This window comes from Neolamprologus multifasciatus, chromosome 3, assembly GCF_963576455.1.
Source record: "Neolamprologus multifasciatus chromosome 3, fNeoMul1.2, whole genome shotgun sequence".
NCBI classification, from domain to species: Eukaryota; Metazoa; Chordata; class Actinopteri; order Cichliformes; family Cichlidae; genus Neolamprologus; species Neolamprologus multifasciatus.
In genome coordinates, this window is record NC_140441.1 from 39,199,611 (window position 1) to 39,343,789 (window position 144,179).

At 39.4% G+C, this 144,179-nt stretch overlaps 1 protein-coding gene across 1 annotated transcript; it reads right to left on the reverse strand.

Annotated features, from left to right (window-relative positions):
* Nucleotides 1-33,657: 33,657 nt before the first annotated feature.
* On the reverse strand, nt 33,658-120,857 carry npy2rl (neuropeptide Y receptor Y2, like). The gene is made up of 6 exons (XM_085145263.1): nt 120,136-120,857; nt 82,384-82,626; nt 72,158-72,290; nt 47,962-48,127; nt 40,298-40,451; nt 33,658-39,673 (listed from the first exon to the last, which is right to left on the reverse strand). Exons 2-6 carry the CDS (start codon nt 82,561-82,563, stop codon nt 39,089-39,091), a joined length of 1,218 nt encoding a protein of 405 aa, XP_085001389.1. The 5' UTR covers nt 82,564-82,626; nt 120,136-120,857; the 3' UTR covers nt 33,658-39,088.
* Nucleotides 120,858-144,179: the final 23,322 nt, after the last annotated feature.

The window sequence follows — 144,179 nt, forward strand, 5'->3', positions numbered from 1 at the left end:
TCTTCCTGTTAAAAGGGAGTTTTTCCTTCCCACTGTCGCCAAAGTGCTTGCTCATAGGGGGTCATATGATTGTTGGGTTTTTCTCTGTATCTATGAAGCGCCTTGAGGCGACTTTTGTTGTGATTTGGCGCTATATAAATAAAATTGAATTGAATTGAATTGAATTGAATTCCTTTCAGCTCAAAGGAGTATGACCAGTCTCCCCTGACCTCTGAAAACAACCAGGCATTTTCACCTGGAGAACTGCTGCTCATTGGATGTTTATATTTTATTCATAATTTAATCTTTGTAATAATTTTCTGTAAAACATAGAAAGATTTGTGTGGGGAAAATCCCTTTACATGAGCAGTTTCTCAAATATGAAAAGCAGCATGTCTGTGTGGCGGGGTGTGGCCTGCAGATGCCGTGCAGGGAAGGCGGACGCACCTGCACGGCATCCGCAATCATGCCCCGCTGACTTAAATATTGTACCGAGTTCTGTGTTTGATGTTGTTGTTGGTGATATATATTGCTGGCAGCGGGAGAGCTGCAGCCATTGAGCGTGCTATTACAGCAACCGTGTGTGTGCTAATAAAGTATGCTGCAAAGCATGTTCATGCCATCAGGTCTGCCGTGGTCCTTCACAGTCTGGTACTCACAATCACTCTGATTTCTAAGAAGTTGTTGACATTCGACACTTCAGTATCAACTTCCAAATGCAAAGTGCAGATTGTTCATGGAAATAAATGAGCCAAAATAATTGCTGTCTGCCTTAAAATAAAAGCTGGATGTCATGTCTATTTTCAGCTCGATCAAGGATTATAACCAGCAACCTTCCGGCAATAACTCACAGCGTGTAAAGCTGCCAACGACACTGAGAAATTTGATCGGTTTCTCTCTCAGGAAATGAATCAACGTAATTACAGGCGACAACCAGTCATTTGACCGATCAGTGTGATCATTGCCTGTGTGATTTGCATAATTTTCTGCACTTTGCTAAATTGGTTGAAAATGTTGACAGCTACGATCAAATGCCCGTCTCAACCTCCTACTTCCTTTCAGGCGAGATCAGGCACACTCACTCAATGTCAGTAGATACCAATGGAAAACACCACCACCAGTAGGCAAACATGGGGTTAGTATCTTGCCCAAGGACATTTGGCATTCAGCCAGGAGGCAGCCTGGGATTGAACCACCGAGCTTCTGATTATTGGCTGACCTGCTCTGCCACCTGAGCTACATCCACCGCTTAAGACTCAGAAATTGAGCTATTTAAGTGTAAGCTGCTAGAAGGTTTAAATATCTGAGGCTATACCAGGCCACATTCTTTCCTTTTAGTTTTCCCTAGCAGAGAGTAAAGAGCCTCAATGTAATCAACCGTTGGGATGAGCAACAAGATGGAAGCTAGATGGAAGTTAATCTCTGCTGCAGGTTAAACAGTCACTGGGAAAACTGAAGCCTGAAGAGCAGAACATTTTGGAAATCCACCATCATTTAAGACATATTTTCTGCTACACAAAATCAGTTAATTATTGTACAAGACTGTGTGATTCGGTGAACTTGAATATAATGTTTAAATGGATTAATAGATAGAGAGTACAGCTGTTAGCATTCTTTCTTCTTGGATAAATGAACGATTAGGGTCAGAACAGACGAGTTCTGTCTTCAAAAGCACTAATCACGAATAACAGTAATAAGATGAAAAAGATACGCAGTGTGTGAAACTTTATTTGAGAATGTTATGTAAACTTTTAAGGAGAGCCACTTGAGAGTCATTTTGATCTGGATATATATTAAATATGAAAGCTGCTGTTTAAAAAAATAAGATTTGTTATCCTCCTGAAGATATATGGAAGACATAAAGCAAGAGAAAACAGCTGTAGTGTTATGGCCATTGCTGATTGCCATCGTTGCTGCTGCTGCTGATGATGACAAAGGAGAAATTAAACATCTCTGCCATCTAAACTGAGACACAGCCATGTATCATATGAAAGGCAGATAGAAAGGCAACTCTCACATAATAAAAACGTTAGATACACATAACATTAAATACTAGTGTGGTAGCTCATCAAATGTGTGTTTTGTGCCTAATGGAAAAAGATATCATGGATATTAATTATAAGCTCCAAATTCAATTGAAATATTTTCTGCTACTCTGAGAATAGCTCCCATTGTTTTTGTCCATGTTGTGTCATTTGTCTCACTTTGTGTTGACTTCTATTGCAAAACTATCAAAGTACAAAAACAAACCTACCAAACTTTTGATTATTTTCAAAGCTCAGAAGAAAAAATTTAAAAAAAATGATATTGAATCTCAAGGTTGGCTCATTCCTGAAAATCCTCTGAGACTCATTAATCTGCATCTCAATCTTCATCTGACCGTAAAGTAATTTCTTTTGTTGATTTAAGAGTTTTAATTAAGTCATCCCAATGCCTGTCCTTGTGGTAATTAAGCAGAAGTGTAATAGAGTTTTTACCACTTATTACTTAATTTACATAAGTCTTTGTAATATCTTTTTTTTTAACTGTTTCAAAGTTACAAGCATACAAAAAAGTTAAACTTTGTGAATCTACATCGCTTGCCCAGTGAAGCCTCTCAAACGCACATGATTTAATGGTAATCCATCTAATAGCTATTGATATATTTAAGCGTTAATATTTCATTCTCTACCATGCTTGGTTATGACACCTCTGACAGTGAGTCACTCAGAGAGTTATTCGTTTAAATGTGTGGATTTAAATCTTTCCTAAACCTTTAATTTTAATCTTAGCGTGAAAGTGAAAGTACAGCAAGTGTAAGAAAACACTGACAAATAAAAAACAAACACCGCCCCACCTAACAGAGCAAACAGAGTCTTTTCATATAGCAAGATCTTAGGACATAACATTTTAGTAGTACTTTGTCAAATGTGTCTTTGGGTGTGATATTTTTTCCATGGTCATTATGGTGCAAGTGAAATGAGGCTGCAGAGATGTGAAGGTCAGAGCGCAAAATCACACATTTGTCTGCAGCAGAATCGATGCGTGTGTAGCCGTGGGAGACACGAGTCACGTGTTCCAGCGTGCTGATGGATAGCAGGAAACAGACAGATGACAGCTGATGGCAAAAATAATGCAAAGTCCTGAATTGCTGAAGGGGACAGGTTATTGTGGATTTCTACTGAATTTGTGCCATGGTGGAAGGACAGCTAAAAGTCAGGGGCAGCGAATGGCTGACCTACATGTTGATGTGTCATTAACAGAAGTCAATTTCTCTTTAGCCAGTATGAATTATGCGTATTTATAACTCATTCCAGCAGAGGGAGTTAACAGAGGACTACTAAAGGCTCCAAACAGAAAATGCTTGTTTTTCTTTTGTAGAAACAAGCTATGAATACTGAGTCACATGGAAGCTTGTTAGCAAAATGATCCATATTTACACATGAAATATAAGTAGTGACATTATGAGTCAGGTTTCTGTCCTAATGAGGCACACTGCATTCATAAAATTAATTTTAAAAAAGAGATTGCAGTGGAGATGTCAGTAGAAATTAACGTGTATTCAGTAAATGTTCACATCTCAAATTTGTAATCTATAAACACAATCCAGGCTTTAATTTTGAAATGTTTCCAGTCAGAGAGGCATTTCAGCATAATGGACGTATGTGATCTATAACAATAGGTGACATTAATTATTTAAGCACAGCTGTTTTTTAGTGTCATTAACCTTTATTTTGTCCACAACATTTTAAGTAATAACCCTGATATTAACAAATTGATACACATAAAAGTTAATGAGAACAAATTGGAAATTACCTTCTACTTGGCCTAAATACCAGATAAGTTAGGCAGTTTAGTTGGTAATTAATTGACTTCGTTACCAATCTTAGAACTAATCATGTAACAATGTCTCATAAATTAGAAAAACACATGCCCCGTACAGCTATTCCTAACGGTCTACAGAGACCAAGGTCAGCAGACGAGGCACATGGTAGGCAGAGGTCACCAGCTTTCTGCAGAGTAAATAGCTACAGATCTCGAAACTTCATGTAGCCTTCAGATGAGCCCTAGAACTGTGTGCAGAGAGCTTAGTGGAATGGGTTCCCATGGCCAAGCAGTGCAATTTAAAGTCTTGAATGCAGTGGTGACCCTGGAGCAGCGGAGATATGTTCTCTGAAGGAATGAATAATGCTGCACAGAGTTCTGACCTCAGCGAGATAGACCACTTTTGGGATGAAGTAGAGCGTAGACTGCAAGCCAGTCCTTCTCGTCCAATCCAAGCTCACAAATACCTTCTGGAAAAATGGTCAAAAATTCCCATAAAGACACTCCTAAACCTTATGGAAAGCCTTCCCAGAGGAGCTGGAGCTGTTATAGCTGCTAACATGTTTTACAGCAATCAATAAACAGAGTGGCTTTACATTCAAATTTAAATGTCACAACTACAATCTTACAATGTTCAACACAATAAAAAAAATGCACACGTTACAGTAAGTGCAAGACTAAACCAGTGAGGAGAGGCTTTCCTCACAGTTTAACAGAGTAATTAGAGGTTTCCCACTGAGAGAAGAGATGCAAAGATTGCATCAGCAATCAGACGTCACACTGGGTGAGCTGAGGCGAGCAGATAAACAGACGCAGTGACATGTTTTCTGTTTGCAATGGCAGCAAGCTGAGCATCTTAACCAGGTGTATAATTCACAGGGAATGAGCTTCACCCCCTTATTTCTATTCATTGTCTTATTGATTTTAGTGTCTCCAGCTGTTTTGTTGCCACTCTTTCTGTTTATTCTACTCCCTCTGCGTTTGTACTCGCCAATGTGTCAGTCAGCCAACGAATGTCGTTTTTCTGTTAGCTCTCAGCTAACACAGTGTCATCGTTCAGTCATGCAAACTGTTCAGCCAAAGTGAGACCAATTATTTGGGGTTTTATGTGTATTCCTCTATCTCTGTAAGGAATATTGTGATATTTTTGAGTTGGACAAAAATTAGACATCTTTAGAAAGGACAACTCTGACCGAACAGATTTGGGAAGAATCATATTATAGAAAAATGAAAACTTGTTGTTGTAAAATTTTAACATTTTGGGTAAACGTTTGGCAATTTAAAAGAAAACAGGGAAAATGTGGAAAGTTAACCCTATAATGTATCAAATATTGTATCATATTTGATACATGAGTTTCTGAGACCTCAATCTCATCAACATCAATACTTGCCATAATTTCAAAATGTTATGGACAAAACTCTTTTTTTGGTCTAAAATTAACTTTAACAAAAATGGCCCAAAACGTCCAATATATCAACTATATCATATACAACATGATATATCTCAAAAAAAGTTGTGAATTTTGTTATAGGGTTAATAAGCATCTCAGCTCCCCCAAAAAATCGGAAATTTTTGGCTATTAATTGATGGGTTGGGTCTTACTAGAGATGGCACGATACCACTTTTTTATGTCCGATACCGATACCGATATCATAAATTTGGATATCTGCCGATACCGATATGAATCCGATATAGTGTGTTTTTTAATCAACAAAACGTTTTTTTAATATCTTGCTGCATTTTGTATAAGTTTATACTCAAGTTTAAATAAATAACAACACTAAAGCTATTCTGTTATACCTGTATGTAAAAAATACACTGCGTCCAAAATATGTCATAGTTCAGCAATACTGATCAATCTAATAAAGTTAAACCTGCTCCATCCTCCCTATTCTGGTATTTTAAAGAGTACTTAGAAGAAATTTTAAGCAACCTAACTAATAGGGTTGCAAACTCCTAGCAAAAAAAATAAAAAATAGGGAACCACCCTCCACCTCATGATGCTTAATCGATGTAATCAAATTTCATTTGATGCAGGGGGAAAATGCACAAAAATAAATTATTTTTCAAGAATAATTAAATAGATTCAACATCTTTCTTCAACAGAATTGCAGACTGCACAGATGGTATCTTCCCAAAGGAAAAAGTACTATAGCTTACTAGGGTATATTAGACTTAACAGTTACTATATACAGTAATGGACTTCTATATATTTTACACAAGATTAAAACTTTGGGTGTAAGAGTCAGATAATTATTTATTAAAAACTAGACATTTTAAATGAGAATAAGAAAGAAAAGTATGTCTTTGTGCCCCCTTTTCCCTGTTCATGCCCTGTCGGCCCCCCTGGCTAAACTTTGCTAGATCCGCCCCTGCACAATTACCAGCCGTCAGCTACGTAGAAAAAGATCCTGGTGTAGAAAGTAATATTAAATAAATTCTAACAACAGCTTATCAAGCTTAAACGTGCTGCTGTTGTTTAGCCGCTGGTTTCCTCTTTCTGGTGAGAAGTGGGCCAAAAACTAAGAAGAGAGACGGACTCGCGACAGAAAAGCCGATCAGCTGATCATTAAGCTGTTTCACGATTGAAGCAGCAGGAGAGAGAGAGAGGCAGTCGCTCCAGGTATGGTTGTTAAGCTTAACGTGGGAACGCTTTAGAGACATTCAGAGATGAACTTACACACTTGCTTTACTTCTCTCTGGGAAAACGTCCTCATAGATGAAATGCTGGTTTGCTAGCAAGGCTACAAATACACACAGGGGCTCTATCACGTGATGCACACTGCTGCTACGTGCTACGGTTATGAGCCGAGTTATGCCGCGTAGCAAGTTTTGTGAGGTGCTTTTTTGATATTTAATGGATCGGATTACATTTTTTATTTCTCGCCGATATCCGATCCAGTAATTTGGGTCAGTATCGGACCGATACCGATACGTAATATCGGATCGGTCCATCTCTAGGTCTTACAGAGTTAAAATCATTTGGAAAGTTACTCATGGACGTTATGAAAAAGGGAAACATTATGGATAAATTACAGCTTCAAGAACAAACACATGGACAATGGTAAACTAAGGACAGATGTATAAATTGAAGAAAGAAAGAACATTTCCTAATATTTCTGTAAAGCTAGGGCATTGGAAAATTAATACAATTTGGGCAAAGTGAAGCCGCTTGTGTCACAATGGCCACAGGCCGATAGCTAAACTGGACTCAAACGCAGATAACCAAAACAGAGACGGCTCGTACGTTTTAGAGTGTTTGTTTATTAGGTCAACAGGTGAATTCGTGGCAAAGTGTTGCTAATGGTGTGGCCGTGTGTCAGTGGGGTGAACGGGGAATTGGCAGGTAGCGACGGGAAAGGAGCGGGTGCGTGGATAGTCAGGGTGAACTTGGCTTTGAGGGAGAGGCAGTGAGGATCCAGGTGAGTAGTAGCAAATGGTGGCTGACCTGAGTTCTGCTGTGTCGGAGGTGGTAAGTGGTGGCTGGAGGGCAGGGAGGTGAGGTCCTTTGTATTGCTCCAGAATGCGAGGATAATCTGAGGAGAGCTGAGGTTGAATGCAGTGGCAAAGAAAGTCCTGGAAAACTGTAGCACAGGAAGAGATAAGATAAGATAAAACTTTATTAATCCCTCGGGTGGGTTCCTCTGGGAAATTTGGTTTCCAAAAAAGCACAGCACCGACAGAAGTTACAGAGTTACAGAATATTATATATATATATATATATATACACATATATAAATACAAAGACATACATACATAAAATATACAAAGGGGATAAATAGAATAAATAGGAATACAAATAAAAATAAAAATACAAGTGAATTGCACATTTCAAGTATGGAAGTCTATTGCACCGTTGACTATTAACAAAAAGTATTGCACGGTGAAGTGAAGAGGCACTACAGCTTAGTTGTTCCCCCCTCCTTTGTCCTCCTGTTTCTCCTCCCTCTCCCCTCCAGAGAGGAGTTAAACAGTCCGATGGCGTGTGGGACAAAGGAGTTTTTAAGTCTGTTGGTTCTTGTCTTTGGGAGAAGCAACCTGTCTCTGAACAGACTCTTCTGGTTGTTTACCAGGAAGGAAGGAAGGAAGGAAGCCCCTTAGAGCCAATACCAATGTGTGGTCATTGACAACCTAGCGGTGAAGGAGAGTCTCAGTGGAGCTTAAATCTTCAACCTGATTACCCAGAATCAGCCTCCGGTGTGCAGGACTGCAGGAGGGATGATGGCTCCGCCCAGGGGTGGAGACCAAGGAACTCAGGTGCCTGATGGAACTTTCCAGTCAAACCTCCAGATCCTGACAGCTTGGTAAGAGTGGGCATTTGTGAAAAGTGTCTTTGACTCTCAGCATTTTGGGATATTAAACCATTTTTTAATAAGTGAGGGAAAGTATGATATGTTAAGGCAGTAGTTTTCAACTGTGAAAAGTAAAACATTTCCTTCAGAAATTGTGGGAAATTTGAGCAATTTAGTTGTTGCTGCAAACTGTTAATGCAATTTAGCATTTTTATCACTTTCTACTTGCAGAAACACACATTTTTCACAGATTTGGCAGTAGTATGTGTATCAGTGGCAGCAGGCATGATTCCAGATCCCATCACTGTAATTACAGATGGGCCAACACATTGCTTTTTTGGCAGACTGTATTTTCTTTCTCGCTGAAAGACAAACTTGAGTTGATGAATGGCAGCTGCACACAGAGACACTGAAGGTGATCTGTCAAAGAGACCTCGTTGATGCTAGCGATGAGTGAAAATTGCTGGAAATGTTCGCAGTTAAATTACCTTTGCAAAGCCATTAGAACATTTTTTATCTTACTTGAGGAAAATTAAAATATTCAGTCTTTATAATCAGGGTAAGGGTTTAAGTGTCCTTAAATGTATTTCCACGTCAATTGTTCTGTAGCCGAGGTCAGCCTTTAAGTGCAAGGATTTTTAACAAGCTGCATTCACAGAGTAAAGAATAAGAAATTCAATGCCTCAATAAATGCGTTTGATTTCCTGAGCCTGTCCTCTCAAGGAGAATCGGTTGTTCCAAAAGATTTCTGTACATTTTCAACACCATATTTATATTTCTGAACTCTGAGAAAGTTTTACATGATCATAGCAGCAAATTATGACACATCGACAGGTCTCAAGATCCTCCAAAGGGAGGATGACGGGGTGGGTGGATGGCTCAAGATAATGTTCTTGGACTTCAAAAAAGAAAGAAAAGAAAAGTTAGTATTTTTTTAAGATGACCACAGTCATTGAAAAATCTCAAAGTATGTCTGCCTCAGCCATGATAACAAAAGTCTACTAACCTTAAAAGACCAATAATTCATTCATTTTCATCAGTAGTTTGGAAGTTGTTTTCATTTCATTTGAAATGAAAACAGTCCTGTGTCAGACCATTCAGTCTCATGATTGTGTTGATTAGGGATGGGTACCGGTGTCCGGTGCCATGATGGCACCGGTTCTGACATAAACGGTAGTAACCAGACCGAAAAGCAGCGCACATTTCAGTGCTTCATTTCGGTGCTTTTTTTTTCCTGAGCTGTGATACACTTTGAATTCTAGCCAATCATTATACGTTTCCGAGGATAGTAGGCGGGTCCAGGTACGTACGTTCTTTTAGAGCAGAGCTACAGGTTAAAAACGCCCAAGGCGAAGCGGTCAAAGTCTGGCTGTACTTCACAGCAAAAGATGCAAACTCAGCAGCCTGCAACAAGTGCTTTAAGATGATACTGTGGAAAGGAGGTAACACCTGAAATCCGATGAAACACCTGGCAACGCATAGCGTTTTTTTTTTTTTAAAGCCGAGAAATGTGCCGTATTTAATAGCTTGCTGCGAGACCTCACACCGAGCACATCTACTGCGTGTGTAGCCGTAGCCCTGCCAGTGTAGCAGAAATGATGACGGATGATGATGGCAGCAGCAGCCGTTCTTCTCTGCGTGAGTAACTTAATGTTGTTCGTGTGTAATTTACGTTGAGTAGGCTAACCACGTTATTACATTAATGTATGTAAGGTGAACTAGCAAACATCATCATAGCTACATGCGGCTGTCTTCTTGTTTGATGGCAGATACTCCCTTCACCCTGGCCAAAAAGGCTAAAATGACCAAATAAAAAGTGGGAAACAGTTAAACATGAGAGGTTTTTGGACAAAGTTTGTGTTTTTTCCATTGTTTAAGCACTGCTTCCAGCCAAGAATGATACCATATATGCCCTATAGCTGCAGAAAAGGCTAACATTGTTATCTTTTTACAAAAAAACAGCTGAACATGAGAGGTTTTTGGACCAATTTTGTGTTCTCCATTCTTTAAGCACCGTTTAAGCACCGGCACCGTTTCAAAAGTACCGGTTTGGCACCGGTATCGGATAAAACCTAAACGATACCCATCCCTAGTGTTGATTTACTTTTTAGATACTTTTTTTTCTTTCCTTCACTGACTGTTAGATTTAGAGACTAAGGGTATTAAAGGTTAGGAGGGTTAGGAAATGATTCTAGATTAGAATAAAATAAACTCTGCATTGTAATTATAAATTAGTATAAATTAGTTCATCATTAAAATGTCTTGATGGCAAAATTTCTTCACATTTTATTCATTTTCTTGGTCACTAGAGTAACTGTCTTAAGGACTGACAGGGACAACAACAATTATGATGTCACCCGAGGGGTATATGTCACACAGTGGAAAATTGTGTTTTTATATTTTGTTTTGTATCAGACTGTGTGTTGGTACATAGTGTTGATTTTATTTGCATGATTTTATTGTAATAGTGATATTGCATGTTTGTTTACTGATATTCCTATTGCATGATTTTATCCTCATATTTATAGTGTGTGTTTAGTGTTGATTGGACAATATTCTTTTTATTCCACTGTGGATTAAGCGGACAATTGTAGGCACCTGTGAGGTGGGGGCGTTCCCCGAGGTCGCCTATCAGCTGCCAAACTGACTTAAGGGAGATAGTGAGCGCAAAGACTGGAGGAGAGACACACGAAAAGTGAAGAGCTGGAAACAAAACGTGTGCAAGCCAGCATATGAAAAGAAGGACCTCCGGCCTGACTGTGGGGCGCCATGAGACATTCGACGATCGGCCAGCATAACCCGGCGATCCAGTCCCGACGGACAGAATAGCGACCGTGGGAGGCGATGCGTGAAATCCACAGCAGGGCAGGGGGACGCCTCTGCTTGCATCTGGCGGTGCTACAAGGGAAACGTGTGCAGGTGTGGAGAGTGGCTGGACTGCACGGCCGCGCATCGTCAGGCGAAGATAGGGGCCTCCTCCCTGGTCTTCTGCTGGCAAGATCCCCCATCCCGGGAGAGGAGTTCCTCTCCTGTCTCTTCCAGCTAAGGAACATTTGCCCGCATGTGTGTGGCTGGACTGTGGGAATATAGGACTCTAAGGGGGGAGTTTTTTAGCATATGAAAAACATTCATTTAGCTTTGTTTTTTTTTTTTTTTGTATAGTTATTTCTGCCGGCAGGGTTTTTAGCGGGTTGCAAACACTGTTTTTATTGTATAGCGGGCATTTTAGTTTGTATCTGTGATTCTGGCTGTGTTTGTTTATGAAAATAAATGGTGTGTTTGAAGCCAGCAAAGTTTCTGTGCTCTGAGCGCTGACCCACTCACTCCCCTTTCCCCTTGTATGTATACAGACGTGGTGGTGAAGATTTAGGTCCACCAGTTTAGCGGCTACATATACCGTGAAAGTGGTGACAAAACCTTGAATTCTAATCACAGATAACAGATATCACAATGGTATTCAGCTTTATCTGTTAAACAGTGCCTTTGGCTTCTGGTTTTCAGTGTGCTCACAGAAAAGGGGATATCTGACAAGTCATTTGAACCAAGTGAGAGCTACTTTGAACAGTTCATATGGGTTTTTCATAGTTCTTCCCAGCAGGCAAAAAAGTAATGCTGTTAATATGACAGATGCTCTCAAGTGGTCTGAATACTTGAACTAGAATCATTAGAAAAAAGAGGTGTACTTATGTGTGACTCACATGGCGATATGAAGGTCATAAAGACCTAGACTTCAGAGGATTAAAGGGAGCAAACTCAAATTATGTGGGCTGGCACAGACGGCTGATCTCTGCTTTATGGTCTGACTGAACAAGGCTGAACAGGATGTTTATGAAACACACAAAGAGCATGCCCAAGCCATCACTCACCTAAATAGATGGTTATTTTAACTTGTATTGTGTCTTGTGTATTGTTCAAAATGTTGATCAAATGTTAGAAAGCTGGATTATGCAGTTCATGGTTAATTAACAAATGGTTTTTCTGTCAGGCTCACCATGGCTGGTTTCAAAACAGTGACGGCAAAAGCAAGTGGAATCTTCAAAACAGTCACTTCAGTCACTGATGGATGAGATTCATCCTCCCGCAGTCCCCAATAATTACTACTTCTCCTAGGGTATGTATTTAATGTCTTATAAGTTTGTGCAGTACAGCCAATCACTGGCCAAAAAAACCAAAAAACAAACTTTATTTCTGAATTGTGATGGAGCTGATGTGTCATTTTTTGTTATGTTTTGCTTTTGTTTATTAAATTAATTGAAACATTAATGAAAATGGTGCCTGTATTTTTGACTAATAAACTTTTGAAAAATCAAACTGGTGTGTTTTATTTGTTTTATTCATGGGGAAAGATCAGAGAGAACTAAACAAAGACAAGCAGGGGAAAAATATCTCTCATCCAACCTGTCATATTTTTACATAAACCCCTTGTTAATTCTTTTGTTGTTACTCTCCTTTGAAGGGGATTGCTTCTAATCTGCATCCTGTTATTGCAAACAAACAAATATGCCATTAAAACACTGGTAGCTGTTTAATTAATAGATTTTTTAAAATTCTGTACATAACAAAATTCCTACATCAGCATGCATTGTTGGCTTATTTATGATTGTAGCCTGAGTACAAATTTAAAATGGATAATTATAATTTTACATCATTTTAATCAGGCAAATAAAAAACTGAATTCCTGATTTTATATCCAAATTTAACATTGCACACTGGAGTTGTCTGAGAAGTCAGAAATGAATCAAGCATGATATTCATCAATTCATCCTGCCATCCATTTTTTTTCTGCTTATCGAGGGCAGGGGGTTGTGGGGGCAGCAGCTCATGTCCTCCAGGGGAACGCCAAGGCATCTAAAGGCCAACTGAGCGATATAATTTGTGTTGCTGCTCTTTTCTGGGGCATCCTCCCAGTGGGACATATTTGGGACGCCTCATTAAAAAGACAACCAGGAGGCATCCTTGTCAAATGCACGAACCACCTCAACTGGCTCCTTTCGATGTGGAGGAGCAGCTGCTCTACTCTGAACCCCTCCCGAATGGCTGAACTCCTCACCCTATTTGTAAGGGCCAGCCAGTCAAGCTCATTTTTGTTGCTTATTTGTGATCTTGTTCTTTCGGTAACTACCCAAAGCTCGTGATCATAGGTGAAGGTTGGGACGTAGATCGACCGGTAAATTGAAATTGTTGCTTTTACGCTAAGGTTCTCTCTTCACCACGACAGCAATAATCCATCCATCGCTCTCCCATTCTCCTCACTCATGAACAAGACCACATGATTCTTAAACTTCACTTGAGGCAGGGTCTCATCCTTGATCTAAAGTGGGCGCCCTTTTCTGGCTGAGAACCATGACCTCAGATTTGGAGATGCTGATTCTCATTCACTCAGCTTCACACTCAGCTGTGAACAGCTCCAGTGCGAGCCGGAGACCATCACCTGATGAAGCAAAATTCTGTACATAAATATCATAAACAGAATCGGCAACAAAGTCCAACACCCACCAGGAATGAGTCCAACTTATTGCTGGATATGCAGACCAAGCTCTTGCAACGGTTCTATAAGGACTGAATGGCTCATAGCAATGGGCCAGACGCCCCATACTCCCGAAGCACCTCCCGCAGAGTACTCAGGGGAACACAGTCAAATGCCTTCTACAAGTATAAAAAACACCTGCATGCACAAATATCTTCGAAAGAGTCTGAAACCTCAGTATACACTACCAGTCAAAAGTCTGAACCTTCTCATTTAATGTTTTTTCTTTATTTTTGCTATTTTACTACTTTCTACAGGTCAAGAAGTAAACAAAGCAAAGGGTGGTTATTTTGAAGAATCAAAAATATGTTTTGTTTTGAGTTATTTCACACATTTTTTGTTTACTACAGAATTCTATAGCAACACGTTCTCACTCCCAAAGCGTAACATTTTATGCTAGGTGACAAATCGTCAACATATTACGTTTTCGGCTACCCACCACGTTCCTAAATGACGACCTCGGAAAAATGAGGAAATATGAGAACCATATGGACTCAATCTACACATGTTCGCTCTTTTTCTTCAAATCTCTTAGAAACACGCTATTTAACATCATTAACGTCCTGGTTAACCTCAGGAAAAAGGTTATGGTTAGGGCTAGGGATAAGGTTAGGTTTAGGGCTGGAATACAGGGCTGGAACGTCTATTACCGCTGGAGCGTCATTGCACTGGATTTTGGCCATAACCCGCCGCGTACCATAAGAACGCCGAAGGTCTCCTTTTGCGTTCCTTAGGAACGCCCCGGGACGTGACAAAACGTCGGCATGTTACGCCTCGGGAGTGAGAACGGGCTCGTTTATTCATAGTTTTGGTGCATTCTGTGAGAATCTATAATGTCATGAAAATAAAGAAAAACCAATACATGAGAAGGTGTGTCCAAGCTTTAGTGCATAGCGAGAGAGAGAGAGAGAGAGAGACTGATATAAACAGTTATGTGTTGGAGTAATATTTTAATACATTTTCTAACAAAAATCTAAAATTTATTAGATAAATTTCTGAATCCAGTTTGAGAGCAAAATGATAAAAGAAGGGGTATTTATATTGGAGCTTTCTATTGAACATTCAAAACATAATTCACCACAAACTATGCGATCTACCTGCCTCCTGCATTATGATAAGTAGGTTGGTTGGATCATTGGTTATAAAACTGCAATCTGTTTGTTAAACCTGACATTATTTTTCATTTCCTGATCCAAATATCCCTTCAGGCCCCAAAAGCAAACACTGAGGCTCCACTGAGAGTTAAAAATACTCCCAACTCTTTCAGTGCCAAGAATATGAATAGTGTGGTTGTTTTCCCAAGGGCTACCAAGATTCCATTTCACTTTCTATCTAAAGAAAGAAAGACTGAAATATCTCTGGAAACTAAATATGGAGTACTAAATGCCAACCCCATTTAGAGGGTGAATGGAGTTGGGTTAGTTGATAGATAAAGATGTGCTTTCTTGTGGCAAGCTACAGAGCTAGGGCCGATCTAAACAAATCAGCACAGGGAAAACTCTGTGTGAGGGTCAAATTTTTCTCAGTCAAAGTTGAGACTCTTTTATGTGCAGAGACAAATGCAATCTGTTGGCAGGAAGAAATGCCAAAAATGAGCTACCAATCCATACAATCCATACACAACAGCAGGTTAATTATTAAGGTGTTACCTTCTAATTTGGTTCACTCACTAGAAAAAAGTCCTGATCTCTGAGCTTTATGTCCTCACTGGATTGTTGGTGAGTGATTCTTTTCTGAAGTGTTCAAATATTTGGTGTCTTGGACTTATACTCAGGCTTGCAATGTTTTGATTTTTACTGTTGTTGGACTATTTTGGACATCTGCAAAAGTATATATTCAGTCTCTAATGGATGTGGACGGACACATCCATGAGTGGGCCATTAGTCACCCATACCATGACATACATTTCAAGAGGTTGTTTAAGGATTTTGAAAACCAGAGTTTCTATTTTCTCAGGTGTAATCTTGCACTGTAAATTTAAAAGAAGTTAGCAGAACTCTAAAAAATTCAGTGACTTGGACGAAATGTTTCTCCCAATGAAAATGCTACGTCCAGAGGAACAAAAAAGGTGTTTGAGAGACTCAAATAACAATTCTGGCTTTCGAAAGGCTGACCTGCAGCAACATGTTTCTCCCAAAAAGTTCAGCCATTTCTCTACGTGGTCATATCACTAAATTCATGCCATTTACCTAACAATTATTCCTGTCCTTTTCTTTTTATTAATTCTGAATTCTTCATTAATTCCATCTCCTTAAATTTGAAACATTGCACTTCATCATAATAGCTGAATCAAAAAATAAAATAAAATATAATAAAATACTTCATTATAACCAGGGGTGCACATAAGTGGTCCGCAGGTCCGCATGCGCTTTCAAAATAAAAGACGTGCACCATATTAGAAGTTGCAACATGTGTTTGCGTACATAAGATTTTCTGGAGGAAGACAGACATTTGTTTAGATCTCTTAAAGATGTTGAAGAAGCAAGCTCCTTTAAGCAATTACTTTGGTGTTCCTCCACCTCCAAAGAAATGTCAGAAGGAGTCCGAACCGGAAAAGAAGCGCGTATTCTCGGGAAACCTTAAAAGGCACTGTTTTTGTCCACTACAGTGGGATTTAAGAGTTATAAACAAATGTCTGTCCTCCTTCAGAAAATCTTATGTACGCAAACACACGTGGCAACCTCTTATCTGGTGCGTGTCTTTTATTTTGAAAGCGCCTGCGCACCTGCGAACCACTTACGTGCAACCCTGATTATAACACAATGTCTACAGTTTAAAAACTTAGTCTGTCTCTGCAGTGGCTTCAATAAGTTAGCTGTTAGCCTATTAATTGTTATATAACAGTGCAACCAAATGAGAATTGCTTTGCTGAGATTTCACTAAAATGGCTTAAAATCTAATAAATATTAGAAAAGTTAGTGTGATGCAAACAATGCTGGCAATGGTCAATAGTGATGAATGCAGAGGGACTTTACGGCTGATGGCTCTGCCTTTCAATGAGTGTTCAATCCTGCCCGCTCAAATTTCATAATCAAACAACCTCCGTATTTGACCTCACTAGTGGAGTCTTTATTAAAAGAAAATACATAATACATAATATTTTAAAAAGAAAATTAAATAAAAAGGTAAGTTGACTGTTTTAAAATAATTCAGTTGACGCAGATTTTTTAAATTCTGAAATAAAAATAATTTACTCCAATGAATTTAAGTTATAAATTTTTTTTTATGTCATAAAATGTTTCAAAAAGAAATAAAAGCCACCAAAAAAACAACACACAAAAAAATAATTGTCTTATCTCAGAATTTAAATCAGTCCAGCTGTCATATCAGACTAAAAACTAACACCTTTTGTGTTTGGGAATCCAAACCTTCCAAAGATTATTTAATGATGCTGTATAATTTAAATACGTAAAATAAATAAAATTATTTTTCAAGTAGCAAGTACTTAATATGCAAAATAGCTTAAGTTGATCAAAATAATAAGTTTGACTGTTTTCAAAAATTACATTTGCATTACTTAATTTATTTACTCACTTTGAGCTTTTGGGTTTATAGTGCAGAATTTATATTATTGCCACTACCAAACAAAACTTTCATAAATTTCTGCTTCTAAATAAGGAGTAACATTGACTGCTTCATTGCTAAATCTACATTCTTAAGGACTAGAAATCCACTAGGGTCAAAACAATAAGTTAAATTGACTATAATACGACGTTTTGAGATTTTCTTTTGGGTTTTTTTTAAATTTATTTATTTATTTATAGTTTGATTGTTTGTTTTTTTTGTAATGCTTACCTTGCTTACCTTAACCTGAAAGTTTGGTTAACAGTATATTTATCATTCAACAATGTCTTTGTTAAAACTGAACCCAGCTAACATTTGGACACAGAAACAGTATGGTTAGGTTATTACTTAACTAGTGAAAAGTACAATTGATATAGAGGTCGTGGACGTAGCCACTGAGACATTTGGAACCAGAGCACTGGATGGTTCATACCTTAGGTTGTTGTGCTTTTTGACTTTACTTTGAACTATAATGTGCAAAACAAACATCATGTTGTATTAAATATCACCTGACACTAGTAACTGAGATTGTAAGTAAGTGTTTACTGCAGACATCGATCAATTGAGAATGAAGTTCCTTTTTCCGACTTCCAAAGAGGTCAACCCCTGCTGGCCAATGGAAAAAATACAGATTTAGGGCACTTTTGCGCTGGCTTCTCTTTAACCCAGGAGTTACAATCATGATTTAGATATGACTGATGAACTGACCGGGTTTGAACTGTGCTGTGCACATGGAATAGAAATGTTCTGGTTAGCTCTATATTGGTGCCTGAAGGCTTGATTTTCTTTTCCTCATTAGTTCAATTTAACATGACACATGGCTGATTTTTGTGACGTTCAATGGACTCAACATTTATGAGATAAATTTGCTTATTTGTAATTTGAGATGAAGACAGATTCATAGTGAGATGCTCTTTGTTTCTTGTCAGTAGCTGACATCAGACCAGACATGCTCTGTGAACAGATAAAGGATTTAATGAGATTTTTGTTCTCCACACTCTAATGACCATTTCTGTGAATCGCCACATCGTTCTTTATCATCCTTCACTGTTCGGTTAGAGAAGCACTTATGGAAAATCATTTGCATTATCATAATGTAGACCTTAATACGCCATATCAATCCATGTCAGCAGCCTATAATTCTCTTCCATCCATCTGCTAGCCTCAGTCATTAAGGGTCAATGCCACCGACAATTATCCCATCAACTCAAGACAATAGGGGACATATGGGATGAAATAAGCTATTACTCTCCGTCTCCCCTGTGCAGAGACACCGATCTCTCTCCATCCACTCTCCAATATTTTCTTGTCAGTCATTCTCCATCTCTTCCTCCTCTCTGCTCCCCACAGTTTTCAATCAATACCTCTTCCTCTGTCTGTATTTTCCTCTCACTTTACTTTCCTTACCTATTCTGCTCACTTCTCTCTGTCAATAACCACACGGAGCGAGCTTGTAGGTAAAATTTCACTCCTTTAGGATTTTCTAATTGTTGGACATTGTAACACAAAGCTCAAAACGGAAGAGCAAACATATCCAGGTTGTTCTGCCAAATAATAAAGAAAAAGACTGGATGCTGACATGCCTAAGAGTAAACACCGTGGCTAGAAGACAAAGGTTAAAGCGCCTTTATAGTCTTAATCCACTGAAAACACATTACAGAACAAACTACATTTGTCTCTTCATACGTTCAATAATATAGAGACATATTAAGATGTTTGTGTTCTGTGGTGTCCAAGCTACATGAAAGTATCTGTAGCTTATAAATAAACAGTGTTGGGAAGGTTACTTTTAAAATGTATTCCATTACAGATTACAGAATACATGCCCCAAAATGTATTCTGTAACGTATTCCGTTACGTTACTCAATGAGAGTAACGTATTCTGAATACTTTGGATTACTTAATATATTATCATGCTGTTTACAACTACATGAATGTACTATTGCTGTGATTTATTACTGTTACTGAAGGTCCGCGGCTCCGAACCGTAGTAAAGGGACCTCTGGCTAATACGGTGGGTTCTGTGTCGGGCTCGTAGCCGAAAACTAGCTTTACTTTGTTGTCTGGGTCAACTTTGCTAGCGAGAGACAGAGAGAGGCGTTGAAAGGCTGCTCCAACGGAACTTATTGTTTTTGGAGGAAAACACGAACACGGTGTACAGTCGAGTCTTAATAGCTTACTTACAACTGGGCTCGTCAGGCACTCTTCTTGGCTGCAGTGGTTATTATTATATTTACATGCTTCCAGCTCCCGTTTTTGCTCGATGACAGCTCGTACTTTTCCTTTTTCTCCCTCCCTCGCTCACAGACACATAACGGGTACAGCAGTCCATTCTCCCTGCAGCACGGACTACACTGCCTATAATGCTACATCCTTTAGAGCTATACCTGTAGCATTCTGCCTGTTAGCTTAGCACAACAACAACAACAGGCGCTCTCTCACCAGGAAAGACGCAGAGAGAGAGAGAGAGAGCGTCGCCTTGTAACCATGGCAACCGCAACGCTGCCGCCTGGAACAACAGAACGTAGCTGTCAAACAAAACCTTGTCGCTACCCGATCCGTACCGGAAACCCGATCGGTACCCCGCATGCGCAAATCCTACGTCACTTCCTCTCTTTGCCAACATTGCGACATTCAATATATTTGAATGATACGGTTAGCGCCCAGTTAGCTCTTAGCATTTCTCAGCAGCTCTGCCTCCTTTTTGACTACCGGAACATTTAAACAATGGATAATCTGTTTACAAACAAATTCATGCTTTTCTCCTCAACAGAGAACGTTCCCGATTGAACAACAGCGCCGTAAAATAAGAAGAATGGCGCCTAATTACAGAGTTAATAATATAGACTTTGTAATATGTCACGTGTAGATTCATCAGCCAGATTAAGTGTTTACTGACAATTGACAGTGTAAGCGGACATCATCATCACTATTCCAATCAATCTTCTCCACACAGACAAGCATAAACACACTCGACTATCACTAAATCAAATTTAACACATGTTTGTAATGACGCTAATTCAGTTTACAATAGGGTTCATTCGCTTGGTCAGTAGGTGGCAGTATGCTCATACACTGGGGAGTAAACTGCCATTAAACAAACAGAAGAAGAAGAAAACCCCTGCACATGCGCGTTACGGATCGGGTAGACCCGATTTGTACGGTCCGACTTTGCACATGCGCAGTAAGGATTGGGGAGTCCCAATCCGTAACTGTTTTTTTATTTTTCGTTTTTGTCTACATTGTACTGAAATGCTTCATTATTGCAAACATTTTAAGATATACTTATTATTCTTAACATCTTAACAGATACTCTGACCCATAACTATCGTAAAACGCTACGACCGGAAGTAGACACCTTTCGCGCATGCGGTACCGTTCGGGTTTCCGGTACGGATTGGGGAGTGACAAACCAAACAGTCCTGACCCGTGACAATATGAAACAGGAAAGTACCGCCGTGTAATCCATTTATTTCAACAAAGTAACTGTATTCTAAATACCACCTTTTTAAACGGTAACTGTAACGGAATACAGTTACTCATATTTTGTATTTTAAATACGTAACGGCGGTACATGTATTCCGTTACTCCCCAACACTGTAAATAAATAATAAATAAATACAATTTTATTTATATAGCACCTTTCAAGATAAAATCACAAAGTGCTTTACAGAGGCAGAAAACAGACATTAAAATCTAAAACAAAACAAAATCAACCAAAAGCGAGTTTAAACAGATAGGTTTTTAATTGCTTTTTAAAAGACATGACTGAGTCCACAGATCTCAAACTCAAATGGAGCGAGTTCCAGAGTCTGGGAGCCACTGATCCAAATGCTCTGTCACCTTTTGTTTTTAACCTTGTATGCGGGACAGCCAGCAACCCCTGGTCACAAGACCTCAGGGACCTGCTGGGGTGATAGGAAAGACGAAGATCCCTTAAGTAAGTTGGAGCTACACCGTGCAGGGCCCTATAAGTCATGATTATGATCTTAAATTGGACCCTGAACTTGACAGGGAGCCAATGCAGTTGAATCAGCAGGGGAGTGGCATGGGAGTATTTGTGATGCTTTGTCAGAAGCCTAGCAGCAGCATTCTGAACACCCTGCAGTCATTCCAGGAAGGCATTACTTAAGCAAGTATACAAGGAATTACAATAGTCTAAGCGAAATGAAACAAAAGCATGAATAATCATTTCCAATTCGGAACGTGACACAATGGGACTCAGCTTAGCAATATTTCTTAAATGGTAAAAACAAGAGCGAACCAAAGATTTAACGTGTGTGTCCAACGTCAAAGATATGTGATGTTTATATCTGCCCAGGAACTGCAGATGGAAATAAGCTATTATCTAAATGTGCTACAAAGCAACTCTGCTCTAATGAACAGAGGACATTACAACTGTTGGTGTGCTTTGATGTTGTTTTGGCTTGTCATGAATGTTCTCATCTTTGTAATGTTTTTAAGGACAGTGACTGTCCACGGATCTCTGGTGCCTTAGCATTGGGGATACATGCTTCAACCTTAGGGATACACCAGGCACTGTTGACCAGATCCTGTCAGGGTGCTGGGTCAGTGGCCCAGCATTTTGAGTGTTTTTTCCTTTTTTTATTTGTTTTTTGCTGTATTAGAGAAATGTTAAGTTCTAGTGCAGGGGTGTCAAACTCAAATACGCAGTGGGCCAAAATTCAAAACTGGAACAAGGTCGCGGGCTAACATTAATATTTATTGAAAAAAAATCTTCCTCCAGATTTAAGAATGAATCTCTTCTTATGGACTCAAACAAGTTTTGCTGAAAAACTGAATATGGGACAAGCAAAGCTTAATACTAAACAATATATATATTAGCTGTATAATACCAGTAGGCCAGCTCTAATAATAATTTGGTATGGCTTCACGGGCCAAATGTAATTAGGCTGCGGGCCAAATTTGGCCCGCAGGCCTTAGTTTGACACCTATGTTCTAGTGTTTACTTTTAGTATGTCTTAGTCAGGTTTTAGTTTTATCCATCATCCATGGTTCCCTGTTTATGTGTCATTCCCTGTTTTCTGTGTAAGTCTATCTTGTCCTCTGTGTATGTCTCGCCTCATCCCCCTTGTGATTTACATATTCCCTATTTTCATTCCATATTACATATTTAGCTTAAATGTCTTCTAATTGGCATCTATGACTGTGTTTGAGCTCCCTACTTCTTCTTTTTGAAACTGCTGTTTTTCTTTTTGTATAAATATCCTATGAGGAACATTCAGATCAGATAAATGTGACTGAACATCAGTGTCACTGATATTTATGATGGTCAGCTGGACTTCTTGCCCCATTGGCGTCCATTAAAAAAATAGATCTAGATGATATTTTTAGCAACACATTGTAGAATTGTATCTGCTGTTACAACATCTGCCCCTGATCCTGAGTCAACATGGGGACCCATGGTCTACGTTTTCTAAGCTAAATGTTGTTGGAAGGTTCTTGTCCTCAAAAGCCCTTCTATGTCATTTGAACAATTTTACAAAATCTACAATTTTCTTTTGTCCATTGTAACAAGCTATTTTATGTCTTCCAGAAACATCTGATTTCTCATAACCAAAATAATCCAAGGTATAGAGAGCAGTGTTTTGCAGGTGAGATATTTATTTTAAATAATAAATACATATAGTGTCCAGAAATTCTACTTCAACTAAGAATAAGCTAGGGCGATGTCGGATTTTTAAATTTTCCATCTTTCAGATGTCCTTCTTGGAATTTCTAACAACAGAAGGTTTGCTTGCAATTTTACTGTTGTTTCTTGAATAATCCTTTCACCAGTTAGTGTTACGGTTTGGAGGAGGACTCAAGCGCAGGACTCCGGTTCTGATGCTCGCAAGAAGGGTTTATTTACTTGTACTCGGCGCTGAAAAGCTTAGAAATATGGTATCTAACCAGATTCTTACTCTGGATGGCCTCCAGTAACACTGTGAGGAACCTTGGAGTCATTTTTGACCAGGATATGTCCTTCAACGCACATATTAAACAAATATGTAAGACTGCGTTCTTCCATTTGCGCAACATCTCTAAAATTAGAAATATCCTGTCTCAGAGTGACGCTGAAAAACTAGTTCATGCATTTATTACTTCCAGGCTGGACTACTGCAATTCATTATTATCAGGATGTCCAAAAAACTCGCTGAAAAGCCTTCAGTTAATCCAAAATGCTGCAGCAAGAGTACTGACAGGGACTAGAAAGAGAGAGCATATTTCTCCTGTTTTGGCTTCCCTTCATTGGCTTCCTGTTAAATCCAGAATTGAAATCCTGCCCCTCACATACAAGGTCTTAATAATCAGGCCCCATCTTATCTTAATGGCCTTGTGGTACCATATCACCCTATTAGAGCACTTTGCTCTCGCTCTGCAGGCCTACTTGTTGTTCCTAGAGTATTTAAAAGTAGAATGGGAGGGAGAGCCTTCAGTTTTCAGGCCCCTCTTCTGTGGAACCAGCTTCCAGTTTGGATTCAGGAGACAGACACTATCTCTACTTTTAAGATTAGGCTTAAAACTTTCCTTTTTGCTAAAGCATATAGTTAGGGCTGGACCAGGTGACCCTGAACCCTTAGTTATGCCCCAATAGATGTAGGCTGCCGGGGGATTCCCATGATGCATTGAGTTTTTCCTTTCCAGTCACCTTTCTCACTCACTATGTGTTAATAGACCTCTCTGTATTGAATCATATCTGTTATTAATCTCTGTCTCTCTTCCACAGCATGTCTTTTATCTTGTCCTCCTTCTCTCGCCCCAACCGGTCGCAGCAGATGGCCCCGCCCCTCCCTAAGCCTGGTTCTGCCGGAGGTTTCTTCCTGTTAAAAGGGAGTTTTTCCTTCCCACTGTCGCCAAAGTGCTTGCTCATAGGGGGTCATATGATTGTTGGGTTTTTCTCTGTATCTATGAAGCGCCTTGAGGCGACTTTTGTTGTGATTTGGCGCTATATAAATAAAATTGAATTGAATTGAATTGAATTCACCAGGTGTATATACAAGAATGTGCGGGGGGGGGGGGGGGGGGGGTGCTATATACAGCTGAGTGGGGGGAGAAAGGGTCTCCAGGGAAGTCCAGGGGAAAGCACGCGTTCTTCAGATTATCCACTCACACGATCACAGGCTCACACTCCGACACTGCCACACGGGAATCACACGGGGGAAAATCCAGGAAGCTCTGTAGACAGGGAGACAGGGTTAAGTACGACGCACAAAGGAAAACACTCTTAACTAAACTTGCTGTAGCTTGACTTCACTAACGCGTGGTAGACAACGATCCAGCGACGAACAGCAGTCACCCCCTGGCTTAAATGCTGCTCCCCTTAATGAGACCCAGGTGTCTCGTCTCCCGAGGGCGTGGGCCGAGGGCGTGAACCCACAGTGAGTTCCGCCCCGGCGAGAGAGAAGAGGAAGAGAGAGAGAAACAAAGAGTGCTGATCAGCGTGCAGCTGATCCGCCTGGCCGTGACAAGTTAGAACATAAATGTAATTAAACGTGATCTCTTGAGAACCGGATAATTATGTCCACATGTTGCCATAATGCAAAGGATGTGGGTGTGAATCAGCTTGCCATCTCAGACATTAGATGCAAACAAATGTGCTCTTCTTGGGGAACGTAACTTTTCAACATAATCTCACGTTGTTCTACCACCACATTTCTTCACTGCACTGCATGCTCTTGTAACCTCAAACCTGCCTGTTAAACATACTTTGAAAAATGCAGCATGATTGTCTTTTACTTTTCAGTTATCTGAGAAGGTATTTAATTTTTCAGTTTTAAATGTTTTGACATAAGTGTTCTTCAACCTTGTTTTTGTTTGCTTTGTTGGCTGTAGTTTGCAATTAGATTAATATTATAACGGGAAAACATTTCCTTCATGTTAAAACAAGCTGCTGCCTCTTTATTTATCTCATGTTCAAGCTGGAAGACGAATGAAAGTTCTTCACAATTAGAACCATAGAGACCCATGTATTTCCACTTAGAACTAATTAGTATCTGCTTAGAGTAAATAGGTCAGAGTAGATATAGAACTGCAACTCAGAAAACCCTCTTTGTCCCACACAACTGTAAACTTGCCATAACTGCCAAGCCTAAACTATTATAATTTACAAAAATATAAACAAACAAAACAAAACCTTCAGAAAGATTGAAGGTCAAATTTTAGATGAAGTAAATGTGTTTAAAAAATTGTGTAGGATCTGTAGGAATCCTGCTGGAATGGGCAAATTATGTTTTAACAGTTATCATTTTGCTTTATGGGTAAAAAGATGGTAAATGAGATGAGTTTGGAAAAACTTGGAAAAAGTTTATCTGAACAAAAGCCACTTTTTTTTCTTGTCAACAGCTAATTAAAAATAAATCCGCCATGTCTTTAATTTTGAGTTCACACAGCACACAAACCCCATTTTCATGGGTTAAAGTCCTGTGTTTCATCTTTAGCCACACTTACTCGACTATAGGAAGAGCTGCACTTCAGTATCCCCACAAACTTGCAAAGCTATGGCATGGCGATCTTAGATTAATATTAACATGGCGTATATGATACATTGCCAACACAAGGACATCAACTACGCGCATTGTTGACCATATGGTGTAATCACTAATTGTGCCCACAGCCAGTCTATGGAGAGTATGTTCATTTTATAGTAATCCAACTTCCCTTAAATTGGCCACAACTATTTTGGTGAGAAGATCTTAAAATGGAATTGTATCTACTGCCTCTCCCCCTTTCATTGAAAACATGTCAAAACTTTTACCCAGTGGACTTAGATTTTTAAACTTTGGCTACAACGGGGCCCATTAGCTCTGGACACCCTCCAAAGCACCTCTCTATAAACTTTGCAGAAGAAACTAATACTTTCTCAACATCAGCAACTATCAAACAGCAAGACTGAATATTGTTACATGAAATATTCGATAAGTTGTGTAAAAAACAACAACAACAAAATGCCGCAGAGTAAATGTGCTCTGTGGGAGTGCTTTTGTTGTGCACTCATATCCAGACGAAATGGGTGAGTGAGTGTGACAGTATAACAGAGATTGAGAGAGGAGTTCAGATACTCCATCTCAGCTTGTGCTAATGGAGAGGGATCGAAGAGAAAAAGTGAAGGCCACTCAGATCTGAAAATTTAAGCTCAGTGTGCTGACAATGGGAGAAGTGGTTGCGGTGCACAGTTGGTCACAGTACAAGGCAACCTTACTGTGAGAATCGTGTTGGAGGACCCTTGTTACAATTTCCTGTAAGATCTCTAGCAGAAAAAAAATGAGGCTGGCGGGTTTTAGAGTGCTACTACAAATGTACAAGCCATTAATAATGTCTTCTGCTGCTATTAAATGGTGATGATGTGGTGATGGATGCTGAGCTTTTATTGTCTTTTTAAAAAAAATGTTTGAAAGGTAGACTGCATAGGGACCTGAAGAGTGGAAGTGCCTCAAAGCAGCATTATTTTCAGTATCCAGCAGAGCACAGCCTATGTGGTTGCAAAAATAAGTCAAATCTTTTAGGTGTCTGTGGTAAAACAACCTTGCTGCTCACTTGATCTATGACCTCAGTAAACATTTTGCTGAAGAGTTAATTATTTTAACTGTTAGTTTTCAGTCTTTATGAATACAGAATGATGCTAATTTTGTAAATGATGGTCTCAATAATCAAAAGGTGTCATGGTGCTGGGTCGTTGACCCAGCGTTTTGTGTTTTATGATTATTTTCCTCTGTTCTAGTTATTCTGATTTTGGTATTCTGTGTCCTCCCCCCTCGTGTCCGGTTCGTGTTCTAGATTTCCTGTTTTATTCTGAAGGTCTCTGTCTGTTGTCATTGTGTTCAGCTTGTGTCCTCCAGTCGTCGGCTGTATCCCAATTCAGGGTCTGCAGCCTTAAAGTACGCAGCCTCAACGATCCTCAAGGGCCGCGTACTTAAAGACTGCTAAGGCCGGAAGTGCGAGGCTTGTGAAATGGGACGGTCTAGCCTCCGTTGCGCTGCACAGGTTGCCTAGCAACCATGATACTAACAGCTGGAAACGTTTCATACAGCTTTGTTTGACAGAAATGAAGGAGAACATCTTTTGTTCATTTGTTTGTTTGTTTCTACATGAGCTTTGATCATTCTCTGATTAAGGTCAGCTGTTGAACGGCGTATATTTTAAAGTAAAGGCTTTAAAACCAAGTTAGTACAAACGTCACTAATGTCACATAACTTTGCCGACATGTGGCCAACAGTAATGTTTTCATGTTCTTCGTTATTAAACATTTGCACATAAATAAGTGACATAATATTCAGTACTTACTTAAAGTTTACTCTTCGGGTGCCCCTCATCCGCCGTTTTTTTCCGGCAAAATTATCCACACCCACCGCCACGCTATGCATTCTGGGATATGTTGGGCCACGAAGTCTACACCGCCACGTCCTTAAAATTCAGGGAAATTAAGGACGCATTTGAAGGCCGCATTTCGAGCAGCCTTCGAATTGGGACAGGCTTCGTCGCGTTGCGGTGACGTAATTGGCCTTAAAATGCGGCCTTTAAGGCTGCAGATCCTGAATTGGGATAATTCAATTCGATTCAATTCAATTTTATTTATATAGCGCCAAATCACAACAAATGTCGCCTCAAGGCGCTTCATAGATACAGAGAAAAGCCCAACAATCATATGACCCCCTATGAGCAAGCACTTTGGCGACAGTGGGAAGGAAAAACTCCCTTTTAACAGGAAGAAACCTCCGGCAGAACCAGGCTCAGGGAGGGGCGGCCATCTGCTGCGACATGCTGTGGAAGAGAGACAGAGATTAATAACAGATATGATTCAATACAGAGAGGTCTGTTAATACATAGTGAGTGAGAAAGGTGACTGGAAAGGAAAAACTCAATGCATCATGGGAATCCCCCGGCAGCCTACGTCTATTGCAGCATAACTAAGGGAGGATTCAGGGTCACCTGGTCCAGCCCTAACTATATGCTTTAGCAAAAAGGAAGGTTTTAAGCCTAATCTTAAAAGTAGAGAGAGTGTCTGTCTCCCGAATCCAAACTGGAAGCTGGTTCCACAGAAGAGGGGCCTGAAAACTGAAGGCTCTCCCTCCCATTCTACTTTTAAATACTCTAGGAACAACAAGTAGGCCTGCAGAGTGGGAGCGAAGTGCTCTAATAGGGTAATATGGTACTACAAGGTCATTAAGATAAGATGGGGCCTGATTATTTAAGACCTTGTATGTGAGGAGCAGGATTTTGAATTCAATTCTGGATTTAACAGGAAGCCAATGAAGGGAAGCCAAAACAGGAGAAATATGCTCTCTCTTTCTAGTCCCTGTCAGTACTCTTGCTGCAGCATTTTGGATTAACTGAAGGCTTTTCAGTGAGTTTTTTGGACATCCTGATAATAATGAATTGCAGTAGTCCAGCCTGGAAGTAATAAATGCATGAACTAGTTTTCAGCGTCACTCTGAGACAGGATATTTCTAATTTTAGAGATGTTGCGCAAATGGAAGAACGCAGTCTTACATATTTGTTTAATAATACAGCCATCATGTGTATTCAGATCAGCTGTTCTTCCCTCCTGTGTGTGATTACCCGATTACCGTGTGTGTATATAGAGTGGGTGTCGGTCTATGTTCGTCGTCGGCTCGTCTGCGTTCTATGGTGTTTCGTTCCTGTCTCTGCGTCTCTCTGCCCTGCACCCCTTTGGTATGCTCTCAGGTTTGTTATTTAGTTCTCCCAGTTTAGGTTTCTTCAGTTATTTGTCATGCCTCACTGCTTGCTTGCCACTATCCCACCTTGTAAATAAACGTCACACTCTTCATCAGTCAGTTGCCTGCATTTTGGGTCCTTTTCATTCCACTACACGACTGCTGCCCCAGCCGTGACAAAAAGTACGATAAAGGTGGTGAGAGAGTATGTTTTAGGCCAGGTTACTTGTAGATGTAGCTATACTGAATGATATCAACATTAGAAAGAAGGAACATGACGAGGTGGAGAAATACCAAGGGCTGAGACAAGAACTCTAGAAGATGTAGAGGGTGAAGGTAACAGTTGTCCCAGTGGTAATCAGAGCACTCGGTGCATAACCCTGTATTTGTGCACCTAAAAGGAAATTAACAAAATATTGTTTCACATTTTATTACTGAAGCTGTAATAGTAATACACCATCAGAGAATATCTATAAAGTTGTTTTTTGGGATTTTAAAAAAAAAACTTTATTTGAGCCACTATATTTGGATGGGATTTATTGCTTTTAATAATGCAGTTATTTAATCCAGTCCAGAGCATTTATCATTATGGTTTCATCTCCTCCCTTAAAAATTAAAGACAAAATTCAGCTTTTGCATGTAAATGGAGGAAAACGTTTGTGCCAGTCTGATAGGCAAATGCCATTACTCTGAATTCATCATTTGGCAAGCTTGAGGGTCCAATTTCAATCTGCTCCTTCTACCCTTCCAATCTGTGATGAGTGTATTTCCATGAGGAATTACACTTGAGGTTGCTGAAGTGTCTAAAAGGCTAAAAAAAAGAAAGAAAAAACAACCCTGAAAGCTTTGGGAAACCATCAGTGTTCTGTGACAGAAAATGGAAATAATCAGCATCCCTGGCATTGATACTACTATCAGATCTATTCATAGATGTATCAAGAGCGCATCCATCATTTATTGGCAAATGGGTTTGCTCCATTTCAGCTTCAGTCACCCATAAATAGATACACACAATTTCGCCTTATTGTTAAGGAAGTCCTAAAATAGTAATGCAGAGCTTTTTGTAAGTGCTGGACTTTCCTCTATATTGGAGTTACAAAAATGGTGCTGAACCTTGAACAAGTATGATTAGTAGTAGTAACAATTTTGGATGGCTTTTATTGGGTACCCCTTGCAAGTACCAGGTTGTATTCCCTTTTCTTTGTGGCACAGATTACCGGTCATGGCAGATGGATGCTCTCCTGGTTCTCTGGAACAAAACTGAATTCAATTAAACAGATTTTTACAAAGGGCTGGAAACATTCCTCAATTTTTTTCACAATAGCATTACACTGTACCTGCACATCAATGATGTGAATCTCCTGTTCCAACACATTCCTAAAGGTGCTACACTAAATTGAGATCTGGCGACTGTTGGGACCATTTGAGTACCAGTAAATTCATTGTCATGCTCAAGCAACCCATTTGAGATGATCTGAGCGTTATGACATGTTGAGCTTATCCTGCTGGAAACAGCCATAAGGAAACGGGCACATTGTGGTCATAAAAGGATGGACAATACTCAGATAGACTGTGATAAATGCAAAATTACTAGTAAAGGCCCAACATGTGCTAAGAAAATATTCCACACACCATTACACCACCACCCACGTTGATACAAATCTGGATGGATCCATGCTTTCATATTGTTAGTGCCAAATTTTGACGCTGCCATGACTGTTGCAGCTGAAATTGAAACTAATTAGTCCAGGCATGTTTCTTTTTCTTCCTCCATTGTCTTCTATTGTTTAACTTTGGTGAGCCTTTATGAAATGTAAAGAACAGTGTTGGTCAAGTTACTTGAAAAAAGTAATCAGTAACGAATTACTGATTACTTCCCCCCAAAAGTAATCCCATTACTTTACTGATTACTTATTTTCAAAAGTAATTAATTACTTAGTTACTTAGTTACTTTTTAAAAACACAATTTACAATAGCTGAATAGGTGATAAAGCGATAGATCTTTTAGCCCAATTCTACTTTTTCTACATAATCCATCATACAAAATGTAATCAAATGGAAAAGTTTCTTTTTAAAACTTGTTTTATTAGTTAATCTTTTAACTTTATGCATCAATAATTATATGCAACATTCTCTGACTGGAAGAAATTTGTTTAACATTTAAACCTATTTTCTGCACATAATATAAAATATTTTTTTGTGTGTTTACACTCAGTCTTTCAAATAGATGCAAGTAAAACACAGCAGAAAACAAATAAAATCAAAGACTAGCGGTCCTGTTGCTCTATTTTCACCTGTAAAGCAGGAGTTGGGTAGGCGGAGGTTTACCCTGGTGCAGGTGTGCCGCAGCAGTCAGTTGAAGAATCCGCGAGTTTCTCTGTGAATTTCCCATTACGTCGTAGCGCACTCGGTGCTTGCTCAGAAGTTTAGGGGTTTTTTTTCGCTGTAAAAAGAAGTTTTCTTCCCACGCACAACGGACACTAATGTCTTTGTCACTTTTTATGGAATCAAACTCATCAAAGTAAGGTCAGTACTTCCACGCTTTAAACGCTGCACGCTTATACTCTCTCCCGCACTCGATATATTATCCATTGTTGATCTGCACACAGCTGTTGTCACGAACGTCGCACTTGCTTACGTCATTGTCATGAGACATTCTCACAAAAAAATCACGGTTTTAGTAACGCAGTAATGCAGCGTTCCTACAGGAAAGTAACGGTAATCTAATTACCGTTTTTGCAATAGTAATCCCTTACTTTACTCGTTACTTGAAAAAAGTAATCGGATTACACGTTACTGCCCATCTCTGGTAAAGAAGAAGGGGCTTGGATTATCTCAGAAAATAAATGCAGTTTATGAACAATTTTTGGTACTTGTTTGTTCGAGGTTGCAAGATAACCTTGGAGATATAAAAAATTCTACTTTTGATGTATGTAAGTTCCAGTTTTTAGTTATAAAAGGACACAGACACACAGAAGGAGTCCAGAGGCACGTTTGTGCTTGAGAATAGTACATCTGTTGTTGGACACTGTTAAAGGCCAACAGTTTGTGCTTGGTTACAGTCGTTCACACAGTCAATATTTACACAGAGTTATAGAATATACAACATTACAGCCATGTTACAAAGCAGTTTACATTCATATTTGATAAAGGTCAAGCAGCATCTGTGGCCTTCTGTCACAAACTGGCACAATATAACCTGTAAGGAGCTAAATATCTGTTCAACTCTTTTCTTATAAGACAAGCAAACAAACAAACAGAAAAGACAGCCCATTTAATCACCAGAAGCATTTAAAGCAGAGGTTTATGAAAGTATTTCATTTTTAATTTGTTTAAATTTAACCTTTGAAACTCAGTGAAAGGGAAAAGTCATATAATTAATTTTTTTTTAAAGCAGTCCAAAAGAAAAATATTTTTCCCCAAGATAACAGTTAATGGAACAATAATGTTGGTAAAAAAAAAAAAAAAACACATTGAAGAAGTAAACCATGACTCCCGTGGTGAATTTTGTTTGAAGACATTATGTTCTAACAGAAAACTCCCTATTGGCAGGTTAAATCTATTCGTCTTATTTTTGGATTCATTTCAAAGGAATTTTTAAGCTATGGTACCATGGTATTTGCCACATCTACAGTTTTTTCCACTGATGTTTTTATTGTATTTTTTCATAGAAACAGTTGTGGAGACTTTGGACCATTTGAAAAACTAATAGACAGTGTTTAGAATTCATATGAGTCAAAAGACATACATCACATGAATTGAGAACTCTGAAGAAAATGGAAAGAATTGGAAACAATTGGCCCATCTCCTTTTGTATCTTTCTAGCAACGTTAATAACATCCAGGCTTACCTTTATTAAGATACTCTGTTTGGTCTTAGTTGGTCATTTGAGGAAGATAAATCAGAGTCCAATGCTGTAGCAGAAGAGTTCTTAGTGGACATGTAACTTTATTGGTCTAGACGCTGTTGTGGAATAACTAAGAGTTTTAAGAAATTTCATGAAGTTGTTGCAACAGTGATATCCTGCTAAATTACCACGCTCAAGTTCTGTGAACCCTTCAGAACAACTGATGAATGTTTTTAAAGGCAGACTGCATGGCTAGGTGCTTGCTTTTATACATATGTGAGCAATGGGACTGAATGAAACAGCTGATTTCATTGGGTAATGATGTAGGGGCAAGTTTTATTATTCTTCAGTTCATCTTTTAATGTTGTGTACTGGGAAATAAAGACAGATGCCCCTGTTTTGCTAAGGTATCAGAATAGGCCCAAGCTAGACCATGACACTGACCTGGAAATGTGTGTTTAGGTTCTCGATCATCCAAGTAATGCTAATCTTATGAGCTTAAATAAAGAATGCAGCTTAAAGAAGTCCAATTGCCTTCATTTTTCAAGATTCTAAGGTCTGAACTGAATAAGCAAAAGACAGATAGATGGCTAGATGGATGAGATATAGCTACATTTGTGGAATTTAAAAAATGTCTAGCTATAATTGGAAGATTTATATTGGGAGGATGCATAAGTCCATGTAAAATCTTCAGAAAATGATGCTTATTTCCTAATGGAATATACTGGTTAGCCATTTGTTTAAAATTTTCAACATGCTGAGTAATATATTGGAATCAGTGGGAGTTTCTTAGCTTTTCAATATATTTAACATTGTGAGGGTGTTGTTTAAACCCAACCTTTTAAAATGCCTCCAAAGGAGCGGTAAAGGTTGGTTGAAAATTTGAATAATGTGTTAACTTGAAAGTTACAATTACCAAACTTACAAAAATGAATACAATCACTGAGTTGTAAAAAGTGATTTATGGCTGCTTTTCTTCTTTTTGCGTTCCCTCTGCCTTACATATCAGTGCAACCCTAAAAGTATTCTGATAATAATAAATGCAAATTCTCTGTTCATAACCTTACCCAGTACAGTTTCCCAGTGGATTGCTCTGAGGATAATTTATTTTGTTGGGAAAACTGTAATTGAGCATTACTTTGGATCTTATGATGAAATGTAGTTGCATTTAGCCAATTGTTAGCACATGTTCTTACATATGTTGTTGAAAAACAAAACTAAGTGGACATAACTGAAACTTATTTCAGGCATCTAACCAAATGCCTCCTTGAAAAACACCCAATGACATTGAGATGAGGGAGCAGTTCACCAAAACAAAGATGTTTCGGGGTAGCACTCTGTGGACAAGAGTGGATGTTGATGTTTACACATAGCTCATTTGGGGATCTGGGGAATCTGAGCAAACCATGTATCTTCAACCTACCCTTCTGAAGCGCTTTATATGTCCGCGTAAGTATAATAGCAATGAAAATTCATCCCAACGACTTTAAGTCAGACCTCTGTCATTTAAATAAAGCACATTATGGTTAAAAATTGCTACTGTTTACAAAAATAATTCAATAATTCAGGTCAGGTTTTGTTAGTTTTGACACATAATTTTGCAGGCATAATTTTTTTGTATTTGCGTCTAAGCACTTAGACTTATCAAAATAAAACTGACATTTTTCATATACTTTTTGTCCATTTCTAGCTGCTTAATGCATGCATTCATAGGAGGAAAAGAGACAGACGAGGAGCTGAAACGAGGACAGAGAGAAATCGGTTCAGTGGGATGGAACAGAGGGATTGTGGGATTGCTGGTCGGGTGAAGCAGTGATGCAGCTCAGAGAGAAAGGATCCTCTAATCGAAGGATTTAAAGAGGCATAGATGTCAGGAACACCAAGACTCAGCCCCCCCCCCCCCCCCCCCCCCCCCCAAAAAAAAGAAGGAGCTTATCTGCAGTTTTTGAAACAGAATGAAATAGTGTCTACTTTTGATTAGTTTTCTTTCACATCTCTATCTCTGATATGTATTCACCTTGTGCAGGTCGTTTTTCAATCAGCCAGCTGCACCAAATTGGTATGTTGATGAAGCTCCTGCCAGGGGAAACCTAAGAGTTGGAATTACAATTGGGCAATTAAATTTTAGACTCTTAAAGAAACAACCGTTGGTAATAACAATTTGAACTAAGGAACTAATTAGTTCATAATTAACAGAAAATTAAGAGCAAACATTATGTGTGGAAACATACGAAATGTTGATATTACTTGTGGGAAATATTCCTACCTTCCAAAAATAGTAAGTTTAGCCTTTTATTTATGTTACTTAACCCAGACCAGAAACACATTGATTCTTTTCTACAACAAGCTCTCAAGGCACATAGTGGGATATCTAAGGGCAAGAGAAAAGGGATAGTGCAAGACTGGATCAGCATGAGGGATGTGCTCATTATGCTTATTTATGCTTATTCATTATTTAGACATATCTTACTAACACTAAGCCCACCATATTAGGTCAACAGAAGCAGACCACCTGATTTGAATGTTGTCAATATAACAGGTGGCCATTATAAGTTGTCATATGTATTGCCAGTAGTTGATTTCCCATTGAGAATACAAAGCATGCATGGTTACGGGATGTTTTTTTTAACTTAAACTTGGTAGTAGTTGGTAGGTGGTTTGGATTGGGGTCACATCACGTTCACACCATAAATGAACCGCTAAGGAGTTCTTTTGAAACCGTACTAAGTTAAAGTTTTCAACTCCATAAGTTAATTGCGAAGATTTTTTTTACTAAACCTTACCAAGAAGTTTAAAGGTTTTAACTTGTTTCAAAAGGTGCAACCTTTATGGTAAAGGTGTGCGGTCTACATTCCCGTAGAAACTGTGCTTCAAGTCCTGCTTTTCATAATTTCCTTACTACTTGGGAAGTGCTGAGTGTACACAGACAAGCTAGCATCTTCTGTGCAAACCACAGATAACCATTGTAATTTGCTAGGAACCAATGCCAAATGAGTTTTTTTGATGGAACACCAAATACATACATCAGGGAACCCAAATTTTTCCCATGTGACCCCAAGGGGGGCTCATCCAAAGGACTGTCTGATTGAGGCCCAAAGATATTTTTAACTACCTGCTCTTCCCAACTGTTTCATCTTGCTGGAGGAACTTCCTTTCTATTCCTATGGAATAGGTCTTTGAAGGAAGGCACTGAAGCAGTTGACTGAATGAAGAGAAGATTTTTAACCATTAAAGTATATTATTTTAATCATGTTCAATTATATTTCAATTGTTTTGGAAAAAACACCCTGCTACTTTCTACCTGGATAGAAGACAAATATGTCAGAAATAGATGGATGGTTACCAGATTCTGTGGAACTTTTGAACAACAACAGTTGAGTTTTAGGGAACTTAGCTGTGTGACCTGAATGGATGCCAGTACATAAGGAGCAGAGAGAGGAAACAGGGCCGACTGCAGTAAACAATTTGTTTGGCAGTTTGGTGGGTCAAAGGAAGTCGAGTGGGACAAAGCATTGCAAGCAGTTCACTGGCATTTGGATGAAAGGACATTATCATTGCAGTCCATTCATTTTCTGACTTTATTGCGTATGCTTCTGCCCTTGGTTTTAATCAGTTGCAATTCTTTTTAGCTCATTTTGACTCCAGCAATGACAATTGTGTTGAACACTCTTTTGAAATCATGATGATTTTTTTCATGATTTTCCATGTGTTTGTTTGAACAGATGTTTAGAAAAAGCAATCTATTGCAGCTTAACTGGGTTCACTTAAGTGAAATTTTATTTATATTCCACCAGTGGAACCACAGTCTTCTCAAGATGCTCATTTTAAGCATGGAATATTAAAGACCACCACCAGCAGACCAAGCTGTGGGTCTCCATTTTCCAACAATTTCCAGGTGGCTGAGATCAGTGTTTACTTCCAGTCAGACTGAAAACCAATGCTTGAAATGTTCAATGTAAAAAGATGTGGATTAGTTGTTCCTAGGATTTGGGAATTCTTGGGTTTAACCCTATTTAGGAAGGCCTGAACAAAGGTTAATGTTGTTGGAGCCTTTTGAATTACAGTGAACTCAGTCTGCTGACAGCTCTGGATATTTTGGCTCTATGATGAATCGCAAGGACAGGTCAGGTGCTTGTTGATAGCATAGAGGCATAATGTCTATCTAGGGAGTTGATGCAGGATTGGGTAGGCCAGCCTCTGCCTCTTGGAATGATGTAGCCCTATTCCCAATGGTGCAGTAACACCAAACTCAAGGTGAATTGTGACCTCACAAACAAAAGCTAGAGTGTAATGGAGTGCTAGAAAGAAGTTACTGTAACATCAGTAAGTAAGATATCAGGAGGTTCTATGACTTTGCTCACTTAAAGCCCATTTTATGTTTTGTCTTCATATAAAAGAGAAGTTGAATCATTTAGCTCTGGTTTGTCCTTCATCAGGCTAATCCAGAGTCTATGGGGCAATCTCAGCTGTAAGGCTTTCAAATTTGTAATTTGAATTTAATTTGAAAACTTTTTTAAATGTACAGATGTGGTACCTCTTGGTGAGGTTTCATGTGACTTTATGGTGAACACAGCATTACATTTAGCCTAAGCCACCATTTGGTTGAAGTTTTGTAGTTTTGTTTGGTTGGAATCCAAAGCTACATAATCTAAGTAGATACAGGGTAAATTTGGTAAATGATTTCAATTTTCATTTCCAGAAGCTTCCATCTTTTTTAATGTCTGTGGACTGGAACTCATCCCAGATGGCATGACTTCAAGGTCTAGCTAGAGTCTGCAAAGGAGGACTTTGTGAGAACAGAAAGACAGGGAGGGTTCAGTTAGCTGATTTGTGCACAGAAATGTGAATTAATAGACTGCTAGTCATGACTCACAGACTGCCGTAAGACTGTGTTTGGAAGGGTTGACAAGATTTCTCACAAAACATTCAGTGGCGCTATGAACTCAGGAATCAAAATCATATTTTAAGAGTATAAGTGACAAGATGAGCTTCTTTTAAAAAGGAAATTCTTGGTGGAGGGCAAACGTAGTGCCCTAAATCCATGTAAAAGTCTATGAATAAACTATTCACTTGTGGAAGTTATTTGGAATTCAAAGCATCCATTAAAGTTATTGAAAAATGGCATATCTACCTAATGAGTTTTGCTTTAATGTAGCTAATCATACTTTAATGATATTTCTTCCATCTGTAATTGAGTTTCAATAAAAAGACTTGGTAGACTGAGCAAAGATGAATAAAATAAGATTAATATTAGAAGCGTAAAATAACGACCTGGTCTTTGTGTCTGTGTAACTGGAAAACTTGCAATGTGATAAATTTACGGCTTCAGTAAGGTGCTAAAGTGATCAAAGAAAAGGAAGTAAATCACTCAAGTTTTCATTTTATTCAAACATTCGTGTGTTAGCTTGAAAGTAGGGATCCTTTCTCTGATGTTTCTTTCTAAATTGGATACAGTTCATTTGAAATACCTTTGTTTTTTACGTTGCCTCATTATCCCACATTTAACTCTTGTCTTTTTGTCCTACTGATCCCTTTATCACAGTTCGGCCCTTGTCTCCGATTCCCTTGCTCTCTATTCTCCGCCAATTAAAAAAAAAAAAAAAGAACAACAAAGCATCTCACTTCTAATATGAATAATTTGACCACATCTACTTCTTGCGCACCTCTGTGTTTTCTATTTTGCACTCCTCCAATCTGGCTTATTTCCAGATAATCCACAGCAAATGCACATTTTTCACAACAGTGTCTGAAATTTCTCAAGCTTGCATCATGCATCCAAATTGTATTCCCCCCCAGCTTTTCTTTTAATCGATTTAACAGTGGCCTAGAAATTCACAAGCTTTCTGTAAGAGCACATTTGTAAGCCACTGTAAATTATATTTTTGAGTTACATGTTTCATCTGTGGATTGAAGATGGAGAAAAAGCCCTGTGCTGACTAGATTTTAAAGTCCATTTCTTTTGGTCATTTTTTATTTTTTGTCCATAAAAATGTGCCTACTTAATCTGTTCTCCATACAGGCCTGCCCGCTTTTTTTAAGTGTCACAGATCCTTCAAACACAATTTCACCCTCAAAGCACGTCTTTACAGTGTGGAAATTTTCCATCACAGCAAGGTCATGTCCTCAGAAAGATGCAGTTTCAGTTGTTTAAGAAGACTTTGAGTCATTCAGCAGCTCTTCATCGTTTCTACTGTCATTCTTCCTCTTCTAATCCCCAATCATCCCCGCCTTCTCCTCTATATTTGGTCTCTTTAATCCCTCCCATTGGCTCCCTCTCACTCGTGCCGTTTCTATTTTCTCACACATCTTTAGGTCTTCTTTTCTTCTGTCTCCATGTGCAATATTCTTTTCCTTCCTTTCTCTTCCATGTCTTCCTCTCCTCCATCCCTCCTCGGCATCTCACACATCAGTGGCGTTGAGGCATGTAGACACCACATCCTGCGTTTCAAGGACTATCTTCTTCGCCCTTCTGCCTCCCCCTCCTGCCCCTCCCCCAGCGGGGTGAATGCTGTCCAGTCGGCCGCCCCTTTCCCTCTCGCCGCCACTGCGACATTTAAAGACAGCGAGAAAGGCAGCGCGGTAGTTGCGGTTCATCCAGCCGTAAAGTAGCGGGTTTGCAAAGGTGGAGCACATGGCAATCACGTGGAAGACGGTGTAGAGCAGGCGGAAGTCCCGCATGTCCAGCACCGCGCTGTCAATATCGGTGGCCAGCTGGAAGGCGTGGAAGGGAAGCCAGCTCACGGCAAACACCACCACCATGGTCACCAGCATCTTGGTGGTTTTGCGGCGCCGGCGGTGGCGTTCGGAGGCGACGCTGCTGTTGACACCACTCTCTGCTGGACTGACATGACCACGCAATTTGGACCAGATGCGGGCGTAGGCAAAGGAGATGATGGACAGGGGGAGGAAATACTGCAGGATAAGCATGGAGATGCTGTAGATGGTGCCATCTGTGTTTGTCCCGGGCCATTTCTCCATACATGCCTATGACAGAGGACAGAATGGGATGTTTGGTTGAGTTTAGTCTGTGTTACATGAAGGTACACTTTAAATACCATGGTTAATATCCCACAGGTCACTGGATTTAATGTTAGCCACATGGTTAAAAAGGCAAGAAGAAGATGCTAGAAGATGTTACACTACATTACAGTTTTTCTGCGCAACGTTTTTTTTTCTTTTCCCTTTGGGTATTCCCAATAGATGAGAAGTCCATACAAAATGGCAAGACAATGTTTGCTCCAATCCAAAGGTAATCAAGATTATGTGATATATGATCAAAAGCTTTAGAAAAGTTACTAAAAAAAAGGATTTTTTCCATTGGATTCTTTTGGCGACTAGATCAGAATTTTGACATAGTTTACATTTGATTGCAGTGACCGGAGAGGCTGGGATTATGAACAACAGGAATAAGGAGGGAAACAAGAGTTTGGAGAGGAACGGATGTAAGGAAAGAAGAAAAGAAGGATGAGATGAAAGAGGAGGCAACGTGAGGGATGTGAGCAGCACCAGGAAGATCAAAGGGAAAGAATGAGGAGGGAAGTGAGGGGACCGATCTGTACAAACATTTGATTCAGAAACATGGTGTTGTAGGTGTGTGACTGCATATACCTGTATGGTATGTCCGGGCTCCAGTGTGAAAGAGCCGTACTCTCTGAAGATGGCAAGAGGGCTAGCCAGGATGGCACTCAGCACCCATGTCAATGCTATCACTGTAAAACACACGTCCTTACGCATCCTGGTCTCCAGGTGGTACACGATACACCTGAAATGCAAATTGGTGCATACCAAATATTTATATAAACTTGAAGTGTTCACATGAGGCGCACTTTATCGTTTTGTCAGGTCAGGACACAGAAAACCACTGATATTATATCAGTTTCCTGATTTTTAGATAGCATTAGTTATTACCAGGAAGTTTTGTCACACTTTATTCAGAAAACTTTAATTTTCAGGGGGAACATTTGTAGCTATTTTTTACAAGTTTTTAAAATCTGACAGTAACCTTCTGCATTCAAAAGTTGATCAATTCTCACAATATCCCCAGCACAGCAGCCCCAAACGACGACAGAGTCTCCGATGTATTTTACAGATGGCTGTAGACACTGACTGCTGCTCCTAACCTCCTCTGTTTTATAAAGATGATTTGAACCAAATCAAATCAAATCAATTTATTTATATAGCACTATTCACAGGATAAAAACCACAAAGTTCTTCACAGTAATATAAAACAGAAATACATTAAATACATTAATAATAAAACACAGCACAAATCTAATTAAAGGCAAATCTAAATAAATGAGTCTTAAGTTGCTTTTTAAAAGAATAAATACAATCAAGGCAACGTAATAATGTAGGGAGAGCATTCCACAACCTGGGGGCCACCGCTCTAAAAGATCTATCTCCTCTGGTCTTAAAACGAGTTCGTGGGACTACCAACAGCCTTTGATTAGAAGATCTCAGGCTGCGAGAGGGAGCGTGGGGTTCTAAAAGATCAGAAATGTAAGCAGGGGCATCACAATTCAAAGCTTTAAAAGTCAGTACCAAGATTTTGAAATGAATTCTAAAATGTACTGGAAGCCAGTGTAATGAACGTAACACTGGTGTAATGTGCTCTCTTTTCCGTGTCTTAGTTAAAAGCCTGGAGACTAACTGGAGACGGTCAAGATTCCTTTTGCTCAAACAAAGAAAAAGGCTGTTACAATAATCTAAGCGAGAAGAAATAAAATTATGAATAACCATTTCTAACTCAGACTTAGACAGCAAAGTTCGCAGTTTGGAGATGTTTCTTAGCTGAAAAAGGCAGTTCCTAATTAACTGGCGAGAGTGTTGTTCTAGGGACATGGCAGAATCAAACATCACACCAAGGTACCTGAGGCTCAGGTGAACAGATGAGCCAAGAGAACCAAGATGCTGTTTGATTAGAGATATCTGGTTGTCGGGGGCAATAATTAATGTTTCTGACTTCTCAGAGTTCAACTGTAAGTAGTTGTCACCAAGCCACTGTTCAATGGAAGCTAAACATTTAATTAAAGAGGACAGTTTATGGACCAAAAGCTTCAAATTCAGAATCATCACTCCATGAGACCTGTTGCCAGTAATTTTCAGTCATTTTTTTATGTAATTTGGCATACCTCAGCTTTGTTCTTTCCCTTTTTCCCTTCCTCACAATAAACGAACAGTAGATGGATCAGCTGAAAGGCCAAATGGATCTCTCAGGCCTTTTGTCAGGTCTTTGGTGGATTTTCCCCATTTCTGAATTAATCAGTACATTTACACAAACCTTTCATGGATTGAAGGACCATGAAAAGAGGCCACAATAAATTGATTAGAAATATAAAAGATGGATTTAATCGCACCATAATGTCACCCATTAGTCAGTAAAGTCTCATTTTGAAGCTGGCCAAAGTGCAAAACCCAAGATAGAAAATTATGCAGCGACACTGCTCAGATAGAACGACGTCATCGTATAGCAATAAACACTTTTTGTGTGGTTGACACACGGGTTGGGGACACCGGTCCATGTCCCCAACCCCCGGGACATGGACCGGTACGGGTCCTTGAGTCGTTTGGTACCGGGCCACGGGAGTCGAGACTCGGGTGTGAAATTTATGGTTTTCAGGGTTTTTATCGTTATGTTTTTGATCTTCTTTATCGTTAACTCGGTTTCCCTGGGTCTTTTCCCGTGTGTTAAAAATATATATATTTTTTTGGTACCGGTTCTATTTTGTTGTATTTATCCGCGACACCTTAAAGACCGGTCCCTGAAAATATTGTCGGACATAAACCGGTCCGTGGCGCAACAGAGGTTGGGGACCGCTGATATTAGAGGACACTTAAAATGAAACCCCACAAAAGTGAGCATATATGTGAGTTTCGAAGTCATGCTGACTGTAATGTACAATCTGCGTAAACAAAGATGACAAAAAAAATTCTCAGCAGGCTCATCTAGCAAGTAGCTAAAACACGCAACACCAACCCTAAACTGGGTGCATTGTTTGTGCAGTTTTTTTGTAGGCCAAGATCAAGTCCTTCTTTACAGACAGAATCAAAGCTGCAAATCTTTCAGTTTGTGGTCAAATCAGCAACACTCATGAACATAAAAAACACCCAACAAGCCAGCAGTGAAGGCCACTCACCAATTAATGTAAGCCGCATTGCAAAAAACTCATATTTCCAACTGTGTTTGTTTTGCTGGTTACAACTGAGGCTCTTTTCTAATCTGCTGAATATGGAGAAGAAACTCTTAACACTTAAGAAAAAACTTGAGGATAAAAAAATGAAACTCATTACTCTGACGCTCAAGTTTCTTGATCAAGCCTGCAGTGAGCACAGTGGTTTCACATACTCAGCACAAGTCTAATGGGTCTCTGTGGTGATTTTGGCAGCCATCTGTTTATTGCTGCCCAGATTAAATTAAAAAAAAAAAAATCTGGTAAAACTTATTTTAGCTTTTACAATCCCCGCTGATAGAGAAAACAAAAACAGGGTGTAACATGAAATCATTATGGATGAAGTTTACAGCTGAGGCATCCTGACACTGATGTTTTGTTTGGGCTTTGTGCTTTGGCACATTCAGCATGAAACATAATGAAAGTTACATTAAAGCACATCACATTTAATTAAGTTTAATTAAATAATGCTGAAGCACAGCGCATAAACTCAGAAATTTATCTTTGAACAATACTACATTAATTTACAAGGTGAGTTAGTTTTAACTAAAGAAGGACGCCAGAAACATTTGTACTTTTAGCAAATTTAACACCATTATTCATACAACCTTTAAATAAAGTTGGTCTAGTTGGTCACCATCCACCATGTAGAGGAAACGTTTTCTTTAACCCTTTAAGACCTACCATAGAACCAAGTCCGCCAGAGTTATCTTTATATTTTTACATTTCAAGTTGCTCCCAAGTATACATCAATACAACCATTATAGCCCAAACTTTAATATTATGTATGCATTAAGTCTATAATAACTACATTAATTGCAACAAACTGAAATAAACTACAAAAAATTAAAAATCGTTTTTTGTTTTTGTTTGTTTTTTTTGTTTTTTTTACATATATTTGTAGTTAAAGAAATTAAAGAGGTTTGTCCCTCAAAACTGTAAATACAAAAAAGTTGCACAAAATAGTTTCTAACAACAGGAAATTTATTTTGAGTGTCTTCATAGTTTTATTTTGAGATACACCAATTTTTATATACTGCTGGAAAAACGAAAATAAATATTATACTGCAAATTTGCAAAAAACCCCAAAAAAACAGCATTTGCATCAAAATAAACTATTTCCAGCAGTGCAATTTGAGTTCTAAGCATCCCAGAAACTATTCAGACAAGCATGAAGTCAAGCATGAAACACCAGTACAGGCTTATAAGGTCCCGAAGGTAAAAAAAAAAAAGACTACATTTTCTGCGAAAAATAACGTCACTTCCGGTTTCGGCCAGGTGATGGTGGACATGCTATAGTTCGCGCTGACGTCTATTCCAACATAGGAAGTGTTACAAACAGCTGATCGGATCGGCAAAGCGTGTTTCTGGAATATTATCTTTTTGTTGCTGCAAATGCTTTTTATGCAGTTTTTGCAAAGCTATATGTGGAAGGAAACTGTGACTTAGGACAAGCTGATGGCATAAAATGTTAAGTACAACTCCTCCGGTTTCATATGCAAAAGGATTATTGTGCTAGCTTACGTGGTTGCAGTGCTACCGGAATTTAAAAATAGTTACGCAAAACTGAGTGTACCCGCTCCGACCGGTTTTGAAGGGTTATGGTAGCTATTTCCTGACATATGTATACATATTGTTACTGAGGTGGAGGCTCATAGTCAAAGTTTGAAATAATGAGGTCAGAGTATGTACAAGTACTCCCTTATATGGTCATCTTAAGCGCACAAGGGGGCAGCCAATCACAGGTAACCTGGCTTTAAGCAAACTAGTCTTGTTTCGTACAGAAGATGAACTGAGGAGCTGCTAAGAGCTGCCAGGCCAAGTGTTTGATAAATCATGTAAAGCTACTCTTGCAGCTTGAATCTTTGCTAACAGGACCATAGGGCTGTAGCAGTAGAGCATTGTTTTAAAGCAATATCATATTCAAATCAGAAGAGTGGACACTAAAGTGTATCAAACAAGTCTGTAGACCGACTAAATGAGGTTGATTTGACTCTCTTGATGTTTTCTCAAAAAAACAAAACAAAACAAAAAAAACAACAAAGTGCACAGATGCTTGGATCTTGAAAAGTAATCTTTTGTAAATTTGTTTGTCAGGAACCATCTGCCCAAAAACAAATAAGCAAAGGAAAGTCTGCTTTACATGCAGAGGACAGATTCGTTCGTCTGTTTGCAATCTTTGGACAGGTGGGGAAGAGAAAATAAGCATAATGGCCTGTAGCCTGTAGATACTGATGACAGCCACAGGAACATCCTAACATGTGTATACATATACACCACCACGTATAGCAAGATTGGTGCCACAGTTGCTCTTAATTAACAAGTGTTGGCCATTACCAAAAATAAATAAATCTATATTATAGTTTTATATGTCTGTAATGGTTTATCCACCAGTGCATGCAAGCAACATTTCAGTGCTTAACTCTTTACAGCCAATGATTTCATGGTTCGGGGTTTAAAGAGTTAAAAGCCAGTCTGCAGGCTCACAGAGGTTAAAATGAATAATCTCTTGTTCATTCTAAAGTCACTGCATCAATGCACTTAACACCTACACTCCAACTGCCAAAACAGCAGGCAACCAAAGTCTAGTTGTCCCGCCAGCGGTGCAGTGGCGGCATGACAGAGTCAGAGAATCGTCACTGTAATCCTCTTTTCTCAGGGCCAGGTGTATTACGGTGGAAATGGATTTTAGATTTGTCATTAATATGACGTCAGCTCACAGCAAGAAGGTGGAAATCTGCAGGGGAGCACAAACTGATTTCATTTTCACAAAAGATCTGAGAAACGTCATGTAGAAAACAGGAAATGTGAAGTTAATTGATTACGATGGCCATCAGAGCATGGTAATCTAGCTGTATCCTTTCCCTGAGAATAAGGGGCAGTCAGCGTGCAACAATAATAATCTCCAGCTACATACGTCTGTATATATAGAGTATTGGTGGGGTTATTTCATTTCCACCCCATTCACTTCTGAACGTTACCTCCAAATGAGGTGTATCTCGCTGTGGATGTTATATAACTTTTCATTCACGGGGATGATACTGCACTCTGTTTCAACCATTTGAAATGTAGTTCAGAGTGATTAAAAACAACAGCCCAAGATTTTCTAATTGGCAGTAAACCCAAAGTGCAAAGAATGTTATTAATTTTGAGGATACTTAGTCATAAAGTACATTGATGTTCTTTGTTAAGTTTGACAGGTTTTATTTCTGTTTGCAGTATTTTATAAGGATTTAAATTCTTTTTGTGCTTGAAAACATTTGTTTCCAAAAGATTCCAAATTTCTTCTCTGCAAGTATTGAAAAGAACCTTTTGACAAACATAAGAAAGCAACGGAAGAGCTGCTTTTGCCGAGCTGTGGATGAACTCCAACTCTTTGTTCTGTGCTGCAGCCTTGGTGAGTTCTGCGTAGGATTACATGAACCAGTTCTCATTGTTCAGGGTCTCGTTGGAGTGGCCCTCCAGTTCACAGAAGATGAACTCTGCAAGAGAACAAAGACCGCCTTCGCAGCTGCAGTCCAGGACGGTGGAGTTGGAGTTCATCTGAACATGCGAAGCAGCTGAAGAAAACTGAATCTCCAAGATAAGGAAGTAATCTGGACAATGGGGAAAACAGGAACACGGTGCCATTCTAACACATGAAAAAGAATGGCTTAAATGAGGCATCAAACCTACTTGTGTGGAGGTGGATCTACTGACTAACCCAGGGGTCATCAACCTTTAACACCCAAAGAGCCATTTGGACGCGATTTCCACGCAAAAGAAAACACTGGGAGCCGCAAATACTTTTTGACATCTAAAATGAAGATAACACTGCATATATTGGGTTTTTTTTTTACCTTTATGCTTTGTGTGAACAACTAAGGCATGTTGCTTAAATCCATGAAGTGTTACAGAGAAAATTACATTTTACTTATGTAATTAACACATTTTGAACTCTTAAAGAAATCTAACGAAAGGAAAGACACCCAGCTGAACTAAAATGATCCAGCAAACAACACTGTTGTGAGCCGCCACCCTTATATCGCCTTTGGGCTTTTGGAGCCTTGACCTGACTTTTAAAAAAAATAATTGGAAAAAAAGCACTATGCTGCTAAAAAAAAAAAGAAAAATAGATATTTGCAAAATTCAGCCTAAATATGTATTTTACCTGGTTAATGTGTGTGGCGGGACGTGGTATGCAGTGCTGCTGCAGGAGAGGCGGACGCACCTGAGCATCATGCAAACATCGTCGGGTCTGCCGTGATATGTTTACAATGGGACTTCTGCTCCTGAACCTCTGCGCACAGCATCTGCAAATCGGGGCTGTACGAAGTCACTTTCATCTTTACGCAGGACTGTAAGCTGTCATCTGTGAGGCATGAGCGGTGTTTGTTTTTAACATAGTTCACGGTGGAGCTGCTGACATAATGTGGATCCGAAGATCCATAATTCGCTTACCTGGGGTTGAAAGTCTCGATAAATGCACGGCGTTTCGGCGGGTATATCGGCTTCCGCAAGTGTGACGCTTATTTTGAACGATTAAAAAAAATAATAGAATATAATTTTATTTTTATATTTCAATATGACAATAATCTTCCAATTTAGAACTACAAGTTAAAAAAAAGAGCTAACATAAATAAAATACACTTCAGCTAATTACTTAAAAATATATTTATTTTTATTTTCCCAAACCACGCAGAGCCGCACTAAAAGGACAAAAGAGCCGCATGCGGCTCTGGAGCCGCAGGTTGCCGACCCCTGGACTAACCAGTACCAGTACTATGAATACCTATGGACTTTATGGATACCTACAGTACAGTAGGTATCCATAAAGTCAAACGAAGCATATAAGTATAGATTGAAAATCTGTTTACTGTCATGTCAGACCATACAAAGTAGAAAAAAAACTCTCTTTGACTTCTTCCTTTTGTTTGATGTACTTGCCTGTTTCCAACATTATGAACTGTCATCAATTGTCCACAGATACCCAAACCACAGATAATAGTGATATAAACACAATTAGAATCCAATGTGCTCGTCTCTGGTTATGAAGCAGGTGAAACAGGTAGCTCACCAGGAAGATCGCGAACACAGATTACATGTTCTTTAAGTGTCACTCACCTGTGGCGGTCCAGTGCGATGACGTTGAGCGTCACAGTGGAGACATGCACAGTGAGCCCCTGGGCGTAGGGCAGCAGGAAGCATAGGGTGCTACCGAATTTCCACTCACCCTGCAGGGTGTAGACGAGGGTGAAGGGGAGGCACAGAGTGTTGACCAACAGGTCGGCTGGAGATAGACAAAAAGAAACATGTTTGGCTGTAAACATTCTCATGAATACATAACAGATAACTTCCACTAAACTAAGTTATACAAATACAACTTATGTTACTGTCTGTGTGCCAGGACGCACTGGAGGCAAAAGTTAAGCAAGTGTGTGCATTTTGCCTTCCTTGGACTTACTCTTGATAAAGTTGGATAGTTTAGCATGCTTTTAGCATGTTTAGCAGCATTCAGTGTCTTAAGTTGTGGAATTTCATTGGGCATTGTCTGTTGGGCATATGGAGTCTTTTTTTCATTATCGCTATCGCAGGGCATTGCTATACAGGTAAAAAAGTTTCTGTTGACCGAATACTCACCCTAAAAATTGAACGCAGTGTTACCATTTAACTCATAAAGGCACAAATATAGTATGATTACTTCCCTTACTATCTTTGCCATTTTATGTTTGTGTTTTTATGTATATGAAGAAGAACATTGCTTTCCTCTTTTGTCTGCTTCTCATCACAAACACATTAAACTCGTTCTATTTCTGAGGTTAATTTTCTCTGAAATTGCTGCAGAAATTCTACACCACCCACTAAACTATCTCCCTGTGTATCTTCTCCACCATCATAGATAATTAACCGGGCATCCAGCATTGACTGTCTCAGCTGTTTTTTTGAGGTTTTTTTGTGTTGTTTAAAGAAGACACACTTGCCCTGCAACAAGTGGGCAAAGGATAGATGAAAAGAAAAGGGGAAAAACACATGAGCTAGAGCATGCACCCACGATCATATATAAAAGAAAATTCCCCTCTCGCCCCTGCGGATGGTCTATCCTTCAAGCTCGGGTCCTCTACCAGAGGCCTGGGAGCTTGAGGGTCCTGCGCAGTATCTTAGCTGTTCCTAGGACTGCGCTCGTCTGGACCGAGACCTCCAATGTTGTTCCTGGGATCTGCTGGAGCCACTCACCTAGCTTGGGAGTCACCGCACCTAGTGCTCTGACTACCACTGGGACCACTGTTACCATCAACCTCTACATCTTCTCAAGCTCTTCTCTGAGCCCTCGGTATTTCTCAAGCTTTTCATGTTCCTTCTTCCTGATGTTGCTGTCATTTGGAACTGCTACATCTATCACTACAGGTGTTTTCTTCTATGAGCTGTTGTCCTGACTCGCCCTTGCCATAGCATGTGTGTTGTACCTTGTCAATCTCTAGCTGTGAGCAGTCCCTTCTTCTGGATGTTTGAACACTGAGCTAATAATTGTTTCGCCATCAATGTGGATGTTGGCTCTTGAAGATTCCATAGGTCCCTCATCCTATTCATGTAACACCTTCCGTTATTTGCGTAGTAGTATTCCAACAATGCCCTGTTTTCGTCTCTTGCCCACCGATGCCTTCTTGTTCCAGTAACCCATTTCTCATCAGGGTGACCTGGTTCCTCAACACCTGACCCAGACCTTGCTGATCAAGGCTTCATATTCATCTCTCTCACTCAGGTCTGCGGTAGGTTTGCTTAGCATGGGGGATCTAGCCTTTAGGACCCTTACTGGATACAGATGCCCCAGGCGGGAATCGAATCGAAAGTGCGCAGTCTTTGACCTACCACATTTCGAAAAAGGTTCAGGCCAAGGTTTTGCATTTCATGCCTGCTTTCTTCTCATTAGCAATTTACTAGAAAACCCCATGAATACCAATGAAAATACTTCAATTAATAAAATCTTCTTTTAAAGAATTTAAAAGAGTAAAAGTAAAAGTTATTTTACTGCTATGGGAATATTAACTGAAGAGTCTAGACTGAATTGGCATGTCAAAGGGTCAAAGTCTGCCCATGGCTTTACAAAGTCTAAGAGGTGCAGTGAAGACATAAAATACTATTTTTTAATAAAATGCCCCTTTATTCCTTTTTGTGATGATTTAAGTCGTATTACACAGAAGTGACAATGTTTGGAAAGTTGAAACTGTCTCTAGAGCTAGACAAACTGAAGTATTAAGACAAAAAATGCATATTAATTATTATTGTTTTCAAAAGATTTTTTAAATTTACTGTTTTACAAAACAACAACAACAAAAAACCCACATGAACACCTAGGATATCTTGGCTTCAGCTTTTTCCGAGTGTTTCATCTGTCCTGTCCTTGTCCAAGTTCTCAAAATGTAGTCATTATCCCAAATACAGAAAAAAAATTGAAGGGTTGTTGTTTAATGCAGTGGTTTTATTTGTGATCCTGACTATACACAATACTTGTGTAACACTGAGATCAGCTTTCTTTTCTTTTTCTTTTTTCACTCAAACACAATGCAGGCAGGAAATTTAAAACATCCGCTCATTCCATTAAAGATGCCACAATTTTTCAGTGTTACAGTTGACGTGAGCCCAACTGTTGCTTATGATGCTTATGATAACATCCAGTTTGTTACACATAAAGCCCTCTTTATGTAACATTTAGCCAAAATATTGACTTCAGACTACACCCAACTCAGACGAATGGTTCCACAAGCTTAAAAATGACTAGCAGGTGGAACAATTACATAACTGGGTCCAAAGTGTCAAGAAAGAAAGAAAGAAAGACAAAGAAAGAAAGAAAGAAAGACAAAGAAAGAAAGAAAGACAAAGAAAGAAAGAAAGAAAGAAAGACAAAGAAAGAAAGAAAGAAAGAAAGACAAAGAAAGAAAGACAAAGAAAGAAAGACAAAGAAAGACAAAGAAAGACAAAGAAAGAAAGAAAGACAAAGAAAGAAAGAAAGACAAAGAAAGAAAGACAAAGAAAGACAAAGAAAGACAAAGAAAGAAAGACAAAGAAAGAAAGAAAGACAAACAAAGAAAGACAAAGAAAGACAAACAAAGAAAGACAGACTAAGAAAGAAAGACAGAAAGAAAGACAAAGAAAGAAAGACAAAGAAAGACAAAGAAAGAAAGAAAGACAAAGAAAGACAAAGAAAGACAAAGAAAGACAGAAAGAAAGACAAAGAAAGAAAGACAAAGAAAGAAAGAAAGAAAGACAAAGAAAGACAAAGAAAGAAAGACAAAGAAAGACAAAGAAAGACAAAGAAAGAAAGACAAAGAAAGACAAAGAAAGAAAGAAAGAAAGAAAGACAAAGAAAGAAAGAAAGAAAGACAAAGAAAGAAAGAAAGAAAGAAAGAAAGACAAAGAAAGAAAGACAAAGAAAGACAAAGAAAGAAAGAAAGACAAAGAAAGAAAGACAAAGAAAGACAAAGAAAGAAAGAAAGAAAGAAAGACAAAGAAAGAAAGAAAGAAAGACAAAGAAAGACAAAGAAAGAAAGAAAGAAAGACAAAGAAAGACAAAGAAAGAAAGACAAAGAAAGACAGAAAGAAAGACAAAGAACGAAAGACAAAGAAAGACAAAGAAAGAAAGAAAGACAAAGAAAGAAAGAAAGACAAAGAAAGAAAGACAAAGAAAGACAAAGAAAGAAAGACAAAGAAAGACAAAGAAAGAAAGAAAGAAAGAAAGACAAAGAAAGACAAAGAAAGAAAGACAAAGAAAGAAAGAAAGAAAGAAAGACAAAGAAAGACAAAGAAAGAAAGACAAAGAAAGAAAGACAAAGAAAGACAAAGAAAGACAAAGAAAGAAAAAGAAAGAAAGACAAAGAAAGAAAGAAAGAAAGACAAAGAAAGACAAAGAAAGAAAAAGAAAGAAAGAAAGAAAGAAAGAAAGACAAAGAAAGAAAGAAAGAAAGAAAAAAGTAAGGAACTTTGATTGTGTAGTTTACTTTACACCTCCATCACTTTGAGTTTTGACTCAAAAAAATCATATTGTGCTGTAGCTGTAGGTCTACTGTTGCTGAGCTTGTATCTCTTTTCAGCTCAGCAACTTTCTGACACCTGCTGCCTGCCTGTGACTCCATATCCAGTTCTGGTGTGTGGATTCAAATGTCAAAATGAAAATCTTTGAAAAGAGTTTCTCCTGGTAAATTCACCTGCAAATATGGAAAATTGGTCCCTATATTTACTCTGCTTGTCCAAACCCCATGTGTAGAGGTCCTATGCTCCAAACATACTGGTTTGATTATTTCCTTTGGTTTCTAAACGGGTTTGTGAATATTTATTCTGCAGCTAATTAAACTGTAGAAGTATGATATATGTATAAAGCCTGTGTGTTTTAATTTGATGCTAAAGGTTATTTTTAAAAACATTTTCATGTGTTTTACCTGACGTATCTTTGCCTCTCATTTCTCCCTCTGGGTCTCTCTTTACAGTTCGAATCTACCACATTTTTTCTGCACTGATGGCACCAAAAGCAGGTCATATCTATTAAACAATGTTCAAGTTTTTTCAGACTAATTAAAGGAAAAAAGGCAGCCGCAGTAAAAACTCTGCTGCTAATTCCTGTCCGATCTTGTGTTTTTCTTGCCTACTGTCGTTATATAACCACTTTGCAATATAATCGTCTTTTTTCCTCCTTTATCCTCGATGTTCCTTTATAATTGAATTTTTACATGTCATCAATGAGAGCAGATAAGGCTGTGGGAGCACTGAGCTTTTCAGGATTCGTTGATACATGTTAGGATACACGCAGAGACAAAGCGACTTGTGAGCATCTGAGCCGCTGTCCCTGAAACATCAGGCATGGAGAGCCGCCATCTGCCTGGAGAGCTGCAGACGGACAGATTGTCACATGATCAGTACAATCAGATTCAGTTCTCTATGTGTGAGCATAGAGCACAGCACAGCAGCTGGTGCCGAGGGCCAGTCAACATCTGTAGATACATGTCTATCAGACACTGATGTTCTGCACATGCCTCAATTTTAATGGCAATGCAAATGAAACCATGCAAAGAATTAAAAAAAAAGCAACAAACTGAAAGATTACTTTACTAATCCATGTGTAAAATAATCCCTTCTCATTTAATTTCCTTTCGCTGTTCAGCTCTCACACAGTGGCTCAGCTAGAGTGGAGCGTGCATCTGTCCTCTCAGTAAGTGAGTGAGACAGTAGACAGCGGTGAGGAGGGCTGTGCAAAAGCAAAACACATAAATATGCCTGACACCCGTAAACGAAGCGGCATCTGGCAGCAGTTTAACGACTTTGTCTTGGTCTTGGTCTTGGTCTTGTCATGGTCTCGATACCTTCCGGTCTTGGTCTTGGTCTTGGTCTTGTCATGGTCTCGATACTGTCCGGTCTTGGTCTTGGTCTTGGTCTTGTCATGGTCTCGATACCTTCCGGTCTTGGTATTGTCTTGGTCTTGGTTTAGGCGGTCTTGACTACAAGTCTACATATTACTGACCACACTTTGACCAGATGGTGATGCTGGCAAATTACATCCAAAAACTATTTGTGTGCAATGGAAAAACACATAAAGAAAACAACACAAATATGGTCCACAGGTCCAGTTTAGGTAAATTGTAAATGGATTGGTTCTTATTTAGCGCTTTTCTACTCTGAGCACTCAAGGCACTTTTTACAACTTGCCTCATTCACCCATTAACACAAGCACTATTTTCTACACTCCTTCTATGTAAGTACTTCATCTAACATCCACACACATTCATACTCCAATGGATACACTAGAGAGCAACTTGGAGATAGTATCTTGCCCCAGGATATTTGGCATGCAGTCTCCAGCAGAACCACCAACCTTCCGATTTGTAGTTGACCTGCTCTACAACCTGAGCTACAGCCACCCAAAGGTGAAGCCTAATAGACAGCTAGCAGATACAGACACCTGCATCAGGATATTGCTCAATCAAATCAGATTTCCCCATAACTCCAGTATCCAGAAAAAATATAGAGAGTTTTTATGAAGGAGGAAATCAGCTACAGTAATTACTTTTTGTACCTAGCTGTAAATATGCTTATTTCTGCAATAAAGCTGGACATTTAAAAATGGGAGCCTATGGGGATTAACTCATTTGTTTCAGCCTGTCTCAAGTTAACATTTGAGAAAGTGCAGCTTTCAGCACATCCACATTGGCTTTTATGTTACAGCCATGGTTTGGTGCTTGTGTTTGACACTGCAGTACTGCTGCCACTGTGCATTACACTAGAGTAAATCCGACTCCAAAAGGTTTGTGATCCCCTCCAGAAATAAGGTTTCTTTGAATTCAATAAATCCTGCTGTAATCCAAACAATCAAATGCTGACTGAATGCTTCCATCTGACTCAAGGCTAAATTCTGCAAAAGTCTGTGTTTTTTAATTCCTCACCTGAAGGACTAACAGATAATCGACTCTGCACTGTTATTCTTGTTCCAACTGGACCACCTGCTCTCCTGATTGATTCTCTACCGGTGTTAGAGATAGCATAAACAACAGCTGCAGCTGTTTCAATCGAACCCTGTATTCCACATCTAATTAGATGTGGCTGTTTTTTCTGGTACATGAAGCCCCCGCAGGGACTGTCCCCGGAAGGGGGCCAAGGCTATTCTGCAAATCTCTGAACCATGTCAGTTTTTGATGATTAAATTTGTGATAAGGGCATTGTGCCAGATTATGTTAGGACAAAAAAGCCATTTGGGGTTGAGCTGATTCTGATGTTTGCGCAATGCTTTCCTTCAGTTTTGTAAATTTTGGCCTGCTGCTTCCTGTGATGCTTCAGGGCAAAGACAGAAAGAAATGAAGAGAGACGGAAAGAAAAAAGACAGCCAGACACACAGTGAAACACGAATCAGCTACATAAAATAAGTAAGACATCAAATAATTTTAAGAGAATTTTGAATGAAAAGGAGCAGTCATACAAGGAAGACAGAATACCATCAATATTTATAATAACCTTGTAAAATAGAATGAAATTGTTTATTTGTGCACCTACAATCGGCACGTTACAAAGATGAAAGGGTGACAAGACCCTAGTTTATGTCCTGTTTTGTGCTTTGTTTTATTTTTTATTGCAGTAACTGATTTGTTTAATTTGCATTTGCTTTTACTTTAACTTGTTCATTTGGTTTAGGCAGTAAGAACTACTCAATAAATAGTTATTTTTAGGCAATAAGAGCTACTTGGTTGGGTTCAGGTACTAAAGACAGCCCAGTTTTAGGTACTAAGAATTAATTGGTTAGTTTTCAGTATGAAGGAGTACTCGGATAGGTTTTACACGTATGGCCAATTAAGTACAACCAGCATATATTTAGACTAGCATCCTTTTAGGGTGTCAAATGCCTGCCACCCAGTGACATCTTTTGATATGTGCCAAACCCTTGTGACCCTGTATTGCATAAATGGATTAGAAAATGGACAAACTGATGGAGTTGGGATGTCATAACTACTTTTTTAATGCCCTGGAATGAGAGCTGCCTGGTGATTACGCATATTAAAGGATATGAAGGAGATCATCTCTTTGTGCCAGCCACAAAACTTGTCTGCTCCATCACAGCTAAAGAACTAAAGTAACAGTAGATGAAAACTCAAATTTCATTCATATTAGCTGCAAGGGTCAGTGAATGTTTTCCTCATTGTGTTAATGCTGGAGGCGTAGCAGCACCAAAATCAGACACAGTTTGTACTTTTCTGTTCTGATGTGTCGGGGTAACAATCACACTTCAGAAGCTAGTTAGTCCGCTCAAAGTCATCCGATGTCCAATAATGAGACAAAAGCCGCTGCTCCCATCAAGACAACCAGACGAAACTCTGAGCAGAGAGCCTGAGAGAATTAATGAACGAGAGGCAGCAGATGAGCTTGTGGGTGAGGAAGTGCAGTGCTTGCTTTGTTTATCACACACTGCCTGACTGCTCCTGTTTTCATGCAGGGGAATTGAACCGACAACTTTCTAGCTGCTATTTTTCTACCTTCCTGCACATTTCACAGTACATCGGTCACATCGCTCGCTCTCTGTTTCCTTCTGCGTTTGATTTTTCTTTCACAGCAGCCCTGTCATTTAATTCAAAAGGGGCTTTTTCAGATGTCAACAAACTGAAAGAGGCTCAAATATGAAAGGAATGTGCCCATTAAATGTTCCAGCGCACCCTACATTTGTATAAGCAAACTTCTCTGGTTCTTTTTTGAATAATATGCCTCTAGCAAAACCTTTTCGTCCTGTTGCAAATTAAATTGCAACACGTAGCGAGGTAACTATTAATTTCTCCATACATTCCTTGACAGACAGACAGCATCTTGTTACAGTCAAAGGACAAATTTAGGGGCTGCACCACCGCAGTGTGTAAGTGAATAAGGACAATTTTGAACTGTGAATTGGGCAAAGGAAATGTGGAGTCCAAGTAGAAAAATATAAAGCTGAACATCATAGAATAGATCTCTTGTAAGCGACTATAAATCATGACAAATCCTGATGTGAAAACATGCTTCTGAGTGCACTGTAACAGAGAAGCACTTAAAGACCACATCTTCCATCAGTGGTAATGTTCTGTTTTGCAGTTTAAAGAGTCGACTGAACCCTCATCCACATTTTAGTCGGTCTGTTCTTTGCAGAGGTTCCACCTCTCTGGCAAGCGAATAAAATTTGGTGGGCAAATTTTTGTGTAAATTTCTTGAAAGACAAATCTCCCACTTTGCGAAACCACTGGACTGTCTGTTGACTTAGTATCTTGTGATGCAGCCAATATCTGGACCAAGATTTTAATAACCAGTGAATTTAAGGATATCTTCCCCCTTTTGCCTCTACATGGACCATCTATTTCCATGGAACCAAACTAGTCAAATGTGATTGATCATTTAACCTCAAGCAACAAACAGAAAACAGCAAGCGTTCAGTACCAACAAACTTGTCCCCTGCCTGCAGATTCATATGCATATATTTGTTTATTACATAACACCACCTGATCTTCAGCTTGGAGGAGGAATAACATTAATCCTCAACAGAACCAAATGTCAGAGGGTTTAATAAACATTCGTGAAGATTAGAAACTAATCTAACAAAAAAAACTGATAAAAGATAGATTATAAGTTATCTGACTAAAACATTGACCAATACCAAAGAAGGTTTAAAATGATGTCACAAATTCAACCATTATTATAGGAAACCAGCGAGCATCATAGGTCAGATGTTAGGAACCCTGTCTGTCAAGGCTCTAATGCCATGGTTTTTACCCTACGATCCTCTTAAAGCCTCAGATCCTTTCAGTAAAGGTTCATGGATTCAAGAATTCAAGTTGGTGCATTAATCTAAAGTTGCTCTTAACCTAAAGCCTTATTCTATAAGAGCACTAGCCATTATGGTTGTCCATATTTTGATAAGAACTGCAGTTTCAAAATAAGTAAAATGCTAAAAAAAAAAAAAAGTTTAATGGTTTATATCAGTGGTTCTTAACCTTGTTAGAGGTACCAAACCCCACCAGTTTCATATGCGCATTCACTGAACCCCTCTTAAGTGAAAAATAAAATGTAATTTTTTTCCAATTCAAGACATAGATATGTTTTTTACTGGTGCACAAAATGAGCCATACATGTCACGGCGGAGGCTCTGCTGAACCCCTAAAATCCGACTCACCGAACCCCTAGGGTTTGATCGAACCCAGGTTAAGAACCACTGGTTTATATAGTGGTGTCTCTAACAGATGTTTTACATCTGTTTTACAACAGATGTAAAACAGTTGTAGTTTTACATCCAAGATTGGTTCTTTGTTCCAGTTCTAGCCCCTGTCAACAAGAGATGACCATGAAAATGACAGATATTTAGATTCCATTGGCTCATGGTCAAAGTAGCTCCCAGAGATAATACTACAGCCAACCAGTGAATTTTACTGGGGAAGTACCATAGATTTAAGTAATGGTTGGTTATGCCACAGCAGAGATACATAATTTATCATTTAAATTAGTATGATTTAATAATTTATATCATTTGCTTTTGTTCATGTTTGACAAGGTTTGTGGCCTTGCCCCATGTGTCACAAACCGTCTGTTTCTGGAGCTGAACTAAAACCACACGAGACTCCGCTTACTGTCATCAACTGAGTGAGCTGTAACGCATTTGTATGGCCGTATTACGTCTATCACTATGATAGGCGGAAAAAGTAGTTCCTATCCCATAATATATTTACTCTCCATTGTTATACACTATGGAAAAGCATTTTTTAATATCTTTCGATGTCTTGTATAATAGTAACCTTACTGAGGAATGTAAATTAAGATTACAGATTGCTTTATTACAAAATTCTATTTTGTAATAAAGCAGTGCAACAGTTTATGCTTTATTTAAAGTCAGTACATTTTACCATCAGTCACTTTTAGTTCAGCTTCTCTTTTCTGTGCTTTGTTTCAACTTCCTTTTAAATGTTGGCCCACTGGCAGCCTCTTAATTTTTTCCCCTTCCATTTCCTCTCTCTGTAAAATATTTCTCTCATGACTAAATGAAAGAAAATGCTTGGTCTCAAATGCTTTTCATTTTCAGCCGCAGGTCTTTTCTAAGACACTGCAGCAGTGTTTGTAACCTTTAAACCTCTCCTCATGAGCAGACCCAGTTCTAATTAACAGCTCAGGTTTTAAAATGTTACCCAGTGAAAAGGCTAAAATGGAAAGGCTGTTTAGGACTACTGTGACTGTTTCATTACTTTTTTGCTTTCAAATCTCACCCTGACCTGCTGGAGACAGCAACATGCTGTACTTTAACATGCTATACTATATTTTCAAAATTTTATCTACTGAGTCCAAGGTTGCTCAGTTTGGGTGCACAGTTTTAGAGCGTTTTTACAAAAAGCAGCCTCTGGCAAGACTTTTAGCAGCACTTTCATTCAGATTATCATTTCTTATACTCACTTTCATTTGGTCACATTCTTATTCGTTATGATGTAATGCGCTGAAAAAGAAAGAAACTGACATCTATCACTTCTCCTCTCCATCAGTGAAAGTGTGTTCAGCTGGAAAACACAAGCATCTAACTTCTTCAGATGTTATAAGCAAACGGTGAAGATGCCAGAAAAAGATTTCAAAGGCATGAAAGCTGTGCTTGTGTCCTGCCAGACGGATGGGGTACTGAGAGATAAACTGAGCATGACTGTTTATGCAGACTGTCATGTCTGCTTGTGTCATGTTTTATGTAATGTCTTTATGCGCTCACTGTAGTACACGCATCCCTGAAACTCTGGACTATTTGCCTGGATCAGAGCAGAATATACTGCTCTCAGTCTCAACGTGCCACAAAAGAAATCAAAAGCTATTTTGATAAAAGTTATTACATCAGCTCAACTGGTGAACCATCTGTAGCATGCAATACGGGTCTATTGTGGTGAGAGAGAGCTAAGAGTACAGGAAATGCTGTCATGTGACTAGTCTATCTGCAGTACCCCCTCACCTATGGCTAAGAGCTCAGATACATGTAGTAGAAATGAGCTGCCTCTGTAATGACTACAGTGACTAGCTCAGAGTAGAGCCGCTACTCCTCTACGCTGAAAGGAGCAAGCGGAGGTAGTTTGGGCATTAGATCAGGATACAACCTCGGGACCCTTCCTTGGAGAGGTGTTTTATGCATGTCTTACCAGAAGGAGAGCCTGGCCAGACCCCAGGGTCTGGGAAAATCATGTCTCTTAGCTGGCTTGGGACAGCCTCAGCTTTTATATGTGCAAACTAGAGCATGCACATATATTGATAGAATATCCGCTACAACCCGCGTTTATCAAATCACTGCCAATATCCTACACATATATCCATGTTACATCGAACCAGGTAAGCTTTGAGGTAGCTTTCAGCTTTTACCCAGTGCTACTCATAAGGGATTATCTGACTACTGTGATGGTCAGTCTAGTACTGTATGGCATTTATCCTACAATATAAAACACCTTATTGTGAACTGGATCTAAATTAATAAAACTGAGCCAACATATATAATGCCACTGATATTATATGTAAGCCAGTAGCAGTTTTAGATACGGGCAACACGGTCGGCTGCCCGGGCATCGGCAAAAAAAAAAAATTGCTCGTATTCATGCTGCCCCGACATCAGCCAGTGCATATTGGGAATGTTATAGGCACCGATCGGTTTCCATCGTCCATTTGCTGGGAGTAAGGGCGCCCTCCGTTTGCGAGGTGCGCCTGCTGCTTGCGGCACAGGGAGGAGAGGGCGGGGCGGGGGGGGATTCTCTGGCTGGCTGGAGCAGCGTCTAATAACCAACTCACAAAATAAAACAAAATAAAAACAAAACAACAAACACCAAAACACCAGACTTCATGATTATAATTTGCACCGATGTTTTTTCGAAATTCTATACACGAAAAGTGAGCGCGAGAGCCCTCGGTGCGCCTACTCGCTGCTGAAGTCAAAGTAAACTTTATTGTCATCTCCGCTACATACAGTCCAGTATATAGAGAGACGAGACGACGAGGCTCCAGTTACAGCAGTGCAAGTAAACAAACAATAAATATAAGAAGAGTAAGAAAATAAATATACACTTTAGGACTCGGGGTAAAGGGATCAATAACAATTTAAAATTTATAATTTACAGTTTGATGATTTAAAGTCTCACACACAACCCGTCGAAAGGGGAGGGGGGCCGGCTGCTTCCAAATAGAGCAGATTTCATTCATAATGTTGTAAATCCAAGCCCCGTTATGTATTCATGATTTGAATCCTGGGTTGTGCGAAATCTCAGAAATACACCGTAGACAAATTGAATCTGTGAACTAAGGTGTAGGTGTGTTAGATCATGTTGTGGTGATCCTCGAGTTGAGGGATTTGTGTTCATACTGGAGTGCAAAATTCAAACCAATGGAAGATGGACAAGAAAAGTTCAAAGCCATCAGGTGCTCAGTTTAGAAAAAGGAGAAAAGAAGAGGAGGAGAAATGAGCAAAAGATACAGGTAAGCAGATGTGTCATTGGATAATGGCAGGTCATCCTGAAACAATCAGAATCAGAATACTTTATACTTTATCCCTAAGGAAATGATGTGGGTTACAGTTGCTCCAAGAAGAAATGGAAAAATAGTAACAGTAACAGACTAAACTCCAAACAATACAATATGTTACAGATTTTAATATTAATTATTCATTGTTGATTTGTCCTGTTCTCATTGTATGATGAATTATGATGGCTGTTTGGTAGCTGTTTGCATACAATGCATACTCTCTCTCTCTTCATGTGTGTGTGTGTTTCTCTGGCAAAATTCAGTGTGGTTCCGACAACAGTTTTATGTTAATGTACAATCCTTAATGTGTTTTATGTGCGTGTGTGTGTGTGTGTGTGGGGGGGGGGGGGGGGGGTGTTCGCCCGGGGTGACAAACGGGCTAGGACCGCCACTGATGTAAGCCTTGCTAGATGTGCAGTGACCACAGTGCATTAATGAAGGAGAGCAAGGAAGTAGTAATGAAAAACATTACACTGAAATTTAACCGAGGATTTAGTTAGCAAAACTTGCAAAAGGCAAAAATAAGTTAATAGTGTTTTTCCAGGACATGAACAGTAAGTGTGTGTGAGCATTTATTAATGATGGCCAATGGTGGATTTTATTTTGCATCCAATTTTCTCTACTCCTCTCAGAACAAGCGAGTCTCGGGGCTATATAAAGATGCTTCTGCACACGACACACACATGTAGAGTTAGGCACACACACACGAGTAAGCAAATGGCGTTTGATCTAATTATTTTTTTTAGCTCATTTTGTACTTTGTGACAGATGGAGAGGGGATGCCAGGGACCTCACAAAGCTGATTGCAGCACCTCAAAAAGCTTAAACCAGAAGGCATGTAGGTCATCGAGTCACGGTTAAAGAGATTTTCACAATACAACACGCGGTTGTTTCTGTCTTCATCTTGCTGCTTTATAAAATAGTCATATGCTTCATTTAAAAACAGTGAAGTGGTTGTGAATTTAAAGGATCTTAGCATAAATGTACAGCAGTTCTACAATGAGCTGTGACTGCATGTAAAGCCATCTTGTTTATCATTTATTATAAATAATAAAACTGCAATTATTTATTTACCACCTTATTTTGTCAGCATTAGACGGGCGTAAGGAAATTCCACACTCATAACTGCATGATAGCAAGATGTTACTGAACTAGGCCAAGGGGTTCTCAGGTTTTTGGGACCAAGGAAAATCCAGTATAGTCCTAAAATAGATTAAACTGGTTTTGACTTAGCATCACTTGTCACAATCGCATCCCTTTCTATTAAATGACACAACTGAACAGATTTGCAAATGATTGCTCCAAAGACAACATGTGAGAGAGTTATGGGCATAAAATATTCATGAATCATCCCGATATGAATGGATATTTTAAAGATGCATCGCAATATTAACCGTAAAATTAATCACATCACATTATCTTTTAGAAGTAAGTAAGCTACTTTTCTTTCTGCTATATAATTTGTGTTTACTTCAAACATTAAAATCAAGTCAGGATGGAGTTCAGCCTCTCCATGTGTGATTGTTGGTGTTGCGATGTTTGTCATTTCTAGTACTTTTTTTTGGCTTATTTTGTTGGCTTGTGGGGCTTTTTTATTGGCTGTTATGGTGATGTTTGGGTTTTTATTCTTGATTGGTAAATTTTTAAAATACGTCCTGTAGCGGTGGTAAGGGTTTTCTGTTTTGTTTGGTTTTGTTTTTGGTTTATGTTGGATGATAATTGCTATTTTTGTGGATTGTTAGACCTTGGGACCTTTTGCTGTTGTTGATTGTGAATAGCTGCTGTTGTGGTTGGGTTTTTTGTTTTTGAATTATGTTGGTTGTTTATTATGTGTTGTGATCATTTTTGTTTTGGTAGATTCTGGTGTTAGTTTTGGTTGTTAATTTAAATATTATTCAATTATTGGTTTTTGTTAGGAGATAATGTGTTATTTTTCTACGTTGTTGTTGGGCTCTCTGTTGTTTTTTTGGTTGGTAAAAGTTTCTGTTGTGGATTTTGTTCTTTTTTAGTTTTTGGATTGCAGTCTTTGTGATTATTGTGGTGAGTTTGATTTCGAGGGGTTCCTCTTTGTGTGCTGATTATTGATTTTGGTTGTTTTTGTTGGTTTTCAGTTGCTGGCATCTTTTACGGTTGTGGTTTGTGTGGTTCTCTAGTTTTGGTCTCTGCCTCCGCCTGAGAAAAACTGCCACCAAATATAAATCATCAAGCACTTAATTTCATTCAGTTATTTAAAAACAACAACAATAAAACAAATGTTATTTCTAACTAAAGGATCTAAACTATTTAGTATACATGATACGACAGGGACAGCACAGTAGGTAGCGTGGTGGCCCCATAATCTGAAGGTCAGGTGTTCGAGTCCAGTGCATGTCTACCCTGAGGTACCCCTGAGCAAGGTACGTCCCTACACGCTCCTCCCCGGACGCCCAATGGTTGCCCGCTGCTTCACTGAGTAAACAAGTTAAATGCAGAGAATTTCTCCATGGGGATTAATAAAGTACACATTATTATACCCTCGAAGTTAAATCTTAACATTTCCCAAACACAATGTACTACTAAAGGAAGATTGACTCACACAGCGTGGAATTTTTAGACAAAAGTAGAAGTCTGTAAAACTATGAGATCTATGATAGTTCAACTTTTTAAGCAACAGCAAAAACAGGAGGAGGTATTTGTGTGTCTTTATTAGCTTTACTGACAATAACAAACAGTCTCTTTGCAGAGATTCTTTGTCTGTGCACTCTCATCTTAACACGCCTTGAAGTACTGATACTTCTCTCTATATGAAGGAACATTTTACCTGTCCATCAATGTTTGTTGTCTTGTTTACTGCTACATCAATGCTCCCTGAAGTGTATGCTCTGAATAAAATATATTATTGTGCTTCTTCAGGCCTGACGAGCTCTGACAGCTAAGGCAATTTCCCTCCCACGTCACACTCCATTACCTCTCACAGTTTGTTAAAATTCATTAGCATGTGTGCTGATGTGGCGCTTATAAATTCACCTGTTTGGTGAGTCGTTTCATGTTAAGTCATGCATTTAGAAGACTAAATTCTCTAAGATTTATCAGGATGTTTTGTATGTTTTAATTAATTGCTATCATTTATGTCTTGTTCACACTAATTTATGGCAAAACTCTCTCAGTTGTGTTGGCATTTCTGAGAATAACCTAAAAAAACGTTTTCAACCCATCTTTCAGTTTGAACATGAATAGTTGCGCTAAAACAAAGTAATCATGCAGCCGAGTGAAGTTTCACAAGTAAGCATCACAGCCGGGGGACATGTGAAACTGTTTACACCAGTCTCATTAGGCAGAAATAAAACTGAGGTGAAGCTGCCTACCACGAATCAAAGCAGGTGATTAAGAATTGGTCTTGGCTTCTCTTGCTGTTCAGTCCTGTTTCATGCTTCATGTTGACACCAACAGAGTCTCCAACTCATTAAAAAAGTAAAACTGGCACAAAGGCAGTTTAGTCCTTTACAGCCAGAAAATAAAACTTCAGTCACGTGATAGCAGTCTTCTGTTGCTACACTCATTACTGCTCAGTCTTTGTTTTGACTCCCACTCTATGAATACTGAAAGACTGCATTTGATTCATCGCGTGCAATCAGCACCATCAAATGTTCTAAGAAAATGCATCTTAATATTTCTAAAATTTAAATAAATATTCTAGATTTACATCTCATTAACAAATGCAGATGACTGACAACATTTCCTTTAGATGTTTGACTCTCTCACCCATTCATTCATAGATGAAATATTCTTCCCTGGTGTCTAAATTATTGTACACGTTTTTCTGGGGAAGTAATTTAAATTATTTATTTTGTGCACATCAAATTATTTTACTGACAACAATGGGAAAAATCTTGAATTCTCACTTAAGAAGAACTGACCTGGAGGGTGGTCAATTAAAATATTTTAATTTCATAAATCAAAAGCCAGAATTCCTCATGCTTTATCTGCAGAATCATTCCTGAATTAGTCATTTTTGACCTATTATTAGTGCTGAAACTGTGCAATAATTTTACTTCTGCTTTGCCTCTTTTTCAAATATTCAAGTACAGAGATGGCGTTAAAGACTTACTTAGGAATATTTATACATGTAATGTAGCATCATAATTATGGACAGACCCTCGAAGTGCTCTTTCTCAGCTGAATTCTACTGACATAGTTTTACAGTTAAGTCATACAATTTGGGAAAGAAACCACATACATAAGTTACTGTCGTAATAACTAAGCCCATGTTAGTGATTTTGTTAACAGTAGTTTGGTGCTGAAGGACTTGGAGCATTTGGGTCTGTGCAAGTTAGATATTGGGGAATACATTCTTGAGCTTTTGCAGGTAATTTTAATATGAAAACATCTGCACATTTGAAATGGAACTCATAGCCGGTGACACTGAATGCCCCACTGTGTGATGGATTCATTAGTATTTCCATTAGAAAATGCATCTCCTATTTTGTGCACAGTGTAATCTAAGATGCTTATTTTTGAATGTACTCTTTCCTGTATTTTTTTAAAAATTAGGTGGGCCGAGAAATTTCCCCAAAGTTGGTCACCTGTCCATTTTTTATAGTTGGTGCAGGTGCCTTTGATGGTACCAAACATTTTGCCGGTATTGTTGGGGAGAAAACTTACAAACATACAGTACAGCACTTCTGAGTCACACTGCTAGTGAAGATTTATATAAATCTGACAAGCTGAACGCATTCTGTACTGTTCAGGAGATGCGGCACGAGATTGATTGATAATGGTCTACAGCTGATCAGGAAGCAGAACACAATGCGCTGTACAAAAAAAAAAGAGAGAAAGAAAGAAGATGAGGCAAATTGCACAAAAACCACTGTAATGCAAATATATTTTTAATAAAAAATATCTCAGTGGTAAATGTTTATTCCCACTGTGCTTAGTGGGGTTAACTAATTATTCTTTATAATCTTTATAATCAGATTTGAGTGATCCTAGCCAAACTGCCTACATTCACCTCTGAAACACATAATACATCTAAATACAATTAACAATTAAGAAAACCAAAATGATAATGCATGATAATACAGTCATTATGACCAATAAATGTCATAAATGGATCTTGTAATGAAACATTAAATTTCAACTTTATTTTTTAAATACGTCTGCTTATTGTCATTCTAAAGCACATCACGTTTAACTTCCTTTTGAGCTTTGCCCTTTGTATATCCAAAGTCTCTTTCTCTAACATTAAAAATATATTGTGCTCATAAAAAATAGAGCATAGATCATTTAAATTAGATTTTTCAAAACAAGCAGTTTAGTCTTATCTTTACACAAGAGAGCAGTGTGTGAGGGTTGACAAAAAAAGTCATCCATGTTGGAAAATAGAATGGGTATCCCCCAAGGATCTGTCCTTGGCCCATTGCTGTTTAGTTTGTTTATTAATGTCTTAATGTATTAATGCCTGCCAGTTGTCCAAAAGCTAGCCGTCAGCTTTATGCAGATGATGCAGTTATACATGTACCAGCTAAGTCACCTGGTGAGACAGCAGAAACTTTAACGTCACATTTGAATGTCCAACTATGGCTGCAACATGATCATCTTGTATTGAATTTATAAAGAAAACAATTTCTATGTGTTTTTCTATTAGAAAATATAGTTCATCTGATAATTTTAAAATCAAGTTACTATAATAATCATATCTGATTACAGATATTAGTTCATTTACATTGAAGGTTAAAGGTTGGTTAAAGGGAAATCAGAGCTGTAGTCATTTCAAGTAATCTTTTTTTTCTTTTTACATTGTCTAAAATTGTATTCATGGTTTACTTTGGTTTCATGAAAATGTATGTTTTAACTCTGTGTATTGTGAATGTAAGCCCAACAAGGGACAATGGCTGGAAACTAGCAATACCTCTAAACTTATGTGCAGTACATCAATTTTATGTTTTATACTTGGACGATGTTAATCTGTACTGTCCCTTTTAAATAAAGAATTATTATTATGAATTGGGTCATCATACATGAAATAAAAACTCTTTAGATGTCACTTTTCTGTCCTCTGTATAAAATCCTTATTTATGTGCTCACACAGACACTCTTCACATATTGGTAAAGAAAACTCTGATTCCTCCACTTAAAATGTCTGCGTGTCACAAAAACAACAAATGTCTGAGTTCATCTCTAACAAGCCAACAAATTTCATGCACTAAGACCTAGCACACAGCGGCAGATGTTTGAGTCATCCTTGCTGACAGCTTACACATACACATATACAGACGGGTTAGAAATTAAAGGAATAAGCTGAACTTTTGACCCCTACGTTGAAGAAACGGTGACTGTGTTATGCTGCAGGCAGCTGTTGCTGCTGTTGTTTGGGTTCACTCGCCCCAGAAATCTATTCAGTGAGATCACCTTAATCTTATGATGAAAGATTTCTATGGTAATGGGAGTGGTCTCTACCAGATGACGCTACTACCATCAACAGGGCATGAGTGACTATGATGATGAGTATGATGATATGAATCACATGTAGGCCGGGGTACTTTTTATAAACAGATATGTGCACAGAACAAGCCAGGAATTAGATTTTCGGTCCCTTTCTGGTATTTGTTGTACAAGTTGTGTTGACTGTCATGATTTTTTGGATTTTTTTACTTTTTTTTTGTTACCCCTGTAATTGGTGATGTCTTATTATTTGGAGATTTAAAAAGTCTAGTCTCTCTGGAGCTTTCTGGGGAAAAATTATCTTATTTGTACTGATTTGCAACAGATGCTTTGGCTCTTTATGCCTTTAAAGCATGAAGCCTGAAATAATTACCAGCAAATTCAAACATTTGGAAAAGTTGGAGTATATAGTGAACCTCACAATGAAATTTAAAAAAAAAACCAAACAAACAAGAGGGCGGTAGTCTTTACTGATCATGTAGAAGTCTCAAAAACTCACCATAACTCACATATCAAATATGATACACTTGGCTTTAAAAGGTTGCATTTTCCATTTACATGCAAAGAAGTCTATTAAACTCGTTGCAAGATTACAACTTCGACATTAGAAGAGCACCTCTGTTTACCTGTTACGCTTGACATCAAGTTGACATACCAATCTCAATGGTTGAATTTCATTTTGGGACTCATTTAACCAATTCCCATAAATCTAGCCCTCATAATGCAATTTCATTGATCTAATAATGATGAACTCAGTGTTGGCACTAGTGTAGAATGACTGGATAGTGCAACAGAAGGGAATAAACCTCTCCAGGGAAACATCTTGGGAACTTTTTACCTCTTTCTACCACACTCTCACTCTTTCTTGCCATTTCTCTTGCCAACAGGCTTCAAATATGTGAGCTTGTGGCATGTAAACATTGATCACTATCTAAAGATGAAAATCCACAAAACCACCAGGGATTAAAAGGAATATTACCAAGGGCGGTCTCCATTAAGTTAACTTTTATCATTCAGATCACCAGATGGGTAACGCTAACATTATTAACGTGACGAAACAATCCAAAGAGGGGTTTTCAGGCAAAATGGCTCATAATGTCTGTGGCACAACCTTTTAACACTGGAACGAGCATCTGGATGTGTAAAACTTACAATGGAGAAAGAACAGAGCAAGCAATGAAAATGGCAGAAAACATTCGGAAATAGTTTCAAAAATCAAAATCACATAAATCCCTCCTGTGGGAAGCATTAAGATTGGAAAGCCTTGATACCACACATCTCCATTTCAGGATATGTATTGGCTTTCTATTTTTTCTACAAGGGGCCAAACCTGGTTCTATCATACTCTCAAAATTTACTTTTAAACCTCCAGCAGAACCAGGCTCAGGGACGGGCAGCCATCTGCCTCAACTCCTTGGTACTGACTGGAAGGAGAAGAAATCAGAGAGAGACACAGGACAAAAGAGTCACTATGGGAGCAAGAACCAGAGTATAATAACTGCTAACGAGTTAGCAAGGATAAAGTTTGCCAACTACAACCTTCAAGAAAAAGAAAGTTTTAAACCTAGTGTCAAGAGTAGAGAGAGTGACAGTCTCTCAAATTCAAACTGGGAGACAGTTCTTTATTAGAGATGGCTGAATGCTTGATCTCCAGTTCTCCACTATTCAAAACCACAACATGCAGTCTGAGAGTAAAGTGCTCTGTTAGTATAATGGGCTGATATAAGGTCTTTAAGATATGACAGAGCCTGATTATTCAATACCTTATATGTGAGGAGAAGGATTTTAAATTTAATTCTGAATTTAACACAAAGCCAATGAAGAGAAGCCAATTTTAGAGAAAAGTCTCCTTTTTCAATCTCATTTTGCTCTCTTGCTGAAATATTCTGGATCAACTGAAGGCTGTTCTGAGACTTTAGCAATATTAAGCAAATGAATGAATGCAGTCCTACATATTTGCTTAATGTGAACACTGAAGGACAAATTCTGTTTAAGATGACTCCAAGTTGATATTACCCAGTAAGTAACTATCTGCTTAGACACCATGTTTCTCAGACTTTTAGAACTGAGTGCCAAAACCTCAGTTTTGTCTAAATTTAGAAGTAGGAACTTTGAGGTCATCCAGGTCTTGATGTCTTGAAGACATGCCTATATTTTAAGAACATAATTTGTATCATCTACATTCATCAATAAATCAAACTGGGTATTATCTGCATAGCAATGAAAATGAATTCAGTGCTTCCTAATAATATTGTAAATAAGCACCTAATGAAGGTTAGGAAAGGGTAATCATCTTCTTAGGGCTCTAAAAAATGGACTTATCTCTGTGCTTGTATAAATTGCAATTGCATAAATTGTATAAATGCACAATTCTTGAAGACTTGTCATCCTGAGGAGTCCTTAACATGAAGCTGTCTGTTCTGTTATCACTAAAAGTTGTAAAATGTTGTATCACTAAAATACAGTGGGGCAAAAAAGTATTTAGTCAGCCACCAATTGTGCAAGTTCCCCCACTTAAAATGATGACAGAGGTCAGTAATTTGCACCAGAGGTACACTTCAACTCTGAGAGACAGAATGTGAAAAAAAAATCCATGAATTCACATGGTAGGATTTGTAAAGAATTTATTCGTAAATCAGGGTGGAAAATAAGTATTTGGTCAATAACAAAAATACAACTCAATACTTTGTAACATAACCTTTGTTGGCAATAACAGAGGTCAAACGTTTACTATAGGTCTTTACCAGGTTTGCACACACAGTAGCTGGTATTTTGGCCCATTCCTCCATGCAGATCTTCTCAAGAGCAGTGATGTTTTGGGGCTGTCGCCGAGCAACACGGACTTTCAACTCCCGCCACAGATTTTCTATGGGGTTGAGGTCTGGAGACTGGCTAGGCCACTCCAGGACTTTCAAATGCTTCTTACGGAGCCACTCCTTTGTTGCCCGGGCGGTGTGTTTTGGATCATTGTCATGTTGGAAGACCCAGCCTTGTTTCATCTTCAAAGTTCTCACTGATGGAAGGAGGTTTTGGCTCAAAATCTCACAATACTTGGCCCCATTCATTCTGTCCTTAACACGGATCAGTCGTCCTGTCCCCTTGGCAGAAAAACAGCCCCATAGCATGATGTTTCCACCCCCATGCTTCACAGTAGGTATGGTGTTCTTGGGATGCAACTCAGTATTCTTCTTCCTCCAAACACGACGAGTTGAGTTTATACCAAAAAGTTCTACTTTGGTTTCATCTGACCACATGACATTCTCCCAATCCTCTGCTGTATCATCCATGTGCTCTCTGGCAAACTTCAGACAAGCCTGGACATGCACTGGCTTCAGCAGCGGAACACGTCTGGCACTGCGGGATTTGATTCCCTGCCGTTGTAGTGTGTTACTGATGGTGACCTTTGTTACTTTGGTCCCAGCTCTCTGCAGGTCATTCACCAGGTCCCCCCGTGTGGTTTTGGGATCTTTGCTCACCGTTCTCATGATCATTTTGACCCCACGGGATGAGATCTTGCGTGGAGCCCCAGATCGAGGGAGATTATCAGTGGTCTTGTATGTCTTCCATTTTCTGATGATTGCTCCCACAGTTGATTTTTTCACACCAAGCTGCTTGCCTATTGTAGATTCACTCTTCCCAGTCTGGTGCAGGTCTACAATTCTTTTCCTGGTGTCCTTCGAAAGCTCTTTGGTCTTGGCCATGGCGGAGTTTGGAGTCTGACTGGTTGAGGCTGTGTACAGGTGTCTTTTATACAGATGATGAGGTCAAACAGGTGCCATTCATACAGGTAACGAGTGGGGGACAGAAAAGCTTCTTACAGAAGACGTTACAGGTCTGTGAGAGCCAGGGATTTTCCTTGTTTGAGGTGACCAAATACTTATTTTCCACCCTGATTTACGAATAAATTCTTTACAAATCCTACCATGTGAATTCATGGATTTTTTTTTTCACATTCTGTCTCTCACAGTTGAAGTGTACCTCTGGTGCAAATTACTGACCTCTGTCATCATTTTAAGTGGGGGAACTTGCACAATCGGTGGCTGACTAAATACTTTTTTGCCCCACTGTATCATTCTCAGTCAGTTGTTATTTATTTTGTGTTTACAGTGCCCTCTGTGGCTGCTCCAAGTAATGCGCTTTAGAAACGGCTTTATTTTGGAAAAAACTTTATTGAACAGAAAGTCCGCTCAGTCAAGCAAAGCAAGTGAGCAAGAAGAAGGGAAACATATCGGCACACAGTTTATGGTGTCCTGTTGGAAGAAATACTGTCCACATCTTCTGTTTATGGTTGTATCGCCGATGTGTACTTAAAGTATAAGTTGCAACTTTGTTTTTTGTACAATATGTTGCCCGCTAATGCAGTATTTGGCTGTAAAGCTAGTCCTTTTGTTAAGCTAGTTACCTGTGATTTTGGAGGTCGTCTGGGATAGCATCAGTAGTAGTTTAAAAAGTTTACATAATTAGACATATGCTATGTAGTAGCAGGGTGGTATATAAATGCATATTATGCTGCACATATGTATGTCATGACTGTATTTTCTGTCTTGTTTTTAGTTTTACCCTTTTGAATGTCAGTAAACCTGTTGACAACGCTCATCGGTCTTCAGAGTGGTGATATAAGAAAGGTGTTAACGCCCCTGCATCAGACATGCACCCATAACGGCACACTGTCCTTGTTTTAACAATAGCACAAACCTAACTTTACCATAAACTCAACCAAATCCAAACTTTTAACCTTACTCTTACCTTTAAATCTTAAATTTGAATGATTTCTGTCATGGGCTCAAACAGATTAAGTTCCCTGCAATCTTAAGAAGACATGCACTCGGAGACAAAAACACACAAACACCAACAAAAAGCTGCTGCCGTGTGTCTGTATGTATAAACTTACCAACAGCCAAATTAGCAATGAAGAAGTTGGTGACAGTGCGGAGCGTCTTGAAGCGATAGATGACATAGATGACAAGAGAATTACCCAGAACTCCCAGCACAATAATGGTACTGTAGGCCAGGATCAACACCACCTGTAAAACAAAACAAACATCTCTCAGAGGTAAATTGTTGCAGCAGAAGAAACTAATTTAGAAAAAACAGAGGTGATGTGAAGTGGAACTTCTGTATCCCTCAAGTGAAGAATGAATCGAGATTATATGATACTCTTCTTTTAGATAGTTTTATGTTTTATTTCCTACTTTTACCAAATTTATCTAATTATAATGTGTTTTGTTTACACAGAGAGCAAAACAGTGTATTATAATATAAAAAACAAACTGAAACATAAGACACATTTGGGGCATCTGAACCTACAGTCACTTGTCAACTGGCTGTATTGCAGACTGATGTAAGGGTAAATGGGAATAATGGGAAAAATTGCAATCACTTTAGGCTACGTCCACACGTACACGGGTATTTTTGAAAACTGAGATTTTCTGTTTTCGTTTTTAAAAAAAATCCCACGTAAAAGCCAAAAACGAAGGAAGACGCTGCTAAGAACATTCAGTTCAACCAGGAAGGAGCATAGCAGCAAATAGGACCATCGTTTGTACTGCAACAACCTGCCTCCGCTCAAAAACTGTGCTGTCAATGATTCCTGTAAAGACACGCAATATGTGAAGACCACTAGAAGCTCTAAAATGTCTCCTAAAAGGACAAGGAGGAAATGCAGTTGCTGCTAGGCCTTCTTTACCAGCACGTTGGTGTTGTGGGCCCAGGTGAGATTGACAGAGATCCTCCAGCAGCCACTAGGCCCAGGATCCTCCTGCTCCACCAGGCCCAGGATCCTCCAACAGCCACTAGGCCCAGGAATGTCCTGCTGTCACCAGGCCCAGGATCACAGCCACTAGGCCCAGGCTCTTCCAGCAGCCACCAGGCCCAGGACCCTCCTGCTGCCACCAGGCCCAGGACCCTCCTGCTGCCACCAGGCCCAGGATCCTCCTGCTGCCACCAGGCCCAGGATCCTCCAGCAGCCACTAGGCCCAGGATCCTCCAACAGCCACTAGGCCCAGGAATGTCCTGCTGTCACCAGGCCCAGGATCGCAGCCACTAGGCCCAGGCTCTTCCAGCAGCCACCAGGCCCAGGACCCTCCTGCTGCCACCAGGCCCAGGATCCTCCTGCAGCCACTAGGCCCAGGCTCTTCAAGCAGCCAGTAGTCCCAGGATCCTGCAGCAGCCACTTGGCCCAGGCTCTTCCAGCAGCCACTAGGGCCAGGATCCTCCAACAACCACTAGGCCCAGGCTCTTCAAGCAGCCAGTAGTCAAGCAGCCAGTAGTCCCAGGATCCTGCAGCAGCCACTTGGCCCAGGCTCCTCCAGCAGCCACTAGGCCCAGGACCCTCCTGCTCCACCAGGCCCAGGATCCTCCAGCAGCCACTGGGCTTGCTCCTCTAGCAAGGAACCAACAAGTAAATCGACAGTAACTTCAAAGGGCCCTCACAAGGTAATACCAATCTCACCATTTTCATAATGCCGCCTAAAAAAGCAAACCCAGGAGTTGAAGAGGAGTTGGAGGAGATTAGGAAATCGCTTAATTTCATGTCTGATGAACTGAGCAAAGTGGCTAAACAACAAGGTGTGCTACATGACCTAATGGATGAAATAAAACAACTAAAAAACATGATAAAGGAGAAGGACAAGAAAATAGACAACTTGGAACTGCGAATCGAGGACCTTGAACAATACACAAGAATTGATGATTTAGTCATAACTGGACTGGAGACGCAACACCAAACCTACGCCAGAGTAACAGCTGGCGGAGGTAAAGACGGTGAAGATGCCCCGGTAGAGGAGCTGCAAACGCTTGAACAGCAAGTGATAAAATTCCTTCAAACGAAGAATGTAAGTATTCAGAGCCATCATATCGCAGCATGCCACACACTCCCCAGAAAAGACAGTAAAACAAAGCCAGCAATTATTCTTCGGTTTGTGAGTCACAAAAAAAAGATTGAGTTACTGAAACAGGGAAAGAAGCTAAAAGGGTGTATTTAAATGAACATTTAACGAAAAAGACTGCTGAAATTGCAAGACAGGCATGCAGCCAGAAAAAACAAAATAAGATATAAGCGACATGGACGAGGAACTGCAAAGTAATGATAAGACTAAATGGCACTCCCAAAGAAGCGAAAGTTGTGATGATTAAGAGAACTCAAAGACTTAGAGCAATATAAATAATCAGGAATGGAAAGTGTTTCTGGCCTTACGGCTCAGAAAACAATAGAAAAAACAACAACAAAAACAAAAACACATAAATGACAAGTTTGGACACAGATTATAGGTTTCCATTCAGAGATGTTGAAGAGGAAGACTTTGATTATGAAAAGGACTGTCAAGGAGGTTATTTTGCCACACATGCTGAGAAAACGAACTTCAAAACGTTTAACTATGCAGAGCACAACATGCATGACCCTGAAAGTAACATTGACCCAGATAACCACTTCTACAATAACAACAATAACACTTGAGAGTACTACACAGACGACAAATTCAATATGAATATCAAAATGGCAAATGCATTGTTGGTCATACATTTCAATAGTAGAAGTTTGTATAAAATATTTTCTAAAATTACAAAATGTTTAAGTAAGTTAAAAAAGTTTAATATAATTGCAATATCAGAAACATGGCTCGATAATGAGAAAATTAGTGAAATGGGACTGGAAGGATACAAATTATTTACAATGAACAGGGTGAATAAAAAAAGGAGGCGGTGTTGCCTTATATGTAGATAAAGTTTTGAAATTTAGTCTGATTGAATGTATGTCAAGCACCATATATGACGTATTGGAATGTGTTACTATTGAAATCCGTGTTGAAAAAGCTAACAATATAATTATAAGTTGCATCTATAAGACACCAGGATCATGCCTTGAGACATTCAATGAAAAACTTGCTGCTATGTTTAGCAACCTAAATGATAAAAAAAAGTGCAAATAATTTGTGGTGATTTTAATATAGATTTGCTAAACCCAAATGGACATCAGAAAACAACAGATATCATCAATACAATGTATAGTAACTCCCTTTTCCCTGTAATTATAAAATACTAGTAGAATAGCAATTGATACAGCTACACTGATAGATAATATATTCACATATAAAATTGACTATGAAATAGTAGGTGGACTTCTTATAACTGATATAAGCGATCATCTTCCTGTTTTTGCAATTTTTCAAAATTATTTTGGGATTAAAACTAAACAAAAGAATCAAACATTTGATATGATACGACATAGAACAACAAGAGCCATTGCTGCCCTCCAGGTGGACTTAAAGGAACACAATTGGAATGAGGTTTTTGCAAATGAAGATTCAAATAGTGCATATGATGCAATCCTATCAACTGTAATTTCACTATATGAAAAACATTGTCCTTTAATGAAAATCACTAGAAAGCATCACAGATCAAATAAGCCATGGATCACAAAGGGGATAGAAGATGCATGTAAAAAGAAAAATGATCTATATAAGAGATCCATAAAACAGAGGACAAAAGATGCTGAAGTACAAGTTATATAAAAATAGATTAGTAAATAATATAAGAACAAGTAAGAAAGAATATTACCACAAATTATTGGAGCAAAGCAGAAGTAATACACAAGAAACATGGAGGATATCAAAAAGGGCTCAAAAAATAAGAATTATCCAGACTATTTCAAATAAGATAAAGATATTATCCTTGATAAAACTAAAGACATTGCAAATGAATTTAATGATTTCTTTGTAAATGTTGGCTTCAATTTAGCAAAAGAAATTCCAGAGTCAAGAAATAATAACGACCTAAATAAACGCATTACAGAATGTGTCCTCCATGTTTATTGCTGTAATTCATAGAGAAATAATTAACATTGTGAAGACATTTAAAAATAAAAAGTCCACTGACTGTTTTGGTATTGACGTGATATTAGTTAAAAGTATTATAGAATATATAGTGCAACCTTTCGCATACATTTGTAATCTGTCCTTTTGAACTGGTGTGTTTCCCTCACAAATGAAAATAGCAAAAGTTATTCCAATCCATAAAAACGGAGAGAGAAGTCAGTTTACCAATTATAGGCCAATATCACTGCTCCCACAGTTCTCAAAAATTTTAGAAAAGTTATTTGTTAATAGACTTGATAAATATATTGAGAAGCATAATCTCCTAAGTGATAACCAATATGGCTTCAGAGCAAAAAGGTCCACTTTGATGGCAGTGATGGAACTTGTAGAAGGGATATCTAATGCAATAGATAATAAGGAATATACTGTTGGTGTTTTTATAGACTTTGATACAATTGATCATTCTATATTAATGAATAAACTAGAGAGATATGGCATAAGAGGGATGGCATACAAGTGGATGAAAAGTTACCTGGATGACAGATGTCAATATGTTGAAATCAATAATGTAAAATCTAAGCAGTTGAAGGTAACTTGTGGTGTTCCTCAGGGCTCTGTGCTGGGCCCTAAATTATTCATATTATATATAAATGACATATGTAGTGTTTCCAAACTGTTAAAATGCACACAGTGTGACATCAAAAAAGGCGCACACTTTTGACGCTGCGTTTTCTCTGTTTTCCTTGTCCACACGTAAATGCAAAAACAGAGTTTTCAAAAATCTCCACCCTGGCAGGAGTTTTTAAAAATCTCAATTTTTTCGGGTCGCCGCTATAAAAATGATGGTCTTGCCAAAAATAAACTATTTATTTTCAATGATCCTAAATAAGCCATCAGAAGTTTGGTTCAGATCTCTAGGCTCGTATATTTCTAAATTCCTTTGGAAAGATAAACCCCCACGTATCAGCTTAAAAACACTACAAAAGACCAAGGATAAAGGAGGATTAGATCTGCCTAACCACTATTTTTTAGCCAACAGGCTTCAGTTCATCTCTAGATGGTTTAAACACACCCTCTTAGATGAACCTTGGATAGATGTAGAACAGGCACTATGTAATAACCTAGAAATTTCAGACCTACCATTTATCAGCTCAAACATTAAATGACACGAATGCTTTAAAAGCATCAATATCAGCTCTTCTCTGACAGCATGGTGGGAGTTTCTAAAATTGACAGAGTCTTCCTTAATCCCATGCAAACGTACACCTATCTGGAACAATCCGGACATATTACAAAACAATAATATGATAAACTTTCCAGATTGGAGTTGCAAAGGAATTAAATACTTGGAACATATATTGGAAGGAACAGACTTTATTTCGTTTGACAGACTAGTTACACAATATGGGATCAACAAGAAAAGATTATTAGAATATCAACAAATTAAATCCATAGTAAAAAAGAAATGTAATCCCAATGAAGCTGAATTGCAAACACCACCAAGTGTGGTACAATTTTTTAGTCTAAAACCCCCCAAATTAATGTCTAAAATATACAGAACATTTTCTAAAATAGATGAATCAATATCCCTTCCTATTGCAAAATGGGAAGCAGATTTATCGATCAGCTTAGACCATAACCTTTGGTCTCAGATTTGCTTAAAAACCTTTTGATGGATCAGAAATCCCAGTCTGCAATTAATACAATACAAAATATTACACAGAGTGCATTATACTGGTCAAAGAATCTTCAAGATGGGCTATACGCCTTCCAACAACTGCTCACACTGCACAGCAAATACACCGGACAATTACATCCACGCTCTTTGGTTCTGTCCACCAGTTCAGAAATTTTGGCGTGAGATATGTGAAGACTTATCAAAGTTTCTGAAATGTAACATTCCAGCCTCCCCTTTAGTATGCTTGCTGGGCAACTTGGATGAGGTCACTGCAGAAATGAACACAGCCCACGTTGTTTTTACGGCCCTATGCATTGCCAAGAAAACGGTCCTCATTAACTGGAAAAATAAAAATTATCTTAATTCTAACCAATATAAAAACCATCTAATAGATCACATTAGTCTTGAAACAGCCTCTGCCATCACATTTGATCAATCCCTTTGGGCTCCTTTGATCGGCTTCATCACCTAGTGGGGGTGGGGGTCATGGTTTGGTCCTCCCTTCGCTATTGTGGTGGATATGGGGGTAGGGACGGCCTTAGGGCGTCTGGGGAGTCCCTAGGGACGTTTTCCTTGGAGGGCCTAACCCGGGGGATGTGGGCATGACCTGGTTAGGGGCTCTGGTGGCTCTTAGATGGTGTTTTCCTTGTGGCTACGTACAGCAGAGATGGGGGAGGGGTCTGTGCTGGCGGACGTTGGTTACTAGCCTGGTAGCCTGGCTGCCCCTGGGTGAGTCCGGGACGGGCGTGGAGGCTTGGGGGTCTGGGGGTGCTCCGCCCCCGGTCTGGGGTTCTGGCTGGGCCTTGGGGGATTGGGTCCTGGCTGTTGTGTCGCCGGAGCTGTGGGCGGGTGGGTGCAGGGGGCCTCAGCCCCAGTGCAGGGGACCTCTGGCGCATCGGCCCAACTAGGGGGCTCTTCAACTGGTGGGGAGGTTGTTATATCTTTGCAGGTGGTCTCCTCTCTACAGGAGCTCACTCTGCAGGTGGGGGAGAGCTATAGGAGAGGTAGAGAATGAACTCAACCTGGGTGTCTATTGTCTTGTGTAGTTTGGGAGATGCAGGCCCTGGTCCGGATGGGCCTGGGCCCCCTTGCCCTGGTGGGTTCCAGAGTGTGGGGGTGCCTACTGGGGTCAGCGGGGGAGCTGGCCCCGGGGAGGGGCTGCTTGCCCCTCCCTTTCTTCCCTCCCCATCCTCAGCTGCCTCCCTATTCCCGCTCTACCACACCCACCCACACACGCAGGGCTTGGGGTGCAGGTATGTCACCAGGGTGCAAGGGAGGCACTCCCCCTCTGTCCCCTTCTGGCCGCCTGTGCTTCAATTTTATTCTGCAACCTAGACATCCACATTACTCACACTCTCACATAACACATACATATAGGGCCTTGGGGGTGGGCACGTTTTACAGCATCCAGAGGATGGTTGGTGTATTCCAACCCACCTCTGGCGCTGGTGCCCTACCCTCAATTTTAAATGCATATAGACACTAAGGGTTTTCAGGAGGAGCCGTGCTGCTCTCTGAGAGGAAGCAGGAACCATGCTCGCCTGTGTTTTAAATGCACTTTAGAACAGCACACAGCAACACTACATATGAGCGGGCGGAGGGAGGTTTGGGGTCTTCACTCACCCCGGTTCTGTTAGCAGTCAGGGCTGGGGGGCTGGGAGGAGGTGCTGGCTGTCAGATTGTGGTCTGGGATGCGGGGCCTCCCTGCTACTGCAAATAAGGAGGTGGTCCGCTTGCCTCCACCCCAGAGAGAAGGGTTACATCTCCTGGGACTAGGTGCAGCTTGCCCCTCTGAGGGCGGGGGTACCTGGACCTGGGATATAGAGTATGTTTGGGGAGTGTGACTGTCTGTGAAGTGTCTATTTGTGTCTGTCTACACGTTGGGTGAGTACCGAGTATTTGGTTGTGTATATGGGAGTGGGAATGCACGTTTGTGTCCGCGTGCGCCTGTTCGTCTGTGTCTATATGTCAGGTTGGGTCTTAGACTCAACCTCTCTGGGTACATCTCAGGCCCTCCAAAGTACGGAGGCCTATCTCCCCTCACCACACTCCCTGCTGGTGGCTGATGCCCTCAGACGTCAGTGTGTTGGTGGTCCCTGTCTACTGGGGCTGAGCGCTCATGTATGTACCGGCTCACTCCTGGTGGCCGATTGGCGGGGCCTCTGGCCTCTGGACCTGAAGCTCGGTCCTCTCTGGCACAGCTGGCTGCCGGCAGAGCCCGCAGGCACGCCACTGCAACCCCCTCTGGCCTCTGCTCCGTAGCTGCTGGGTGACCTCTCGTTTGGGGCTCTACTCAGCTCTTCTCAGGAGGGTGGCACGGTTCCCCCCCTTTTGGTGGTCCTCCTCGGGTCCTTGTACTCTGGGGCCTCTGGATGTCTGGGGCCTGGATCTCCTCCATACCTGCTTCATGCCCTGGGGGACGGGGCTATGGCTCCCCACACTCCCTATCAGATCGTTACATGGAGAAACCTTTGGAATACAAGCATGCTGATCTACACAGGTGTACACACGGGTGTTCACAAACGCGGATTACACCTTTCTTGGCTGCTGCCTCAAAGCACATTGTACGCTGTCTATCTTGCGTGCTGCACAATATCGTTTAGTATTTAGTATCTACTGTTATCTACTGCTAGCTAGTTTATTGTGATGGTGCTGTATTTATTATGTTGCTCTTTTTTTGTTTGCTTTCTCTTCTGGTTTTTTCTCTCCATACAGGTGATCTAGGTGTTTTGTTTGTTTTTCTTTCTTTCTTCCCCCCTTTCTCACCGTCTCTTCTCCCCTCTGGTTTTCTTTCTCTCCCTCTCTTTCTTTCATTCTTTCTCCCTGTCCTAACCCCAGTCATGTCTGTCCCGTTTGTAGCAACCGAAAATAAAATAAATACATAATTATAATAAAGGTCAATCAAATGGACCAATATGGCAAGGCCATGATGATCCACTTGGTAAAATAAATCCGCTTGGCATCTTTCTTGGCCTTAAGACAACAATTTTGATGGCTAAAGATCCAAACGGGACACACAAAAAAACAAAAACAATCTCAGTTTTCCGAAAACCGAAAACGCCGTTTACATGTGGATAGAAGGTGCAAACGCACAGAAAAATCTGCGTTTTCAAAAATACCCGGGTACATGTGGACATAGCCTTAGATTCATGAATTGAATTAATTGAAAATAAAATGTTATTTGCACTGCCCCAGGTGCAGGGCATGTTCTTATGTAGCCGTATATTGTGTATGTTATATTAATTTTTTATTAATATAAATTAGTCATAGTTTTATTAGTAAAGCAAATCAGAACTCTGAGGTAGGCTTCCTAATAACAAGTTAATATCTGTTAAACTCCATTAAAAATCAACATTTTAAACCATTTTATTGTAGTTTAAAAATATATGTTATATATTTATATATTAAATTTTGAAAGTGTCTCATTATTAACTTGTTAAGATAAAGCAAAATAAAAATGTCCATTTTGGGATTACATTTTAGCACGCAGCTAAGGCTGTTAGGTTGTTGATGAAGTACTATAGTCATCTGGACGACCAACTGCTCCAAGCTGGTTAAGAAGGCTCACCAGGCTCTTCTTCCTGAGGAAGAACCACCTGTCCTCAGACATCCTGGTGAACTTCTATCGCTGCACCATTGAGAGCATCCTGACCAACTGTATAACAGTCTGGTATGGGAGCTGCTCTGCCTCGGACCGGAAGGCGTTGCAGAGGGTTGTGAAAACTGTCCAGCGCATTGCCAGAGCACCACTTCCTGCCATATAAAGGACATCTACAGGAAGCGGTGTCTGAAAAGGGCTGGGAAAATCATCAAAGACCCCAGTCACCCATCACATGGACTCTTCACCCTCCTGCCCTCTGGGAGGCGCTACAGGAGCCTCCGGACTAAGACCACCAGGTACCGGAACAGCTTCTTCCCCACAGCTGTCAGACTCCTGAACTCTGCCTCCTGACATCTGACCCACATTAACACATGGACTGAACATACACAAACCAACAGCCACCTACACACACATAATGGACAACTGTACCCTCATACACACAACAATAACATGGCTGAACCACCACTCACAACCACTAGCACTTTATATAGCCTCTATAGAAATTATCCACATATTTCACTTATCTTAACTGCACTACTATATAGTTCTGTGTTAATAATCATTCTGTACAATACGATAATTTTAATTCTACAACTGTTTATGACTTGCATAATTCATATTTCTGTATAGTTTTCATACATATATACATACACACACACACATATATATATATATATATATATATATATATATATATATATATATATATATATATACATATTATTGCTAAAGCTCTTCTGGATGGATGCAAACTGCATTTCGTTGCCTGTACTTGTGACATGTGCAATGACAATAAAGTTGAATTCTATTCTACTCTATAGTTATGTGTAGCAAGGTGGAAAAATCATTTAGGCAAATTCATAAAGTATATGAGAATACATGCTATATTTTTTATTGTGATAGCCCATCATTTCCAGTGAGTTATTACACTGTTGGCCTGCCAGGCAGATTTGAGGCACTAGAAGTGGATAAATTATTCATGTTTTTCCTCATAATGGAAAAATTAATGGAAGTGAGACCAATACCTGTACACTTGGTAGGCTGATGGGGTCCTCTAAGAAATTCACTCCTTCAAATGCCAGTGTAGGAAGAGCTGAGGGAGCGACACCAGTGTTAGGGTCGTATTCGAGGAAAGCATTGTTAAGGGGGACATCGTCGGGTGGGAGCTCGTCCTGTGTGGAGTTGACTGCAATGATGGCCTCCATGTCAGATCATATGTGCTTAGCTGGCAGCGCCATTTTACAGTCACACAGTTATACTCACAGGACCTGTGGGAAAACAAAGAAATATACCAATGGACAAATGTTAAATTAACATGCTTAAAGAAAGAGGAGAGTATATGGAGTTTTTTTGGACTGAAGTACATCTTACATAAGTTACACCGACTGATTGATAAAGCTATGTCATATTATTGAGCAGCATGACCATTCTACTACCTGAATCGAATATTTAATCTTATTTTATATCTTCACTCAAATGCTCAGATAAAGATCTGACTCTTTTATTCCTTTAACTAGCTAGTCACTAACTGTGACCTTTAATGATTCCCAAACAGATCTCATGGAGGAACAAAGCAAAGAAGGCTAAATATGTGGCTAATTAAAAACAAGGTCAGCTAAACACATAATGAATATTTAACTAAAAGTCATGATTTAAAAGTTAACCCAAGTAACAGTACAAGTAGTTAACAAACAGAAATGAAAATTTTGCAAAAATTTATATTTGAGTTTAATGTCTTTAAGATAAGATGGGGCCTGATTATTCAAGAATGAATGTTTAACAAAGGCTATGCTATAGCTGCAGTTACATAACTGAAACTTCTGTGTCCTGAATCCAACCACCTCCAACTGTAACTTTTTTAACAATATAAGGTCACTCTTTCGAGGATGCCAATGTTCACATTTTGGACAGAGAGGACAGATGGTTTGAAAGAGGAGTGAAAGAAGCCATCTATGTCCACTGTGAGCGACCATCTTTGAACAGAGGCGGTGATTTACACCAACTCTCTGCCATCTATAATTCAGTTTTGAGTTCCCTCCCCAGACGCCTTAACGCCCACTCACATCCTGGGCCATCTGACCTCAGGAATTCGCATGATAAGGTGGGGCCAGGTTTCACAATGAGCTCACCTGAAACTCTGGCTGATTGGGACCCACACCCAGTTTCACACCTTGGCTCAGGTGATTAGAGGATCATCAGGGGGTCCTTTTGTCCCTCTGTGGGGGGATACTCCCACTAGGTTTATATCTGGGACTCCCCACCATTTGACCTTAGAACTGAAGAAGCCTCTCGGATGAGAGGTGAAACGTCTTCAAGCAACTTAAAGAAGTCCAGACGCTTTTCTTTGCAAGCTCCTTAGACTACAATGACCTGGATGACTGAGAACCTTCACAGACAATATAAGTGATGTTACAATAGTTTAAAAACGAATCAAAAGACTAAAATAAGTTCAACATTTTTCACACATGATGAAAGGATTTTTGAAGGGGGAGCTCTTCTGACAAGTGAAAGAACGTTTGATAGAGAAAATTTAGTATATACTGTTTTTGATACTACAATGGCAAGTAATGAGATAATTAAATCTGCAAGCCATATCAATAAACTTTGTTTTAATTCACGTCATACTTAACAGATTACAGCAAGCAATCAGGTTAAAGCAGGAAAACCATGTTATTTGACGTTGATTACTCTAAAACCCCAGTTTAAGTCAGCCATTGGTGTTTGCCCATAATAACTATCCAATCTGCTGTAAACACAGATTACTACAATGCCCCACTAAACACAGGATTGAAACAGGAACACTTCATCCTGCAACAATATGAAATGTTATTGTAGGGTCTTTACCTTATATCATAAAGCACCTTGAGGGGAATGTTTCTTTATTTTATTTGGTGCCATATAAGTAAAATTACATTCAACTGAACCCTAAACATTGTTGTTCTGAAAATGCGAAGCTGAAGTTTGTGAAAAATACTTTTTTACTCAACAACTACAATGCCTTCATTTCTATGAAAATCATGTTACCCATTTTCACACACACCTAAAAGTAATCAGGTCACTGTCAAATCAACCTGTGTCACAATGTTATCCTTAATCCCTGTTCCTGGAAAGCAGCATAGAATATAAATGAGATCAGATTACTCCCAAAAGTAGAGCCTCAGATAATCTGCACACACAAATGCAAAGTACTGATTTTATTGACTGTGAGGATGCTGTTTTGATAACTTATATTTAAGTTATAAAAAGTGAGACATCTGACATTGTGGAATGTCAGATGTCTCACTTTTATATCTTTATTATGTAGATATATCTTTATATCTAATTTCAAAAACTAGCCCCTAGATGCTATTGATAGCATCAGTAGTTTATATAAGCATGCTTATGTCCCATTAACAAAGGCAGGAGCTGAACAAGCTGAGTGGACACTATAGCCTCTTTTCCTATAGTACCTACTTGGATTGGCTCGACTCGACTCTATTCTACTCTACTCAGTTTTATTCATTTTCCATGCTCTAATCACCCCAAGCACGTTGAGGTGGTATTCAATTATAATACCACCTCAATGTGCTTGGATTGATTTTTGTGAAGGAGTCGCTCTCATTGGCCGTTTTGTGGGATGTAGTCTCCTTGATGTCACATTTTCAACTCCAACCGAGCAGATACTATCACGTAATGGAAAATCCTAAAATCTGACTTAAGTCGAGTCGAACGAAGTAGGTACTAGTGGAAAAATTGGTACATCTTAATCTGATTGTACTGTCTAGTTTTGATGGGACCTAGTGTGTTAGACAGTGAAAGCAAAACCAGCAACAGCTTCTCTTAGTTCAGTTACAATCTTGACAATGTGTAAAAACCAGAATGGTAAATGGTAAATGGCCTGTATTTGTATAGCGCTTTACAGAGCTTCGCAATTCTGCACTATACAAAATAGTCCTTTTTTTATTGTTATTTTGTTGTATTTTTAGTTCCAAATATCCACCTACTGCAAGAACCTAAATTGAAATGGATAGGTGCCATCTTGGAAGAAAGTTTCTAGTTTGTGTATAATGGTGCACAAAGTCAGACTGTGTGGTTCACAGGTGGGAAGATGTCACACCAGCTGTGTCATAGTTTCTGAACACTACCATGCACATGCACATGCAACTGTGACCTCTCCATTTCACAGCTCTGATATGTAGGTCAGTTAAAGAAGCCTCAAAGGACATTTCATCAGACAGACAGACAGACACACACACACACACACACACACACACACAACAACAACAACAACAACAACACAAGAATGGTAACACAAACACACACCAATGTGAATCTAAATGCACTTGCACATGTACTCACACAAATCCATGTGGGAATAAGCACATACAAAGAAACACATTCACACACAAACACACACGCACCCCAGCGAGCTAATTCACTGAGCAAGTTGCTAGAGGGAATTCAGCTCCCTCCTGCTCTTTCTCTCGGCTGACAGGATCAGTGACTGTGCCGAATCGTACTCGCCACAAGAAACACAACACTGCGAGACAGTGCTCAGCAAACTAAACTCACAAAAGGACTCAACAAAGCATCTTTTTCATGTTTATATGTATACAAAAAAGAGACAGGTGAGGGCTGTGTGTTTGTGTTAGTTTAGTCAGTCACATTCATTGGTCATCAGAGGACTGAAAGAATTGCAAAGAACTGCCAGAGTTAGCTGAAAAGGTTAATATTCATCTGTTATGCATTAACTGGCCTCTGGGCACAAACATGTGAAAGGCCCCCTGCTCCTTGTACTAGGAGCAAAACATCCAGACTGCAGTCCAAGTCATTGTCATGCACTTAATCTGAGTGCATGGCTGTTTGATTCATAGCTTAAAAAATACTGAATGGTTACTTTTTTGAAATAAAGGAAATAATTCATAAGTAGTTCTAACCAAAGAATCTATTTTTAAAAAGTAGATGTAGATGTCAGCCATGAACTTTGGCATTTCAAAGCCTCAAGGTTAGTGGTTTGGGGGATTTTTTTTAGCCAGAAGGGACCATTCTTGGATGAGAGGGAGGAGTTCAAAGTTATTATGCTAACAACAGCTAGCCAACAATCATGGCTTTCTCTTTACCTTACAATATGAAATGCATTGAGGCGACTGTTGGGATTGGCGCTATATAAATAAAACTGAAAAGAATTGAACTGAACTAAATTGACTACTGGTGGATTAACCATTACAGAAACATTAAAAATGATTCTGGTAATTGCCAATATTGTTACTTTGGGCTGCTGTGGTATAAACCTGACATTGGACGGTATATAAGGACTCTAGTATTTACAGCTTTCGCAAGCGGCGAGGATAAGATAACTAACAGATTGTGGAAGTATGTAAAGACAACACGAGAGATCCTAATATTATAATAATATAATATTTTACTGCAACTTTAATCTCCGCTTCACAGAACTGAGCATTCAAAGCACCCATTCGCATCCAGTGTGACTGGAGCCTCCTGGTGGTCCCCCCTTCCTCGAACGCCCAGTAGTGTCTCCTATTAGTCCAGGACCCTGGGCTTAAGCAAACGGGCGGAAAGGCTGAACCTGGGAGGGAGAAAACTGGTAGAGGAAGCTCTATCCTGAGAATTAGGTGGTGTGGGCAGAAAAAGTAAAGACTGAAGAAAACTGAAACTCCGTCGGTTGAGGGGTGCTCCTAGGGGGAAAACCAGAGTCAGTTAACCCCATGGAAGACAGGCGGCCGCGGTGGAGTCGCTACTTGATTGTCCGCAAGAACATCTGCAGGTTTAAGTCTATCAACACACACAGTCTCCCTACGACCTCCAAAGTCCAAAACAAAATGTTTCCGGCCCGATTTGAGGACTCTAAACGGGCTGTCATACACCAGACGCAGTGGTGTACTATGAGCATCCATCCATCCATTCGCTTCCGCTTCTCCTTTTCAGGGTCGCAGGGGGCGCTGGAGCCTATCCCAGCTGTCATAGGGCGAGAGGCGGGGTACACCCTGGACAGGTCGCCAGTCTGTCGCAGGGCCAACACACAGGGACAGACAACCATTCACGCTCACATTCACTCCTAATGGCAATTTGGATTTTCCAATTAACCTATCCCCACAAGCTGCATGTCTTTGGACGGTGGGAGGAAGCCGGAGTACCCGGAGGGAACCCACGCAAACACGGGGAGAACATGCAAACTCCACACAGAAAGACCCTGGCTTGATGTTGGAATTGAACTCAGGACTTTCTTGTTGTGCGGCAACAGTGCTAACCACCGTGCCACCGTGCTGCCACGGCCTACTATGAGCATCGCCTGACAAAACAAACTTATAAGTTTCTAAAGTCTTTGGGACAAAGGTATCAGGGCTAGGGCCCAGGAATGGCCAAAAAAACTTGGAGCTGACCAGTTTAACAGAGGCCCGGACCCCTGGATGTGATAGAGCATGCATGAGTCAAAAATGTGACGACACCATGAAACAGGAACCACCGGGCGTGGGCGACTGGTGGAAACATCACAGACCAGGGGAGGACCGCCATCCTGCACCGGTCTGTCCTCCAGGATGAGGCCTGTCTGAGCAGACTTAAGGGCAAGGATGTCCAAGTTGGTCATCATGCTGAATGTCCATCGTAAACTCAGAAATAGCCACCAAATGGCACTGCTGGCGTGCACTCCATGGGTCAGATACTTTGGACATCGCAAACGTCAAAGGTTTGTGGTCCACGTACGTGGTAAATTATGAAAAAAAACAAAACAAAATGACGCATTGCCTGGTGGAGAGCCAGCAACATCTGGTCAAAAATGCTGTATTTATGCTTCTTGTCCCGTAGAGTATGGCTGAAAAAGGCAAGTGGTTGCTGGACACGTGCTGTTCCAGCAGACGGCGATAGGTGGGCCAGTACGGCAGCACAAGCTAATGCGGAGCTTAGCATCGGAAAATGCCCAGATGCTTTCCGGGAGCCAGTCAAAAGAGCCACCAGGATATCATCTAGATATAGTAGAAGAGTAATAATAGAATAGTAAAAAAAAATCGAGGTCCACCACTAGATAATAATATTAGACGGTTATACAAATTGTCGTTCTTGACTGAACCATTGCTTGGCTTGTAATTTTGGAATAGCTGGGATTCTTTGGCCAGCTTTTGTGTTGTGTCAAAATTTCAAGAAGAAGCACTGAAAGCCTTTAAGGAAACGATCCATGAACCCTGAACAACTGTTGGAAAGATATCCTAAAATGAAACTGAATTTAATAAACTCATATCTGACGTCAACCACCGATTAAATAATATCACGTCCACTAAGTAAAAGAAGAAGAGCAGAGGCCGAACCCGTTAGTTTCTTGTCATTTAATAGCTTTGTTCTAATTTTGTCACATCACAGCTAATTTCGGTTGTAACACAGAACTTCAACAGCACAACATAAAGGTCAGCCTTTAAAATGTAAATTAAGGCTTTCTGGTGCCAAACCTCCTGTGTAAGGTTCAAAATTAAAAAGAGCTGATGTAGAAAAAATGGATCAAAGCACAGGCTTAGAAGAACTAATAAGTGAAGTGTAGCTTCAAACTGATGCCAGACCTCTGGCTTCTCTCTGTAAATGTGATGCATTCACTTCCAAAAATATATTTAAAGTCTCATGCCTGGTGACCAAAGTTTAAATGACTGCTTCAATTAATCCCTCTCTCAAAGCCACACATAGTCCTAAAATACTTTGTTTGGTACTGAACACAGACAGAAGAGATGCCTTCTCTATGCACCGCATGCTTGCTAAGATTTGCTTCCAGAAGCAAGCAACTAAATTGTTTCAGTTAAGACTCTTAACCTCTGGAGCCACGTTACAGTATCTGTTTCTGTCTTTTCTCTGTGACTGCAGACATAAATCTTGCATCTGCACCAGGGGATAATTTCACAAATTATACGTTTTCAGTGTCAACTTTAAAGTCCTTTACTGTTGTGACAAACCAGCCATGTTTTCCCGATTCCCAGAATCCTTAAACGTCTTTTAAGGTTGTTTGAAGGCTTTCCAAGAGTGGAATAGTAAAGTGTGGCATATTTTTGAATATTGGTGATTTTAAAGAGTATTTCTAAGAAGCAGAGGGACGTTTTTTTCTTAGAAATTACTCTTTGCATTCTTTGGGGATGCCAAAGCAAAGTAATAATGTTAGCTAGTTCTACAGGATCATGATCGAGGAGCCTGATCTTGAGTCACAGGAAACTGAGGCTGACTTGAAACCTGAAGAGCAGAAATTAAGAAATAATGGCTTTCATTGTGCACTTTAAGAATATTGCATCAAAAATAAAGAAACAATAAATAATAATCACTTTTTTTGCCACATAATTTTCAATTCTTGAGGGAACCACTCATGTTGATTCACAATTAGCTTTTATATATAAAAGCTGCACTGAAAACTTACGAGTAAGAGAAATGTTATAAATATACCAGCTGATGTCACACAGTGCAGACTTTCAGTACAATCACCATAGGGCATGATTTCACAAAGGCTGTTTCTCAGACAGATCATACAGTTCATAGGACCTACAGAAATACTTCTAACAGTTCTGCAGTGGTTATGGGTGGAGAACTAGTGATGGGCAAGACTACTTCTTGAGGCTTCTGTTATTGTTATTTGGCAGTCTACAAATAAAACTGAACTGAATAATAATAATAAATAATTTTTAAAAACTGCAATCTATGCAACAACATGATAGAGATTTTTATCACTCTGCTGCCGTCTGCTGTGGGAGCAGCATCGGAGTAGGTGAGACTGAGTGAACTGATCGGGTAGGTGGCTTTGTGGTTGGCTACAAATGGGGTCATCCATTTCTGATGCACTGTCTCTAACAGTCTGAATCAGCTAAGCTGCCCACATGCTCTGTAATACATCTGTCTGGCAGAGAAGCATCTGGCAGATATTATTACCATCATTGTTGTTATTTTATAATCATTTCACCTGCTATAACAAAATAATTTCCCAGATTTGGGAAGTATCTTTATTTTTCATTTTCTAATGACATTGTTTGTATGCTTTGGGGACATCACAGACTTGATAGTGATGTTACAGATACTAACTTTCCTTGTGCTATTTTTGTATATCACACACCTAAAAATCACATTACTTAGTTCTGAATCATCATTTTCAATCATCTAAGATCAATGATCTAAGGCTGGTCATTAAATAGGCTAGTAACTAATAGAGACCGTGCATGCATGGATGAATGCATGACAGCAAGGGCGTACAATTTATCCATTTCTCTTTTATCAGAATGGTGTTACAGAAATTAATGTGGAGTAGGCTGGACTCAAACTCTTTTAAACCACCCCGGCTGCACATATAAAAGTGAAGAACAAGCTCAAATTAGCGGCCTGGGATTTCCAGAACAGTTCCAGCACGCTGCAACCACAATGCTGATGTTACATTAGACAGCTAAAACATTGCAGAACCAATAATGTGCAAAGAATTTCAACAAGACCCCAGACAGATAAGCAGCTGGCATGATATGCAGAAGAAGTTGCCCCTATTCTCGACTGATATATAAAAAAATCTTTTTGTTCATTCAAAGTTCACCACAAGCTATTTCAAAAGAGCTCCATGCGCCAGAGGCACTGCTTCATACAACCAGACCTCAACTTTCCTGTGAGTCTATAAGAATGTGAAGGGCCTCAGTGAATCAGTACAAGAGGAGGTGGTGTGGATACATTTACTCCTCATCTTCTACTCCTGTAAAAGCGGGATGTTTTAATGCTAATATGGTTTTAAATCATGAGAATCCACACCTTCTGAAGAGTAATGGGTGCAGCAGTAAGGCGCAGCTTTTACCAGGCGAACTTTCTCCATTGTTGGTCTGACTCATAGTTAATGAGTTTCACTGACGTTCATCCACTATTTTAGTCAGTGCAAACTATGGGCAGTGGAGGCAAAGTGCTCACAACTAAAGCAATTAAAAGCAGGGTTTTTTTGGTGTAGCAGCCTCTTTGCAACTGATTTCACTAAGTGAGCCAGCCACATGCATATATACACATTTCCCTTCTGACCTGAAGCTGACTGGTCTCTAAAGCCTGTGTGAAATAGCCCTACGATAATGCTGCCATTACGATTTTCTCGTAAGCTTGATTAAAATAATTGTATTTCATAATGTATTAACTTTCATAAATAGTATCCAACCTCTTGATACCGCCACATTTTCAAAACTAAAGTTTTTGTTCTAAATATATTTAGCAAATACATTTCCAATAAAAACAAAATGTCTAACTTTAGAATTATTAACACCCACTCTGGCTACAAATTGCAATTAAGCTTAGCTCTGTTAGAACGTAGGCCAACTGGAAAAACTGGTTTGTAAAACTAAATGAACTGTATTTCAAATCCTGAACAAACCAATGGTGTCTGAGCTTCTGTTGCCATTTGAGTTGAAAACACAGCATCTTGGAAAGAAATGTCTCAAAGAGTGTTTATGGCTTAAGAACAGGCTCCTTTTATTTTAAATGATGGGCTGAAAATGCACTCCTTCAAACACTTGATTGCCAGTGTCCATGTTTTCACTAAGCAGGTGCCTTTAATATAATCTAAATAGTGTGACGGCTGCACGCCTCTTCTCACTGTTATTTGTCCTTTGTTTTCTTGCAAGCTCTGACAGAAACAGAGCAAATCCCCTTCATGTGTTTCTCCTGCTAATCTTCTCCTTACACCTTAAACAACTGTTTACATTGTAAATCTATCACTCCTCACTAAACTCTCAATTTAACACGCTGTCTGTCTCTATCATTACATATTGGCTGCACGGAGTCAGATTTTATTTCATTTTTGTCAAACTGCTTCCTTGACATTCAACAGATGCCTCAGATCTTGGTGCATCTCTCTGCGGATGACTGCCCCTCATTTATTTGTACAAGCTGGGTCAAATCAAAGAGAAGGAAAACATCAAGAGGATGCATCTGTTCCAGAAGCCAACACGGTGCTGTAAACCAACCAGTTTAATCATACAGGGGTTCTTGGGGGAGTTTACATAAAACTCAGTGACCCAAAGAGAAACGAGGGTTAATAAAGCTCTGCTGACTTCTCTGTCTGTCTGAGCACCTACACACAGCCTGGCTTCCTAAGATCGGGCAGTACTGCTGGTTGAAGGTTTTTCAGAGCAAAACAGCCGAGTGGAGCTGAGCGTGAAGGAGATAAGAGTAAATCCTTTTGTACTCTGAGTAACGTTGGCATTATTTAAAAACTGCATGATTATCCATTCATCCCTGCAAGTATCTTCTAAAGTTCTTACATATCAGAGATGTCAAATTTAAAGTTCAGGAGCCAGATGCAGCTGGCCAAAGGATGCAACCTGGCCTAATGGAGACCTCTGGATAGATGAAGGATATCACTATATTTTGGAGCTTGAGGCTTGGTGTTGTAAGTCTTTATCATGTCATGGGATTAGGACACCTCTATTCTCCAGGCTTTTTTGTGCATTTTGCCCTCTCGTCTACATGTAAATGGCATTGAGCTTTTGAAAAAATGTGTTCCTGGATTTATATGTGGACAAGTAAGACCGAGATTTGGTCTCACAATCTCAAAGGTGTGTGGCTTTAGCTCTGTTTTTGGCATTTTGACTGTGTGCTCTGTTATTATTTGCAGGCTTCAGATTGTCCGACAGTTACACATGGTTATAACTAGTATGGGAACTACCACTGCCACATATGAGGCCATGGTTGTCAGTCAGAAAAGGGTGGAATATTCACTCCAAATTGGGAAGGGTTTTCTGTGATGTGATATCTCCCAGAGGTGACAGTGAATATAAAATAACATTTATCTGTATTGTTACCTGTGAATAAGCTGTAAATTTGTAAACCTTGTCTTTGCTGCTGTTGTCTGAACTTCTAGCCTTTTGTTAACGGGGACAAATCAATGAGCCAAACTGCAGTAACAAACTTTCTGTCACTTTTACCTGATGCCTCTCTGTTTAACTAGCCCACGGTTCCCTCCGGGGAAATATATTTCACCATTAGTAAACCGCTGTGCCTAAATGGCAGGACAGTTCCAGATAAACTTGACAACTCTTTGGTGTAATGACAAATTAGTTGGGTGACTGAACTTCACATTCAGTCATTAATCAATCCCCTAAATGACTGGCTCATTAAGCCTGCACACAGCCCTCGTGTCAGTGGTGAAAAAATGAGGTATAAAGCCAAATGACTTCAAAGCTTCAGGCCTCAACAAGCACAGATCATATCAGCGATTTAAATGCTGATGACTAAATGTGGTAAAGCAAAAGAAAAAAAAAAGTTTCTATTGATATGTAGAGCAAGATCGTTTTAATTGACTGCATTTGAGCTGGTTATGACTCAGTCGTTTCAGCATTGTTCAACCAGGGGAGTTAATAATAAGCCAATTTACAACAGTGGGCAGGAGACTTGCCAGATACCTCATAAGGACTAATTATTAAGAAATAAAACATGCACCACTACACACAAGCAGAGCAACAAAAATATTCAAATCCTGTTCATATGAAATGGAAGCTCTTCTGATTCAGTGGCTTCATTAATTTCTCATTGCAGAGGAGATTTAACCAGATGTTTGACCTATATTTAATTTCCTTACTATTATGATAGCCTGTGTCATTTGACCATGATGCTAGGCTTGATTTGAAGATAAATTAAAACTTTACACACTTCTGTGATAACTGATAACGTGAATAGCATATAAAATGTTTTAAAACCTTTATCTATGTTTTCCATTTGTCAGGAGGTGCTGTGTTATCTATTTGTTGTGATGGGGTGCTGCGGTACTCTCAGCACCCCTACTTTCGTCTAACTTTATATTATATGCTCCTTTCCTTACCGTAAAAAACACCTTTAGGGTATTGCAAGTAGCCTCAACAGTAGACAGGGCAAAACATGTGGAAGATATGGCTAAATGTTGGACTCTCCTGAAACCAGTTCATAGCCTAGACCACTGTCTAATCAAATCTACCTGCAAAAAAAGGACTGTAAATAAGTTAAAGGGTTAAGTGCTTATATGATGGTAAGCATATAAATGGCCTGTATTTGTATAGCACTTTATTTAGTCCCTAAGGACCCCAAAGCGCTTTACACTACATTCAGTCATCCACACACACATTCACACACTGGTGATGCCAAGCTACATTGTAGCCACAGCTGCCCTGGGGCGCACTGACAGAGGCGAGGCTGCCGGACACTGGCGCCACCGGGCCCTCTGACCTTTCTGATGGAAAGTTTGTGCATCTTCCAAAATTTGAAAATTCATGGGGAGCATTACTTCAGCAAACTTGTACATATTTGAAAACAATTTGTTGAAGCTGGCCCTCAGGGGCCAGCATGGATACTCCTCCACCAAAAAAGGTTTTAAATGCAAAATAGTCCATACAGAGGCAGAAGTCGTCACCACCTTTCAAGAACTCCAACAAGTGCCAGGTTTTTTGGGACTAACATACTAAGTTGAAACACTTGTTAAAAGTCAAGAATGTTGCTTGTGGGTGTTTCTGCTTTTCATTTTTTTCTTCAAAAGGATCCCTTTCTAACGTGACATAGCTTTAAAAATGCAATAAAAACAAAAGTTACAACACAGCGATTAACAAAAGTGTTAAATGTTTTGGTGTTAGTAGTCTTAGAGTTAATTTTACTCTAAGTAGAGTCACATTCTTTTAATGTAACTCTGAGGTGTAAAATGATAGTAGTTAAAATCGAGTGTTAAAAATGAGTGTTTCTATTTCAAATCTGGAGGTGTTACAATGGAAACGTTAACTCTTGACCTCTTAACTCTGAACTCCTACAGGGGCTATGACTAATAGAGTAAATTCACAAACTCCGCCCCCAGCACGGCTCCAATCGAAGCTGAAGTGAAGCCGTTTCAGAACATTTTGCTCTACATATTTGAGTTGTTTGCCATGCTTGGTAAGTCATTTTTTCAAAGATTGTTTCAATTATTATTATTAGCTTTTACTTCTGTGGCTCTTTGGAGTTGAGACAAAGCTGTGTGAAAGACATTAGCCATGTTGCTCGCTGATAGCATAATATTCTGTTTTAGCTAGCTGAAAGGCATCATTTGCGGGCAAATACCACAGCCTTGAAAAAAAGCTTGCATGTGAATTTTCAGTCAAATTTTTGGTCAAATACACTTAAAACAATGTCTAGAATGTGAAATGTTGGTATAATGGTGCTACTTGAAGCCTGAAAACGAGCTCCCATAAAAAAAAAAAAACGAGCAGACAGCAGTAGCAGACGTCCTGACTGAGTTCTACGTTAGCATTTAGATCCCTCCAGAGTTTTGTGCACACGGTTTAGGTAAAAATGAAAAAGGTTGAGGTTTTACATTTAGTTCAGTATTACCTGTTGCCTGTGTCCTTGTCTTTTGGGAAAATACTTTACACAAGTAATGTCTCAAAAAGGATTTTTTTTTTTTTTTTACTGTGCTGCAATTGATTTGTGCCATTAATTAGTGTCAACTAATTTTTATTCAATCTCCACATAGGATATGCTTGTGAAGATGGAATATGGGGGAGAGCAGAAGTGCGTTGAAGTTCCACAAAGTGATGAATGAAGGACATGCATATTGTATTTTGTATTTATTGAAATAAGTGATGAGAATGAGTTATTAATCTCTGTCTCTCTTCCACAGCATGTCTTTATCCTGTCTTCCTTCTCTCACCCCAACCGGTCGCAGCAGATGGCCGCCCCTCCCTGAGCCTGGTTCTGCCGGAGGTTTCTTCCTGTTAAAAGGGAGTTTTTCCTTCCCACTGTCGCCAAAGTGCTTGCTCATAGGGGGTCATATGATTGTTGGGCTTTTCTCTGTATCTATGAAGCGCCTTGAGGCGACATTTGTTGTGATTTGGCGCTATATAAATAAAATTGAATTGAATTGAATTGAATTGAATTGAATAGAATGCTGTTATTTGCATTTACCAGCTGACCTATGTCAGACCTTTTGATAAACAAAATTCTAATGAAAGTGAGAACATGTACACTGTTACATCTTTCAGAAAATGTTTTGAAATTGTGGTGCACAGTTCAGAATAAATGTTTTTCAAAAACCATTGCGTCTTTTTAGTAAATGTTTATTTCCAAGAGAAATTTCTAGAAGTTCAGAACAGGAAAATTCCCGCTTTTTAGAATTAATTAGAAGATAACTCTTACGTAGTTAAACTAAAATACTCTTTGAGAGTTAATATATAAACTCTTAACACCAAGTGTTAAATTATCAACTCCAGACAGATTTGGTGTTTAACACTAAATCAGAGTTAACGTACCAACTCTCCAAAAAGAGTTAAATTAACACTCTCTGGTGTGGACCCATATAGACACTTTAATAGTGTTGAAATCAAATCTGACAGTGTTAATTTGGACGTGCTGGATTTGCTGTGAAGAGTCACAACAAGCTCACAACTCCCATCAAATGCAAAGAGAAAAGATTTAGACAAAGGAAACAACAGTCACCCGGCAGGCTGTGGCACTTTAACACAGGAAGTCACACCATTTCTTTTTGCTGCCGAGCAGGAAATGACACGGTCTGAGTCACAGCTAAGGTCAAAGAAAAAGACAGCAAGGAGCGTCCTGGTTATGTGGTCAGAAAGCAGAAACAGAGCACAAGGGAGTGTTTCAAATTCCCTTTTTCCCCCCGACCCCAGTTTCAAATGAGAATCAATCACTGAGCCTTTAGAGTGCTGCTCATTAGGGAGGATTTGATGGGATCGCATCACTATGAAATCACAATCGTGCCGCTGGACACAAGGCCAGATGTCCACTTCAATTCACATCAGTCCAGCAAAGCAGTCTGACGACAAAGATGAAAGAGATTAAAGATCTAAGACTAGAAACACAGACTCTTTTCTTTAATGTTGGACTAAAACATAAAAAAGTGTGAAGTACTTTTAAGTAAGAAATCCTATTTAAACAAAATGTTAACCACTCGGATACAAAAATCACCAAAGATATGTGGACAGGTTACCAGTACACCTTTTGTATCTCTTTTGTAATGATTTGAGGAATGCCTTCCATAAATGCGTCCACTAACATCAGTGTTTGAGTGTCACCAAAAGCAAACCCAAATTAGGACCCCAAAATAAACACTGCTTACTGCATTGGGGAATGAGGATTACATTTTGAGCCCAAGTACATGAGTCAAAACTTTGACCTCACAGCAGCACTATAGAGAGACTCTAAGAGTTATAGAGGTTATCAGAATTCATGGTAACAATGAATTTCTGATCTAAACATTATTTTACCACCAATCTAGTAGATGTTTCAGAAAAAAAAACAAAACAAGAATGTCGACCACTATAGGAAATAGTGGAGAACCAACGCCAATGAGGTTATTTGTCTAGAAATCATGACTGTCTGGACTATGTTACAGTACATCAAGTGATCAAGTCAACAATAGTCAAAGTCCTTACAGTTCATGCTTATTTTACAACCTGTTTCAGAACAAAAGGCCAAAGATCTTAGTGACTCCTCGAAACGTGATTTTAGAATAAATGTCCTGGGACATGTAAGGGATCTCTGTACTTTAAATGTGTATCGTTTCAGTTGAAAAGTCGGTTAAAAAGAACCACGGGAGACAAAGAGTATGAAACAAAATTTAACTGTAAGGCTAAGCACGACATGCCAGCCTCAGAGTGGTGAAACATACAGAGTACCCGTATCATTAGGATGCTTTCTCTGGACACCATGAACTTGTTCCAGTGGTTTTAAATGACCAGTCAGAATTTTGATCCAGCTGTAGGAGTCAAAGAATTACAAAACTTGTGATATTGAATCCTCTGGTAATGACTGTCTGATCCCATTCAGTAGTAGTTTTGTTTCAATAAAAACAAAAATGATGGCCACAACAGGAAACCTAATGGAGAATGGTTAATCTTCCTGAAACCATGAATATCTGGACTCACCTGTGAGCCAAACCATTAAGTAAATAAGTCAAAATGTTGATGGAACCGAAGCACCAAATTCAGTAAAATGTATCAAGACAACTATCATTACCAGCACTAAGCTTTTAATCCTCTGGAAACAAAATCAGAACCAAATTTCATCACAGGCAATCCAACAGTTGTTTTACCGTCACTTCATACATGCAAACATATTGGAGCACCACAGTCATTAGTGTGCTTCATCTGCAAAACCATGAATGCTGGAACTATGTGTGTGTGTATGTGTCAGTCGACCAAGTCAACAGTTCAAAAATGTGGTCCTACTATTTGATCAAAGCAGGAATTTTTAAGAAACCGTGAACCCCTCTAAAAAACACGATCAATCCTCAGAGAACAATCAGTTATCAGGAACACATTTCAGCTAAACGCTGTTTTATCAACATATTAATGTAAATGAAATATTCCTATTACCAGAAAAACTTTCAGAAACCCCAATCTTTTAGTAGTTATGCTTGAGCAAAAAGAGAAAATTAACCTCATCATTGTCGTACCTTTTGACGAATCTGTAAATTTAAATGTTTTAAAGACAAATATCTGGCTAAAATCTGTAGATTTCTATAGATGATAAAAATGTTTTACGGTGTGCACTGACAAATGGTAAATCCTGTGCAAATCAGCAGTGACATGTAGGAAAATGTGATCACATCACTGTCATCCTGAGGAAGAAGGTGATGTCTTTGACCCTCAAGAATGGCAAAAATCAAAAAGTAGAATATTAAACATGACGTCCGCTCTGTACTAAAAGTTGGTAAATTCTAATTTGCATTGATCTTTGCTGACCTACATAAGAAGTGCATCAGGGAAAGAGCTGAGCAGCACAAGGTCCTGTAAATTTAATCAGAAAGGAGACCCTGAAAACAGCATGCCAGGAGAACCATGAATTACATTTAAGCTGTAATAACAGGAGCAGGAAGTGCTAATGACGGGGAATCAAGCCAAAAAAACAAACTGTGAACAAACTTATGAACTAAACTGTCAGAAATTAATGTGATTTTTTTTATGTTACTGGTACACAACAACCAAACTGGAGAACATAACCTAAAAACATCCCACTGGGGAGCCTTTCCAAAGCTGCTCCCACACCTTCAGCATTTAAATTATTAAGACAAATCAGAGAATAAAGAAAATGCACAAAATAAAATATTTAAAACACTGCTCAGAGTTCATCCTCTGGTGAGCTGATAAGCCGCGATGAGGCCACCTAATCTAATCAACCAGCTGTCAGTCAAAATGCTAGGAATTATATGTCCTTATGATATAATATTCCAACTGGCACTGCTTAAAAAGTGAAATAGGTGCTCTGAAATAACAGAAACAATCACAAATGTTCTTTGCCTTAACACATAAAAAATAGACCTTAAAAAACAAGAGCAAAAAACAGAATGTGATAATCGACTGATTACCCACATCAGATTTAACAAGTGTCCACTTACTTTAATAAAAAAAAAATCTTCCTTAGATTTGACTTTTAAGTCTTTTGAAACCCGCATCAAATGCAAATACATATTTTTCCTTTGGAATATGGCTTGGAAATCCTTGGGAATTTAGCAATTGGCAGCTTTTTCAAGCTTTCATCTTTACACTTACTGAGCTGTGAGGTAATGCTCCCATTTCAGAGAGCTGCTAAGTGTTCATCAGAAGGCTCCAGGAATGGCAGTGTTAGATATTTGTTAGGAAACTGTGGTTGGAATCCAGGTGAAATCTCTGTGTTTTGCACTTTGATTTACTTGGGTTTTGCTCAGAAAATGTACTCAGAAATTTATTTTCGTTTGTTAGGTTAAGGAAAATATGGTGGTCTCGATTAAATGTGATTCCAGGAGGTCAAATGTGAGGAAAGAGAGTCCTGACACAGACATTCACCTGATAAGCATCATCCAATCAATCAGCAATGTGGCACCTGATTTTTTACTCTTCACAACACACCACAAGTGCGTTGAGTTGATTGGCTAACAACAACACAAATACTTCAGTTCCTCTGATGTCAGCTGAGAACAGAGATGTAGGTTGCAAAGTCCATAAAAGACAAACACCCAAAAAAGTTAAAGATTAAAAGAAAAATATGCCAGGTCTGATAATCCTGCACATCACCGGAGGGTGTAGATTATTGGCCAGAATCAGCAGCCAATATCTGGTCCAAACCTGATTGGTATCAATAATGCAGACTTGCTGTAATGGTGTGGGGGATGGTTTTGAAGGGCCACTTTGTAATAGCAATCAGTAATCACTTTGAATGCCACAATCTAGCTGGGTCTTGCTCCTGCTGCTCAGATGTACATCCATATATGGCCTCATATTTCTTGGCTTTTTCCAGCAAGAAAACGAGACTATGGCACAAAGCCAAACTGAACATGGCCGTGCATTTAGTGTACTTCATGGGCCTTCACCCAGTTAGCACCTGAATTCATCAGAGCATCTCTGTGGTGTGGCAGATTTGGAGACGGGCAGGATGAATGTGCTGCTAACTGCAGCAATGTTGTGACTGATCATGTAACATGGAGTAGAATTTTAGAGAAAGGCTTTCAGTGGTTGATAGAAACTGAAGTTGGGCAAAGAAAGTCATGACTGTAATGTGATGTGTGTGCTAATCAAAAATTCCTGAAGCGAGTATACAATTACTAAAACTGCTGAGTCATTTCTATGTTAAAAAGACCCTGAAACCTGAAAAAATGATTTAAAATAGGGGGAAACGGGCAAGTAGGGGAATTAAACCAACAAGACAAAGAAATATATTCCCAAACTGGTGAGAAGTGAAACAGCAGCCGGCAGCTTTTGCACAAAACCCCAGCACTTCATTAAACTTTGATGTCTAACATTAAGAAGTGGAGTAATAGCACTGTGTGGCTGGAAGTCTCTCAGTAACATAATGTTTGGATGTGGAAAACACTACGCAGCTAATAACCAATTACTGTTTCTTCTAATTTTGATTTGTAACTGAAATGTTTTCCTCGCAAACTGAACAGCAGCTTAGCTTGAATATAATTAACATTTCAGTCACCCACTCAGTATCAGTGATTCCAAATGCCACCATTGTCTAAATGCCAGAATAAAGCCGCAGGTGAAATTAAAGAAATTATCTGTGACATTTACATGTCAATGAATAAATAGCCTTCTTTCACAGATCTTACAGTTTTCCCTTTTGGTATTTGTAATGTTCACTGAATGTCAGCTTTTATTTTTATTTATTTTTTTAACAGTCATTTGTTTGGAATGAATTAAGGAAAGGAAACTGTGCAATAAAACATGGGAGGGTATGAATTATATACCAAGGACTAAAGGAGTCGCCATAGTTATAGTTGTATTTTTATTGATTTTTTTATTAAGTTATTCATAATTTACTTTTCTGTTTGTAGTATTAGAGATTATGATATGCTGTTTAAACTATTAGACCAGTTGTTTGGTGGGTTAACAGAAAACAGATTGTTAGTAAACCTGAATGGTTATGGTTAAAAATAGCTTCCTTGTGTCCAAAGTTTTGCATTTATGAACATGTATTAAATGTTAGATTACAGAAGAAAAACTATAAGCATGATATATATTTTAGCAAATGCTGTAAAACTTATCCTGTTTTTAATTATAGAGTTTTTGGCATGCAGTCTTCCAGAACAAAAGGAATTAGGAAGTGAAAAATTATACATTTGTATTTGAAGATAATATACATTTGTATTTGAAGATATTTTAATAAGACCTTATATATTTATTTTAATTTATTTTTTAATTGTAAAGGTTTTAATTCAAGTGAGGGTATTCAGTGTATCATTGCATACATTTTTTTCTCTTTTTTTTCCCTAATTTTTGAAGATCTGATTTGGTCTCCACCATTCACGCTTCATCTGCTTTCTTTCTTCACCCAACCTATAACTGCAACTTAAATCTGACAAAACCACGTCCTTATAACCCAGCCCACGGCCTTTATTGATTTCCTTTTTTTAAAGGCATAAAAACATAAAAATTGTCTTGGCTTAGCAGGATGCTGACATCTGAGCATTTGTGAATGGTCTCTACAGAGAGAAGAAATATTTGCAGATGTGAAATCCAATTTTAATCTTCTTGTTATATTTTTTTTAGTATTTGCCCACAAAAGACTGAACTAAAAAAAATACAACCTGCTGATGGCATTAGATGAAGTCATAGCATCAGTGTTCTGTAGCTGTTCCTTTGCAGACAGTAACACATTTGCACAAAGGTAGTTTGCACAAGTGTCAAACATACAAACACCCAAACAAATCCACTAGTAATTCTACAGTAGCAAGGATGGTAAATCACAAGCTGCGAGGGAAACAAACCAACGATTTATCAAGTCATGAAAATCAATAGTTAGTTTAGTTGTGTATTTTTCTTCCTGTTTTGTACCATAATTTGTTTTTTGTTGTTGTTTGTTATTGGTGACAGCTTATATGACAGAAACAAAACAATGAATAATGTATAAATAAGAAATGTGACTGACAATCCAAAAATGAGAGCTGAGCTACAAAAACACAAAAAAACAGAAATGAAATAAGCAATATGTTGCTTAATATCCTGAGAAGTCACCGCCTGAACAACATCTTCAGTTCAGCCGTTGTCCCATCCTATTCAGGTATAAATCACTGCCTGATTGGATGGGCCGAATGAGAGCCTGTGGCTTGTACTCTTCAGTTTTTGGGACTGAGATTCCCTGCTCGACACACAGTCTGAGGATTAGTGTCACACTGTTGATTACAGATGGAGAGACAAGCTGCTCTCTGGCACACACAAGCCTCTTCTATCTTTCTCGCCCAAGCACGAAAACCCATTTCAGCAAAAATCAACTGTTGAAAATGAGCCTGACTGTTAAAAATATACCTTCCCTGTGTGGTTAGTGAGATTCAAGCAGCTGTTTATCATTAGCACCTCCTGCTTCTTTTGTTATGTGAAGTTGAAGCCAAAACCTTTTCAAGCCTAGTTCTCCTGATTAATGCTAGTAGGAAAATGGTATCAGACTCCCACAGTGTTTTTCCAAAATATATATCCAAGAGCAACCCAAAAATTAAAAATTTATACCCATCACGCATAACACATCAAGTGTTTCAAATGTTTCCTCTGAAAGAATTTACAATGAAAATACAAAGACTGCATATTGCACAAATGGGGTCTTGGTTTGATTTGATTTTGTCCAAGATTCTGGAGGATTTGGAGAGGGTAATGCACCAAAACCCTCTTTGTGATTGCTCCAGAAGAAAAGAACTTTTGCCTTCAGACTAAAAGTTATGCCCTGCTATTCCAACACATTTCAAATGGTGCAAGACACTAACATTTGTAGTTTGTATCACACTTTAAGTTTTGCTGAGCATTTGCAGGCTAGTGACGTCCTCCATGAAAAATGTGGGTTACTGGGATCAAAGCAGTAACAGGGAGGTTTTAAGTGCACCACTGCATAGCTGTTTGAAACCAAATACATCTTTCTTTCTTTTTTTTCTTTTTTTTTTGATCGACCTTTGTTGTTATTATTTATTTTATCTTATTTTCTGTTGTTACAGACGGGACAGACATGACTGAGCGATAGGAAAGGGAGAAAGAAAGAGGAAGGAAAAGAAAAACAGAAGGGAAGAGGGACAGTGAGAAAGGGCACTCAAAAAGAGAAAGAAGAAAAATAGAAATCTCCTGGATCACCTGTTGAGAGAAAAAGAAGAGAAAACAAGCAAAAAAAAAACAGAGCAACATACTAAACACAACACCATCACAACACTAACACACCATCTGTGTGTTGTTGCATATATGTTGTTGTGTAGCAAACAGGACCGACAGCGCACAATGTGCTTGGAAGTAGCAGCCAATAAAGGTGTCGTTTATGCCAATGAACAGTGAACACCCGTGTGCACACCTGTGTGGATCAGCGCACTTGTATTCAAATGGTTTCCCCATGTAATGGTCTGCAAGAGGATGTAGAGAGCCATAGCCCTGTCCCCCAGGGCATGAAGCAGTCATGGAGGAGATCCAGGCTCCAGACACCCAGAGGCCCCAGAGTGCAAGAGCCCAAGGAGGACCACCGGAGGGGCATCCGTGCCACCCTCATGGGAAGGGCTGAGGATCCCCAGACGAGGGGTCACCCAGTAGCCACGGAGCAGAAGCCAGAGGGGGCTGCAGTGGCGTGATCGCCGGCTCTGCCGGCAGCCAGCTGTGCCAGAGTAAACCGAGCCGCAGCCCCAGAGGAGGCCTGACTGAGCAACAGGCACCAGGCCCCGCCAAGTAGTCACCGGGAGTGAGCTGGTACATACCTGAGCGCCCAGCCCCGGACACCAAGAATCACCAACGTACCGACCCCTGAGGGCATCAGTTACCGGCAGGGAGTGTGGTGAGGGGAGATAGGCCTTTGGAGGGTCTGGGAGGTCCCAGAGAGGTGGAGTCTAAGACCCGACCTGTCATATAGACACAGACAAACAGGCACACACAGACACAGACATGCATTCCCACCCTCATGCACACATATACAAATATTCAGCACTCACCCAACGTAGGGATAAACATACATGGACACTGTACACACAAACACATTCCCCAAACAAACTCTATACCCCAGGTCCAGGTACCCTCGCCTCTGGAGGGGAAAACAGCACCTAGACCCAGGAGATGTTCCCCTTTCCCCCGGGGTGGAGGAAAGCAGACCGCCCCAGGCTCCACAACAGCAGGGAGGCCCCGCATCCCTGATCCCAATCGGACTGCCAAGATGGCCCTAGGGAGGAGCAAGATGCCCCTCCCTAGGACCAGCTCCCCCGCTGACCTCAGTAGGCACCCCCGTCCTTTGGCACCAACCAAGGCAAGGGAGCCCAGGCCCATCCAGATCAGGGCCTACGGCAGCAGGACCGCCCAGCCATACAGGACCCAGGGCAGCCCACCCGATCCCACCGCAGAGGAAACTGTACCCACCCTAACATTCAATCATCTCCCAGACTACACAAGACAATAGACAGTAGAAGTTTATTCTCTACCTCTCCTATGACTCTCCCCCACCTGCAGAGTGGACTCCTGCAAATACATCTACCCACAGCTGGCAACATTCAACAACCACTCACGAACCAGTCTGGGAGTATGCATGTATGCACCTAGTGACGGGTGGTCACCAAGTTGACTCGAGGCCACGCCAGTGCAGTGTTGGAGACAGATGGACTGTTAAAATTCAGCATTGATTTCCTCTGAAATTGATTAAGTCTAATTCAAAATGTAGCTGAAGATGATAATCATGTATAATTTGAGGGAAAACACATAATTTCATCAGGAAACTAAAGACTTCCAGTGATCAATTGTGAATTAAGTGAAGCATCTGAACATATGTGAAGGCTTGTTACTGCCAAACACTCAGTACAGTGATGCACGTTTATACTTTATGCTTTTTCTGCTCATGCTCTCTGGGACGAGGACAAAAATAGAGGTGCTGCATGTGACAGAGAATTAAAAAAGAGGAGAGATGAATAAATCAGCGGAATGGTGATGTGCAGCTAAATGGATACAGAGAGCGAGAGAAAGCATCAGAGAGAGCGTCAGACTGAGAGGATGAGTATCTATGTACGAGTGGAGGCCAGAAAATAGAAAAGGATGTTTAACATTTGGGGGATTTTGTCAACACTGAGCAGAACTGACAGAACAACTCTTAGGTTTTTCTTTTCTTTTTGTTTTGTTTTTTTTTTTGTTTTTTTTGGAGGGGGAGGGGGGGGTTGGCTAAATGTAAGCAGCACAAACCTTTTAAAATGCAGCCATCTCAGTCTGAATCAGTTATCTGTTCAGTATTTACTGTATATTGTTATCCAAACAGAGTGAGAGACCGAACCCTCTGGGACAAAGTTGTAGTTATGCACAGTATAGTATAACTTTCACAGCCTTTCTCGGAGACTCTTTGACACTTCAGATAAACAGCAGACAAAAATAATTGGAGTCAAACTGAAGGTCTGAGGAACAAAAAATGCTGTCCCTATTATTTTCAGCGCACAACAACCATACAGGCAATAGTTAGGCACACCAACACTTCGGGACACTGCCCTGTTTCCAGTCTGGCTGCCTCTGCTTCTTCTTCAACTCCTGTTCCTTATTTGCTATCCTGCTGCTCATGATTGGGGAACAATAGATGAGGATGGGCTAATTGGTGATGTTAAAGATTATCCTGACTCCAGCTACACGTCCCAAAATGCATATTTACCAATGAAAGACCAAAGGAAAAAAGATCTTTCCTGGTGAGACAAAGCAAGTTTAAAATGTGGGTATAATTCAACCATTTGGATCATATTGAGGCTTAAAGTTAGCGGTGTGGTCACGTTATTCTACAAATATGGTCACTTCTGGCTCCAAGAAAGCAGCATTGCAACATATGGGGTTATCTGATTGTTGGGATTTTAATTTAATGTGTCCCATATTTTTTTCCTGATTTATCAATTTTGAGGAATTCAAGACAATACCAGTCTCAGTTTAATTGTATTTATTTATTTATTGATAAAAATGAATTTTATGTATTTTATTAATACTAGTTCTAAAAAGTTCCTCTGTGTTGTTATTCTTCTGTGAATGTCACCTACACAGGTGTATAGGACAAATGCATTCTACTTATTCTACTTCTACTTCTGTTTTTAATTTTAATTTATTTATTGATTGCTTTATTTAATTATTTATCTGGAGAGGGTTCAGAACTGTGACATATCAGATGTAGCAGTCAGAAGGTCTGCATACACCCACACAAACCTCTTATCAGGTAAGAGGTTTTGAAACAGGAGATACATGTGGGAAGAGGAGAAGCAGACGAAGTCAGGGAGAAAGAAATGAAGGGAAAAAACATTAACAGAAGATGATAAGAAAGAAAGGAGAGGAGGAATGATGGGAGGGAATCAAAGAACAAAGAGACAAAGAAGGTAAAGACAAAACAAGAGAGAGGAGTATGAGAAACAAAAAAAGGACTGAAGTGTGAATAATACAAAGTGACTGGAGATGGCGTGTACGAGCAGATTTGAAGCTACACTGCTGGATTTGTGCAGCTGCTCACATGCTCCTCACCTGCAGGCCACCTGTCTGACAGTCTAGGATTTATCAAAGCAATAAAGCCGAGATGGACTGAAGTGAAATTAAACGATGGAAGGAGGGAGGGGAGGGAAAAGTCTAGCTGTAGGATGTAAATGTCAACTCTATCCACCGGGAAAAATCTTTCGAACTCAGCTGAGATGGGAGGTAAAAAGGAAAAGACGTCTATTTACTTTTACACTAACAACCATTTTGGTGCTTTGTGTATTTTTCTCCTAAACTAAAGTATTTAAGATTTATGGTTTTTATAACATCTGCACAGCTGCTGTTTACACAGAAAAGTCCATTTCTGCTGGGGAGTTCTTAATCCTCCTCTGTACCCAGTGGGACCTTATCTGTTGGTCTAATAAAACGTGATTCACAACCCTCAAACAGTACTGTGGGGGTGATTTTTCCTATTGAAGGTATGAGGAATTATTACATTATGTAAAATGCATTTTAAAAATGTACAGTTTAATTCAAGAAGTTTATTGAGGTATAAAGTGGATATAAATACAGATCTTTCAATTTTAGAAACAATGACAACTTAGGAAGTGGACACAAACTCAAATAATGGTTCATCTATTAACATTATCCAGGTCACCATCATTCACCCTATGTTAGGGTTTTAGGTTAACATCCACCTCTTTCAATAGACTCTTCTCCTATTTAGAGAAAATGGAAATGCTTCTAACAACAAAACAAAGTTAATGCATTAGACAAGAATGGTGATATCTCAGACCCATATTAGATTTATTCATGGTGTTCCTCAAGGCTCTACCTTTGGTCCCCTGTCTTTCTCTATATAATGCCTTCTATGATAATTCCTTCTGGATTCTCAGTTAAAACATGCACATTTTGCTGGCATTTGGTCAAAGTAAGTCCTCCAAAGTTCTAGATAGCTAAAATATCATTTTATATATCATTTCTCATCTAATTTTCTTTATGTCTTGTCTTCCATGTTTCTGCTTGTTTGATATCTCAATTTTTAATGTCTTTATGGCCATATGGGATTTCAAATTATGTTTAGGTGGTTTCATGTCTGATTCTTATTATTTCATGGAAATTATGTCATTCTGGTCATAATTGTGAACACCCAAATCTGTTATTCATAATTTGTTAGGTTTATGCCTGATTTTGTTGTTATTTTGCCCATTTATATTAATCTTCTCTAATTCTCCAATTTTGTCATATTGTATATGTTTTTGCACATTTTGCTAAGTTTACAGCAATATTTTGTGATTTTTGAGTTATTTTGCATAATATTCACAGTAACATTAATTGTTTTATGTTATTTTGGTTATTTTGTATGTCTTTTGCCCATTTTAACTCAGTTTTGTAATTTGTAAAATGTGGGGGTTTGTATCTTACTTTTGTAATTATTGCACACATTTTATGATTGATATTGTTAGTATTTTCAGTCTTCTTTTCCCCATTTTGGTCATTTTAGCGTTAACCTTTCAATTCATTTCAGTTTTATTTGTAAAGCACTAAATCACAACAACAGCTGCCGGAAGCCCCTTTTTATATTGTAAGGTAGACCCTACTATAGCAGCCATTTGTGAGGGTTTTCTTTCTTATTTAAGGAAGTTAAATAAGAAAAAAATCATTTTGCTCTTTTTAGGTCTCAGTTTGATCATTTTGGATCTGGGAGGGCATTGTCTTGTTTTGGTAGTATGTGTCTTATTTCTGTGTGCCATTCTGGTCATTTTAGATCTTTTGTCATTTTGCATCCATTTGTGGGCATTGTGCATTCTTTTTTGGTCATTAAAAATCTAATTCTGACAATTTTTATTCATTGTTTGCAGTCTTTATGGTTACTTTATGTCCCTTTCTGCTCATTTTGCATTTTCGTTGTATTTTCTGCATGCTGAAATCATGGCCTGCCCCATGGCCTATTAAATAACACATTCAAATTTGGGGGTGTTTTCTCTCATTTCTATTATACTTTTATTTTGTATTTGTTTTCCTTCTGTGTATTCTTTAAAAACCACTTTGTAAGATAGTTTTGGAATGTAAAAAATAAGCTACAAAAGTTTGTTATTATGATTGCTTTGCTGCATTCGACCTTTTGCTTGTATTGCTAAGGTAGGAGCTAAGCAGTAAACAAGAGCTACACAGATGCACAAAATCCCATTTACATAAAAAGACAGTCAGGAAAAAGAAAACATACAAGGACAGACTGAAAGAAATGGGTCAGCTGAAGTCATAAACCTTATGGCATCAGTGAGTGGTTTTAAAGGTAGTAAAAATGAGATGTAAAGTTCAAAGCCATGTTTACAACATGTTTTCAAGCCATAAAGATATAAGCACACAAAAACAAACACACATAAACGGAGTCAATATATGTGGACTTATTAAAAGAGTGAAGTCGGTGGTTGTACGACTAATGGAACACTAACAGCCCCTGCGAGTGTGGGTGGTAATCGTCTGTTGATAAGGAGATAAACACGTGGTTTTATGGTTGAATGCTGAAACAAAGTCAGCTGTAAGCTCAGTAATAATGTCAGGTTTATTTAACTCATCTGAGAAAGATGAAGATGGGCACACGGTAGAGGATTAACATCAATCAGAAACGGGACAAGATAAGGGTGGCCACTGCGGGCAAACAAGCTAGAGTGGTTCGGAGAAGTTGTTCAGCTACACAAACATTTTTACTACTCTGAACAATGAATGAAGCAATCTGGTGTGCTAAAAACAATAATTTAATCAACTCCAACTTCCAACTCCGAGTTGGAAATCCTCCAATGTAAATGGCTTGCTGCTCTTTTTATTCTTTTTATATATTGTTCACATACTTTGAGTTATGTGTTGCATACAGAAGAATGAAAAAAAAAACAGACAGGAAGAGATGAGGAAGACAGCATATTAGAGAAATGAACAAATGAAGCCATGTGCAACCAGGCTCTTTGATTATCTGATTGCTGACATGTACAGTTTTAAATGAGACCTCTTAATTAATCCGCCTAGCTCATTTTGTTTTTTCTGCTCATTCAGACTGACAAGATGCTCCGACGGGCACGAGCACATCATCAGGAAATAATGTCTGAGAGCAAAAATCATATTGAACGTTCTGTAATAACGCAAATGAGATGCAAATGATCAGAGCTGCACATCAAGCATCGTATTTAAGACACGGAATGATGAAAAACTCATCCCACAACAGATTTACATGCACAGATATGATACGATTCATGGTTAACACTTTGCAAAAGGCAAAATTAAAAATTAGAAAAGAGGCTTAAATTCATGTCACAGCTATCTTTCAGATTAAAAAGATAGATTTGATTCAACCCAAAAGTTCATGTTACAGCAGCAAATTCAACAATTACTAACCGTTTAAAAACAAATGGATCACTTATAGACACTCACCAGACACTTTATTAGGTACACCTGTTATATATGGTCACATTGCATGGCATTAACACTGTACATGCATTCATGTAGATGTGGTCAACATCATGCTGCATTTTAAAACTGAGAATCAGAATGGGGAAGAAAGGTGATTTAACTGACTTTGAACACAGCCATCTCTTGGGTTTACTGAGAATGTTCCAAATAAAGAGAAAATATCCAGTGAAAATGCCTTGTTGATCCCAGAGGACACAGGAGAACGGCCAGACTGATTCATGCTTATAGAAAGGCAACAGTAACTCGAATAACAACTCAACCAAGGAATACAGAAGAGCATCTCTGAAGGCATGACACGTCAAACCTTAAAGCAGATGGGCTAAAGTAAAACCAGCAGAAGATCACACTAGGTGCCAGGAAGAACAAAACCAAAACTACAATTCACACTGACTCACCAAAACTGCACAACAGATGCTTAGACAAAGGTTGGCTGGTCTGATGAGTAATAACACCACCATGTCACAAAACTTGGATCATCACAAACTTGTTTGTTGAATATGAAAAAGAGTTCACTGTAACCCAATGGCCTCAGTAGTCAGCAGATCTCAATCCAGTAGAGCACCTCTGGGATGTGGTGGAACAGCAGATTCTCATCATGGATATGCAGCTGACAAATTTGCTGCAGATTTGTTTGTGTAGATAAGGACAAAAATCTCAAAGAAATGTTTCCAGCACGTTGTTGAATCGATGCCATGAAGAATTAAAGCAGTTCTGAAGGTCAAAGGGTGTCTTGAGACATACCAAATAAAGTGGCTGTTGAATTTCCCACCATTATTTTCTTGTTTTTAAATCACAACATCATGACTTTTCCTCTTCAAAGTCCAAAGCTAGAGGCTGGAGGAGTTGGTGGTGGAGCGAGTTATTACACCACTCACACTAGGAGCCACAGCTTGAGACTTACAGGTCTCGGTTACAGTTTTCCATCAATCAACTTTTTGGATGTTTGACCTTGATTTGTAAGACAGAGGTCACTTCCATCTCCGGTAGACAAGAGAGAAAATATATTTCAGGAGATGATGGCGGGTTACAGCCTTCAGGATAGGAGGCAGAATGATTGAAAGGTGATACAGCGAGATGGAGGGCGGGGCTAAAACAGAACGTTTGCTGCCTCAGGGGGAAAAGCTGCAAAGCTGCGTGTTGAAGCTCAGCTGCCAGCAGCCATTAGATCACCCTCCGTCTGTGTGTGTTTGTGTGTGTGTGTGGGGGGGGTTGTTGATAATCTCTCACACGGCTTCCTGTTACTTTAATTGCCCAACATCTGTAGCCATGGTGTGCTCATTAGACAGGAGAAACAGTGAAACAATGGGGAAAACACACTGAGGGAATCACACCTCGACATCCTCAGTCCTGGTGTGTGTTATGTGTGTGCCCTGAAATCAGACAACACACACGAGCAGCAGGGTGATTGGTGGTGAGGCCTGAGCACGCGAGTGTGGGGCTTTTTGTGATTATGTAACCATGTGAACAGACACACTGAGAGAAGCGCCGGTTGTACATGCCGGGATTATTCCCATTTTCTGTTGGTCACATTTGTGAGTGCACTGTGGTGGCACATGGTGGGTTCCTATTAGATGCCAGCGCCATGGTAACACTGATAAAGGAGAGTCAATTAGGACCAATATTTGGTTGAATGGTATGGATGCAGTCCCCTGCAGAAAAGATAGATACCACAATATAATGCCCTTTCATTCAGGTTAAGCATTGTGGTGGCACATATGCAGCTCAAATGATGGTGCTGACACCATGGAAACTGCGTCGAAGGTGAATTAGCTACTGCGTTTTTTTTTATTAAGTACAACAACAATGACGAAAAAAGTTGGGATGTTGTGCAAAATGCAAATAAAAATAGAATGTAGTAACTGAAAATATCACAAACACCTTTTTTATTCACAACAGCAAATAGAAAACATATCAGATATTAAATACATGAGAAAACTATTATTAGTTTGAGTTTGATGGAACGAATGCATCTCAAAAATGTTGTGAGGAAACAAAACAAAACAAAAAGCTAGAAAAATAACTGGTGCTAAAAAGAAACTGGAAACAGCACTGGATGCTCATCTGGTGGTCTTCAGGCACTCAGGTGGCTCTACATTAAAAACAGGAATGACTCACTGGAATTTACAGTACTAGAGGAACATGCCATCCACAAATGCAGGTTAAAGCTCTAACATGCAAAAAGGACACAACCTGAATGGCCATGATCCAGAAACACTGCTGTCGCCTCTAGACCAGAGCTCATTTAAAGTGGAATGAATTAACATGGAAACCACAGATACTGTGTCCCCAGAGTAAAGAGGCGAGGGACCACCTAGGCTTTTTTATCAGTGTTCAGTTCAAAGACCTGCATCACTGATGGTATGGACGTGCTTCAATGTCTTATATGGAATCAGCAGTTTGCACGTCAATGCTTAAACGTATATGCAGGTTTTAGAACAATATATGCTCCCATTCAGAAGACATCTCAACATTCATCTCCCTTGAACACCGAAGCTAAATAACCTGAACAAGAGATCTGAAAGCCCAACAACTGTATTTCACAGAAAGCGATTTAGACCCTGCAAGCAAAAGCAGACAAAACTTCAACTCAGAGCTACAGTTTGACATATTTAAAGTGCTATATCATTCATGTGTGAATCAATCTCTATTCAGTATTCATGTTTTGATTTTTCTGATATGTCCATTAGCACTCTTTCAAAACATATATCAGTCTCAGTTCATAACGGTCAATCCAAGCAGACGCCGTTACTTCTTGACAAGACTCAGTGAGATTATATGAGCCTGAGAAAGCGCAAGCAGCTGGAGGAAACTAGCAGTATGAGTGATACCACTGTCAAAACAAGCTCAGTGAGTGACAGTGACTGATCGATTAACCGGTCAGACTGACACATCAAAGTCTGATTCACTGTAATCAATCAAAAGTGGCATATCCAACAGAGGAGGAGATTAAAGAGCCTGGAACATCAAGTGACTGTAAACCAGCTCTGTCAGTCACAATCTGCTACTGCAGTCAAGATGGAGTGAGTGTATGTAAAGTAAGTCTTCCTCTCCTTGTTAATATACCTGCACAGTAAAAAAAAAAAAGACATTCAAAACAAATTCTGAATACACCCGTTATGACTGTGTTGGACTCAGAAAGCTCAAAGTTCACCGTAAAGCTGCCAAACATAAAGTTCAGTGCACATGAAAATATCCGTGAAAGTGTAGAACTGCAACTATAGACCATATACAGTGGGGCAAAAAAGTATTTAGTCAGCCACCGATTGTGCAAGTTCCCCCACTTAAAATGATGACAGAGGTCAGTAATTTGCACCAGAGGTACACTTCAACTGTGAGAGACAGAATGTGAAAAAAAAAATCCATGAATTCACATGGTAGGATTTGTAAAGAATTTATTCGTAAATCGGGGTGGAAAATAAGTATTTGGTCACCCCAAACAAGGAAAATCCCTGGCTCTCACAGACCTGTAACGTCTTCTGTAAGAAGCTTTTCTGTCCCCCACTCGTTACCTGTATGAATGGCACCTGTTTGACCTCATCATCTGTATAAAAGACACCTGTCCACAGCCTCAACCAGTCAGACTCCAAACTCCGCCATGGCCAAGACCAAAGAGCTTTCGAAGGACACCAGGAAAAGAATTGTAGACCTGCACCAGACTGGGAAGAGTGAATCTACAATAGGCAAGCAGCTTGGTGTGAAAAAATCAACTGTGGGAGCAATCATCAGAAAATGGAAGACATACAAGACCACTGATAATCTCCCTCGATCTGGGGCTCCACGCAAGATCTCATCCCGTGGGGTCAAAATGATCATGAGAACGGTGAGCAAAGATCCCAGAACCACACGGGGGGACCTGGTGAATGACCTGCAGAGAGCTGGGACCAAAGTAACAAAGGTCACCATCAGTAACACACTACAACGGCAGGGAATCAAATCCCGCAGTGCCAGACGTGTTCCGCTGCTGAAGCCAGTGCATGTCCAGGCCCGTCTGAAGTTTGCCAGAGAGCACATGGATGATACAGCAGAGGATTGAGAGAATGTCATGTGGTCAGATGAAACCAAAGTAGAACTTTTTGGTATAAACTCAACTCGTCGTGTTTGGAGGAAGAAGAATACTGAGTTGCATCCCAAGAACACCATACCTACTGTGAAGCATGGGGGTGGAAACATCATGCTATGGGGCTGTTTTTCTGCCAAGGGGACAGGACGACTGATCCATGTTAAGGACAGAATGAATGGGGCCAAGTATCGTGAGATTTTGAGCCAAAACCTCCTTCCATCAGTGAGAACTTTGAAGATGAAACGAGGCTGGGTCTTCCAACATGACAATGATCCAAAACACACCGCCCGGGCAACAAAGGAGTGGCTCCGTAAGAAGCATTTGAAAGTCCTGGAGTGGCCTAGCCAGTCTCCAGACCTCAACCCCATAGAAAATCTGTGGCGGGAGTTGAAAGTCCGTGTTGCTCGGCGACAGCCCCAAAACATCACTGCTCTTGAGAAGATCTGCATGGAGGAATGGGCCAAAATACCAGCTACTGTGTGTGCAAACCTGGTAAAGACCTATAGTAAACGTTTGACCTCTGTTATTGCCAACAAAGGTTATGTTACAAAGTATTGAGTTGTATTTTTGTTATTGACCAAATACTTATTTTCCACCCTGATTTACGAATAAATTCTTTACAAATCCTACCATGTGAATTCATGGATTTTTTTTTCACATTCTGTCTCTCACAGTTGAAGTGTACCTCTGGTGCAAATTACTGACCTCTGTCATCATTTTAAGTGGGGGAACTTGCACAATCCGTGGCTGACTAAATACTTTTTTGCCCCACTGTATGTATGAAGAACATGGGTCTAAAACAGTGGTTCTTAACATTGTTGGAGGTACCGAACCCCACCAGTTTCATATGCGCATTCACTGAACCCCTCTTTAGTGAAAAATAAAATATAGTTTTTTTCAAATTCAAGACATAGATGTGTTTTTTATTGGTGCACAAAATGAACCATGCATGTCATGGCGGAGGCTCTGCCAAACCCCTGAGACCAACTCACCGAACCCCTAGGGTTCCATCGAACCCAGGTTAAGAACCACTGGTCTAAAAGTTTAAGCTGATACAGATGTTTTTTAAACCTGCATTCTCTCAAATGACCAGCAGGGGGCGACACTGGTTGCAAAAGGAACACATTTTCTTGTCAGTTCATCAAACACTAAAACACTTGCATCATTTAATCTATTAATTTGTGATTCTGGACATTTTCTCAAAAGCTACTTGGTTAGGTTTAGCCACTGAAAACTCGTCTTTAAGACTGGACAGAAACTCCTTTCCACTGGACCTAAGGACTGTGAATTCTATTGATACCTTTAAAAACTAACTCAAGACCCACTTGTGCAGACTTCCCTGTATTCAGTTTTATATCTTTATACTGTTTCAATTGATGCATCTTATTCTGTATTGCAAAGCTTTTTGTGAATTTCCTTCTTGATAAGAACCTTGAGGTAGTGAAAGCTACTGATTTATGTCCATTGCTCAGTCGAGAGTAAAAACTAGACTAAATACAGTACAACGACCTGTCCTAATTTAATTTTGATTTTGGGTTGGGGTTTTTTTGCAAATACTTGTGGAGACCAAATAGTCCCCCAGAAATTGAAGGTGTTGCACGTTCAACTTCACAAGGTCATTGCATAGGTCTTCTTGTGGGCGGCAGTTTGTCTCCAAACCCAACTCGGACTGGCTGCTATCACTGTTATGCAGTCTAACTTAGACGTCTAACTTAATTGCTGTATTATCACAAACAGATAATCATGTAGGAGTGCCATGGTGATGTGGTGGTTAGCACCATCCCCTCACAGGAAGAAAGTCCTCAGTTTGAATCTACTGTTCGGCTAGCACCCTTCTAGGTGGACTTTGCTAATTTCCCCCCCCCCATGTCTATGTGGGTTCTCTCAGGTACACCGGACTCCTCCCACATCCTAAAAGCATGTATGCTAGGTTAATTGGTGATTTTAAATTGACTATGAATAGTTATAACTCTTTCTGCAATAAATAGGCTACTTGTCCAGGGGTTTACCCTGCATCTCACCCTGCAGGAGCTGAGATAGACTCCAGCTCTGTAACCCTGAAAAGCAAGAGAAAAAAAATGGATAGCAATTGCATGTAATTGCCAACTTGACCTCATTCAATTGCAGAATCATTATCCTATTGCTGTTTTATTGCCAACTTGATGCAGCAAAGTTGCTCTGAAACAGCAACTCATATAGATCAATTATAGACCAGATCGCCATCATCAAAGCCATTCTAAATGCATCTAGGTTGCAAGTTCATTGCATATATTCACAATAACCTTTGCTGTTCCAGCCACTGTTTTCCCTAATGTGACTGTAGCACTATGCACAAAAAGCTACTTGGTTAAGTTTGGGAAACGATACCTTCCTGTTTGGCACGAGACTGGGTTGAAAAAGTACACTTATCTAAAGAACTCTATGAACAGAACAGAAGAGCTGCGTCTCTGCTGGCAATGCTTCCAAACAATGTGCTCAAAGCACTAATGCCTCAATTCAAACTGTCACACTGTTGCCTTCCTAGTATCAGAAAACAAGACTAAACTGACCAAACACAACGTAAAATTGACTCAGCGGTCATTCCAAACATTAATACGCACCTGAATATACTTGACACCCAGGCGTTCTAACAGTAAACATTAACCAGATATATTGGAGTCAACAAGCACCTGTAGCATGGATACTGTAAAGCTGAACAGGAGCTCCTCCAGGAGCAGCAAGGTGCTGGTGAACTCACCTGTGCAGCACAAACCCTCCCTGATCGCTCAGCTTCCATTCCACTGAGAGCTTTCAGAGCGCTGTTGCTGCTCTACAGACTCACAAATGGCAAACAGGAAGGAGCTGCACATGATTCAGGATCCAGTGTGCATCTCTGGACCAGGCAGCAGCGTAGGCGTGTTTGATTAAGGCTGCTGGACACACATGCCGAGCGGAGCACCAATTTGGTCATCGATAGCTAATAATTAATTTTCCACAGCTGATATTTTGATATTGTGAGCTGGTCTCAGGTTGTATGTCAATGGGACTAAATGTTGTCACATAGGACTTTAAAGTATATTAAGTAATTTGCTGACTTCTGAATCAGATGGTACACAGAAATGAAAAGCTTGTTTTCCTCAAGCTGGATTTACTATCTGTTCATCTGATGAACAACATCTATGTTAGAATTTCAACATCCAGGAACAGTGTGTACCATTTAAAAGGTGGCCACATTAAAATGTGGTCAGACGGATGAATTACTGGAAGCAGGTAACCAGTAGGGATGGGTATCGTTTAGGTTTTATCCGATACCAGTACCAAACCGGTACTTTTGAAACGGTGCCGGTGCTTAAACGGTGCTCGAACCGGTGCTTAAAGGATGGAGAACACAAACTTTGTCCAAAAACCTCTTATGTTCAGCTGTTTTTTTGTAAAAAGATAACAATGTTAGCCTTTTCTGCAGCTATTTATGGTATCACTCTTGGCTGGAAGCAGTGCTTAATCAATGGAAAAAACACAAACTTTGTCCAAAAACCTCTCATGTTTAACTGTTTTCCACTTTTTCTTTGGTCATTTTAGCCTTTTTGGCCAGGGTGAAGGGAGTATCTACCATCAAACAAGAAGACAGCCGCATGTAACTACGACGGTGTTTGCTACTTCACCTTACATGCATTAATGTAATAACGTGGTTAGCCTACTCAACGTAAATTACACACGGACAACATTAAGCTACTCACGCAGAGAAGAACGGCTGCTGCTGCCATCATCATCCATCATCATTTCTGCTACACTGGCAGGGCTAGGGGCCAGGACTCTCCTCTTCGGGTTTTTGGGGGATGTTGCTAACTCGATAACAGGCCCACTATACCATGCACATCTACTCGATAACGCAGTAGATGTGCATGGTGTGAGGTCTCGCAGCAAGGTATCAAATACGGTGCATTTCTCGGCTTTTAAAAAAACGCAATGCATCGCCAGGTGTTTCATCAGATTCGAGGTGTTACCTCCTTTGACAGTATCACAGTATCAGCTTAAAGCACTTGTTGCAGGCTGCTGAGTTTGCATCTTTTGCTGTAAAGTACAGCCAGGCTTTGACCGCTTCGCCTTGGGCATTTTTAATCTGTAGCTCTGCTCTAAAAGAACGTACGTACCTGGACCCGCCTACTACGCTTGCAAAGGTAAAATGATTGACTGGAATCCAAAGTGTATGACATCTCAGGGAAAAAAAGCACCGAAATAAAGCACCGAAATGTGCGCTGCTTTTCGGTCTGGTTACTACCGTTTATGTCATGGCACCGGATACCGGTACCCATCCCTAGTCACCAGCTGTCAGCTCAGAGAGGAAACCTCACTAAGCCTCTGATTCTTTTTAAGACCTCAGACAGAAACAACCAACATTAGGACTTTTCTTAAGCCTGCGCCTTTCTGTCGTCTCAGAAGCCACACTGACACTCAGAGGCACACATTAAAGTGGGTGTTTGTGGGCGAATCGTTGGAGGAGAAGTGTGCAGGACAGATTTCTGCTGGAAATGATGGTTTAATATTTAAACAGCTGCACTCCTTATCGCAGGGAGGATAAGACGAGCAGTGAACATGTGCAATCACGGCGCTGTTGTTTCTCTCTCATTTAACAGCATATCAGCGCTGCGTGCGAAACCAACATTTGCTTTTAAAGGACACATTTTCAACGTGGAGACCATTGAGACCAAAATAACACTAAAACTAAAGCTTGTACTAGAACTTTTAGAGCCAAAACTTTCTGAACACAGTACCTACTTCTGGTGTGTATATTCACAATATAAAGAAGACATACTCTTGGGTGTCTTCTTTATAATCACCAGAGTCTAACTGAGACCAGTGAGACACACACAATACTGCATACATAACAATTCCAAAATAATTTTAAATGATATATATATATATATATATATATATATATATATATATATATATATATATATATATATATATATAATGAAGTGAAAAAGTACATAAAATGTAAATTAATAAAATAAAATAAATTTATAAAAATCAAAAAAAGGAAAAGGAAAATGAAAATATTAGAAAAAATAAAAATTAAATTCATGAAATTAATTAGGATGAACTAAAATATTTTTAAAAAGTATTAAATTACTTGTATTTATTTTTACGTGAAAATCAAATAAATGAAATAACAATGTGAAATTGGATTAATGGAAATGAACCGTGAAAAGAAAATAAGGCCGTCCTATTAATAAAAAATAAAAGTGCGAAAAGTTTAAATTAGCCCCACATCTGAAGGCTCGCTCTTTTTTCTCGCGCGCATTTTGTATTCACTGTAAATCAGCGTGCGCGTGCGTCCATAAGTGCACGTGTGCTCGCTTACAGTACAAGCGTGCTTCCTGTACTGACACAGCAGGTGCATGTGTGAGCGCGTGGTGCGCGTGCGTTCCTGACACACTGACCTGCTCCGAGTCTCTCCTCTCAGGCGCTCAGCGCTTAGCTCGGGTCCCGGTACCGCTCTCTGATCTCGGCTCTCTCCTCTCTCTTTCCCTGGCAGCCCGAGCGGAAAACCCCGGGAAGATTCACGCGGCTCCCGGCTGCCATCAACATAAATAAATAAAACAAAATCTTGAAATCTAATTTAAAAGGGAAAAAAAATAACAAAAAGAAAGGAAGAAAGGGGGCGGGTGTCTGACGTTGGTTGAGAGTTTAAATCCCCATCCTCTGGATCCTCGAGTGTAAGTCCCGCTTACAAGTCTCTCTCCTCTGCCCGCTTCTTTCTCTCTCCAATGTCTTTTTGAATTTACCCAACCTGGAGCGGGAAGCTAGGTCTCGGTTGTCCTTTGCCCTATTTTAGGAAACAATCACTCGGCTGCTGTCTGAGGCAGCGCTGACATCCGCGCCTCTGTCACTTTGGATCAGCGGAACCCGCCGGTAAGTTCGGCCCCCAAACGAGCCTCCAAGGAGCCGAGGACACTTTTAAAGACGGAGTCACCTCCTGCACGGAGAGCAAAATGTAAACGTACACACTCTACATCGGTGTTTAAAACATGCACATATGTTCTCCTCCTGCTCTCTCTTCTGCTGGTCTGTGCGCTCTGGACACGGACTGAAAAGCTTTACGCACGGCGCGTAAAAAGGACTGGAGGGTCATGGGAGGAGGGCTTCTCGTTTATAAGAGGGGAGGCGAGAGAGGAACGTGGGGAGGGAGAATAGACAAGGTGGTGAAGACTGGGGGAAGGGGGGAGAGACAACGGGGCGTGTGTGTGGAGGGGGGGGCGTATGGAGATACTGGAAGCTATGTGAGGGAGGAGTTAATTTTCATTTTATTCATCCATCCATTGAATTTCTGCGGCTTAGATGCTTAGATCTCCCTTTCCTCACCCTCCACTTCCAGTTCTTCAAACGTGGGCACAGAAAAATCATAGCAGCTCCACTGTGGCCTGGGCTCAAGGGTTTTCTCACTGAGGCATATGCCAAAAAAAAGTATCCAGGTGGCATTCTGAACTGCCTTATCTTCTTTTATTAATGAGGAGCTGTGGTCACTCTGAGGCTCTTATGACTGAGAATAACTGAGTTCCTTACTGTAACTGCAAAGGCTGAGCCCCCTTCAGGGCAAGCACATGTCTGCCACAGGTGAGTGTAGGAATGTAGATCAACTTCACCTGCATTACTATAAAGAAAAGTAAGAGTAATGTGTAATACAATTAGCGTTTTTTGAGTGATATCTCCACCACATAACTGTTGACCTCACACACCAGCTCAGGCTCCCTCCCCACTAGAGAGATAACATTTCAGTTTCAGTTCCACAATCAGACCACAAAGGGTTCAGACTGCTGCCAGATTCAAGAAGAAATACTTTAAAAATTCTATTTTGCCAATTTTTTATAGCAATTTTAAATCATTTAAACTAAATGTATTTTTTTTAATTATTCACATTTTAGTTAATCATTTAAAAGGGTTAGGTTAATAGACTTCTTCATTAATTCATTTTCTTATCTTTATTTTTCATATTCTTTTATTTTACTTTATAATTTGTTGTAATGATCTTATTTTTTTATTTTAGACTTAATTGTGTTTCTCTGATGAGGACAGAGGAGTGAGAGAGGCAGAAACAAAAGAAGACCAAAGAAACGGGATGAAGAATGATGAGAGGAGGGAATGAGATTTAAAGGGAATTTAAAGGATAAGGAAGACAAAGGCAAGAGGGGTAAACGGAGGAGATAGGGGGAAGAAAAAAGGAGGGACACCAGGGAAGGAAAATTAGAGAATGAGAAGAGGAAGAGGAGGAGAAATATGTTTTGATAAAGGCTGCAGAGGAGGAAAAGTGGGTAGAAGACAAGGAGGAGGAGGGAGGAGAGTACAGAAACAGGAGCCAGAACCAATTTCAGATTTTAACCCATCAGCATTCAGGCTGCTCTTCACTCCTCATTTACTCATTTATTATATCGGTGAGTGACGAAAGTGTTGAAAGATGAAAATTATATGTGTGAGTGTGTGTTTGTGGCTTCACGGTGGGAAGGTTTCTATCTTTTTGAGGCCAAATTCCTGCTTTTACCCTTAAATGTATGGTTTGATTTTTTTTTTAGCTTAGACTCGACCAGTCCCTGAGAACACACAAAGTCCACACAAGAAGACCACAGGTGATGAAGAGACTCAAACTAGGGACCTTTTTGTGAGTTGTGAGGTGATAGCTCTAACATTAACACAGCTGAGCTGCCCAAACTCATAGCTGCCACTAACAAATTGTGGGTTGTGTTTAATATAATACAAAACAATGAGGAACCTTGTTTCCTGTTATATATATATAAATCTAATTTCAATGACAGATGTTCACATTTAACATGCCAAAGTTTAAAATTATGAGGTCAGTATTTGTACAAGTAATCCCTGTGAGTCAAAGGCTGCAAGGTTGTTGAATATGTAATTAGTCCACTTTTATCATTAAAATGCTCTGAAATTCCTGCTGTCGGGATCCCAGCACTGCCGGTAAATTACAGTATGTGAAAAGAGAAAGTATTTCTAGTTTTTAGGTTGTTTGGATCATAAAGAAGTTAACAATATTATTGTTTCTTTAACCTTGCTTGAAAAAATTACAGTAACTTAAGGATGAATTTAAAAATGTTATGACAGAAAGCTAGTTAAGATGAAAAGAAAAAGATCGCTTCCACTTCAGTAGATTTTATTGATTTCTATTTTTAGATTTTGCTTGGCAAACACTGCTTGCCTTACTTGCCCTGACAGGATGCCGCTGCTAAAAGGGTGAGGAGCTTGTTTCAGTTGATAACTGGGAATCATACAAAGCTATTCTAGCAGAGTCCAAGAATACAAATATGGAGCTGCATATTTGCGCAAACACATACACACAACACACACAAACCTTGATGTCCTCATTAATCCTTGTACCTGTGTGTACTTCAGCAGTAGAATCATATTACAGTGCAACCCGGTTAATTCAGCTCACTGAAACAAATGATTTTTCAGCCTAACTGGTTCCTCTGAGTGGTAAAATAACTGCTGACCATCCAGTAAGGTAATACATCTCAATTAATCCCACAGAAAACAACGGATGAAGCCATCTCGCTGACAGTCTTTTTACAAACAGACAGACTGAATCAACCTCATGAACAAGCTGTCAGTCATAATAATCGTGCTGGAAATGTTTTTCTCCACATGTTATTCTAAAGGACTGCAGGCCACTTGTGCTGTTTGCAACCCAGACCTTATTTCAAATTGATCTTATATTCAGAATCTGTATCTGTCAAAGACAAACAACACGGAGTCCAAGTGGAGGTTAAACAATTTGTTTTGTACAGAATGAGAGAGGCGTCATGGCTGTCATCTCAGGGTTTCTACGAGATTTAATCCAGAAGCCTGGGCCCAGGTCCAGAGCATAATAACTTAAATAAGTAAAAATAATCAGTGTCCACCAAAAACTGATTATTGCTCAGGTTATATAACTCTGCGGCTGTTTTTATCTGCATTATATATGTCTGCAGCTACAGTCCAAATCTATAAATACCCATAAATTAGCATCTGTCCAAGGCAGTAGTAAGTGTATGTTTATGTTACTTGTGTGTGTCTAATATCCATGTATAGTCTGCATATGTTTTGAAGTAGACCTTAATTAACATTTCAGGCACACAGATACACGTTATGGCAAATAATTGTGGGCTCTATGATGTCACCCACTGGTTTGTGCTGCATTCATAAAGTATATACCTGCACAGCATAGTTACAGATTCCTAATAATTAGTGCTAAATAAAACAAAAACAAATTCCTAGAGTTTCACTCAGCAAAACTGAAGTGCAGACTTCTTGGATACTCTAATCAGACAATTAACCACACAGCAAGCCACATTTTCCTTAAATAGTTACATTAAAAAGCTCAAAAAGTCACCAAGAGCACCGGTCTCCAACCCCCGGGCTACGGACCGGTACCGGTCCATGAGTCGTTTGGTACCAGGCGGCGAGAGTTGAGGCTCAGGTGTGAAATGTATGGTTTTCAGGGGTTTTATCGGTTTTCAGCGTTATTTTGTTATCGTTTTTATTGTCAAATCGGTTTTCCTGGGTCTTTTCACGTTTGTTATGAATAAATCTTCTTTTTTCGGTACGGGTACTAGTTTTATTTTGTTGTATTTATCCGCGCCACCTTAAAGTAAATATTGTCGGGCATAAACCGGTCCGTGGCGCAAAAAAGGTTGGGGACCGCTGACCAAGAGCACACACACAGTCCAACAGAAAAGTCCAGTGGCTCTGATTCACTAAGATGAAGCCCAGCATACAGCTGGCACTTACCGCTGCCTGTCTTGCCATCCATCTGTCAGCCACCCTCCAATGGACATTAGAGGAACTGCAATGTTTTTGCACCTGCAACCAATGAACTAGACAGTCAGGGTCATTTTAATCAGCTTTTCTGCTCCATTCTGATACTTGGTTTGGACTTGACTGTGTTGACATTCTTAAATGCATTGAGTTGGTGCCATGTGATTGGCTGTTTAGATCATTGCATTCAAAGCCAGTTGAACAGATGTACCTAATAAAGTGGCCGCTGACAGTATGTAACACCAGAAAAAACTAAAAAATGCTCAGATCTTCAAGATGTTTGAATGAATTGTAATGAAGTGAAAGGAACTCTGGAGTAAAGAAAAGATAATCAGTTTGGGAGGACTGTGACAAGGAAAGTCTTCCACGGGAAAGAGGCTACTAAATGAAACAAGAGCTATAGAACTGTTATAGAGGAAAAGAAAAATATCAAACATTACACAAAACAGCATGCTATGAAACCTGCCACTGGGCAAAATTACTTATTTTTTATGGTATAAATGAGAAACCTTCACATATGTGGTGGAACCACTTAAGGATTTTTCACTGACGTATGAGAACAAAAGTTTGGGACTGGGAGACAAAGAGTTTTTAATTTGACTGTTTTTCACCTGATATCAAAGACTCAGTCTTTACTCTAGTTATATTCTAGATCACTCACTGGGCCCACGTCCTCATTTGAGGTTTGACAGCATTTTAGTTGATAAAGGTGAATGGCTTGGACATGAATTGAGCTGCAGTTTGGAGAAGGCCTCAAAGGAGACTGGCGGCAGCTCCCAGGCCTGCCAGATCCCGTTGTACTAAATAGAAGTGAAGAAGAGGAGGGAGGGTGGGGCACGTAAACGAGAACGAAAGTACAGTTTTACTTACAGGAAAAAGGGTGAAATGTATTTCTTGACCGTCTTTCTTTTCCCCTGGACCTCCTGGGGAATGTAACATGCAGCAACACTCTTCAAATGCATAATACATGCCTAAATACATAATCCATAAAAGGAAGAAAAGCCTCTGTACAGGAACACTCATGTAAATTAATGAGTCAGATTGAGGTTCTCTGTGCAGCTCGCTCACTGTCACAACAGCCTGCTGATTAAAGTCAAAGCAACACAAATTTGGGGAATCTGGTGTCCACCAGCTGCTGAGGGTGACAGTTTACATCAACCAGTCATGTGTGAGTGTTGCAACAAAGCCCGCTTCATATCTGCTGCTGTCATGTGTGTGTGTGTGTGTAGCAAAGTGTGTGTGTGTCAGAGCTTGTGCTGCAAATGTGTTGTGAGGAGGATATCACGTGTTGGCTTTTAGTGTGCTGTTCATTGATGCTGAAGAAGCTCGTGTGTGTGTGTGTGTGTGTGTGCGTGTGTGTGTGTGTCTTGTGAGGCTCTGATGTGTGTTGGCAGAGTGCAAATCTAAAGCAAAATGAAGTGTGAAGTTTGGTGTCAGCACGTCAGCGTGTGTGTGACACTATCAGTTTGAAGAAGCAAATCTGAAAATGGAGTCAGCTGAGCGTGCAAAATTAGCACAGACCAGCATCTATGGACTTCAGATCCCCATCATGCCACAGGAGGAGATGACAGACTGCACACAGAGCTCACTTGGCCTTCGGTTTGTGATTTATATATTTGAATTTTAAATTCACCTGCAAAAACAGTTTTATGGGTGTGTTGTGCACAATCCCCTCACTGTCATTTTGAAAATTCACTCTTAGCTCATCAGCTGGACAAGAACACCCTAATCTCCTCACTGCTAGTCCCACAAAAAAAAAAAAGAAACCCATAGTAGATCAGCAGCATTGTGTTCTGGATCAACGGTTGTCTGTATGCGGGTGTTGATGTTGTTAACATGTATAACAGAAGTTATTTGCTTGTGTTTTTCTTTTTTATTCAATGAGATTTGATTGACAGCTAATTTTGTCACTAAATTGTTGTCAAGAGATAGTCACACTAGATCTTCTCCATGTAGACAGATGAGTATTATAAACAGAGCGTGATTGTTTAACAGCGCTTGTAAGTCATTTATGTTCATCTATATGTAAATTCTGAACCCATAAACCCTGTCATGTGACTGCTTAACTACCCAATAACTCAGCAGGATAAGAAGTGGTCCTCACAACAGCAGGTCAGGAGGTTTTTTTAAGAGAATGTCTTGTGAAAATGTTTGATAAACGTATAAGAGAATCAATTCTTGAGACTACATTTACTTGGTTAGAAAGTGAAACAACGAACTCTAAGTAATGTTAAAAAACTTTCATTTTGGAACAATTTTTTAACAAAATGGAGAAAATATGATCTATTGTGCTATAAAGAACAGACCAATGCACTTCATTGGCGCATTCACCTTGGAATTAGCTGAAGTTGTGATAGAAATCTCTGTTTTAAGAAAATATGACCAGTCAACTGTTTTTGGAAGGCAAAATGTATGCTGGGAGGTTAGAAAGCCCTCTGATAGTCAGCTATTAACTCATTCTAGTTGCTTTCCATTTTTTGGAAGTTTAGTTAGTCTGCTGATTTTTTTTCTGTCATCCTCTTGTGTTTTCCCACCATTAAATTCCTTTGTGTTTCTGGGTTTCCTAATTTCAAATGTGGTTCTCATTAATTTCCTGTTTTATTTTGATAATTATCATGTTTTGTGCATTTAGTTTTTCCTTTTTCCGTTCATTTTCTCCATCGCTGTCCAGATTTGTTTCAGCTATGTCCCATTATTGTCCTCTTTTGAGTTCCCTGATCACCTTGTGTATAAATAGTCCTGTCCTTCACCCCAGTCTTTGTTTTAGCATCTGTTTACCTTCATGTACTCCAATGTTACATTTTATGGACTATGTATTTTAGACTTTTTGTTTATCCAGTCACATGCTCTGTGAGCTGGAGGGCCACTCCAAGCAGAGCGTGCAGTGCCTGGCCTAGTTCGTCTACTGCTATTTGTAGTCAAAGAATCTACATGACGAATAAGTCAGTGAAGACCAATTATGGCATCTATCTTTAATTGTCAACAAAATGTAAACAGTTGTATATTTCATTTATGTATTTAAGAAAGCTTAGGTGTGTGCTACTGTGACTAACACAAATTAAATCTATACTGTGGAAAACACTTTAGACTGTAAGCTAATAGCTACTGTGATGTTTCCATTGGTTAGTGTAGTCAGGTTCTGAAGCCTTAAGCTTATAATTTCTTCTGTTGTTGTCTTGAAACACAAAATAAGAAGCAAGTGACTGGAAAGCCAAGGGCTATTTCATGCCCGTGATGTTTTTCACCTTTCTGCTGAAATGAAGACTATATATTACATTGCAAATATAAAATATGATTTTACAGTTAATATGATGTTAAACTAGTGCTGAGACAGTAAATTCATTATTGAAGTGTTACTGAGTTCATATATCAAAAGGCAGTGTTGGGGAGTAACGGAATACATGTACCGCCGTTACGTATTTAAAATACAAAATATGAGTAACTGTTTCCATTACAGTTACTGTTTAAAAAGGTGGTATTTAGAATACAGTTACTTTGTTGAAATAAATGGATTACACTGCGGTACTTTCCAGTTTCATATTGTGGATTGTTTAGGTTTTGTTTGACAGCTATGTTCTGTTGTTCCAGGCGGCAGCGTTACGGTTGCTATGGTTACAGGGTGACGCGCTCTCTCTGACTGTGTGTTTCCTGGGTGAGAGAGCGCCTTTTTGTTGTTGTTGTTGTGCTAAGCTAATAGGCAGAATGCTACAGACATAGCTCTCAAGAATGTAGCATCATAGACAGTGTAGTCCGTGCTGCAGGGAGAATGGACTGTCATACACGTTATGTGTCTGTGAGCGCGAGGAGGGAGAAAAAGGAAAAGTACGAGCTGTCATCGAGCAAAAACGGGAGCTGGAAGCATGTAAATATAATAATAACCACTGCAGCCAAGAAGAGAGCCTGACGAGCCCAGTTGTAAGTAAGCTATTAAGACTCGACTGTACACCGTGTTCGTGTTTTCCTCCGAAACAATAAGCTCCGTTGGAGCAGCCTTTCAACGCCTCTCTCTGTCTAAAATTTGACCCAGACAACAAAGTAAAGCTATTTTTTGGTTACGAGACCGACATGGAACCCGACGTATTAGCCAGAGGTGCCTTTACTACGGTTCGGAGCCGCGGACCTTCACTAATTGTAATAAATCACACAGCAATAGGACATTCATGTAGTTGAAAAAAGCATGATAATATGTTAAGTAATCCAAAGTATTCAGAATACATTATTCTCATTGAGCAATGTAACGGAATACGTTACAGAATACATTTCGGGAATTAGAATACAGACTTTAATTCAACTTTTTTTTAAGGTTATGTGCTTTGTTCATAAAGTCAACACATCAAAATCAAAAACCAACAGTAGGTTAAAAATTCAAAACTTTATGACATTGTGAACCATTTTCTGACTGATTGATTGTCTTTTTCTTTATTTAAAGAAAATTCTATATCCTGCAGCTGTTCTGAGCTGCTGCCCCAGTGCTGACCAAGGTTAAATCATTTGAGACCAATGGGAAATGGAAAGTTGAGTCATTTGATTCTCACCAGTTTTAAGGTATTTGAAGTAAAGACAGCTACTCAAAACTCCAATATTGACTCTCTTACCACAGCTTACACATCTACAGTGAACAGCCAACTCATCAGCGGATCTCCACTGGGTTTATAATTGTACTCGCTCTGTCTCCATCCAACATGGTGGTACAGGCCCTTTGTTGTAGTCATTGCAGTGTAATTGATTATTTAAGAGCTTGTGGGTTAACCTCATTAAAAGACTTATTAGGTACATTGGCCCCTCTGCTTTTAGTCAGACGAGCTGTATTTAATTAATTACAACAGTCTTGCACATACACGCACACATGAGTACGGTTCTCTTTCATTTGAAATTTCCATTTCATTTTCCATTTTCATTTTTTATGTGGGCACACAAAGCCTGCATTTTCTTTTTAAATTAAGTCAACTTATTATATATTTCTTTATCCAGTTCACAAAAGCCATACACTTGTACAACATAAAATCTAGACAAAACAATTATTGTTCTAGAAGCTCAAAACAAGCCTTTATGCAAAAGTTGACATCATTTAGAAATCTATGGGAAATGGCCCTCAACCCTGAGCTGTCTAAATAATTTCAGATGATTGCATGCTCTCAGTTACTCATTTCAGATCATATTCCATAAACCATGAAGTCCATTCTCTAAATAGTCATCCTGAGAGTCAGAAAAGAGGATTACTGTGGATATATTTATTGGCTTTTGACCAGTGAATCAGATAAACAGATAAAACACTCAGTCTAGGCTTTGTAATAGGACCTTTGTATGGCTTGATGGTGGCTACATCCATACACAGTCCATTTATACAGTCTATGGTACATTTCCAGCTACAGTGCCTTATTCTGTGTGTGTGTGTGTGTGTGTGTGTGTGTGTGTGTGTGTGTGTGTGTGTGTGTGTGTGTGTGTGTGTGTGTGTGTGTGTGTTACTAGCTATTAGCTCTTCAAAATAGCAGCATGACTTTACAAACGTCCAGCATTTTTTATTTTTGTAATCCCATTTGAAATATTTTGACTCTTTCTATTTCTTTTTCTCATCAAAAGAATAACAGAAGCATTATATCACAAAATCTTATCTCTAATTTTCTCTAGCTCATATTTATTTTTATATTTATTTTTATTATTTTTATTATTTGCTTTGCTGAAGCACTAATTTGGTGATTTGCAACTGCAAATGGCAATTAAATGTCACTGACTATGTTCTGTAAAAGAAGAGCTATTAGATAAAGAAGTAAAATAGATAGCTTATAGATTTTATTACGATGAGGAATAAATTCACCAGATGTTGACTTAAATGAATGAAGTAGCTAAAAGTTGTGAATAAACAAAGGGATTGGGGGAATAAAATCCTTACTCTACAGCAGGGGTGGGCAACTCCAGACCTGAAGGGCAGGTGTTCTGCAGGTTTTAGATATCACCCTGGGTCAACACATCTGGATCGAATAATTAGTGAAAATATTTGTTACAGTAATTGAAAATGTATAGCACAGAGCAAATGAGATGTTAGATGGTGAAATAACAGTCAAACAAGCTTAAAGTAGTGCATCAATTAAATGCAAAGTTATAACTAAATCACAAAATAACTTCAAGTCCAGGATACATGCTAGAAAAAGTCATCTAAAAGTAATGAATTCTTCATGAAATAGCTTCAGCAAGTGAATAAATGGTTTTCACAACTAAAGGTTTGAATTAATCAGACTAACTTAGAAATAATGTTTGGCTTATAAATTAATCTTACAATGTTTAAGTTGCTAAAGAATATGTGAAGTAAGGTAAAAGTTGTGGATAAACGTGTAAATTACTGGCTAAAAATAAGATCTAAATTATTTTTCAAGAGGTCAAAGTAATGAATAAAAGTCTTAATCTGCTTAAAGGGAAACTACACCTATACCTAATTTAACATTTTAATAAAAAATAAAGGACAGTTAATTTTTGTAGTAGGATATATATGGTAAATGGTAAATGTGTATAGCGCTTTTACTAGTCCCCTCTAGGGACCCCAAAGCGCTTTACACACCCAGTCATCCACCGATTCACACATTGGTGGAGGCAAGCTACAGTTGTAGCCACAGCTGCCCTGGGACAGACTGACAGAAGCGAGGCTGCCATATCGCGCCATCGGCCCCTCTGGCCAACACCAGTAGGCGGTAGGTCAAGTGTCTTGCCCAAGGACACAACGACCGATACTGTCCGAGCCGGGGCTTGAACTGGCAACCTTCCGATTACAAGGCTAACTCCCAACTCTTGAGCCACAATCGATATACTGGTTAAAAAGTCGAAATGGAAATGGAAAAGGCATAACTCCACTAGAAAGCAAAATAAAGATGTAGGAAACTGTACTCTTTATTGGTTATGTGGTTTTTCAGGACTCTGATGGGATGAGCAGAGACGATAGACTGAACCATTAATGAAGCCATGTCAAAGAAGCTTTTACTAGAATTAATGTTGATCCTACACGCAATGACTATTGCAATGAATTGATTCCTTGTAAGTTTGACACAATCTTTGTGACATCCTCTATTTTTTTTCAACTTCACATCAGGTAATATCAAAGAAAAAAACACAAGGCCAAGGCCCCATTAACACAATGTTACAAGTCAAACTATTATTTACATTCTCAAATGTTAGCTGTAGTAATGTAATAGCTGCTTTAGTAAAATACATTGTATTTGCATTGTTTTGTAAAGTTGCAGAAAAGACTAGTTTGGTTATTTTGCTATCATCATGAGCATCATCACTAGAACATGAAACATCAGATGTTAAGTGTCTTAAGATAAAAGGTGATTTACACAGTAAGCAATAGTTTTTTCTTTAGCTCTAACAAGTCCTAGATGGCACAGATTTAAAATCCTGCAAAGTTTCATTAGAAGATCATCATCAAGTTAAACAAAATTGCACAAATATGAAACTGAACTAAAGTGAACGTTAATATTTGGTCTGCCGTTCCTTGTTTTTCTCAGAAATTTGCAGGACTTTCCAGTGGCCTGAATACGTTGTGGTGCTTCGTGTCCCGTCAGAAGACAGATTACTCTTGTCAGGACCACCAGCCGAGTGTGAATATCAGACTTAAGGTTTCATCTACCCAGCACACTCACTCATACAGTTATATAACACAGGTCGCACACAGTCTTACTTTCCATCAGACAGCGTTTTTTGGACGCTCTAATATTCACCACTCAGTCCAAGGGAATTTCATTTCCCACGGTTGTCACAAATGCTGAGAATAACTCTCTGACACATTTTTAATGGGAACACATAGAAAACCTCTCCTAGTACCTCTGTTGAAAACTTTGTAATGCGTCTGGCTGCAGAGAGCTATATTTGTCACCACTCCAGCACAGTCGATTCTTTTCCTCGTCAGCGTTTGAAGCCTCGCTGTAATGAGCGTGCCAGTCACAGTGTCTGGGATTAAAACACAGAAAAGCTCCACAGATGACAATGATGACAGCTGGAGACAGTGAAAAGGGAAGAGCGCGAGAGACCAAGAGAGAAGAGAAGACACTTTCTTTTCAAGTGCCACAATATGCAACTTTCCGCCTGCAGGAAAGGAGGTGTTTTGTAAGCAGAGTCCTTCCCCCTGTTCTGCTGTATAGACTGGATGCATTTTGTCAGACACAATCCAGAGATCCAAAATAAAATATCTCTTTTGACAGTTTTGCCACGATACTTTAATATGTTCATTTTCTTCTGAGATTCAGCTTTCTGGCTCAGCTTTACTCCGTCATGCTTTAATCAAATAGCTGCATGTTAAGTAGAACTAGTGTTTGTTTCTTTAACAAGAACAAGACCAAAAAGCCTTCAGTGACAACCCACTGTTGAAAGATGAAAGCAAAAAGAAAGCAAAATCACAGCTGTCGTGAAATGTTTGCCATCGCAAAGACTGAGATGGAAAAACTGACAAAAGAACCAAGTCTTTCAAAATGCACACATCTTCCAGTTCCTATTAAAAGTTTACACTGCAGTCTAAAGTACAGCTTGATTAAAAGTAGATTGAAAAATGCTACAGATGAAAACTATTCTAAAGTGTGATTAATCTAGATTTTAGGGGGAAGTTAAGAATTCTGACAATGAAATTGAACAACATGTACTGCAGATCACATGCAGGTCAGAGGTAGATAAAAACCAAAAACCAGAAGCACAAAAAAACTGAGCCTAAACTGAGAAAACATGAAAAGAATGAAGATCTCAAGGAACACATGCTTGAACTACACATGGAAAAACTGGAGGATTAATGCAAAAACCCTCTTGTGATCATTATGATTGCTTGTGGATTGCCAAAATTGATCATACTTTGGAAGAAACACTATGTGCACTATGAAAGATGTGACACACCAGGAACAGAGAGCTTCAAATGTATGGCTTCTTGTGGCAACCAACACATTTTGTGTCTCACTTTTCACACAGTTTCACACAACTCAGTGAGCATTAGCAGCACCGTTCATGCAAACTACAATCAGCTGCAGCAATTTGCTAGCAACCAGAGCAATTGCACAGAGGTTTTTGGTACAACACTGTATATGACTTGTGACTAATTTCACCTTGCGACTTCCAGGAACCACTCACTCTGGAGATAGATGAAAAAACAGATATTGCCTATTTATCTATTTTCCCTACCCGCTGGAGGTTTCCAGGGTCTGCATGACGGGGGGTAAAGGCAGAGTTTATCAGTAAAACTAGAACTAAATTAAATTGGTGGAACCAATGATGGTGGAGCAGAAATAAAGCAACAAAAAGAAAGGCAGGAAGTAAAAACAGGACACTTGAGCAAACTAAGCTTCAGTATAAATCAGTAAGGGAAGAAAGATTCTCATGCAGGCCAATTCCAAGTTAGAATCAGGGGAGCCGAGACATAAGACGAAAATGAACTAAGACAGAGCTGTTATGGCATTATGGTGAAGGTACTCTATAAGCTAGTTTTATGCATAACAATGGTAAACAAGTTATTTTAATGACTCGCATCCAGGCGTTCCTCATAGCTGGTCCCATTTTCGTTCCTGTCATTTATTCATGCATGCAGATATAAGCCCCAGTGTTTATATTCAGCATCCAGCTAGAAAATTGGGAGCTGCTATCACTTGTTTGGAGAAGTTTGCCAATGGTAACATGGTGCCATAAGTTTAAAAAAAAAAACACTTAGAAACAAACATCCTTTCAGAGAGAAACTAAAAGGACCAGATTTAAACCAAATATAGCGAGACTGCTGGGATGTCAATACCTGTTAAAAATATAAATATAATAATAATAATATTTTATTTGTAGAACACTTGTTATACAAATGTAAACAGATACTAACATACAATCATCCATTTATTACACCATACAAACTTCCATACACACATTAGAAAAACAAGAGCGAAAGTAACAATAACGGGTAATTCATATTCTCCTTTAGGTCAATTTCAGAAGATAATGGCAAATAGCTTGAGCACAAATTGACGGTGTGGTGTGGAAAAGGTGTCAGATCGGACTGGCAGTGGCTCCCAGGCCGGGCAGATCCCAGTGTGAATGAATAGTGAGAAGTGAATGAATTCAAAAAAGAGGGAGGGTGGGGCATGGAAACAAGAACAAAGAACAGGAAGGGGCGTGTATGGAGGTGTGGTCCCACTCCTGAAATTTTGTCTCTAGTGGGTAAGGAAAAACGGATAAATAGATAAAATAATTAATTAATAAATTATTTCCAAAAGAAGGCAGGTTAAATGTTGCTGGAGTGGTGACATTTGTGTTCAAACTGAATCCTGTAAATGCCCTGAACCGATGATGTTAGAGGTACAGATATGAATGCAGGTATAGCGAGAAATTATGGATAATTATTATGTTCATAATTATGGACAGCTTGAAAGGCACCTATTTAAACCAATTCAGAGTGTGGATGACAGCACTCTGAACCAACCAGCAATTTACAGGGAATGTGCTGAAACATGCACGTGGGCATTCCCATTAATTTCTGTGGTACAGATGTGTGCTATTGCTTGCTTTCACTGTTTATTGCTGTTGTCATATAACACTGTTCCCATGGTGTTCATTGTTGTGAATCTATTTCCCCATGAGGTGTCTCATCAGAAATTATATTTTTTTATACAGAAAATAATAAGTTGCAGTTAGTTCAATTGCAGCACCTACTTGCTATTTGAGACAGATGGATGTCATTTCGCAAATGAAACCTGTGCATTGCAGTCTGACTTTCATTCATCCAACCAATGAATGAACATGTGCAGTTTCCCTTTTTTCAGTGAGAATCAGCATGTGAGAGAGCTGAGCGATATCCAACATTCTGCTTATGTTTGTCAGCAGCAGACAAACAATTAAAATGTGTTTAGCTTAGAGTTTAATATGACAAAACTGAACATAAGTTAAGAGGTTTATATTTGTGAGATGCATAAGAAGATTTGTAGTATACAGATTACCCTGGTTGCTTACATCAGCGAGGCTTCCTAACAGTTTTTTTCATGTGAAAGCGGGTAGATGTCATAAAAGGTTGTTCTTCACAGCAGGCATTTGTCTTCTCACTCAAAAATAGTTCCAGAATGAAAGTTGTGTCGTCTACTCGGTGAACTCGGATGTCCTTGTTAACTTTCTAATACAAAAAAATCTCTGTTGAAGAATTTTAACCACTTTTGCTCAATTTGGGTGACGGGGAGAAAGAACCACGAGTACAACACAAATAATGGATAATTTTTCATTTCAATTGCATTAAAGAAAGTCATAATTCTACTAAGTTACTATGAATATTTAATCTCCACTACAAGAGGTTATTATAGTTTCTGTTGCCCCCCCATAGACAACAACATTTGAGATTGTGATATTCTTTTAAAAGTACCTAAACACTTTGTAGTTCTTTATGGAATTAGAGGAACCTTTTAAGTATGTTTGGCTACAATTTGTTGTTTTGGTTTGGTCTTGTTACTTTTTATAGAAATGAGAAATTTAGAAATTTGCCTTTATTTTCCAGAACTTTAGACCATGGTGCAGAAGCAGCGAAGGAACCATTCAGCTCCTTGGAAATTTCCTCGACTTTTCATATAATATATCTTTACAGGAGAAATATTTCAAACACTAGCACTGACAGTGTTGGTTAGCCAATCTACAGTTCGGACTGAAATATTGGAACTATTAGGTTTTGTAGATTTCAGAAGACTTTGAAACTGGGAGAAACTAAAGAGCAAACCTGAAATCTTAACGAAACAGAGAGCAGAGCAGAGAGACGCAGACAAAGGAGCAGGATACCAAGAACCACAGACGAGCCAACAAGGAGCACAGGCAGACACGCACTATAAATACACACACCAGGTAAGTAGGAAATGGCACACAGGAGGGGACACAGCTGGAACTAATGGACATAACGAGACACAACCCTACAAAGTAAAACAGGAAACACACAGACTGTTTTACACAACCAACTGGGGACACGATCAGAACGCAGAGGAGAGACACAGGTAGGGATGATAGAAACACACAACTCAAACCCTAAGAACAAATACAAAATCAGAATAACTAGAAAAGTGATAATAATCAACTTAAAGCGCTGGGTCACCGACCCAGGACCATGACAAATTTAGTGATAAAAATGTCATATTTCATCTGTGGTAATTTATGTTAAAAAAGAGTCATTTAGTTAAAAAATATTTTCTATACAGTCAGCATTAGTTTTTCTGTATCTTATTTTGAAGGAGTAATCTGTGTTCGCCATGGATTGTGGGAAGCAGAAGCCGCAGTCAGTTGGGAAAAAACATTGTACAGAAAACCTGCCTATCCGTGTTTAAACTTCCCCTCCTGTGTCCTGAATCTTTACATACACCATCGAAAGCAGTGGCTGTAAGTTTATTACATGTTCTGGTTTTCTTTATATTTTTATAAAACCTGATTTAGAGATCGTTTGGTGAATGGGTTTGTACCAGGAATTAGCCTTATCCCAGAAGCGGATTTTGCTTAGAGCATGGTCCATTAACATAGCAATGATGCTAGCAATCTAATTTGCATATCAGAGGATTGCTAAAACGACTGTTTATCATTACTAGCAGCTAAGACTAACTTTGATACATGTTTTCTATAACTAGCTATTTCATTTTGTGCATTTATTTCACATGTCAAAGACCTGAAGGATCTTTTATTTTCTGGTTTATCTTTTGTTTCACTCGACCCTTTCATCGAGCTATTCAAGCCACAATTGTTAAGAATTATAAGCTGTCAAGAAGACCGTAATAAAGGAGCAAGACGCTCAGTTTTCTGGCTCATGAAAATTGAGCTTGGCTTGCTGTTGACCTGCGTTAACATACACAGTGTATCCAACACGTAGTGATAACAGTACATTTAATGAGAAATAAATGTGACTGAATTTGTGATTTGACCCAAGAAACATAAGTGACGTAATAAATGAGTCAAGCATCTAATGCATGAGCTATTTTAAAGGACACCGGCTTGTTTTTTTTTTTTTCATTTGAAGAACTTCTGTAATAAAGCAGTGCTGTCAAAAACTCATCAGAGAACTTTTATTTCAAAGTAGGACTTTAAATAATATCGTTTCCTTGTAAACTAACAAACGCCCCCCTGCTATCATTTACCATAAAAGCTCTACCGTAGCCCCGAGCCTTCGAGGAGAATCTTTCCTTTTGGGAAATAAAAATTTAACTATTATTTAATTTAATAATTTAACTCTTTTATCAGATGTGATTGAACATCATTTCAAGACAGGCAGCTCTTCTGCTTGCTTGCATTGATTTCAGAGGCAGACATGTCTTCACATGCATTCCTCTTCTATTACATTAAAATAAGGATTTTTGCTCATATTGCTTTACATTGTGTAGGTGCAGATAGCTGTGCATCAGTCAAACCTACCCATCTACAATCAATATGCTCTGAAACTGATATCTGCAAGCTAAATTCATAGTGAAGTGTTTCCATCGCAGCTAGAATGGCGCTCTTCAGCTGTTGACACCAAACGCCAAAGATTAACTTGATGTTGGTGAAGCCTTCTCCCATGACAAAGCTCTTTGTGGTGTGTTTCACACTGCGTGTCATGTGTACTGACAGTAAATCATTGTCCTGATGACAGTCACTGCAAACAGAGTTGCCTTCCCAGCAGCTTTGTCAATCAAGACTTCCCAAACTGATTTGGCACATTTTACTAAATATGACAAGCCTAATAAAATTTCAAGTCCGAAAGAATTTTACAAGCAGGCACGATTTGGAGCCTCTGATCACATGGTGCATTCTGAGTCCTCACAAGGTTTGTCTAACTTTGAGTTTTAAGCATGAAGGTGCCATTTAATTATTCCTTTTGACATAAAAACGGACATACAGTTAATCTATGTGTGTTAAACAGTAGTTAGAGTGAATTCAGATTAGCTTAGCATGAAGGCTAGAAATATGGGTCCAAGTGGTGACTCCCACCATTCAAAAACTAACTTAACACAGCAGTGCCAGAAACTGCAGCTCCTCTAATGGTCACTTGTGACTGGCTTCAAAAAGTAAGTCAGTCCCCATAAACAGATATTTATTTTAATGTACTTACCTAATAAACAATATGTCTTGTTGTGTGGTTAATTACACTAGCAGTCCATTCTTTCCCGTAGAAACGTTGCGTTACTGCGTTACTAAAACCGTGATTTTTTTTGCGAGAATGTCTCATGACAGTGACGTAAGCGAGTGCCACGTTCGTGATAACAGCTGTGTGCAGATCAACAATGGATAATATATCGAGTGCGGGAGAGAGTATGAGCGTGCAGCGTTTAAAGCGTGGAAGTACTGACCTTACTTTGAGTTTGATTCCATAAAAAGTGACAAAAACATTAGTGTCTGTTGTGCGTGGGAAGAAAACTTACCAGGGTAAACCTCCGCCTACCCAACTCCTGCTTTACAAGTGAAAATAGAGCAACAGGACCACTGAGTCTTTGATTTTATTTGTTTTCTGCTGTGTTTTACTTGCATGTATTTGAAAGAGTGAGTGTAAACACAAAAAAACATTTTATATTATGTGCAAGAATGTGCAGAAAATAGGTTTAAATGTTAAACAAATTTCTTCCAGTCAGTGAATGTTGCATATAATTAAATTTTTGCTTGATGCATAAAGTTAAAAGGTTAAAACTAATAAAACAAGTTTAAAAAAGAGACTTTTCCATTTGATTACATTTTGTATGATGGATTATGCAGAAAAAGTAGAATTGGGCTGAAAGATCTATCGCTTTTTCACCTATTCAGGTTGTAAATCGTGTTTTTAAAAAGTAACTAAGTAATTAATTACTTTTGAAAATAAGTAATCAGTAAAGTAATGTGATTTCTTTTTGGGGCAGTAATCAGTAATTAGTTACTGATTACTTTTTTCAAGTAACTTGACCAACACTGGGCCTCAGTGACACAAACCTGATCGTAACCTCTTGGTCATAATTTGATACAGTTTTATCATATCCCATGTGCAGAACCATTGGGTTATAATGAGCCATCTGGAAGATTAATTCCCAACAGCTTTTTGGCATCAACAACTGGGTGTTTTAGTGTGATTGTCACAGCTTTATACAATCTGTGCCTATTCATCACAAAATGGGGGTATCACTGTGCAGTGTCTGGGCACACCATTTGACCTTTTTTTTTTTTTTTTTGCTTGGAAAAGCATTGTCTCCTCAGAAGGCCCCGCAGGCCTGGTTCAACAGGACAAGGGTATGCGTGCAACCAGAGTCCACCATAGTCTGGTACATACCTTCTTGGTACTTTACCAAAATACTGTATGTCCTTCCCAAACCAGAGGAAGGTGTGGCAAGGCCAGCTACATGGATTACCTGCCTCACTTGAGTGAGTGGGCAGTCCTTTGTGGTCCCCAGACTGCCTGCCTTTCCAGCACTTCTCAACCACCTCCAAGTTCACCAGCTGATAGCAGAGCACCCACTCTATCATCCTCTATGTGAACCGCAGAATCGGCTGTTCGATGACCACGAGCTGTTGTCATCGAACAGCCTAGGATGGACATCTTCCCTCCAGATGACCCTGGCTAAGCAATTCTCTACCTGGCTTCACAAACACAATGTAGTCTGATTGCGCTACAGTGTAAAATAGGAGAAACGTGATTAGATGATTGCTGGCCAGCCCAATAGCCCAGCTTAGCCAAACCACACCCCGCACCCACAGACCTACCTTTTAAAATAAGTGAATCTTGTGGCTTTGTAAATGTCGCGTCTGTGATTAAAAGTTAGTTAAATCAAGATAGATACCTTAATAGAGCTGCTTTGGTGGTGTAATTTATTTCAGCAAACCTTTTGGGACCAATCTATGTTTTTTTTATATATGCAAGTGCAACAGCCAGCTGCCAGTAACATTACTGCCTTCCTCCAGCAGTACCGCTAAGTGAGGGTTAATATTTCCTCAGCCAGGAGGGATCATCTCAGTGTTCTTGGCCTCAGGCCTCCACATGAATAGTGATCATATTTTTACATTTATTGATTGCTTTACAGCAGAAGATTCCAAATTTTGGGCCCTTTGGCCTTTTGAATTCTGAATCTTATTCACAAAGTGATGGGATTCAAGAACAGCATGCCCCATTTCTAACCACATTTGAAAAGCAGATAAACTTCAAGGCAGTATTCTGTTTAAGGTAAGTTGCTTTAGTTTTATCCTTCTTGCTCATGAAGATAATGTTAACACATTCTATGCCTATATAGCCTGCAACAGACTGGTGACCTGCTCAGGCCATAACCTCCCTCTTGCCCCGTGACAGCTAGGATAGCTTGTTTAAATGATGCATCCTTCAGCTGTTATGGTAATTGCATTGAGGATAGTTAAGCATGTAAAGAAAGGGAAATAATAGCAACCATGACTCTGTGTGACTTGATGTCCTTGCCAGGTTTATTACACACATGTTGTACTTCTAATAGAATGACGGGATTACCAAAATCTCAGAGCATGTAAACACATTAAAGCCATGCCCAATATGATCCATGACCACATTCATAAAAAGGAATTTCAATTACAATTTTCACACGGATCCATCCATCATGTGTTTTCCAATTTTCAGAACTGACAACAGACTGATACTGGTTATGATGCAAAAGAAAAGAGAAGCTAATGTAAATACAGAGAACCAATATAAATGCAGAGTACCGACACTGTTTGCTACAGCAGCAAATACTTTTTGGTGTTTTTCTCATTTCTCACAATATATTCAAAGAGAAACTATGCTCCTGACTGACGCGACTAATATGTTTTCAAGTTTTGAATCCGACAGAAGTGCAGTCAGGATAAATCCACAGAGAGAAGGTGGAGGAATGCAATGAATGAGTGTGCGTCATGTCTGACGCATCCAGACACGTGAATGCTGAAGGTTGTGCATGACCAGAGCTGATAATAACAACAGACGACGGCAGTGAGGAGATGTGACTTGGTTTGTAATGGAGCTGTGAAGGAATATGGTGTGATACGTGTAAAGGTAAATTACACTGGATGACTAAAAGAAAACAGTCTTTAATTTGGAGATCAACTAATAAATTGAAAGCCTCTTTAAAGGTGAATCAACAAGTAACTCGTCAGACAGTTTTAAAAGTATATCCTCAGAGTATTTAGAGTCAGCCTAAAAGAGACTAACAGAATTAACATAGAGGTTACAGTATAGGGGGATGTATGAAAAACAGCATCTATGTACTGTATTATGTGGCTATAATACTGTCAGTTTATTTCAATTTCTAATGTTTTTTTCCAGTACATACTAACCCATCACAGAACATCAGAGTGTTAGCTTTAAGAGATATCCCAGAAAGCTGATTCCAAGTGACTTTTCAGTCTCAGCTGACTGCAGGTTTCCTGAAGAAGTCACTTGGATGAGTGATGAAACATTTCTCCCACAAAACGCTACGTCCAGATGAACAGAATCAACTTTTTGGAGATTTACTTTCCTGGATGATTGAGAATGCATCAAGATATCATTACCACTAATCAATGGCCATGAATACCATTCACAGAGAGTTGGGGAATGGCTGCAATCACAGCATTGAATGATGGTGAAAGCTGTACCCTTAGGCTCCCTCCTTGATTCAGAGATGGTCTTTCCCTTTTCGCGTAGATGGCCTCCTTGACTCCCACTCAAACCAGTGTTCCTTCCTGTTGTCTTATGGTTTCCCAGAATGGCTCTGAGATTCACCAGAAGTCTTGGTCAATGTCTCACTGAATTCCTCCCACACCTGAGTTTTTGGCTCAGTAAATGCCCCAACTGCACTCCGTTTGGCGTGTAGGTTCCTGTCAGTTCGCTTCACTTGCTAATCAGGCCCGATATGTCTCTTTAGCTTAACTGCTCCCTTCACCTTCAGTGTCCACTATCCTGCTCACCGAATAAAGGCATGACAGGTAACAACCACCTTGTGGCCACACCTTCGTGGAAGTGAGGAATATGGTCTATTCAGACTCATTGTCCACACCCACCATCGGAAGGCTGTTGAAGTTCTCCTGTAGGTGGGAATTGAAGATTTCACAGACCGAGGCATTTACCAGACACTCCCAGTGCACCCTCACTTTACATATTGGTGCACCAGGCCTGTCCAGCATCCTTCCCTACCACCTGATCCAACTCCTGCCAGGTGACAACCAGTTGAGACTTCAACTCTTTTCTTCACCCGAATGTCCAAGAAAATATGTTTCTTGGACAAATCTAAACATAAGATGATAATGCACTTACAAATACTCTGTATGACTGAACATGGTGTCTGTAATAGACAAACTGTGGTTGGCACAGAAGTGCAATAACACAATGACACTCGGGTTCATATCAGACAGGATGATCCTCCCTGTCACATCTCACTGTTGTTGCCCATGTGAACATCTAATAGTCCCAGTAGGTGGTATCCTCTCCAGGAGACTGATTTCAGAAACGTTAAGTAATAATCCTGCTCCAGTATGTTTGAGGCATTTATAGCTACTTGGTTATGTTGTAGGAAGAAAAAATGACCAGTTAGGTTTAGATAATAATAAGTACATAGGTTCAGATATTAAAATGAGTTCAATGGGTTAAATTTCTATAGAAAAGGGGTGGGTGTTGACCAAGCCCGAACCCCAAGCTAATCCTGGATAGCTCTCCAGTGACCAGGAGAATGTTACGGGGCTACAAAACATGATGAAGTCCATATTGAAAGGATTGTAGAAACTTCTAATTAGTGTACATTTTCTGTTTGTGTGTTTTTGAACGTACTTTCACTCACTGGTTAAGTCCAGTCAATAAAACGGTTTGCTTAAAAGAAGGATTTTGACCATTCAGTTAAAATTCAACCTTCTCAACTTTTCACATAGTCTTACAAGAGGCAGAACAAACGTTTTTGTGTAGATTAGGAAATAAAACAAAATGAGAAAATAAAGGAGACCTGCCTTTTGTTCTCACTGGGTATTTTTTGTGTGTATGTAATACATTTGCCTTTTGGTAACTGAAAACTGTGAAGTTGTGAAACAAGCCATCTTGGACACAAGTATTATTTTAGAAGTGTCACTGATGAGTTTTCATCAGATCCCAGGAGGTCTGTGGAGAACGAATATCAAAACAAATGGCCTGTATTTGTATAGCGCTTTACTTAGTCCCTTAGGACCCCAAAGCGAGGCTGCCGGACACTGGCGCTCTGACCACCACCAGTAGGCAACGGGTGAAGTGTCTTGCCCAAGGACACAGCAACCGAGACTGTCTGAGCAGGGGCTCAAACCGGCAACCTTCTGATTACAAGACAAACTGCCAACTCTTGAGCCACGATTGCCAAACAAGCCTAACCTTGGTTGGCAGAAGCAGCAGGGAGTCAAGTTCATCTGTAAAATGTCAGCTCTGCCAACCTACTGAGAAACAAAAATGAGTAGGAGTGTATCAGCAGAGCCAACAGTTCTTCAAAATGGAAACCATATTGTGGTTGACATTTAGGGTTTGTGTTTGTGTTGTAAGGAGTGGTTCTGTATCTAACAGCCTTGTACCTCACATTAGGAGACGTAGGAAAGAAAAATCAAAAGCACAACACAACAAAGGGTAAGAGGTTATACAATAAACTTCTGGCTTTTAAACGGCCGGCATATTTGGGGGGAGATTACAGTCCTCATTTTAATGAGCGTTATAGTCTACATCAGGTTGCTGGAGGGCTGGAGGTGGTCACCATGGTTGATGTGCCTTTTGAAAACCTTTGTGTTTTGCACTCACTGGTCAGGT

Excerpts from the sequence above, each read along its gene's own strand:
- npy2rl (XM_085145263.1), bottom strand. The coding sequence starts at position 82,563 with ATGGAGGCCATCATTGCAGTCAACTCCACACAGGACGAGCTCCCACCC. Across the intron at positions 48,128-72,157 it reads CATTGCTAATTTGGCTGTTG|CCGACCTGTTGGTCAACACT; the intron begins GTAAGTTTATAC and ends GTCTATCTCCAG. Across the intron at positions 39,674-40,297 it reads AGCCCGGACATACCATACAG|GCATGTATGGAGAAATGGCC; the intron begins GTATATGCAGTC and ends CCTCTGTCATAG.